The sequence below is a fragment of the Amphibalanus amphitrite genome, unplaced genomic scaffold (assembly GCF_019059575.1).
Source record: "Amphibalanus amphitrite isolate SeventyFive unplaced genomic scaffold, NRLGWU_Aamphi_draft 000195F_arrow, whole genome shotgun sequence".
Lineage (NCBI taxonomy): Eukaryota > Metazoa > Arthropoda > Thecostraca > Balanomorpha > Balanidae > Amphibalanus > Amphibalanus amphitrite.
The window spans coordinates 381,188-519,527 of record NW_024881690.1 but is presented as its reverse complement, the minus strand read 5'-3'; the positions used below and the strand labels follow the sequence as shown (position 1 = coordinate 519,527).

Sequence of the window (138,340 nt, the reverse complement as noted above, 5' to 3'; positions counted from 1 at the left end):
AGAACAGTGAAGACACCGTTGCAGCAGACACACATTTTCCCGTTAAGTCCCCCATCGGCATTACCGCCAACCTTTACCACCAGCGCGGTCGGTGCACTGTCGCGCGAGTTTGTAGCCAGCCATGTCAGAGATGTGAACAATCCAGCACACGGGGAAAGAAGAAAGGGATAATAGCCACCCTTTCTCGCTGGATCCCGCGGTGAAAATGGACTAACGCCATTTTCAAGCCCACTGGTGCAGTGTGAGATGAACTTGACATGAGGACATCAATGGGTGTCGATGAACGTGAAATGATGTTCCAATACAGATTCATATCGACCAGAAGCCTTTCTTATTCTGAGATACGAGCAATAGATAGTACAAAAACAAAATATAGTACATAAAATTCAGCCTGTCGACAGGAAACAATAAAAGGGTATTGTGTTACAACATATGGGTTCATATTACGGCTTCAGAAATTTGGGCCTCCAATGCTGATTTCCCAAATCAGCGCACAGTCCATATATAGAGAAGTCTGTGTATAAGCCTAATCCACTTTGAATTATATCCTGTAACGAATAGTTCGAGAAATATAATACGATTTAAGTTTGCTGATCCGGATCAGTGATGCCCATGGAAACGGGGTCATAAACGCAGTAAACTGATAAGTGAACAGTTACATTTTTTCAAACTAATGCGGTGTCTAAAATAGAGCGACAGCCGCCGACCGATCGACGAAGAGCTATCGTCGACCATCATCGGCCGCCATCTCCACCGCCAATATATGCGAGGTCACACCAGCAAGGGACGTGGTGCACTATATGATGGGCGCGGGGAGTGAGGGCAACACATCGATCTCTAACGGGCGACGGCATCCCCCCACAGCGGGTAATGGTATTAGCGTAGGCGACAAACTTTGTGAGTTCAGGAGTGACGCAGGGAAACAGGCCATTAGCTTGGATGACGACTCGGGCAAAGTTTCAGAAAACAGCGCACTGAACGCCTGCATAAACATTCAACATTTCCTGTCCTGAATAGGCATTGACGGAGTAGATGTCAGCGGCATTCTTCTCCAATCTGATCATATATGTAGGTAGGAATGATAACAACAAAAATGTCAGAAGAACTCAATCACGACTAGTTATATCATAACTCTTATTTTTCTCGAGCTATCCGTGAGTGGAACAAACTGCTTGCCGAGGCTTATAGAAGCTGAGAATGTTATATATTTCCCCAAAAATATACATTTTAGGTAAAAACATTTTAGGTAAAAATACCAGTACGTGCTTGTTTAGTGTATGCTTATTCTCATTAGGCTCAAAGCACTTGTTAATTGTTATATGTTTCTTTCAGGATTCACCAAACATTTTACTTTGACCAAAAAAAACGGGCACAGATTTGGTGTTACAGTGCAAAACATCACTCCTGCTTTGTCGCACTACACGCGAGCTGAAAATACAGAAACTGCAGGGAACATATTTGTAAATGCCATTAGTCTTCATGATTCAGTCTGAAACGTAAGAAAATAGCCCCAAAAATGTATAAATGCAGCAAAGACCTTTCGTTAATCGTTACTCTAAATCGTCATTTATCGTAAATCGTACTCGTACATCGTTAAACGTCAAATCGTTATCAAGTTAAAATTAGACACATTATGTAGACACAACTTGATAACGATTTAACGATTAACGATTAACAATGTACAATAAATGACGATTTAGAGTAACGTCGAAATTTCTTTGCTGCGTTTATACAGTCAACCTGTCTATTTTCATCAGCCCCAAAACTTTATGTTGGAGACCTCTCCGCGGCCCCCGGCCGCGCACCATTATTTCCCAAAACGGCACACCATGCTGTTTGTTGACATTCGCGGAGGAAACATTTCAGTGGGGGATAAATAAAGTATGGATGCAGAACATCGACTTAAGATAACACAAAGTAGTTGACAGCATGCAGCCCCAACAGTGAGCGTGAGCGCCATTTATCATGGGCGCATTTCCTTCTGGCCAAACTGTCATCTGAATATGAATGTCTGGAGTGCTGCCGAGTAGGGCCAAGGCCGGCGCAGAGAAATTCGGCAGCTGGGGATCGATGGTGTCCGGGGCGGCCGACCGAACGGTAGCGGTAAGGGTGCCTCGCGGCTCGTTCTGGCCGCACCATTAGTGACGTCACTGGCCCGACGGCGCGGCGGGATAGACTCTGGAAGCCCTCTGAGGTCGAATTCCCAGCGGGAGGCGCCTGATGCAGGCCGAAAAGACGGCAATCAAAATCAATCACTTGTGGATACGACGTCGATCCGTCAGCCGTTGGCACATCGGCAGCGCTTCGGCGCCACTGGAGCGAGATGAAGGCTGCCTCCGGGTGAACGGCGGAATCATATCAGCTCCGCGCCGACCAGAGCCGGTTTTGCCGCACATTGATCCCTTCGTATCTGTCCGTCAATTGCATTAGAAAATCAGCACGGCGGAAACATTTGCTGCTTACCAGATTGTCGACATTCCATCGGATCTGTCTGATTTTTTTTTCAATAGCAATCGTTGGGTAGTTCATGATAGGCATCTATTAAAGGGACTATCCCACCTTCTAAAATGTTGTTAAAACCAGTTAAATTGTGCCCGACTTTATAGATCGGATGACCAGGAACACGGTTCTGGCATTCATTTTTCATTAAACATCTTAGGCTTCCCATATTCCAAACACAAACTTTCAAATATGTGACGTCACAGCCCAAAATTACCTCATTCCCCAGGCCACATTACTGTCATAAAGCTGATTCTTTTTACTCTGTAGGCACCACAGCAAAGTTCAGACCAAGTTTTAAGCGATTTTTCAACGAACAAACCCATTTAAATCAGAACGACTAAACGAGGTGACGTCACACTAACGGTCGCTCCATGTTGAAGATAGGGCCTTGTACAAGGCCCATTTTCAAATGAAGGGAACGAATTTCTTCAACACCAAGAGGCCGCGGGGGTTGCAACCTAGATAGATAGTGGTTTCTGAACCTCGCCGCAAACTTGGCTATCTCAACTCAAACCCCATGTTAAAGGTGGGATAGTCCCTTTAATACCTATCATTGAGTCCAAAACGATTACATTAGTTTACTTGAATTAGTAATCACAACCTTACTACATTACTTACCACATTACACACTACTTGTGACTTACATGAGGTTTTAAATAGCTTGGGGAATGCGTCGAGAAGGGCAAAAAGAGCTAAAGTTTTAAATCTTCCGCTGTATAGCAGGATCTTACTACGAGCAGATCTTTTCATTTCGTTGGGAAGTACGAACCTGTTGTTTTGAAAGGTGGGCATCCTATTCGATAGCGTTCGATAGTGGGAACGATAAACGCTTACTGGACCAGGCGTGACTCTGTCTGATATAATTGATAAATGCTGTGTTTGGCAGGAGCTGTCCCTCGACTTGCGAGCAAAATATCTGTGCCACGACAGAACGTACCAAATGCGTTCCAATTCTATCCCACGGGTGTCAAAAGTTCACTAAGGGAACATTAAAAAGTTTGATAATTAGTTTCGTGTCTTTTCATAATCCAGCGCTAACTAGAGATGGAGATGAAATAGGAAATCGAAAAAAAAAAATACCGATCCAAAAAATTGATTTCCTTTCCTAAAGGTAAACAAACAGCCAATCTTTGTCCATATTTCATTCCAATGCTAAAAATAGTCGCAAACATTGTTTTCTAGCAACGCCTGTCCACTCACCGAGCCCATCTCGAATAAGCTTCGAATTTCGGCTGTTGCTCGAAATTCTAGCGGCGGCACACCGTCACTATATCGGTTGTCATCTGGGTGATTTTATTCCCGGCTGCCGCCCGTCTCCAGTGCGTGTTTTCGGCAGCGCAGACATTCCTCCTGTGACCAGTGGCAATCCGTCCACGATTTATCTCAATTTGCGCCGCGTCGCTGGAAAAACGCCCTCAGGGGCGGCACGTCGTCGAGAATTCGTCGAGGCGTGACCGGCTATCTAGGCTGCGTGACCGCCATCGAAGGAACGTGGAACAGCGGGACTGTCCGCAGGGCGCAGACACTCGGGAAAATCCGGACACGCTCAGCGGAACTGTCCGCACATAATCACCTAAATCCGGACACGCTTCAGGTCGCAGTGTCACGGCTGACTGCCGATCGAGGAACGACAGAAGGGAGGTGGCCTTAGGGGACCTAGGTCTTCTTTGACGTATTTTTACAAAGGAGTACTCTAGATTGGCAGGAAACGGACTTGTGATGTGATTTTGGCTATGTCATCATAGGTCAGCTTGTGAAACAAGAACAGCATGGAATCTGACAATTTCTTCGTGATCGATTTAGTTTCTTCTCTAAAAGTGAAACGCTATGAATGCTGGCCTCTTATTGAAACCAGATTTGCGATCGTGTATTGCTCTTTTCAGAAAATTTACACGCTATAAGTAGCGTTATGATGATTCATGCTTACTGAATACTGAACAATGAACATGCCTTATGTGACGCCTATGCTGTCTGCTGGTGCTGAGCACTGATCCTACACCCAAAGTGCCTCACACCAACCTCCCCTTCAGCTGTCTTTTGTCGAGCTCCTTCCCTCAGCCAAACGAACGGAACCAATTTATCGGCCCTGGGGAACGGGCATTCGGTGTGACTGAGCTACTGACTAGCCAAAAATGTTCCTAATGTCCAGTTAAGTGCGAATAGTGCCCTTCCTTCCCTGTTACTATCCAAGCAAAGGAAAAATATAACTCATAAAAAGACAGAGGTGCCTGTCGATCCTCCGTATTGTTCATAAGCCAGTCACATGGATTTACGAGATCACATGGATTAAACATAGTCAAGGTCAATGTTCATCTTCCGGTTCATAGCGTTAAAGCTGCTGTGAACGATCACGCTCAGACTGAATAACGCAGTTCGGCCTCAGCTCCGAAGTACAATGCTTAAGTAGTTTATAATGTGTTAGCCTATTTCATCGACGATTTATGCACAGTATACGGTCGGCTTTATAGCACATTCAACTATGAAACATTTCCAACCAGGCCCACTAACAACGTTTGGGCGGATTTATCAAGTCATTGGTGTAACGCAAACCTCCCGAAAACCTTGCAGGTAGTTTTGGCTTCCGTCTCAGACTTGCTTATTTAGGGGCCGAGCGCTAGGGTCCTATACCTCATTTGGCATCGCATTGCAGGAAGACTAGCGCCAAGCACTAGGCACCCCACAGTGCTAGAGGCAAGATGTGAGCTTTCAGTCCATCGAAGTCTCACTAAAGTCATTGCTAAGCATACCGAGGTAAACGAGGACCCGGCAAGAGCAGGTTGAGTCGGTCACCGGCCAATCTGGCTGGGAGTCAACATCCCGCCCATAGGGTCACGGGGTTCGCCTCTCCATGGTAGGCATATCACCTGGCGCGGTAGGCTTGGCAACCGGTCATGCACCGCGGCTGTTGTGGTACGTTATGACCCCTGTGATTAAGTGGCCTGACTGGTAGCCACCAGGGCACTTCTGTACGGGCGGGCGGCCACCGGCGGGGCGGCCGGCCGGAGCCAGGTCAGGTCGGACCGGGGAATGTTTGTGCCGCCGACAGCAACACCGGCAGCTCTCGGCCGTCCAACCGGCCGGACAATACCGTCCATTATCGGCCTCCCAGCTGGTGCGGCACTGGCGCTCTCACGCTCGGCCGCCGCCAGCCCATCCAGGCCCGGCCGGCCGCCATCAGCCGGCGCCGCCTTCCATTGTGACACAAGTGGCGCGTGCGGAGCGGCCGGCCGTCCAATGGACCCGCCACTGACCGGATCTGAGAGATGCCGCTCTCCAGGGTGATTTAGTGACCTGGACTTCCGGTGCGGTATGAACAAAGAATCTGGAGGGGCTGTGTGTCAACAGTTGTCGTTATTTGCTAAGACTTTGTGAACAGCCGTGGGAAAACCGTCAGGACTCAGGGGTGCGACCAGTCCTCCTCGGCCATGGAGTTTTAGAAGTTGTTTGATTATTCGCAAAAAAAATGCCTTACCTCCGCCATGGTGTGCGATGAAAGCTCGACTCTAAGCTCATCCCTGTGAACGCATTGTCCCAATCGGGCGGAAGAGATCAGGATTTGCAGCAAGCTCTTCTTGGACTTGCCCTGAATTCTGAACCCTGTGGACGAGCCCGCATTTTTTAGAGGCATGGATACTTTACTTAACCTGTGGACCGGATCTTAGGTGACTTAGAGTCAAAATTTTTACACAAGACAAAAAATTGACTTAGTTGTAAATAAGCTATATGTATGTAGCTACCATGTTTCGCGGCGCTGAGCGCCGTGGCTTTCTTTACACACGCAAAAACTGAAGTTTGGCAAAAGAAAAACACTCCACAACCCGGGAGAAGGTTAACCAGACGCTGTCTTCACGTTTGAAGTGGACGAGAAAATTGCTAACGTCATTATCCCAGACATTTCGGCGCGCCTGCGTGCCCGCTTCCGCCAACGATAAACATCAGGCTGAGTCCCACAAACCAATCTGCGTTCAAGTGCAGTCAGCGTGCGCACTTAAACACGATCAGTGAGTGTTCGACATCGCAGAACCAGCGTGCCAGCATATGCATGTAACAGCTACCATTAGGCACCAAAGTCGACAGAGATGCGACTGAAAATACATATAAAATAACCCGCGCCCTGCTGGGGGGGGGGTGTTTGAACACCCCCCCTTGTGGTTTTTCGCGAATATCTCAAAAACGGCGGCGCGGAGCGCCGCCGTTATTGGTACACCTTATCATACATCAATTCTACACATGTTGTGAAAATTTCAGACCAAGGTCATTCAAGGTCAGGTCACCAGGTCACTTGAAGTGACCTCACCTCATAAAAACTTTCAATGTCTGTCATAGCTACACCGAATGACCGATCGCTTTGAAACTTTCAGCGATTGCTTAGAGCAATAGCATGTACAAAATGTATATCTCAGAATTTTGATATCGATGACCTAAGGTCAGGTCAATTTTGCGACCTCCCCATTATAAGTCAATGGGAGAAAATTGAAATGCGCCTCTTTTGGATGAAAGACATTATAAACACTCCCAAACACCGAATTACAAGTGGTTTAGACACACTGAGCTTGAAAATGGTGTCCGTGACCCTTGTTTATGCCCTGAGGTCATCTTAGGTCACGAATGGTATGTAACAGTTTTTCGCAAATAACTTTTGATAGAGGCATGCTAGAGCGATGAAAACGCCTTAGATGTGTTCAGCTCGACGATACGGATCGACTGATATGCAACATGACCCTTTCCGGTCAGGTCATGACCTTGACCTGAGGTCAAATTTTCAAGTTGACCTTTCAAGGTCAAGTCATAGTTCATTCGATGCGTCTTGACGAGAGGAACACGATGCCGGTAAAAGTAAGCTCGTACAAGGCTTGGGTCAAAAGTTATTACAGAAAAACTGTTTTCGAAAAAATCGGCTATTTTTGCAGTTTTTGCCCCCTGCAGGCAAAACCGTTGACGTTAGGTCAAATCTGAGAGAATTACTCAGAAAGGGCGTTAATAGGGCTATCGAATGCGTTTTTCCGCGGCGCTGTAGCTCTATTGGTTCCCGAGTTATGCGTTGGCTTCTTGGAAATTTTCGACATTCGACCTGGAAATCGGCGAAATTTTGCCTTCAATGACCTCTGGTGACCTGACCTTTGACCTGACCAAAAAATTGACCGAAGTGATTTCGTCATTATTTTGTACGCTCTTTCGAACGCCGCCTTCCGCGTATCGCTACGTGGCCCAGGAGCCGAGTTAGAAGGGGGGGTGTTCAAACACCCCCCCCCAGCAGGGCGTGGAAATCCAGGACCCCCAGCAGGGCGCGGGATAAGGCTCAGGGGTTTGGGTATTTTTCTATTAATTTGCTTTCAAACATCAATTAATGTGAAAAACAAAGTCAAATATATACACTTCAGCGTACCTACATTGCAAAAAAAAAAACATGAAGACAAATTCAAGTAAAAAAAAAAACACACTTCAGTGGGGTTGTACAGCCCACCGCTAAAGTAATGTAGGGTTTTACCAATCTCAACGGTTGGCTTTGACTGGCGATTGTTTAATGCGGAGTGATCGAAAAGAAGATGTCAATAGCTAAAGTTGCAGCTGCAAGGGTGACGATACATATAAGCTTCATTCAAAGTTTCATTGTAGTCTGGTTAATCGTTCCTAAGCTTCAGAAGCAGAACATACCCATGACTGAAACCGAACATTACTTCTGCTGTGGACTGTACAAAAGTCGGCTTCCATTTTTAAACACAATGGCAATCAGAATACATTTACTTCCCTCACAAAAAAATATGTATCTGACTACTCAGTGATAGACTGATGATGCTGGAATGCCTGTATGGGATGGCAGGAGCATCAGGTAGAAAATGCAAGACAGCTAATGCAACGACGCTCCACCTGTTACGACACTGAATTGCCCTCATACTCTGCCAATGTCACCAGGTAGCTCTCTGTCGAGACGTAACTCTGCGAGATCCGTCTAATGCACTTTATCGCTGACAAGCGGTGGCGATTGTGTGCTGCCGGCGTTATCTCTGTGACGAGAGAGGCCCTCGCCGACTCACTGGCCCGGAACGGCACCGCATCATCAGAGCAATCGGCCGCCGCCGCCGCCCAACGCCGATGAGATGGGTGTGTCGGAGAGTGACCCGCGATGGGTGCCCCTGTGAGTGCCCCCGACCTGCCTAACGCATTTCTTACTCTGAGGTCAGATACGGACACTTCGTGCTGGTTTCGGCGACCAGCGGCGATCGATTGTAGAAGTCATCGAATTGAAGCAATCGTTCCCGACAGTCATCACCATTCAATATAATGCTGATCATATAGGTTATTATTCCTGCATCTTTATGGCCTTACTCCTTTTTGTGACTTAGCATGTCATTATAACCGCTCAAGCTAGCATAACTAACCTTTCAACAAAGATATGTTTGAAATAGTCTAGCATCCTCACGGATAGTGGGAGCGCGTATTGAATAAACTAAAGGTATTCATATGCACGGTTTTCAGCGTTGGTTGGTTTCTGCCTATTTTCGTTCGTGTCCCGCCTGAGGCTGGTTTCCGTCCGGGAGCCGAATTTATACACCGTCTGACAGTTTACTAGCCGTGGGCTGCTGTCGGGCCCGGACGAGGTGGAAATAAATGAAGACGCCACTCGCGCCGGCGGCCGTGCCGAGCTTGCAGCGACCGCAGAGCCGTTCCGCCATCGGCTATCAACGACCGATCGATCAGCGTAACGTATGGACCGCGGGCCGCGCACTGCACTGTGCCGAGAGAGCGAGAGAGAGAGAGAGAGAGAGAGAGAGAGAGAGAGAGAGAGAGAGAGAGAGAGAGAGAGAGAGAGAGAGAGAGAGAGAGAGAGAGAGAGAGAGAGAGAGAGAGAGAGAGAGAGAGGGGAGCGCCACTAACGACCGCCGGCTGCCAATACACGCGGAGGAGAGTAGACAGGTGCTGTGATATCAACAGTTGGGGCTCCGTAAATGACGCTAGAACAGGGAGGATGCAGCAAACTTGTGCGGAAAGTAGGTAGTAATTAATTGAATATATAGAGTTATTAGGTAGCACAATGTGTCCCTTATTCACTCTTTGATTAGGAATGCTTATCGCCCACTCACTAGCATTGCTCCGGAAATTTCAACATAGCTCATAAAAAGAACTGCAAGAGATCAATTACGTAACTATCTTTCTGCAAATCACCGAAATCACAATTCTGGTCCAGACTCTACACAAAATATCATTCATCCTTTGCTGTATTAGTGTCTGTGAAACATGCAACGCCACACAAACCGGACGTCTCTGTTGACTTTCGCCGCACGTGTCATCTCAGGGATGCAAAAAATTTGACCGTGCTGACTGCTGAGTGAGGTCTGCTACGAAGTTACCGAGCTGCATGGTGGCTTGCAGTGCGCAATTTGCATCTTTTTCGCTCGCTGATATTGTTGGAGTGGATGCTATTTACTGCCCAGTCTGAGTCGTTCTCCGCCAGCCTCATGCAGAGACGGTATGTTCATCAACATAACGCGCGACAGAATGGAAAGCTGAATGTCCCCACCAGCAGATCGGAATCCGGGAGAGGACGGCTTTATATTCCACGATGAACGCTTTAATGACGCTTTAAACTTCTGCAAAATATTCGTCATGTTAGTCACAATAGTCAATTAGCCACATTTGTGTAGTTGGGGTTCATTATTGCGTGAAATAAATAAATGCATAAATTATACAGTAGTTACCACACTGGGCCAGGTGTGTGCAAAACACTGACCGGTCCGGCGTGGGCTAACTTGATGATCGGCGTGGGCTAGCCTGACGATCGGTGAGGTACACAAATACATATGTTGGCCACATCGGGCCACATGGCCACATATATATGTTGGCCATATGTCATTCATTAGACCACCGGTACGGAAACTCTGTACAGTTATCTTCCGTAAGCTCTCGTTCAATGAAACTCACAATCATCTTCTTCAGCTTGAAGTGACTGCACTAAATGTGTCGGATCTGGAACCTGACAGTCTGAAGATTTTTAACTTTGAGCCGCCTATTCATTCAGATCGGTCTCAAATCCGAGAAGCGAGGCGGAGCTAAGCGTTGTATAAAGCTAAAGCCAGCTTCAGCCGGCTGCGTATTGCGTAATGCCTCCCGGGACTCGTAAAGCCCACAACCGTTATTCTCCGAACTTTCTATTTTCCGAATGTTATTCTCCCACAGGCCAGGACTTCAACAAACGCCAGTAAATCAACTGTAAGTCTGATGACGTCAATTGAAGTAAGCGCCATTTAATTCAAGTGTCATTCAATTGAAGGCAGTCATTCACTTCTATTTTCTATAACAGCATGTGATACTATTAAATCCTCAGATGATTGTCGCTTTTGACATAGACGCAGCAAGAAACATAATCAGCACTTCTAGCTATTGCTTTGTATCTTATCCGCAACAGAAAGCTTCTTTAACCCGCGCCCCAGTGGCGGTCTCGGCCAACTTCGCCCTAGTGAGGGGGGGGGGGGCATATGTTACCACCCACCTCTAACTCAAATACTAAGAGGGCTAGAAAGACGCGGTAAAAAGCAGTCGATAGCTCTCAATACGTACGTTTGAAAGTATTTCGGTCATTTTTCACCTTAGAGCAATATTGGGGTCACCAGAGGTCATCAAAGGTCAAAATTTGCCAATTGTCATTATATTTTTCAGAAAACATGCCGCTATCTCAGGAACTATAGTAGCTAGAAAAACGCATGGAAAAGCTATCGACAGCTTTTGAACTCTTCTTTTGAAAAGATCATTATCAATATTGTCCTCAGGTCAACGGTTTAGCCTCCAGAGGGCAAAAACTCCAAAAATAGCTGTTTTTACGAAAAGTGTTTTTCGACAATAACTTTCGACTACAAAAAGCCACGACATTTCTATTGCCAGAATCGTGTTCCCCTCACCGAGACGCGTCGAATGAACTATAATTTGACCTTAAAAGGTCAACTTAAAAATTTGACCTCAGGTCAATTGGTCATGACCTGACCGGAAAAGGTCATGTTGCATATCAGTCGATGCGTCTCAACAAGACAAACACAATGAGACCATCCCCAGCGTTCTATCTCTTTCCAATCGCGAGTTATTGTAAAAAAAAAACTGTTGGTAGCCTCAAATGACCTCGGTCGGATGACCTTTCTAGATGCTATCAGCAAAAATGACACCTTGGTCATCACGAGTGGACTAAATCATTGTGATTCTGAAATATTTGGACTGTTCCTATGCGTACACACGGATCTAGAGGCATTTTCATTTTTCTCCATTGACTTGTAATGGAAAGGTCATGCCACTGACCTGACCTTAGGTCACGGATATAAAAAATCCGAGATATACAAATTGTAGGCTCCTATAACAGCATGCAATCCACCAAGTTTAAAACCTTTCTAACAAACACTGCAGGCTGGACATGATTGCAAACTTTTTTTAAGGCTTGGTCAGTTAACTTGACCTGGTGACCTGACCTGACATGACCTCGGGTCAAAAATTTCACACATTGTGCAAAATTGATGTACCAAAAGCTACCCCAAGCGGCGCGGCGCTACGCGCCGCGGTTTTTTATTCACACACGAAAAACGCGACAGGGTGGTAACATATGCCCCCCCCCCCACTGGGGCGAAGGTTAAGCTGTGGGCCAAGCGGACAAAAAACACTCTCAGTCGAAGCATCTGTGCACCGCATTGTCGTGGATCGGAGCTGGCACACAACCTATCGTCTTCTTGTCGTCGATTATCCAGTTGTACTTGATGGACATTGCAATTAAGCTGACACGGGGAATCCACCCAATGTTTACGGAATTATCCACTTTCGTGATTTGTCTCTCAGGAGTCGACATATTGGAGAACAAAAACAGTACTTATCTACTTTATCGAGCGGGCCGATGCGTGTTGTGTGCTTAACTGTAGCAGCGCTTTGGTGAGGTGCGGCTTTTCCATGGTTTGGCCGGTGGCAGGGCTGGACGACCAGTCCTATCGAGGTGCATCGGAACTCGACTGTCCCCTTAGCGCCGTGTGTGGGAGGCTAGCCGGCCACTCAGAAAGCCGCCATCGATTGTCCGGCTCGGCACATAATGAAGCCTATGATCAAAGAAACCGGATACAGTAGTACACTAATGGGCAATGGAACACATCTTATGAAAGCCATGGGATAATCACAAATGCTGGTGAAACATTTACTTTTGGTGTCTCTAGTCCCAAATCCCTATTGTCCGGGAAAAGCAATTCGGGTCCTCAGCCATGTAAGAGCTAACCGACGCTTGAAGCTAACCACCAAGCGCATCCACCAATCCAAGCAACTTAGAATTACTCAGCGTACTTACTGCACGCTATTGCTAAATCCCGAATGTAAACACGCTCACCTTCCCACGGCCGGCTGACTGACTGAAAGGTAGACTGTGCCGCAGCGCTCTGGAGCCCGGCGGCACAGCCTATACAGCTAGTGGGCTCTCCGGCTCTATGCGCGCAGTGATGGTCGCGGATGCGGCGGATATAAAGCAGCTCAGGCACGCCGCTGCCGGTGTGCGCTCGGCATCTCAAAACCCAGCGACGCAAACTACCGTCACCAGAATCCTCTTACACAAGCCGCGGAGGGATAAACATCAGGCGATGTAACCAAAGTGCAATTGAAAAATACGGTAGGTACCGACTACCGCGGACGTTTTTCGTGAAAGATACATCCACAGATAACAGAAGTAGGTACCTACTACTGTTATCTGTGATACATCTTATTTGTAGGAGTGAATAAAAAACAAGCACTTCTTTACATTTAAAGCCTGTCTTTCACATTTCATATGATAGACGAGTAATTCAGGCAAAAACGATGACGAATACAATATACATAGAACAATCAGCACTGGAATCCAATGCCTATACACAGCAAAGGTATTTAAGGGTGCCAACTCGCACATACCTATATTGTTACACTTAACCCTCGCCCGCACATGCCATTTTCCCATCCTAGAGCGCACATGGGGGGGGGGGGGGTGGTTGCCACACCCCCCCCCCGCGTCATTTCGTTCCTGTTGGAGATAGAGCTTAGCGGTAAAGACCAAAAAGATTCTTTGGGAAGAGAAGAATCCAATGATACCCAGTTTTACCTTCTCAGGTCAGTCATTGACCTTCCGGGTCAGGTCAAACTAAAAAATGTTGCTGTTTTGGGTCACCGTTGGATATCAAGTGCGCTGCTTATCATATACCGATGACGATGCCGTTTTCTGGTGCCAAGCCAGCTAGAACCTCGTTGTCACACTACCCGACCAGATTTTTGCTGCTGAGGTCATTTCAGGTCAAGCTAGGTCAAGGTCAATTACATGTGTTTGTATGTCTGTGTGTGTCTGTGTGTATTCTGATGTGTGCACCGACTGTTTATGTGTCCATATTACATGAAATCATGATCTGAGAAGCTTTTACAAAAAATAAAGTCAAAAAACTCCACAAAAAGTAAATTAAGCTTGCCTAAAACGCAATTATCTTAGATGACCTAGGTTGACCTTGACCCTGACCTTGACACCAATACATCGTCGAACAACATGTTCCATGATAGGTGGGAGGCAACACTGGCAAAAAAGGCCGAAATCAAGGTGTCAAAAGCTCACAAGGCCCATAGCAAACGCAAGATGTTGAGAATTGGCCATTTGGGTCATGACATGACCTGAAAAACAAGGTCATATCTCCGAAACCAAAAATCTCAGAAACTTGAAATTTTCAGTGGACATCAAGAAAGGATAGAGGAGCAGTTATACGAAAAATCAGCCTTCTAGCTCTAAAAATGTCGAGTGCAGAGCAGAAAGACTACCTGGGGGGGGGGGGGGGTGGCAACCACCCAACCCCCATGTGCGGGCGAGGGTTAACACTACTGTCTACTGGTTGTTATGTAGTAAATACAACACTTTGGAAATCGGGAGAACCCGGGCTCGATCCTCAGTACCGCCGGCTCTAAAAAAAACGTTGCAATGAAAAAACAAAACAGATTTTATCTAAAAAGTGGGAGCGTCGTCGCGAAGCCGCGAGATAAAAATGATAGCTTCGTGATGGATTTTCGGCGACTCCCACTCCGACTCCGACTCCGGCTTTCAAAAACCAGCTCCGACTCCGACTCCGACTCTGGGCAGAATTGTCGACTCCGACCGACTCCAACTCCCGACTCCGACTCCGCAGACCTAGCAGGGCTGCGGAGTCGACAGATTTTCGGTGACTCCGACTCCGACTCCGGTCACAACTGTCGACTCCGACCGACTCCGACTCCGACTCCGACTCCGCAGCCCTGGTCAGCTCCATCCCCACGGCCAATGACAGTTATTTATAGCTAGAGCTACAAGGGCAATGATATTAGGATGTCTCCTGACCCGATCAGCTTTATGACATTGTTATAGCATTTGACGTATGACTCATAGTTCACTCCGGGTTGGATGCCCTTCTCGGCAATGTCGGAGATCACTTCGATGGCCTTGCAGGTCCGATAAATTTACTGTCAGTCAATTAGAGGAGCGGTCGGCGCTGTGGAGGATTTATCAGTATGACGTAGCGGCCGTCTGTGACAGTCGCCTGTCCCGTCTCTCAAAATGACCGCTGGTCCCCGCTGACGGGGACGAAATGAGTTCCAAGCGGCGACTGTCGGCGTCCGAGAGGCATTGGGTGGGCACTAGGCACTGGGCAAGGTTTGTCCCTTCGGTCCCTTTTCCCGAAAAGCCGTTCCAATTTTTGGGAACTTTGAAGCCTATTTCTAATTTACAGCACCTTAGTAAACATTCAACAAGTGGTTTGGGCGCCCATGAAACATATTACAAAGCTGTCAGTGGTGCTTAACACCGTAGCCGGCTGGACGCCTACTGGTTGACCTGACCTGACCCGACCTATCCCAAAAGCATGAATATATCATCTTTGCTCAAAACGAATATGTAATTCAAAATCCGAACTAAAAAAGAAACATGACATCACCTTGAGAAGTTCTGGCAAGTCCCGTTTTTTTCTTTTTTACTTTTGGTTCATTGACCTAACCTAGAAGGTAAAAAAAGAGCTAAGACCTAAAAACTGCGTGCCATCGGCTTCACTTCGTCACAGGTAGCACGTTCCGTTTTTTTTTTTTCGCGAAGCTCTAGCCTCTAGCTCCACCAGGGGCCGAACGGCTGGGGAGGAGGGGGGGGGGAGTACCGGACCCCTCCAGCTATGCGTCGGCGGCTGGGAAAACGCCAGTGCATTCCTTTTATCTTTTAAAACATATTCTTGTTTACAAAGCTTGCAATACGTACAGAGCTTGCAATGCCTTTTTTCAGCATCGGCTCCTGGTTCCCAGACATTGAAAAATCGCTGCCCATTCGTGGTTGTTTCTGCTCCCGCTGACACCATTGACGCTAAAATGGGCTACAATAAATTTATGACACCGACGTTACGATAATATATTGATCTTTAAGTCATAACGCAGCTCATTAGCTTCAAACGAAAATGAACTGCCGCTCCCATCAATGACGGTAGTAATGCGAGGTCATAAACCCTCTGGCGCATCTCATTTACCGCCTAATGCCCCATTTATCCCAACGGAGAAGCGCCATCCCCGCCGCAGGCCGTCTAAACTGCACGTCTTCAAATCGTTTCTTGAAGCAACAACGGCGACGGATCGTGACTATTTCAATTTACAAAGGAAAAAAATCTGATGCCGTTTCAGCAGCGGCGAGTCAGATTCCGCTGAGGGCCGCAGGTTGGGAGCGACAAGCGCCCTCGGCGCTGAGTGGAGCGGTTCTGCGGGCAGTAACAGGCCCGGCGAGCCGTCTTTCCACCGCCGGAGATGGGACGGGACAAATCCTGCGGCGACGGACACGACAGAGGCTCCTCAGCGACGGTTAACGACACCGCAAGGTCGTTAGGATAATTAACAGGATGGGCGCTGCATCTGTGGCTGCGATCATTCCATCAGTAAGTAGATACTGACGCATAAGCCAGTGCCTCAGCCGTCTGCTGCGGAACATTCACCCAGCAATCCCACACTGTTGCGAGTAACACTCAGACAACCAGCACGCAGCCTCGGACGGCCACCGCCGGCTCCGCTGTCGACATTAACCATCCAATTGTTCCAGCGCGTCCACCGCGGGGAAATGCCCCCCCCCCCCCTGAGTTCGTAGCAATCATCAGTTGGCGTCTGGTGACACCGCGGGTCTTTTCCCTAGGCAAATCGACTAACCGTAGCCGTAAGCCGGTGCCGTCACCCCAGCCAACACCTGTCATTTGAACAAATCAGCGACGAACTCTTCCCTCGGGCCGCTCATTACCTAACAAACCAACAGGCTTATCCATATAAACACTGCTCAAGGGTTCAGTGACGCTCTCCAATCCGATCATTCCATACCACAGTGACAGTGTGTGTACGTTGTATTAACACGTCACTAAGTGACTCGAGAGATTCACATATAGTACATCGGACAATTCATACAGGAAACACTATGTGAAAGGCGTCTACCAGCACTTCTACACAACCATGGACGGAAGGCATGGAGACTCTCTGGGAATGGAAGATGCAGATGGTGAATGAGTGAGTGACTGAGTGAGGGGAGAGAGAGTGAAGGTAGAGTTAGAGGAAGGGAAACGGGAGAGGAATGTGGCGATGAAGAGAGAGAGAGAGAGAGAGAGAGAGAGAGAGAGAGAGAGGGGGGGGGAGAGAGAGAGAGAGAGAGAGAGGAGAGGGAGAGGGAGAGGGAGAGAGAGAGAGAGAGAGAGAGAGAGAGAGAGGGAGAGGGAGAGGGAGAGGGAGAGGGAGAGGGAGAGGGAGAGGGAGAGGGAGAGGGAGAGGGAGAGGAGAGGGAGAGGGAGAGGGAGAGGGAGAGGGAGAGGGAGAGGGAGAGGGAGAGGGAGAGGGAGAGGGAGAGGGAGAGGGAGAGGGAGAGGGAGAGGAGAGGGAGAGGGAGGAGAGGGAGAGGGAGAGGGAGAGAGAGAGAGAGAGAGAGAGAGAGAGAGAGAGAGAGAGAGAGAGAGAGAGAGAGAGAGAGAGAGAGAGAGAGAGAGAGAGAGAGAGAGAGAGAGAGAGAGAGAGAGAGAGTGATACGAAGACACCAGCCCCCTACGCCCTCTCGCAGAGACCCGTCCATTCCGAACACAGGCCACTGGTTGGCCGGGCGGAGTATGACGGAGGAGCGGTCACAGGGGCAGTCCCGACCGACCGGTGCTACCCTCAGCACAGCGCTGCAGCAGTGTGTCTGAGCAGGTAGCTACCAGCCCCCAGTAGCCGGGTATGCTCCCGACGACAAATATATAGTGGGTCAGCTAGCCCCCAGTTGTCGGTGTGTTCCGGACGACACATATAGCAAGGCACATCGCGCTTCAAAGGCAGACAATTCACTCGAGAACATATGATCAGTGATCATGTTATCGATGCAAAGGCAAACTAATGCGTTCCTGCTACTTCATTTGTACCTACTTTACCAAAGCGAACTAAACGCGATGCTATTCGTTTTATAATACATTTTCTGAAGGAGCATAGATTGACATTGCACTGGACGGACATTCAATCAGCGAATTACAAAGCCCCGGCGTCTCTGGGAATTGGGGAGAATCTATTGAAACCCTAGCAGCTAGGTGGTCGGGTGTTTCTAGAAAAGGCGATCACCAGCAGAGCAGATTGACCTCCCTGGAACAGGCGACTGCACTATGAAATTAAGGGAAATACCCCATGGGAAAAACAGCATCGCAGCCCAAGTTAGCTTGTGGCTGGTTGCAGCGGACTTAAGATCCGGCGCCGTTTGGAAAATGTAATACGCGTTCTAAAGACATGTTCGCCTTTGAAAGCGGTTTTCAATAGCCGGCATATATCGATGTACCAAGCGAGCGTTATTACAAAAAGTACCCTTACGAAAAAGTGCACATAACCTTCAAGCATTCATCTAGTTTCATTGCAACAAAAGAAGCGATACATTCATACACGCATTCAAAGGCCAGGATGCGATTATTATCTTGTGAAGAAATGGCACCAGCCAAGTGATCAAATCAGAGCACAAAGGCGGGGATTTCATCAGCCTCCCGGGACAGAGCAATAAAAAGGACCGATACACACGCCCAGTGAGGCGTTCGTCTCGCGTCAGTTCGGCTGTTTAGTGTTGGGCAATCAGCCGGCGAGCTTTGAGGTGATTTACCAAGAGGCATCCCAATATCAGAGCGCAGCAAAATGCGTGTAAAATGAGGAATGCAACACTGAAGGGAAGCGGCGCTCATTGAAATTGCACCGATACAATCCACGCGATTCATCACATATCATCTAAATCTCTCAATACATCACATCCTTAACCATGCCTGGCAGCAACCAGCATTGGGCGCTGAGAGCAACAGTGCGAGTGCGCCATTAATACAACCTAAAAACAACCATAAACGTGCATAACAATGACACGCTCCCACACAATAAGTTAACAATACAACCGTAAAGTACTTCACATCCATTCGTTGCGTATCTTATTCTCGTCTGATGCACCTGTCAGAGGCAAGTTATGTAGTTTTCCGCCGATTGCCAGGTCCGGGGCTCCATTTCGCACAGCTAGCAATAGATCACCTCACAGAGATGGCCTTGCCCTGCCTCTGCCGCCGTATCGCCAGCCCGGCAGTCTCGCCGCGTGGCACACCAGCGCCACCTATGTCCGACTGCAGCGCCGCCTACCGCCGAGCGCGGCTGCCGCTCGCCGGGTCGGGTCGCGGCCGGCGCAGTCCCAGGCGGCCCAGCCAGAGGCGAGCCTAGCCGGCCCAGCCGGAGCCGAAGCCGTAGTCGGAGTCGGAGTCGTCGCCGCGCAGCGAGCCGCCCTGGCTGATGGCGTCCTCGGCGGCCGAGATGCGCGACAGGTCGGCCTCCGAGTGTCTGCGCGCGTCGGGCGGTAGCGGGTGGGCGCCGGGCAGGCCGGGACTCAGCCCCAGGCCCGGACTGCCGCCGCCGCCGCCGTCCATCGGCAGGCCGCCGCCCGGCTGCAGAATCGGAGCCGAGATCCGCGACTTGAGGTTCTGGAAGTCCTGCGGCTTCTTGGACTTGCGCTTCTTGATGCTGAACTTGGGTGGTGGCATCAACTCGCGCTCCGCCTGTGGAAAAGTAAGATCCGGTCAGAGCATGTCAGTTCAACGGAACAGCGACTGGAATAAAATCGGACTAATTCCAGATTTTGTTCGCAGTAATAAATGCAAGAGGTAGCACGACTTACTCATTCTGGACCTCTCCATACGGTATACCGCCTATACCTAGCCTCCCCAGTTCGCTGTCGGGACAGCGGTGAGCAAAAGGGACTACCGCGCGAACGACTAACTACGGTCGGTATCTGACGACTCTATCCTACCCACTCACGTCATTGACGCTGTCTGAGGAGCCGAATCGGCCGTGCAGCCGGTCGCCCATCTGCAGGCCGGTGCTGATGAGACTGTTGAACGCCTCGGTCGTCTTCTTGACCCGCACGTTCAGAGAGCCGATCCGCAGGAAGCTGTTGTCCTTGTCGCCTGAGGGACGGAGACGCAGGTGATGGGTCACGTGACAGAGCGGGTGCAGTTCGGGGAGGGGGGAGGGAAAGCGGGCCGTCACCGAAATACACACAGTTGTACTGCACCAGGCCAGCTAGGGAAACAAATACAATATTTTATCAACAGTCTACGTAGTGTTACAAAAAAACGTCAACGTGATAACATTTTTGAAAAATCAAATATAACTCAATGACCATCAACTAAATGCAAATTACGTTTCTAGCTTCTAAGTTGAAAGAGCACTTACCCAGGTGCATCTTACTACCATGGCGTTTCTTCTTAATTTCTGGAATAGAAACAAAGAGGTTAGAGCATCACGAGAATCAATTTTAAAATTAGCAGAGCATCACATCAAAAAAAAGTTTGAAATATTAGACGAGCTATCGATATAAACGCCAGTAGAGTGCCCTGAAAAGAGTGGCAGTCTTGTTGTGAGGTTAGTTGATACCCGTGGCCGTGCCACTGCTGTTAAACTACCGGCAGCCAAGATACAAAGCACGCACTGCAAGCAATGCAAGGGCTACAAATACAAAATAAGTTGTTAAGGGCAGGCTCAAATAAAAACATAATGAACAAAAAACTCGCGGTGCTATGATACAGCAGAGCTGTGCTATACAAGAACACAGCGTTAACGCTGGCCAGCGCTATAGCACACTGCATTGTGTTGCCACTTGTCGGATCTCCGACAGAGCCACCTACCTGGCCAGGGCGTCCCGCCCTCCTCCCGTGCAGGGCAGTGCCTCTACCGAGCATGCAGAGCACTACGTGCAGCCAGCACCGACCATCACCCAGTCAGCGAGCTAGTTAGGCCAGTCAACATGTATTAGTGCATAATATACAAGGGAACAGAGTATGGGAGGCAGACAGGCCCGTGCGGGGTGACCGGCAGGGGGCTGGCACTGCAGTGCGGGCATCAATGGTACAGGGGCTTGGGGCCGGTGCAGCTGCGGCGTCCACCGCTTGTGGGATGTACCAGAGCGTGTGGTACCGGGTGCGTTCAGTACCCGCACAGTCCCACCACACTCAGCCATGGAGACCCGCACCGCAGCCCAGTCGAGAGAGCCGTCACATTTTATCAGTCACTCAGCCCATCAGCCAGTCAGTTACTCCATCAGTCACCCGGTTAGGCCAATTAGCTTCAGTCAGTCAGCTTAGATTGTAACCCAGCCAGTCCATTGGCAAATCAAAAAGAAAAGAAGCCCGCGAACCATCAGTCCATCCGTCCGTCCGTCTGTCAGTGTGGGTGCCCGTCCCTCGCCCTGACCCCAGCAGCATGCAGTGCACATCGGCAGCATTGCAGGGCGCAATGTTACAGGTAAGGGAGCCCGGCCGTTAGCAGAGCAGTGAACACGGATCGGTCACCTAACAACTGATTACTAACAGCGAAGTCAACCAGTACCGCAGACACGCAGCGACTTATACCGCTGACACAGGCATAGTACACAGATAAAGGTACAGAACACTCGAGTCACAACATTGGCTGTATCAAATTCGTACATTGTTATAATCACTGAGTACGCTAGCCCACCACCATATGGCTAAGAAGTCTATGATCAACCGCATGCAATGTTAGACCAACTTGGTAATTGAGTTCGCTAGCATCTAATACTGATTATATCTGGTAACACAAAATAACCTACAATCTACACTCAAATCAGGTAAGAACACATTCGTTGAAAGTCCATAGGGAATCGTAAAGCCAGCAAGGTAATTGGCATATTGATGTTAAGATAGCAGGCATTAAAACGTCGACGTCACACTATATAGTATATACTTAATACCGATAGGCACTGTTGGTCGTTGGCAATGTCTAATCGAATGATATAACGCCATGGCCATTGGCCAATGGCCATTGATTATGCATCCCCTAACACTGGACTCAAAACAAGACTAGCGCTAATTGGTAAAACATAAACAAGTTGAATAGACACAAGATTAAACAAGCTCGATAAAATAACCCAGTAAGGCCAAATGTCCAAGAGACGCGGTACACGCACACTTATGATAAGCAGATTAAACTCGAACTATTTAGAGATCAACGTCCTGCACTTCCAATGCAGCTGGAGATGAGCGAGAAGCCAGCAGTGTTTTAGACGCATCGTAGGGAGTGATTAGCAGCCCAAAAGTAGTCATACCCAGAAGACACTGGGTACCCAAACCCTATCAAGCCCACCGAAGGTAGGATAACAATCTCTAACCCTAACATACAGGCCAGAGCTCCCTGTCAGACCCCAGATACATCCCCCGCCCCTCACTCCTGCATCTCGACTAGCTCATCAGGCGGCGGCAGCGAGGCCCTCTGCGGCGCCGTGCGGGCCCGCGAGCCGCCGCGGAAACTCTCCCGGAGTCTCCCCTTCCAGCCGAGCGCCGCCTTCCCCCCGGCACTGCTGGAGCGGGGCCGCGGCGCCGGCTCCAGCTCTGCCGACTGCTCGTCGCGACCGTCTCGCTCCAGACGGCGCGGCCGAGCGAGCAGCACCACACCACCGCCCTGGTGCCTCCGCCGGCGAGCCTCCAGGTAGCCGGGCGGCGGCGGCGCCGGCAGCGGCTGCGGGCCCGGCTGCCGGTACGGGACCGGCGCGGGACGCGGCACCGGACGCAGCACCGGCGGCAGCACCGGCGGCAGTGCGGGGCTGCTGAGCGCCGGCGGAGGGGTCGGAGGTACCAGCGGAGAGGGCGGCGCGCCGTACTTACTCCTAAACGCCTCTGATGACAGCGTGGTCTCCTCGCGAATCATGTACTGGCGCGGCTTCTTGCCGCTGTGGTCGCGCACGTTTGGGTCGGCGCCTGACGGAGAGGGGACGGGCGGTCACTGCATGTCTCTAACAGGTGGATGGATGAGCCGCAAACAAAGCGGATAGAGTTGGAGGGAGGGAGGGGGGGGGGGGGGGGAGCGATGACATAAGACCTTTTCGTACACATGTGAAGGACTCACACAGTCAAGGGTACTTACAACATTGACGATATTCATCTACAAAAAATCACAATATTGGTCAGGATACACTTGGTCGTTGGATGTAAGCAAAGGCATGCTTGAGCATCATTAGTAATATCACTGTGTTGAAAAATGACACCACGGTAACCGGTCCATAATGTTCATCAACATAAAATGAAATCGGCAATGTCAAATGTGTTCGTACACGAACAGAGGTGGCTTCCGAAGGCGGAAATCATTCATTCAGTCATCAGTTCTGTTATTTTCCGGCCAGCTCCTGACGGAGGCTGGTTTTCAATGGATGAGGAGTCCCAATATACAGCCGGTGACAGCTGCATGTAAACGGAGCGCCGCGTGGTCAGCGGGCGTTTCCAGAGCGTCCCCCAGTGACGGGCTCCTTATCACCGGCCGTCGGCGCCGGCGACTGTTTGTCGCGTGGCGCGCGCCCGCCGCCAACGGTCACAGTTTATGGACACGCCGGTCTCCACGGCGGCGACGCTGGGTGGCGCGACGCGGCGCTAAATAAACTCGGCTCGACATCCGTCCGGCAGCCCAAACCCCCTAAAACACACCAGACTCCAGCGATTGAACAAACCTCCATTTCAGCTTGAAAAGGAGAAGCGTCTGGCAGGACACGTCGTCGTTTCTACTGTGCGTCGAGCTTTGAGTTAGAGCTTGTCCCTTTACGATGAGTCGACCGAAGGGGGCGCGGGTCGAAGGGGGCGCAGCCAGAGGAGGACATGGATTGGGTCACTGGGGAGGCTGAGATCAGCATCGGCCCCCGTCGGTCGGCGCCGGCGGCGACAGCGGTCCCTGGTCCGTGCAGAGGGCCAGTGGAGCGTGGCAGGACAACCGGAACGACGGACCACCAGCGGACCACCGGCGGAACCACCGGCGGAACCGCTGCGGGGCGGGACCACCAGCGGAACCACTGCGGGGCGGGACCACCCAGCCGTACCGGGACGCCGGGACCAGCGCCTCATCGAGTCACAGAGGGCCACGGAGGGTCGCGAAAGGTCCGGTCACAGACGGCGACAGACAAGTAGCGAAATGCATGATGCATCGACGACAGATAGTATCGAAATGCATGGGCGAGCCTCTGGTGGGATCTACTGGCATCTAACGCTGGTTCCAACAGACCTTCTGATATGTAGTCACTGACCGATCTCGTCGACAGATACTGTAGACTGAGCTTTGAACAGTGGCTTGAATACAAGCCATAGGAGCTAAACACACCACACCATACAGGACCACGGAGAGACCTAAGGGAGAATACAGACGAAACCCTGATTCTCTGGACGAAGCCGACACCTGGAGGTCAGGATGAGATCCCCGGGGGCGGTGACCTGGTGACCTATAGCTCATAGTCTGTGAGAGGAAGCCGCACGGCCGGAGGCGGGTCTGGCTCGTGCCCACCAGGCCGACCAGCCGCGCTACGACATACGCCAGACGTCGGCCGGGTGTTTTGACAGGTCATCTGACACATTCCGATGACAGACAGACTGGACACATGGCATCACGAGGTAATGCGGATGGAGTCAGTGCCGAGCACTGCACGGTCGTTACGAGGGTCCATGGAACACTGCTGACCGAGACCCAACGACTGCGAGCGTCCCAGATAAATTCGGCCATCACCTGTCCCGCCATATATCCAGGCACACAGACCTGTCAGTCAAGCCACAGCTCAGATCAGCCGCAGTCGAATGTAGGGGTCAATGGACTGCCGCGAACATACATATCACGTGCGAATGGGCTTATTGACCCACAGGGGCAGCAGCTGACAGTCCCCTAGACCGAAGGGCGGTTTCCTCCCGGCAGATGCGTAGGGATCCTCATGGGGCGCCACCGTCAGACCAAGGTCCCCTCCCGGCTGGTGCTCACTGAGCGCCGTCGATAGTCTCAAACACACCATAAGTGTGCGTCAGTAGGTCAAACGCCTACACTCATCGTATGTGTGCACCAGTAGGTCGAACAAAAACGCATTCACTCACCGTATGTGTAATGTATATTGTGTACAGTGTACTGTACACCCGTGGGCCGAGTACATCATAAGCCTACTCACCGTAAGTGTGCACCAGTAGGTCAAACACATCCTCGTGGCCGTACTGCATGGCGACATGCAGCGGAGTGTAGCCCTGCGGCACAGAGAGGGAGCGGGGTCAGACTGCAGAACTGAGCAGGGTCAGCGGGGTGTAGCCTTACAGCACAGAGAGGGCAGCGGGGTCAGACTGCTCTGTCAGACTGCAAACTGAGCAGGGTCAGACTGCCCTGTCAGACTGCAGAATTGAGCAGGGTCAGCGGGGTGTAGCCCTGGGGTACAGAGAGGGAGTGGGGTCAGACTGCTCTGTCAGACTGCAGAACTGAGCGGGGTCAGACTGCTCTGCCAGACTGCAGAACTGAGCGGGGTCAGACTACTCTGCCAGACTGCAGTACTGAGCAGGGTCAGCGGGGTGTAACCCTGGGGCACACAATGGGAGCTGGAACGTCAGACTTCAGACCGCAAGCAAGAAGAACATCACAGATAGGGACGGGGAGGGGACATACTTCGGACTGTGAGAGGGGGAGAATTAAGACAGGGCGGAGGACAGACTTCATACCGGGAGATCCACTTTAAAAAAGCGAGCGAGAACAGCGGAATTGCTATGACGAGCGATGGTGAGCGTTAGTGTCATCTCCATCGTCAGACGTGTAGCGGCACCTAGTTAGCCGAGCTATCAGCCAATGGAATCATTGCTATGGAAATATCGGGAGGCGCTAATATGAACGGTAGACGGCGATAACACAGACAGAAGACGGCTCTGATGGGGAGGAAGAGGGTGCAAGAGGCCAAAGACAGGCAAACAGACAGACGGACAGCTTGGTACTGGCGACGAGTGGACCTCGCACCTTTGCAGATGCAGTGCGCGTACATACGGCACGTGCCCGCGACGGGAGACAATGTTATCGGGAATCGCGACTGACGTGAGGAGACACTGAGAGAGGCACAAACAGAGACGGAGAGAAAGAGAAAGAGAGGGTGAGATAGTGATTGAAACGCTGCCAGGGATACAAATGTAGAGGCAAGTCTGCCCAGTCCGGCGCCATCCAGTACATACCAGCCTAGCGGGTTTCTTGTAGTCAGGTCATCGCGAACAGAAAAAAGCAGAGCTAGATACCTAAACTGCGTCACCTCTTCCACTGGAGACTAAAGGACACCTAAACTAGCGTCTACAGACTACACAGCGAGCCTGTTACCGTGACAGACCTTCCATCCGTGCCCCACCGTCCGTGATATTTGTTCGTGAGGTCCAGTAGTGACCCTCTGTCCGGGAACTAGTCTGTGAAGTCAGTCCCAGAAACTTGTCGGTGAGGTTCGGTCGTAAGACACGGTCCATGAGGTCCTGTTCGTATGGCGACTCGTCAGTCCGAGACTCTCCATCCGTGAGATTTGTCCGTTAAGTCCGGTCGTGAGACACCGTCCGTAAGGTCCTGTTTGTACGGTCGCTGGTCAGTCCGTGATGCCCATCTATGAGGCCGTCCGTGAGTCGGCGTCCGTGAGTTCCATCCGTGAGTCAGTGTCAGCGCGCAGCTCCCGGTGCTGACGCCACCAGCGGCGCTGTCGTCAGCCGTTCTAGCGCCGTGAAGATCCGTCACTCACACCCCTGACAGCACCGCGCAGCGCAAAACGAGGAAGTTTATGCAAAAACCGCAGGAATAAACACAGTTGCAGAGGACCCCGTCTGACCCTTTTCCATCGCACCGGAACATGTTATGACCGACTGTCAATCCATTGTCCGAAATTAAACGTAAACACCTCCAAAAGTAACGATAGCATAACCAAACCGTAGCGCAAGGCGGTCAGCTTTACCGAAAAGTGTACGGTTTGGCTACTTTGATATCGTCAATGCCAGCGTCCTGTAAATAAATGAAAACTCGAAGAAAGATCGCTTGTTACTTTAGTGCTGTTCCAGGCTTTTCAGTTATCAGTTTAAAAGCAGAACAAGAATGCAATGCATAGATGCAAATAAAAGAAAACAGACTATCAGACTTTGCCAGTAACCCGATAAGTCCAGTACTTTAAAAATGAGCACTTGAGCAACGCTCGAGGGACCCACCTCATCAACTAATGATAATAGTCATCTTCGCTAAAAGGTACATGCAACAATATCGAAAGAAAATCACTTTTGTGTTGGTATTTTCAAATAATGTTCTTGTTGGCACTGGTTCGGCATCGTCTTTCTTAGCTCCAAATGATGTCAATTACCTACTCATTCATCACTCCTCGCCCAATTCGACAGAGCAAGAAGTCTCGCGCATGCCTTTGGCAGCCATTCCACAGCGATTCAAGAGAGACAAAACAGTACGACCCGTCGTCCTATCGTCTCCTATTCAATGAGACACGCCGTCGGCCATTTACGGCACGACACCGTATATCATCCAGCCGAATCACGTGCCTCTACGAGTAGAGGTTCAGACTAGTTCGGCGGGCGGCCAAAAGATGGCAGGGGCGGTACAGTACTGTGGTCTGGACGGCCAGGGCCGGTAGGGACGGCCGCTCAGTGCCGATGGATTCCTGGCCCTGTTATCCGTGGGTGTAACTTATGGCCGTCACAAACCAGCTCTATGTTTCACGAGCCTTCTGCCTTACCCACAGCCCCGTCGGGTTCGGCAGCGGTCGTCGAGTGTGACACCGAACAAACCACACACAGCGGACAGGTCACAGACAAGACAAACGTCAAACCCAGTCAGAAGAGGGCGACGAGTCACACTTACCCCGTGCTGAAGATAGCAGCGGCAGCAGCGACGGCAAAATCGACGGCAGCAGCAGTACCAGCAGCAGCAATGAGAACAGCAGCGGCGGCGCATGGAACAGAGAAACAATTCGGCGTGAGGCATCCACGAAGCGCAGGCTGCGAGGGGGGAGGAACACGGGGTCGTAGCTCTCACTCCGTTCATTTCATAAAAACCCTATGACAGAACAAGTACGAAACAACTGCCATTAACCCCCTATTCACTTCCGCCAGCGTTCAACTCTCTGTTTACAGTCGAGGCCAACGCGTCAATCTGGTACAGCGAGATAGCGCTCGACACCGTGCGGCCCTTACCGCAAAACCCGTCTGGACATCAGTGCGGTATCCCCGGGAGAGCGGTCGCCGTCCCGACACCCCCGGCCGGCTGTCCCGACAGCCCGCCAGGCCGCTCTCTATGCAAGCCGATGCAGTGCAGGTGATAATAGCAGTGGGCCGCGCGGCCAGCCACGCTCCGTCCGCAGCCCATTTGACTTGGAAAGGCCGGCGTCTGAATAACATATCGGCCGGGCGGACGGCGAGTCGCGTGTCCCGCAAGCGACGGTCGAATCGAACCACGTGGTGCGTGGTGTATGTGCAGGGAGAAGATTACTGAGATGTGATGTGCGCTATGGCGGAGGGAAGCTGTACTGTGCCGTATTGCGCCCATTTCTCGTGGTGGGAAGCTATGTTCCATGTTGTAAGTACCTACCATGCGTCGCGATGCAGAGGTTGTGCTGTGCTGTGTTGTCCGTGGCGACGGGGAACCATACTGCATGTTATGCGCTGTGACTGGGGAGGAAGCAGTTGATCATGAGTAGAACGGGCATGGACTAGACCGCATCTTACGGATGTGCTGCTCGGCGCCGACCGGAGGAACTCACCGACGCCGAGTCGACGTCTACACCGTGGGTACCGGCGATCAGCTTGATGACGTCCAGGTTACCGTTTTTGGCCGCCCAGTGTAGCGCCGTCTGCAACAGGTCAGGTCAGGTCAGGGCAGGTCAGAACAGTGTAACGCCGTCTGCAGCCTGCAACAGGTCAGGTCAGGGCAGGGTCTGGGCAGGGCAGGGCAGGTCAGAACAGTGCGACGTCCACTGCAACACGTCCCGTCAGGTCAGGTCAGGTCAGGTCAGGTCAGGTCAGGTCAGGTAGGTCAGGTCAGGTCAAGTCAAGTCAGGTAACTTTGACTTTGTATGCCTCTCGACACCTAGCGACACCAGAACGGTCACACACCCGGCGCATGTTCGTTGCTTGCGGCTGAAGCATTCATTCTCCGTCTTAACCTCAGCTCAGAGTCAGCAAAAGATGTTCCTAAGGTCAGTCGATAACCTGCTTGTGCGTCTTCGCTATTAGCGAGTGGTCGTTCTGTCTCACAGATTCCTTATAGAAGCCTCGCAAACAACAGCCCAGTCTCGGCTACCTCAGTAGCAGCCAGGAAGTAACGTGTCATCTGTGGGACTCTGTGAGTCATCCGAATTGTGAAATAAATCGTTATATAAATCGCAGGCGACCATCAAGGACGAAACTCCTTTTAAACATCTAAACTAAGACAGGAAAAATGACAAAACATGGCCACATTTCAGGATAGTGAACCGAAATAGCAATAATATCCTGGATTCAAACGCAAAAACTGCGGGTTGTTTTCGAGCAGTGACGGCTACTTCGTGCAAACATCTCGTATTCTTCCCTATCGACCATGGACGCTTTTAGCTGCTTTCCTCGGCTTCTTGTAACTGGTTTGTTGTAAGCCAGAGCTGTGCCAATAACATGCACACTTTATCATATTTTATACAAGTACAGCACTAATGACCTCTTGAATACAATGCGTGGGTCATTAGTTGAAGCTTATGCGGAGGCAGGTGCAAGGTGGTTAAAAATAAATGCATAACGAGCTACCCATTAGCTCTCAAGAAGAAGCTATGTTTCGGACGTCGCCGTTAGATGGAAGGACAAACAGAATAAAAAGCAGTCTGGGCCTCTCCCACAAAACGTTCAATGTAAGCAAAAGGGCAAAGAGCAAAAGTTCATGGATCAATCGCAGTTTTCAATCATTTGATCGTCAAATTTGCTTCGCTCGTACTTGATGTTGACATTTTTGTTAACGTCATATCACGGTAATGTGCGGCGCCGACCATTTCCTTATCTTATTCAAATACTGCTATTTTCAGTAAGTAAAAAGGACCGTGAGTCAACATGCCTGACATCTGGCAAACAGGGCAGGGAAACAAAGCTGTCCAGTCAGTTCAACCGTTACTTCAAGTACCCACTTTTATGGCCAGTTTTATTGCACTTCTTAAACGAGCCATAACCAAACTTTGGGTACAATTAACTCAAATAAACTCAAAGAGAATGTTTCAGTCGATTCTGAGCACATAAACGTCGCTCACGCAATTCCTCAAAGCTTATTTGCCAAATTGTCAGGGAACTCAGATTTGTTTTTTCAATAGAAAAACACAATTCTAAAGAATAGTGTTTACTACTTTTAACTATTGACAACAAACCTTCGGTTACAATGTTCTCCCACCGAAATACAGCTAGTGAGGTAGCATAAATCGAGTGCTTAGCAGCTCGAACAGTTACGTGATAATCTGCTACACCATTGAGATGCCGTTCTGGCAGCAGTGTTGTATCGCTCCAAAGCGGCTCACTATGTCGTTACCGTCAGCGACAGGCTTTCGGCAATATACTCCGTGGGGAACATCCAAACCGTACATGACGTCCATTCACAGCTCACGAACGATGCAAGAAACGTGTCCACATGACGGCGCCAGTGTTGACAGCAGAGATAACATCACAAACAAACATGGTCACGCTAGCCGGCGCCATTCAGCCGCACTACAGAAAGTGTGGCTGACAGAATAGGATCGAAGGCGACAAGTGTGGAAACGACCGCCAGCCGACAGCGCTCTGCGGTACATGCATGCCACTTTGGTGCGCCCGACCGAGTGATGGGAGCTTGGTCTGTAGCTTCAGACATGTCTAGAGCAAGAGCTGAAGCTGGGACCGGGGTTGCCGGAGCCCAGAACTGACAAAACCGAGCCAACCTCCCGTCACAAGTTGGACAGGGGTCGCTCTCGGCTTCCTTCCGTAACCCGGCCAAGTTTCGTACTGTCCTTGCCGTGTCGCTATAACCAGAGCTTCCCCGGCGCAGCCATGTCGCTGTACCCATCTAACCCGTCACCGCGGACACCACACGGTAGATGCGCCCGGCCGGTCAGTCAGGTCTCAGCCAAACTATGTGTACCAGAGCTGGGCCCAGTCCAGGTAAAACATCTCACCGATCCAGCGCGGTGTGACCAAACTGCCAATCGGCACTGCCAAATCAACGGCCGGCAATTCAGCCTGTCTGGCATCAGCTCCCGTCCGGCGTGACACACCAGTTTTAGCGATATTCGCAGTACAATTTCATGCATCGCCAGTTCACTGCCTTGATGATGGCCGGAAGGAAAAACTGAACTTAGAGACAGGAAGAACTGACAAACGCAGCATGGCGTTCGTCCCAGGATGCACGATGGCAAACCATATCCAGGTAGATCATGTGCACTGTTCGGCGCGGGGCTATTCAGCAATGAGAGCGAACGAAGGTATGACGCACCGTTTAGAGCGATACAATTTCCAGACAAGCGCTAATGACAGCCAGATGTTTAACCTTCGCCAGCAATCAGCATTTCATAAACAGGCATTCAAATGGAGCTCCGCCAACTGCTTAATCTATAGCAATTTGCGAAACATTCATTAGAGCAGACGAGGGCCTGAATTCAGCTTACGATCAATAAATGAAACAACTTCTGTGGATACAACTGTAATAGCATGCAAGGGGTTGGCATGTCAGCCAGATGTTAAGCGTGACTGGAGCAGTACATCAAGACATCAACGGCGGACTATTTCCACGAGTTACTCACCAATCAACTGTGAGAAATAGACAGGAATGTCACGAGCGCCGTTCTCCGCCCATTTGATCTCTCAAACAACTTAAACAAGGCTTCGAACAAGGAGACCACCAGCAAAAATGAGCGCCCACCAGCCCAGCTGCGATACTACGATCGCGTTTTAATAAGCAGCTTGTGATGCCTTACAAGGGAACATCATTAGCCAAACCGACACTGGCTTATTAAAAGACAGTGCCACCTTCAACACCTCGACTTGTTTGTGATATCATCAATCTATGAAACTAGTTACACGGAATTCGGAATGCCATCTTAGTGTTTGGCCGATGATATGACGATTGGAAGCAAATAAACAAGCAATTTAAAACTCACTTCAGAACAAAAAGGCAAGCGAAAAAGACCAGGGTATTGCTTCCAGGCAAAATAAAAGAAAACATGTTATGTAAAAAAAAAAAAAACACTGCACAGTAGGCGATTTCGCTATCCTAGCACTTCATGAGTTATATCTTGAGTTAGACTCAAAACCAGTCATCTTTAAACCCCTTATTTTGTGCCTAGTTTCATTGCGCTTCAACTGATATAAGTGTTTGCATCAGAAGTAATCAGGTTTTCTTTGCAACGTGCAAGAGAGCGAGCAATGCCTTTTCCCCATAGGCTTAACACAGGACAGAAGATGCTTAACAAAAACATATACAGTGTTGTCTGTGTTATGACTTACTTCTCAACTAGCGTCAGTTACGGATGAACCACTTGATCGCAAACCACGTGAGCTGGTTTTGCAAAGAAAACATTGTTGCAAAGGCGCTTTCAGACTGGTCTGTTTGGGGGAAAATAGTACCAACAGACTACCACATTTCAGGAGATCGCAAATTATCGTGTTTTAGGAAGAAGGTAATTATCGGTGAAATGGAAATGGTTTAGCGCTGAAATTGCATGTAAGCAAAGCTTTTTTGCAATTGCAAAGCAAAAAAGAGGAGACCATGATTTGCGAAAAATCGTGGTTGTTTGAACGTTCCGATCACATGTTCTACAAGTAACTATGCTCTGTTCCGTTTCAAGTTTGCAGCCGAAGTGCCCTGCTGAAGGCAGTGCGTGATTTCTGTAGATATATCTCTTGCATTTGAAGACGCAAATTCTTGAGCGGAGGAGCGATCTGCCAAAGAAACTCCGACTGCAAGCTTGATATGGAACAGACTATAGCTTTAGCTAGTGCCTAGTATCGTGTCTACCTACAACGTAACGCTTATGTTTGGTGATTGGGATTCAAAGTTGCGAAATGAATGTACGCTAACGGAGTTAAAGGAAGGAGTAGGAATTTCGTTTTCCGTTTGGCCTCTAAATGAGTTAGAACTTCGGTGCAACGCATGGGCATGCTGCTCTCCCCGAACGGAAGCCATTTCTACCTTACCCGATTGTAAGTTTTTTAGGTCAGAGTTCCCAGGTCACGAAAATGGTCGAAGGAGGTCAAATTGCATACCATTCAATTCGGCAGGTCTTCCTGAGTTCATTAGTGGCTTGCCTGAAACGCTAGCTCAATTTGTTGGGGAGTTATGGACCAAAAACTATAATGATCAGATCACAGTGACGTCATAAATGACGTCACGCAAGTTCAACAATGCAAAAGTAAAGCATCGGACCTTGCAAAAGTAAAGCTTGAACTAGTTTGATATCGTTCCCGGCGCCAAAATAGCAGTGTTCATTTTACAACATTGACTCGCAAATCGCAATGGTGAGGTCATGTGATCGACCTGACCTCATGTGACCTTTAGGGAAAATCCGAGACATACAAACTGTGAACCCTCTGGAGGATATTAGGTTCTGTAAGTTTCATCTCCATGTGAAAGCTGCTCTGGCATTGAGGGCTTTGCGAAGTTGCGACATCTGAGGATCGTGCAGAGGTTCACTTATGACGTCATTGGTCCGTGAACTGACCTGACCTAAAAATGTAGTTGGTGTCACAAGATTCGACTTGAGTCAAAAGTCAGGTATGCCAAGTTTCAGCTTTCTATCGCTGGTGAGTTCGGAGCTGTCGCGAACAGAATCTTCGGTTGGGCGGCGGTACTTCGCCCCTCCCCTCGGCCCTGCCCCCACCTTTTACGGTAGGTAAGGGTTGAGCAAAACGTCCATAACTCCGTGAATCGCAAAAAGTGGCAGCCGATTTTTGCAGGATATTGAGACCAAACACCAGGCTACTATGGGTCTGTTCCCGTCGCTCCTCCCAAAAAAACTCGGATGAGGTTGGATGAGCTTGGAGGAGAGCCGTTTCAGAGGAGCCACGGGAACATTTTCGCGAGGAAATCAGCTGTTTGCGGGCTGTAACGGTCGGCGATTTATGGCGCGCAAACATAAATCAAGAGATAACAATTGCTTTCTAATAAAATAACCTTAGATTAATATCAAACATTACTATTTAAAGATATCCAATCGCCATCAATCACTAAAATCATTTCCACTTCCCTCAAATCTCATTTATAAACAATTCACATTTGTATTACGTGCGCCAAATATGTCTACGCAAGAGCCTCCTCCAAAAAACCAACTCTCGTTTGGGATGAGGGAGGAGGCAAATAGTGGTGGTGAGATGTGAAATCAAGATGAGCTTGGAGGAGCTTGGAGGAGCGACGGGAACGATTTTTTGAAACGAGAGGAGGTTAGAGGAGCTTGGAGGAGGTTAGAGGAGCGACGGGAACAAACCCTATGTACCTAATGGTATTTTTGTTACCGAATCTCCTGGATGGCAAAAAATGCGCATTGCCAAACATGGTTATCAGTATTGATCTGATGCAGTTAAAAGGTGTGCTGCGAAAAATTATCAAAAATATAGATAAGTTTCAAAAGTAAAATATGTGTGATGCATACTGCTTACAAGGAATGTGGCTTCAAATAAAATTACGGTTTTCAAGATAATTAACTCTTGTCTTGATTTACAGCCCTCATTGTAACTAAGGTCAAATCACGACCAGGCACCGTAGCTCAGCTTCTCCAACAAGTTGGTGTTTGGACGTTTGTGGTTTTAAAGTGTGTGGTTTGGTGTAAAAAAGAGTGTCACATTTCAGATGCTGGGATATTTAGCTACAAAATACGCCAGTATTTATTCATATTTGCCATCATTTTTTTTTTCGGGCCCCTGAAGCGCTAGAATGCATGGATCGCCTACAGTGCACTGTGAACAGCCCAATGAAGCCAGCGGATTTACAAAGTTGAAGGGCTCAACACCCACATAAGCTCAAGTTTTTTTTTGAGCAGCTGAAAGTGTGGACTCTATGGACGAATTCTTGGAGTCAAGTGTCATCCTTGACTCCAAGAAAGACACATGGAGGGCCTAAACAACAACTGGGGCAGGGCGACCTACGATCTGGATTTTGAATCTAGGAGCTTGTGTGCGATGATCAGAGATTACTCATGAGTTATTATGAGTGTAGTAAGCGGAGGGTATTGGAATTCAGACGTTCAGTGTGCGTAGGTCATAGGGGATAGGATTAGAGCAGCCAAACTCCAAGCCCTAACCGTGCTACCAACTTGACAACCCGCAGGATGACCGCCCTCAGGTCGGAGCCAGCGCAGCGTCTTCCTTCATTACCTGCAGCGGTACCAGTCACGCCGACTCAATCGGTCACAACACGAAAAAATCGCCGTGCCGAGCGCAGCTCACCTGCTACCCATTCGGCAGCTCCGTATGCGAATGTGGCCCAATTATCAGCGGGCACGGCCGCCGGTTTCCGGGCCCGGATGGGGCGGTAACCGGTGATGAGCCGCTGTGTAATTGAGCCCGACCGCCCACCCGACCGGGCACAAAGCAATACACAGCTGCTGCATAGAACTGAGGAGCCATTACGCATATCATTTGCAGCGGTGCGGTTTCCGTTCGCTCTGCTAGCCGGCGGGCCGTAGCCGGGGTCGTGTGCCGACTGTCCGAGACCCGGGGAGTGCCGCCGGCCGGCGACCAATTACATTCACTGATACCGAGCAATGGGTCGCCCGCACAGCCGCCCAATCGACATGGAAATGCGGTGTTCGTTGGAACAGGCGGCGGTGAGCAATTGATTGTCTCGACGCGACCGGGCACCAAAGGCAGGCTGTGGGCCATCGCTCCACGGCGAACCGACCACAAATTGCACACATGGTAGGACTGGACCGGAGAGTGGCGACTGAATAAGGCATCAGAGCCCGGGCAGCGCTGTGTGGGTGATGGAGGGAATGCAGCTGATAATGTTCGGCTGATGCAACACGGCCGTCCGAGTCTCCACTCTCCACAGCGCCACCACGCCAGCCGAGTGACGCCGGCCGGTACCAACTGGTCACCTGAGATATATTTGAAGCTGTGTCTGTAACAATAATTTAATGCAGCGCACTGGGTCTTTCCATAGGAGCACCCACAAGTCACCAACAACGTCGCATCAACGTGCACCGATACCATAGGCACTAGGCAGTTTACTTCATAACGGACTTGTCTCGAGAATGGTCAAGCATTGCAACCATCTTTGACAATTGGCCGCCGCCCCTGATTCGCTACTGCGCTTCCCCTAGTCGCCTGGCCGCCTCACTATGTTGACAGCACCCCCCCCCCCCCCCCGCTCAGAGATGAGATGACGACACGAGTACACGAGGGGGGTGTTCGCAGAACGAGCTGATGACGGGTGTTTCCCAGAGAACACCGCCCTAATCCGTGGCGGCGGCACTCAGCCGCGACGCTCGACGATTTTTGGCATTCTCGGCGGCAGATGAGGATCATCCGACACTAACACTGTTCCAACCTGACCACGCACCGTCTCACAAAAAACGGTGCTCTAAGCTAGGATTAGAACTGTGCCCAGACTCTCCATTATCAATCACACGGCCGGTGGGCACCTTTTTATCAATAAACGGAGCGCAGGCGGCAGCTACATACAGCAGCTCTGTAGCGATATGGAGAGAGGAGCAAACTCGGAAACCAGTTGGGATCGGACGGACAGACAGCGGTGATGACCGGGGTACTCTGGTTCCTGTCACCTGAGAGCGGCGATTAGCGTTATTTATCGCCTGTAAATCGCCGCCGTTACGCGGTGAACCGGGTCAGCTATTTGGGGAGCGCTCTTCCGCGGGGTGAGCTGTAACACTTTCTCGCTTCTTAGTGCTATATAGCAGATTGCTGTCCATCACCCAGCATAGCAGCGAGAGGATAGTTCCTAATAGTCATCACATTAGGTAACTAATGGGACCGAAGAACATAACTCGCACGCCAAAGGGCATCGTGTGCCTGTAACATATGTATAGGGCATTTCGAGCCCTGGTATGTGATACAAAGATGATGGAGAAAAGTGTTTCCTTTAATTTTCCAGCAATGCTGAATGTACCGACAGGAAGTTGATGCAACAAATGATAAGTAACTTTGTCCTACAAATACAAAAGGGCAAACGATGACGACTATATTCAATAAGGGTAAGAATAAAAAATACAGGCAGTCAATATACTTAAGCATCAAAAAGTACATGGCCTTCGACGATAGTTTGTAGCGAAGGTGGCCCGACCTCATTTCATTTTTGCAAAATAATGAAAAAATGTATGCATATTTAGATGCTATAAAGAAAATATAGAAACCCAGCCTGTTCGACTATAGAAACGAAGAATGAAGAATGAAATAAAGAAAACAATAAATGAGTAATTAGCGGTACTTACGCCTAAATTGAGTCGCAGGCCGTGCAGCAGCAGAGTTCATGCAATAGTAACCCAACTGGGGTTCACCGTAAAACCCTGCAGCGACAGCCATTACGGAAATGTCACCCTCTGGTCCTACCCCAGATTTGGAATTGTACGACAAACCAAAGCCTTCCAGAAACACCGCCCAAGCCGAGTCCCGTCCAATGTGGATGATCGCTGCTGTAAACGGCCTTTTATTCGCAGAGATACATGCATCGGAAAGTGAAAGTGGCTTCCACTTCGGGGCGCCGCCTGAACAAGAACGCAATACGGGACAGAAGGCGGATACAAGTCGCAGCATATCGACCTCGCACGTCCGAGCTGCAGCCAAAACCGGGACTGCAAAGTCGATAGATTTTCGGTGACCCCGACTCTGATTCTGAATGCGGCTTCCAAAAAACGACTCTGATTTCGACTCTAAATCCGCAGTCCTAATCAGAACTGAGAACGAACTGAGAGCCACTGATGTCTCTCGTGCGCCCCGAGGTGGAGCGTTTAGAGCAGCCGCGTCACGAGTATCAGCCGTGAGTCACGACTCGATGGCTGACAGAGAGAACATGACGGGACCCGTAATTATCCAGTGTCAACAATAATGGCAGGACACGTCCGATTATTGGACTCGACACGACCAGTTTGTTAGATCAAAGTCAAAACGATGTAACGAGGGGCTGTGGCAGTCAACAAGATGTCCAACCGAGTCGAAACCGAGTTCAACCGAGGTTATGACCTGGTCCAGCTGCGGTCACCGTCAATGGAGTCGTAACTGGGTTCATCCTGAGTCATGACCCGGCGTCTGCAAGATTCACGACCATTGACAAGGTCCAGACGAAGTCATGATTAGGCAGTCGGAATCAATGGATTCTGAGCCATAGCTCCCCTCAGACGGGTTTAGCACCGAGTCCAGCCTCAGTGACGACTCGCTGCTGCCAGGAGTCATGACCAGACTTGTAAGCGATTCAACTCTGATTGAATCGATTCTCATGAATCGCTTGAAAATGCCGACTCACTGTGATTGAGTCGGTTGAATCACCTCTTGTCACCATATGAATCCTGATTGAATCGGTCACACATGGCAACTGCAAGTGATTGAATCGGCAACTCATCGATTCAAGTTGATTGAATTAACAAAATGATTCAATCACCATGTGCTGGAAATTTAAGTTATGACCATATTTAGTACTATATTATGTACAAATATATGTGGCATTTGCATCATAGTCACACACAATGCACTGCAAATTTTTTAGGTATTTTGTCAGTATTATAAATGCGCACAGCTATCATTATTGAAAAAAAAACATAAAAATTTTGTTTTAAGTTTTTAATCAAACTGTAAACACAAATTATACATAAATGTCAGTGCATGTAGATGAAAAAAAATGAATGTAATGTTTCTTTCCATTGCCCTAAAATCAGTATAGTAATCAAGTTAACAGTAGCAGTAAGCAGGCGCACATTGCTCAACACACATGTTTTAGATATCATGTTAATCTTTATAATTTCAATACCCTGTTTCATCAGGACATTTGTGAGTAAGCAAAACATATTGATGAATACACAATGCATGTTTACATTATAATTTGGTAACCTTAGTTACTGATTTGATTTTGGGCTAAGGGTCATAAATTGCTTGATCTAACCCATGGTCTTCTCACTCACTTTACATTTCCCAGCAGAATCAGCGTTTACCTACCACCGTAAATAATTGGAATACCTTGGCTTATGAGCATTGATGGATCTGTCACATATTGCCGTGGTGGCTCCCAATTACACAAAAGTAGATACATACCCTACTAGGTATTAAAAACAACCACCTTCCCATCACGTCCACCATCACCCAAAAACTATTGTTTTCATAGCTCAACAAACAATCTTTATCCGTTTGGTGTTCTTCACCTTCTAGTTTCGAGGACCGCTAACAGTTTTGCATTCGATGCTAAATTCGGATTAGAGATTTGCCAGACTGCTCGCAATATTTGCCACATGCAAACCACGCAAAATACGCTTTCATGTCGCAGCTGCGTCAATATACGCTGCAACTACCTAGTGCTGGGCTAAATACATATTGCCAAACCAATTTAGATTTCTACTGTTGGATATTTTTTCTTTAATGAATTGGACAGGATAAAAAGCTGTTTTACACGCATGCATAAATATGCTTAATTGAATCTAAAAATATAAACTATGTATTTTATATAGTTAAGTAATCCATGGTTCTGCAGTCTGCTGCTAAATTAAAGATGGCTGCCCACTTAGCGCATGCGTACTTCAGTACTAAAGGCCTGGCTACACTATGCGTGTTCTGCGTGCGTTTTTTGCGAGCTTGCATGTTTTGCGTATATTATATACACGTTAATAAAACCTTTTATGATAATTTAATAATTAAAATTTTTGTAAAAAATATAACAAAAACAAAACATAATATTGTTCCTTTCTAGAACCGTATTATGCAAATCACGCAAACTCGCAAAAGCAAAAAACGCACGCAGAAAACGCGTCCTGGTAGCCAGGCCTTTACGTGGGGCGGGCTTGGAATTGTTGTTTTGTCATTGAAAATATGGATGGTTGAGGTAGTTTTATCATGAGAGCATTCAGTTTCTATTATGTAACTATTGAATAACTTCGTATGTGTCGATATTCCGTATTCTTGATAGTAAAGAAAACTTGTAGCACGCCGAAAATGTCTAGTCCTGTGTAATGCTTTACTGGCTTTACCACTGCTTCATAAAGTATCAATCAATATTTTTTTTTTGAATGGCTGATCACCAGCTATTTAAGTTTGGTATCACAATTGATTTGCAAATTTTGTTCCTTTTCGATGATGCTGATAATATATGTCCTGTGCAATTTTGCATGTTTCCTTTTGCAAGCGCCAAGCAGATAAATGAATTTTTATAAGTCTCTGGTAGCTTCATTTGTAACAGAGCTTGTCTTTTCTGTACTTAAATTATCATCTTAACACCGTATTTATATAAATATCTACAACTTTGTTGAGTTCAGTACCTATAGATTTAGTACTTTTCTATGATTTTTGGTATTTTCTTAGTGTATTTGGTTGGTATCTGTTTGGTATCAGTTTCCAAAAATGACTTAAATTGATATCACATATGTATAAATTTTAGATAACATCTTGATTGAATCGCGTTGAGTTAAATCATGAGTTGAGTCATTCCCTGAATCGCTGATAATGGGATGAGTCGTGATTGAGTTGAATCACAGGGTCCATGAGTCGTGATTGAATCGCTTGGAAAATCAGACTGTTTGATTGAGTTATGATTGAATCGGTCATTTCATCAAGTGAGTCGTGATTGAATTGATTGAATTTTTTTGAATCGTTTACAAGTCTGGCTCATGACTCTGTGCCGCCCGGAGCCCTGACTCGGCGCCGGCCGCCCGGTCCGTCACGGATAGCGCAGAGTCGACAGACCGTGAAGCCATCTGTCATGTCCCCACTCCGTCCGCCTCGTCAGCGCCGAAAGATTGATAAGGGGACCACCTATTTAAGGTAGATAGCGATTGTCACTTGCAGATTTACGCCAAAATGTCGCATACTTTTCCCGTAAGCCGATTTGGATTTTTGCTGGTTCCATCAGGCGCGCAAAGCCTGCGTTGGGATTTCGGCCGAGGAAATTATACGAAACGGAAATATCGAGCAAAAATGGTACAACATAGCAACTGCAAGCTGCACCATTTCTAGACTCTCACATCACAAAATGCCTGTAAGGAACACGACAGCAATCAATTGCTTTACAACATCGACGGTTTTATTTTTGCCCCGGGATAGCTGCTAGAACGCGGTGGTTTCCTCTACAAGTTGAGCGATGTTCCTGCCATGTCGCGACCATTTTTCACGGACAGCGGGCCACTACAGCTACCGACCCACCACATCTTCTTACTTCTGCACTCCGTAACACACCCACTCCCACTCAGTTGTAAATGCCGAGCACTGGACGAAACATTGATCGAAATGTCTTACTGCATAAATAGGGACGCATTTCAAGGACGGAAAGCTGCACTCATTCCAAGCATAGAAAGCACAACACAGGCGAGAAAACTTACAAGCAGTAATGTTACTATCTGCATATTAGTTATTGTGTCCAGTCCAGCATGACGTGTGCCACCGGCGGCGTTGACTATCATGCCTACATCACAGTGTCCGATGACCGTTTGCTTTTGTGTGCAAACGGTTTTTGTATTGCGTTTGCGACCTACGCAAATGAAAAGTGCAATTGCATGTTACATGTAGTTACTGATACCTAGAGATAAGACGCCAGGTAGCACCAAGTGTTCGTTATCCTAAGTGTGCTTCTTGTGCATCTTGCCCACATAAAACGAGAAAGGCACAACCAGGACTGCATGGCTATTGCCATTAATTTCGATTCCTTTGGTCACTTTCGGTCTAGGGCGGCCACCGATCCTCCCCCCCCCCCCCCGCCCGGTCTAAAAACAGGCTAGAGATTCGTCCGTCAAATGATCAAAGCCGACAAACCTCTAACAATCGTATCGTCTGTCACAGGCTTATGGACATTGGACGGTCCTGCGGCCATCCCTAACTGAATCACTGCTGGAGATGAGAAGATCCCGGGAGAAGCTCGCTAATCGGAGGGACTCCGCGACTATGACTCCGCTGGCCTCAACGCAATCGCCTCCCTGTCGACCAGGCAAGGGTTGGGCAAGCCTGCATCAGTCTGACACTGTCTGCCTTAGACCAGCTCGGCCGCCGCCGCCGGGTCTGGCGTCGCTCCAGTCTGGCGCCGCCACCGACGGGCCCGCCGTCTCGCCACGCCGCCGCCGCCGCCGACGGCATCGATGAAGGGCGCTAATTGTGACCCGTCGACAACGAGACTCGTTGCAGCCGACACCCCCGCCTCTCGAGCAAATTAACACACCCTCCCGGGACGGGGGCGGGGGCGGGGGCGGGGGCGGCCGACATGACACCCGGCGCCGGCAGGGCGGCGCGCCAGCCGTAAATAGCCCCCTGCGCGCCGCACTGCGTGTGCGCCGGCGGTCAGCCGTGCCGGTAGCGACAGAGCCGATCAACTCCAGAGCTGCTCCCTCAAACCGCGATCACAGAAAACCGAGCTCTGTGCAAACTCACTGCACAGGCGTGCAACTATGCAAACTAACAGCGACCGTAAATTCACGTAAACGTCGCGTTACAATGCTAATCTGGGTAATAGAACAAAACGTCCGGCCGCTAGCGACGATTTATATGTGCACTGTGCAATGTCCAAGTGCTATTATCGTGTTCTCGACAATCTACCAGCGAATCTGATCAGAGTGCATTGTTGCAGGAAGCTCTAAGGAGCAAGGACGTTACTAGCTGTCCTGATGATGTTCTTATGGCCGTCTTTCTGATGGCACCCGCGCATGGCTCAACTGTCACCAGCACGGCGCATGGCCGCGAAACAGACCTGCCGACAGTCGCCGCGCCTGACAGACGTCCTGTCAACACAACTGTCACCCCTGACAGCTGACAGGGTGAGAACACACCACTCCGCGCCCCGAGTATGTGCCGCGATGTGACAGGTGTCTAATAACTGTCAGAGTAGTTGTGGGACAACTGCGCGTGGGACAAAACCAGCACTACAGCTGCTGGGAACGTGAACATTAGGAGAGAGGTCGAATGTCAAATGCATCTGTCCGGGTTAAGCTGAGCTAAGAATGACAAACGAATGTTGGATAGTTACGTACATAAAATTGCTCCTTTAGTGTCAACGGTTGTGAAAACCATAAATGATCCAAATCAAGATTGCTCTGCACGGAACACCATTGCCCGAAAAAAAAAGAAGAAGGCACCAAGGTATTCATCAACATGATAAACACAAAGGCTACAAAACAGCATGACAGGCACCGTGCCTCCAGACATACTGTACCGGAACATAAGAATACAGGGTTCTGGAGTAGAGAGATAATATGACACGAAGTGTACTTACATACTGGAGGAGAGCGGCCACACCACATGAAAAAGAGGACACAGTAGAGTCAGCGACCATGACATGACATGACGCACTACCCTTCAGAGTCCAAGAAAAACCGCGTGTGTTCTGAGAAAAACGGCCTGCTTTGTCGGAAGGGCCCGTCCAGAGACGGCGGAACCCTGTCGGTCGGTCGGGGCCTTTGTACAGACGGCCCACTTTATCAGAGAACAGACGGATACCGGCCGAGGACGGGGGGCTGGTGGGCACGGGACCGGCCCACCAGAGGCCGGCGAGATACACAAACAATTCAGAACAAAACGTGTGCTGTGTCACCGTAAGGACAACATACAGACGTAAAACATACACAAACGTAACGGTCACGGTATCGGTAATTAGAAAAGACAATAGGTAGATAGGAGATTACATTTCATGTTACCAACGCAGTTATTCAGAAAGTAAAAACTATGCGGCAGATGGTAGGTATGTGGCTTCACTAAAACTATCAACAATTTTCAATAGTGGTTCAGCGGCTAGTTTTCAATCAATAGTGTTTCATTGCAGACACACTTGTAATGTATACTCACGCCCTAATGATGGCAGCAGAATGACGGTCGAAAGGCACCCGATGACGATGAGATGACGGCGATGAAGACGGTCAGATGACGGTCAGATGACAGCCACGTGCAACATGGAACAAAAAGGGAGACAACATCATTAATATGAGGCATGGCCATTAGAGCCGCGTATTCAGACGCTTGTTTCATTAAATGTAACGCCTATTGGGCGAGTAGTGGGCGGCTCCGCCTAATGGCATTGTCCGAGGCCTTATTACCCATCACCAGCCATCAAAGCGCCCCGCCCTTATCAAATACCTTCCGCCGGCACTCAGTTTGACATCGTTCAATTAAACACATACAAGAGCGGCGCTGTCACCTGACGAGTCCCCGAGCGTCATGAACGGTCGCATTCGACGAGCGCCGCGTGCCGGGGGCGCCGCCGCACGGCACACGTGCCAGTTTCATTGGGCCGTAAACGGAATGTGGTCGCGATGAAACCGACACCGATCTGCCATCAGTAGCCAGGTGATGGTTGGTAGCACCAAATACCGAACATAGCCGCTGAATGGTCACTGACGGCCCTCAGCGGACAGCCAGCGACTGACAGCGGGGCGGGCAGGACAGGCGGGCAGACAGCCGGACAAGGCGGGCGGGCGGACAGCGAGACATCGGGACAGCCCAGGCGGGCCGCACGGACAGGGGGCGGACGGCGACACGACGCGCTGACCTCTCGTGCACGGCACACTGCCGAGCCTCGGCGCGGCAATAATGCATGACCTACACGGCCGGCCGCGGTCCGGCGATAATCCGGGCATCGTGAGACGATAACGGCGCCCATCACGGAACGCCGCCGTCCGCAGCGCCGTGTCGCCGTGACAGCACCGTGAAGATGGATCGATCGCCGCACGATAGGCCGTAAGTGGCAGGCCGTTTGTAAACGTGATACTGCAATAGGTAACTCGGCTGTTTTATTTAGAAAGAAAAGTTATCAATGGAACGAGTAATGATTGCGTAAATTGACACGAGCCAAATACATGATAGAGAGTAGACGTATGCATTCTTAGGCAGCCGGACGTTAATTTTTCACAGCTAATGAGTATACCATTCAACCCTTACTGCTTGCGAGTTATCGAGGGCACAAACGCATATTCTGGATGCGAATTTCAGGGAACTAAAAGACAAAAAACAAACAAACACCAACTCACTCCAGCGTCCCCAAATTCAGACATTTTCTGAGTCTGAGATGCGACAGCTCAGCAAGACAACAGATCATAGTCAAATCCGTGTTTCCATGTAATACAAAAGAGACGTTGCACTTCTGCAGAGCTATTATATCAGCTAGTGCCATCACAGCTTATAATAAGCCCATGACCCCGTGGCCCGTGGGAAAGGCATAAATGGACAACTGACCCCTGGCACGCAACTGAGTTCCAATGAGTGCTCCTGGGGCTGTGACTGGGAAGAAATAATGCACTTCATCCACCCTTCCAACTAGGTCTGTTTCTGAAGTGACTGGTATGGACGGAAGTCCGAACAGTACCACCGTCCCTCCCCGAGGGTCGCTGCCGGCCAGTCCGACGGTCTGCCACGCTGCCATGTTGGTCCCAGTCGCGTGCAGGGGCGGGGCTTGCCTGTCGGCCCGTAACGATGTAACGACGAGTAACGACCCCGCTGCCATGTTGTCGCCAGTCACGTCACAGCGCCCGGCGGAGGCTCAGCCCTATGTAAATGTTTGGATTTGGGGGCCAGCGCCGGCAGACAATGGCCGGATCGGCTCATACCGGTCGGACACGCCTTTCCAGGAGTGGGCCGTACGGGACGTGTAGTCCTCCGCTTTAGCCGCGCGCGGCCGGACAAATCCGTCCAAATGTCGCCGGAAGGGGACGGGCGACATGTACTGGTACAGTTAACTACGAAATCTGGCCTTTTGTCGCCAAAGACCGGCGTCACGACGCCACGAGCACGTGTTCGTACTGGCTAATCTCGGCAGGACGAACCAAGTCGGGCTGAAAGGAGACTGCAGAAACTACGCAGAGAAACCGGCGGGGAAGGAAACGGAACAGGAAGATGACATATCACTGGGCAGGATGGGCACTGGCAGGGGCGGAGCTTCTTATACAGTTGGTGGGGCCTGTTGCCATTTTGCCCCACAAATGGGCGTTTTGTCCAAATAACTTTAGCTGATTTGCAGGACTTCCTTGCTTCGCAATTTCATCTTTTTTTGCATTAAGGAGGTTTGGGATATCTTTGTAATGCAAAATATGATATCTGGTATCAGGTATGATGAAAATTGAATTTACAGTACGTGGATGTGGTGTGAGAAAATCGCTAGTGACCGCCGAGGAAGTGCAATGCAAGAGTACTTTGTAGCTGCGGGGGCAGCGACGGAGGAAGGCCACAGAGCGGAACCAGCATCCAGTCCGGTGAGCGGGCACAACCGGCAGAGGCTCAGAGCGAACCATATTAGAGTCAGTGCGGTACAAGAGCGGGGCAGCGGGACCAAAGCGGAGTCAGAGCGGAGCAGCGGCATCATAGCGGGGTCAGAGCGGCATTGCAGAGCGGGGCAGCGGGACCAGAGCAGAGTCAGAAGAGTCAGAGCGGAGTCGGAGCGGATTCAGAGCGGGCAGCGGGACCAGAGCGGAGTCAGAGAGCATCGGCGCGTCCCCACCGCCGAGTGGGAAAAACAGTCCGGCGCCGAGACGGTAGCCTAATCCGGGCCCGGCCGGCCAAATGCGAAAACCGTGTCCCCGCTCCGGCGCCGCATCTCGGGCATTAATCTTGCAGACGCCAGTGCAGGGCGCGCGTCGCTGCACGGGCCCCGAAGACGGCGGTCGGCCGGGGGCCCGGCGCGGCGCTAACGGGGCAGTAAACAGCGCGTCTGGGCGAGCGGAGCAGATTGCAGAGAGGGGGCAGATACAGATACAGATACAGATAATATATTCATGACAAATCCATGGTGCATGGTTTTTCATTGGCACACGTCAAACATTTACAACACAAGTAAAAGACCAGGCATAAAAAGCAGCACTCAACCACTCGACCTGAGCTAACCATGCGCCTCACACTGTTCTTTCAATAGATGCTTTTTGAGCTGGCGCCGAAAGTTTCGCACGGTGACGTCAAACGGCAGAGAGTCGTACTCACGCACTGCGCTATAACAGAGCCGCCGGCGACCGGCTTCCGTGCGGATTCTCGGCAGCGCGTGGTCGGCAGCTCTGCGCGTCTCGTACGAGTGACGCAGGGTGTCACCGATGGTTTGTGCGATCGCTTCCGGCTTTCCAGTCGTAGTGACCCTGTGCACCAAACTGATGCGATGGTACTTAGCAAGGTTAGGGGCATTCAACCACTCCAAGTCGCACAGAACGTCACTGATGTGGTCGTATTTACGACGGCCGCTAATAACTCGAGCACCGAAGTTCAGCAGTTTCTGCACACGATGAATCTGAGTAGCGGTGCACGTACCGTATAGCGAGAAGCAATATCTGATAACGGAGTTCACGAGCGCTTCTACTACCACAGGCAGAGAGGCCTTCGGTATAACGTGCTTGGCGTGCATCAGACCGATTAGGACACCAGTACACTTAGCTGTCACATAATCGATGTGCGACCTGAAGCTGAGATGATTGTCCATGACCACTCCGAGATTTTTGACAACTCTAGAGTCCGGAATAACAGCACCCATGGCAGTCAGTGTGACAGGCGGCAGTCCTCGCAGCATAGCGGGGGTTCCTAGTACAAGGACCTGCGTCTTAGCGGTGTTTAGCTTCATAGTGTTTGCGCAGAACCACTGGAAGAGACACTCTAGCGCCTGCTCCATGCGTTGGATGACCTGTGCCAAGTCACGCTTTTTACCGCTCACAAGAAGTTGAGTATCGTCTGCATATTGCACGATTGTGACACCGTCAGGCAGGTACAGACACATTTCGTTTGCAAACACCGAATACAACATACAACTTAACGATCCGCCTTGGAACACGCCAATTGTGTTTGACTTGACACTCGACCGCACGTATCCACCGTCACCACTGGCCATCTGCACCTGCTGAGTGTGTCCGCTTAGGTAGTTGCCGAACCACTCGGTATCTACCCCATACAGTGCGAGCTTATCCAGCAGTCTCCCGTGCGGCACAACGTCAAAACATTTGGAGAGGTCCAACAGCACCAGGATCGACACCTCTCCAGCGTCCATCGCCTCCAGCGCACGGTCGGTGATGACGCTGAGTGCCGTCTCGGTGCTGCGGCCGCTGCGGTAGCCATGTTGGGTGGTTGACAGGAGCTGGTTGGCCTCCAAGTACTGCACCAGCTGGCGCTGGACGACCCGCTCAACAACCTTCATTATCGCCGGCAGGATGGAGATCGGGCGAGTGTTTGCTGGCTCCGATGGTCCTTGTCCTTTTGGGATTGGCGTTACCATTGCATGTTTCCAGGGGCCGGGCACGTTGCTGGTCGTCAGGCTGGAGTTGACTATGTCCAACAGGACGTGACCCATGCCCCAAAAGAAGGTGCGGAACATGCTGACGCTGATCCCGTCGTTGCCTGTTGAAGAATGCAGACAGATCGAGATTGCAGAGAAGACGCCGGACTCGCGCGATGATGGGTTCGGAGTCCTGGGTGGCTGACTGGGAACGACACAGTTCAACCATAGTTGGGGAGGGGACACCATATTACTTTGTGTCAGTTTGAACACCTCGGCACGTTTACGTTGTAACTCATATTCACCTTACTGTGCATTGTGCAATGCAATGTTTCGTTGTCCATAAGGCCCGAGGGCAACTGCTTCGGAGTCTTTCCTTCACTTTCAGTCAATAAACGTCTATAAATAAACAATAAAGTTTCATTGAACAAAAAAAAAAACATCAATTTTGACAAATACTATAACAAAAGTAAGATGAGATGCTCATCAATCCTCAGCGCAGTCAGTATCACTTCACAGAACGCGTGCTCCGAGGCAGCCGGTATAAATCACGTTCTGTACAACTGGCTGGGCTGAGCGGTGATCATTCCATATCGGTAGATCGCACTATCACAGCCGAGCAGATCGTAACGACGGTCCTTTGTTCCCGCTGAGATCTATGCAGCGGACCCCTCTGCAGCTGGCTGGTACGCCGGCCATTACGGGTCGAGTGACAGCGATTTTCACGCCGATTTTTCTAGCACCACAGTCACGACTTTCGCCCGTCTTTTGTGATTGCAATGGCACACCATTATGACATAATGACAATGCTTCAAGCTGCAATGCAAAGAAGCCCAGTGGGACTGCGATAGAGTGGCCAAACGGCGAAATAATGCACAATGACACGGGTTACAACCGTCCAGGATCCTAAATATGCATGCTAAGAGCCTGCAGCCATCAATGATAACGGACGACACGGGTTGTTAACATTGTAAGCTGCACCTCAGGCATCAGGCGTGAATCGGAAGAAACATGGTACTGAACACACGGTTTGTTGGTTTAGTCATGTGCCAGTATTGGAATACACGGAAATTAATCACACCGAAGAAAACGGAAGACTGAAGCGGACATGGATTTAACGGTGAACGGCGAGGGAACACGTGGTCGCTATTGTGAACTATAGTTCACAAATAGCGGCTTCAATGCCTATAGGCCATTGAAGTCGCTTTAAGGTGAAATGCTGCATTATGATCCTTCCAGTGGCGCAGCCAGGGGGGGGGGGGGTCAGAGGGTCAGCTGACCCCCCCGAAATTTCTGTCAGGGGCCCGCTCGAGAAAGGAGAGAGAGAGAGGAGAGAGAGAGAGAGAGAGAGGAGAGAGAGAGAGAGAGAGAGAGAGAGAGAGAGAGAGAGAGAGAGAGAGAGAGAGAGAGAGAGAGAGAGAGAGAGGAGAGAGAGAGAGAGAGAGAGAGAGAGGAGAGAGAGAGAGAGAGAGAGAGAGAGAGAGAGAGAGAGAGAGAGAGAGAGAGAGATCCTAATCTACATAATCGGACGGGTCCGCTTCGAAAAGTAAAGTGCCTAGGTACTGGGACATCACGGGTGAGGGGTAGGCCTGAGGGCCCCGGTGGATGGGTCCGGGCCCCCGGGAGAACGGGCCCCGGAGCCCCGGGTGGACGGAGCCCGGGCCCCCGGGAGAACGGGCCCCGGAGCCCCGGGTGGACGGAGCCCGGGCCCCCGGGAGAACGGGCCCCGAGCCCCGGGTGGACGGGGCCCGGACCCCCCGGTGGATGGGGCCCAGGCCCTCGGGAGAACGGGCCCGGGCCCCGGGTGGACGGGGCCCAGACTGCGGGTGGATGGGGCCCGGACCCCCGGGTGGACGGGGCCCGGGCCCCCGGTGGATGGGTTCGGGCCCCGGGAGTACGGGCCCCGGGTGGACGGGGCCCGGGCCCCCGGGAGAACGGGGCCCGGACTCGGAGCCCAGGTGGACGTGGCCCGGGCCCCCGTGGGGATAGGGCCCGGGCCCTCGGGTGAATGGGGCCCGGGCCCCCGGGTGGATGGGGCCGGGTCCCCGGGAGAACGGGGCCCGGGCCCCGGGTGGATGGGGTCCGGCCCTGGGTGGACGGGGCCCGGGCCCCGGGTGGATTGGACCCGGGCCCCGGGAGAACGGGGCCCGGACCCTCGGGTGGACGGGGCCCGGGCCCCAGGTGGATGGGGTCGGGGCCCGGGTGGACGGGGCCCGGACCCCCGGGAGAACGGGGCCCGGGCCCCGGGTGGATTGGACCCGGGCCCCGGGAGAACGGGGCCCGGGCCCTCTGATGGACGGGCCCCGGAGCCCCGGGTGGACGGGGCCCGGAGCCCCGGGTGAACGGAGCCCGGGCCCTCGTGTGGACGGGAACCAGCCCCCTGTGGATGGGGCCCGGGCCCTCCGGGTGGATGGGGTGACCCGCTTGCTCCGCAACGCGAATAAGGGATATTTTCGATCGGTGGGCGTTTGGTTGGTCTTGTGTCCGTGGGTCATGTATACATTTCGGTCGGTTGTCTTTTGACGGCTAAGCATTTTGGTTTGGAAAAAAACATCCATCGCATCGAGATGCTCGTGTCTGATAACCATACGTCTACTACAGAACTTGTCAAGTGTATTTTATAGCATAGGTTGACGTAGGTCATTGAAAAATGAGAGCCATAGATGAATTGTCATGTAGAGGTTTGAAAATTTATCTTTTTAAGAATACTGTTGCTCGTCTTGCAAAAGCGATGATTGGATCTTGGAAAAAATTGAATGCTCTTTCCAACGATGCCATTTTTAATTGTCAAACGTATCAGGTTATGCAGCAAATGCCGTGTAATTAAGTAAGTCATGAACAAAAACCATTTTCTCCAGCGATTTGTTCCACATTGTTTTTAATCAATGCGGTGTTTTAATCAATGCGGGTTTAATCAAAGCGGGTTAATAAACCCGCTCCGTCTGACAGTCACCCGAAAATAGCATTAAGTCCAAAATCCGTCCGAAACGTCAATTTTTCAAGCATAAGTGCCCTCACGGGTGCACGTGGCGCGTGCCATCCCTGCACCGCTCACCATTCGATAGCCCGTTCGATCCTCATTGTTCCCCATGCCGATCGGACCCACGGTTACCGAGATACTGCACGGGGACCGGACCCGTGTCGGTCAAATTTAGCCATTTTCGCCCAATTTTGCAAGCCTGTAAAGTCTATGACGCGAGTTTGCACTTATTGAGCACGCGCCATGTGCTCACCACCAGCCCGATCGAGCTGAGACCCCTCACAGGCACGTTCCCCATCCTTGTTCTATAAGTTGCGCAAAGTTCAGCGCACTAACGTAGGTGCAACGGTCTGGCCTGTACCTACCCCGGGATAAGTAACACCATGCCGGGACCACGGTGACAGACAGAATCTACGTCACCACATCACCACACCACAATTCAAACCTGGCCCAAGGCAATACATGACCCATGTGAGCACGTTAACCCTCGCCGGCTCAGGCCATTTTGCGTCCTTCGACGGCACAAGGGAGGGAGGGTACGACCCCCTTCCTCGCGTTTGGCGTATGATCGAGCTAGAGCTTCGCGGAAAAAAAAACGAGCGTGTTGCCCGTGACGAGAGGAAGCCGATAATACCCAATTCCAAGGTCCTAGGTCACTGGTTGACCTTCCAGGTCAGGTCAATGACCCAAATGTCGGGAAAATCGGGACCTGTTAGAACGTCGTAAAATGTGGCTGCTATAGGTTTTTTGTCGGGGTGCTGATCACGAATATTATGTCAGTTTTGATCACAGATGATGTCTTTATGCAGTTAGGCCAGGTCGGGTCAGGTCAGGTCAGGTCAACCAGTAGTGGTCCCGCCGGGTATTCGTAGTACCTACCTACGTGTCAACCGCCTCTGACAGCTTTGTAACATGTTACGAAGGCACCAGAACTACTTCTTAAATGTTCAAATGGTTGTTAAATTGGAATTCAGTTCCAAAAAAGCTAGCCTAGAAACATGCATAAATTGAAAAAAGTGTACCGAGGTCATCATAGGTCAGTGACCTGACCTGACCTTCAGGTGACGTTGACATCCACCCTTATGCATGGGAGCATCATCAAATCACATGTTTGAACGCTGGAATCCACGAAAGGACTGCAAATGCGCGGCTAATGCGAGCCGGCATATGCCGAACCGCGATTCTGGCCAAACATGGTCTCGGAAAGTAGGTCACAGCTCAAAGTTCATTTGGGTAAGGGTCATTAAATTTCTAGGGTAGGTGTAAAATTGATGAACGCGAGGGTACTGAAAGTTACGTCGCGACCAGCCGCTTTTAACGCGAGTTATTCGCGAAAAAAAAAACCTTAGGGGGGTTGCATCAACCCCTCCCCATGTGCCGGCGAGGGTTAAAACTTCTTGTGAGCGAATTCACGTAATGAAGAAGAATAAAGGCACAATGCTTTGTCCGACAGAAGCAGGCAACAGTTCTGATTGCATTATATGCTATACATATTGCGGAAAGGGCACATTTCGGCCTCGAAAGATACGAATACATACGTCATAGTAACATATTTCTGTGGTGGTCAATTTGCGTAAAAATTGAACACCGGGTGATTAACTACCGAGCTATTGTTCTATCCAAATTTTCTGATTCAAACTCGCTCAGGGTTATCGTGCAGGTAAAGGGGGCCCGCTCAGCAGAATGCGTATGAAATATGGAGAGATTCTGAAAAATGGGTGGGGGGCCCGTACACTAGGGGGCCCGCTTTGGAGGCGATGACCCCCCCGAAACGAAATCCTGGCTGCGCCACTGGATCCTTCCACAACCACCTCCTAATTTTCTGCGATGATAGAAAACAATCGGCACAAAAAAATATAATTGCTGATTTCCGACAAATTTTTACCCCATTCTCATGAGCCAAAGCCCAAAAATTAATTTGAATTCGCTAGATTAAATCAATTGTCATTACACGTAAACAGGAGTAATCTCAGCAGAACGGATAAATAACCTACAACTGCTATTTTCAACGCATCAAGAAATCGAAGACGAAAAACGTCAGGAAGCAAACCACTATCAGGCTTCCTATTTCCATTAAATGTGACGTTGGTCATATGAACTTTAAACATCCAAAAAATGCTGTCTTCTAAAATGATGTCTTCTATTCACCAGTAAAACGCCTTTTGGGGCGACTAACGGAGCGAGCGAGAGGGTAAGCCATGCACGTGCGAAATTTCGAGGGGGTATCTCCAACTGACTTGTGCACGGCACCCTACTAACCGGTCTCTAGCGATGTGCCAACTTTGAGCACAATCGGCCCAGCCGTTCTCGAGATCTGGAAGCGGCACCTTGCACGTGCGCACGTGCAAAATGGGTCCCAACTGACTTGTGCACGGCACCCTACTAACTGCTCCCTAATCGTGTACCAAATTTGAGCGCCATCAGTCCAGCCGTTCTCGAGATCTGGAAACGACCCCTGCACGTGCACACGTGCAGCAGCACCCTAACTCTGGCACATGGATATCAATGCATTGCCTAGTAGGTGCCAGCTACATGCCAAATTCCAGCGTAATCGGCCAAGTAGTTACCGAGATATTGCAACGATTACAAAACTGACACCTCTTCGTTTTGCAAGTGGCACGTGCATAAGGAGTCACCCACATGCATCGGGAATAGTTCAATACTTTTAAGAAGGAATGAAGCTACCCTATAAAAATTACCGCATGCAAATCGGTCAAGTGGTTGCTGAGATATAAGCCTCGTAAAAGCGTGACCATAGCTGGCCGGCCGGCCGGCCGCTCATACTCAGAAATTTCCGTTATTCTACGTGACTCCGCTCGCTTCGCTTGCACCGTAATTATAAAAAAAGATGGAGCGGCTTTGGAGCGTGTTTCGGGGCGTCTTTTACATTTTTTTAGAGAACGCGTTCAGATCTGACTTAGTGACCCCATTTAGTTTCTTAAAAATTAAATGTATCGTTTAGCAATGTAAGCGCAAGATATATTTCCACACAATTATAAATTTCCCAAAACAAATGAAGGAAACAAATGGTATATTTTAAAGGAGAAGGGAAGAAATCTTCCAAGAAATCTCGCTCGGTGAATGAGCATTGAGTATTGGGTAATGATAATGAATATAGCCATTGAGACCGAGAAAGTGAGTCAACCATTGGGAAACAGAACAATCATGAAGAGAAAAGACGGACAACAGCATTGTCACCATCGGTGGCGCAGCATAAAGTATTGGGAACAAATGGCAATATTGTATGTAGTTAGATAGCAACCGTGACACCGGTGACGGGAAGATAGTTATCCGTTAGGAGCGGGGCACCCAGCAGAACGTCGAACGTGGGACCAATACCGACAATGTGTGAAACTGGATATCCACAAGAGATGGAATAGCAACAACAAGACATGATACATTTACAAATAAATAAAGATGGACCCAACGAGACGCTTCCCGCCGCTGGAGCCAGGTAGGAAGTTGCGTGCGGGGTACCCTGCGACACCGTGAGCCGGTGTGCATGAGGCACTCTCCTGACAACACGAGGCAAAGTGTGTCAGGGAGCTCTCGTGCAGGGAGCTCTCGTGCAGGGAGCTCTCGTGCAGGGAGCTCTCGTGCAGGGAGCTCTCGTGCAGGGAGCTCTCGTGACAGCGTGAGGTACTCACCGTGATGAAGTCCTGCACAGCACATGAAAAGAGAGAAAACAAACGTCAGTTACTGTTCCTCTCACTGGCGTGGAATAGCGGACGAGCACGATCACCAGCATGCGAGTAGCACATGCTGGTCAATTGGCGACAATTCAGCATTATTTGTGAGGGAAAAATACACATTAAGCGAGATAATGGCAACTTCAGAAAAGAGCAGCAATAGCTATAATTTAAACACACATAAATTGAAATGTTTGTAGGATAATAACTGACAAGCCAAGGCACACTTACGAATAAAAGTCAGAGAAGTTTTCGGGTCAAACTAATCCCATCGTCCTAAAATGGTTTGTGCACTGCAACACACAAAATGCAGTCTCATTCATCTCTGCAGACTGCAGTTTTACGTGACACTGCAAGGTGCAACCTGACTCAGGTTTACATTTTTGCTTGATGTAAACGTTGGATGGAAGGATAGAAGCATGTCCATGGCTGCAGTATGTGTACAGTGTGACAAGGGCAGTATCAAATCGAAAATTACATGCACGTGATCTGCGAAATGATTTTAGGGTGGCCGTGCATCAGAGGTCATCGGCGTGGAACTCTTCAATGAAATTACTAAAAGCAATGGCTATGAACAGAGGCACTTCGGAAAAGATTATGTGCGCAGAAGTCTATCTTTCCGTGATGTCGAATCGTGTTTCAAAGAGAAGACGCAATGCAGTCGTTGGTGCACGGGGCAGCGTGATCCTCAAGTGTGTACCGTAGGCCGTCGCGTTTCAATGTAGAGATGGAGTAACCCAAGAGCTGTATTTCTGCATAGAGAAGGGAAACGTCTAAACAATGCGATCCCCCATGTGAAGAAACGGACAGTGGCTCCCCTCGTGGGTACAGGAGAAGGTCTTATCATGCGAAGGAGGGCGCCCACTCCTCTCCCTATCGGAACATGGGCCGGCCGGCCGGCGCGGTCCCGCGTCTCTCCCGGTCCGTCGGAGCTGCCCGGTGACGGATGCGGACGCGGCGTGCACGGACGGTGACCGATTGCACAGTGTCGTGCACGACCCCGCCCGCGGCGGGCCGGCAGCCAATGGCGGCGGCGCGCGCGCCAGGCCACGCCCCCACCGCCGCCGCCGCCGCCGCGCCGCCTTCGACGTGCAGGGTATGTCCGCTGTATGAGGGTCATACGGCGGGGACGGTAGCCGTGACAGCCACTGGGCCGTGTAGAAAAACACAGGACAAAACCACCGACGTGACACATTGTAACAATACACATATTCTATTGTGTATCATTTTATTTGCTGTGCCGCTCCCAATTGCACTAGTCTAGGGGCACATTCAGCCTTCTAATGGTGACGATCACTATTGAAGGAAAATATAAACGAATAATTAGGTGTCGATAGTAAGATCAGAGGTTGGCTGTCGGCCGAACTGTAGTTGCTGGAGCTGCTCCCATGTCCAGGCGGTTGAACACGACAGGTGACAGGGGTGCAGGCGCGGCTGACAGGGGTACAGATGACAGGGGCACAGGCGAGGTTGATGGACCCGCTGACTGTCAGTGGCCGTCACCCCGGTCAGCCGCGCTGATAGGGACGTGCCGACGGCGTCAGACCGTCACGGACCGTCACACGGGGCTGGCCCGAGAACAGACAACAGGATCAGGTGGAGGGACCCAGTCGGCTCAGACGGGAGGCCGCTGCTCACGGTGATCCCGCCGGCGAGTTGATCCTGAGCACAAATTTAGCCTTCCAGGTGACGTGGGACAAAAGTTATTTAGGAAAATGAATTATCTGGGCGTCTTGCCCCCAGGCTACCCTAATTTTAGAAATGAGCGGGAAGCTTTATTACCGGAAAGCACGCATTGATTTCGGGCAATTATTGTTGCATCTATCTTACTATTTGAACAGGATCCATCTGTTTGTTTGTTTGTCTGTCCGCCACGCCATGTAGTGGGTTCAATTTAGCCGGCCTACAGGGCAGACGGTATATCGTAGGGGGTTGAAATTTGCACACCTTATAGGTGACAGAGCGGGTCAGTGCCTTTTCTAGGTTCCGACTCGCTGGGGTGCACGGTTCGCGCGTGGGACGCGCTGGAAGAGCGCCAATGAAATTTTGATCGGTTCGTAGATCTTCATTGAGAGCCGGGGTCGACAAACTTTGTGAGCTAAATGCATGCCGATCGGTGGCGAGTGCCTCGCATTGGCGGATAGGCAAGTTTTTAATTTGAATAAAAAGTGGCGAGAGAATGTGTTGATTTTCGTTCGATGGGAACAGTTTGTGATACGAGTTTACAAATGCACCGCGTTTGCCGCAATGCGTCACATTGGTCACAACGCGCCATTTTTGCCGCAACTCGCACAGTTTTGTCAAATATGGTCCGATATGGGTGCAATTTGGTGCCAAGATGCATGCTCAAACAATAGGTACAGATGCGCCGCATTTGCCGCAATGCGCCACATTTGCCACAAAGCGCCATTTCCGACAAAATTGAGTAAGGGCAATGGAATGGCACGAATTATTCTGTGACCTGACATGACCCAGCGGTGTTGGTAGGGGTAGGGGTAGTGGTAGGGGTAGTGGTAGGGGTAGTGTAGTGGTAGGGGTAGGGGTAGTGGTAGTGGTAGGGGTAGTAGTAGGGGTAGGGGTAGTAGTAGGGGTAGTGGTAGGGGTAGGAGTATGGGTAGTAGTAGTGATAGGGGTAGGGGTAGATGTAGTGGTAGGGGTAGGGGTAGGGGTAGTGGTAAGGGTAGTGGTAGTGGTAGTGGTAGGGGTAGGGGTAGTGGTAGGGGTAGTGGTAGTGGTAGTGGTAGTGGTAAGGGTAGGGGTAGGTAGTAGTGGAGGCAAAAGTAGAATAGTGGCCCGTGCTGATCCCATCGGACAAGAGGTGACCTATGTGACCTGGCCTGACCCAAAGTGACCGGGGCTGACCCCTTGACCCCGTATCAGCCAAATTTCATCCAACAAAGCCCTCAGAACAGTTCTTTTTTAAATCTCTTCACATTTCCGTCGATATCTATGCTTCTAGACGACACATCGATTTGAATCGAACACCATTCGAAAGCAAATTGGCTGGTGCCGCAATTTTTTCCTACCACGCAGCAAAGCAAGTGGCGCAGCCGCTTGTCTATATTACTATTTGAGGTGACGTAGTTTCTGTCTGTAACCGAGGTCGCGACATGGTGCTACGTAGCGCGGGTTACAGATCACACCGTTGCACCTACCGCACTGAAATTTGCGCAAGTTATAGAACAAGGATGGACAACGTGCCTTTGAGCGGTCTCGGCTCGGTCGGATCGATAGCGAGCGCGTGGCGCGGGCCCGAAAAGTGCAAATTCGCGTCATAGACTTTACATGTATAAATCGGCTTGCAAAAACGGGCGAAAATGGCTAAATTTGCCCGACACGGGTCCGGTCCCGGTGCAATATCTCGGTAACCGTGGGCCCGACCGGTACGGGGAAAACAGCATCGTGTAGAGAATCGAACGGCCTATCGAATGGTGTGCGGTGCAGGGGTTGGCACGCGCCACGTGCACCGGGGAGGGCACTTTCTTTTGAAAAATGGACGTTTTGGACGGATTTTGGAATTTATATTAATTTCAGGTGATCGTCAGACGGAATGAGTTGAAGCAGCGCCTATTAGCAATAAAAATGTACCGTCTCTCATGGAAAAATTGTGAAAAGCTAATTGATCAAAAACAATGTGGAAAAAATCGCTGAATTAAATGGTAGTTGTCCAAAATGTGCCACTAAATAATTACACGGATTTTGCTGCTTAACCTGATACGTTTGACAATTGAAAATGCTATCATTGGAAAGAGCATTCAATTCTCTCCAAGATCCAAATATCACGTTTGCATGACAAGCAACAGTATTCTTAAAAATATAAATGTTTCAAACCTCTGCAAAACGATTTTTAGTGAAAATTATCTACGCCTTTAATTTGTCATGAAACTACGCGCCTAAATTATAAAGCACATTTGACAGATTCTGAAGTGGAAAGCATGCTTATCAGACACGGGCACCTCGATGCGGTGGATATTTTTTCCACAAACCAAAACGTTTAGCCGTCAAAAAGCAATCGACCGAAATGGATAGATAACCCGACCGACACAAGAACAACCGAACACCCGCCGATCGAAAATATCCCTTTTCGCGTTGCGGAGCACGCGGGTCACCCTAGTATTCTACTATTCAAAAATCATAGCCTGGCAAATAGTGATGACGTTAAGTACACCAAACAAAATAATATGTTCAAAAGAATTGATGCAAAAAAAAACGGAGGGTAGAGGCTATCAATCCCGAGGCTCGAACATGCCCATACCGTCTACGGTCTAACAGCATTTTGTATCATTACCTATATTCGTAATCAGTGGCGCGTAGGATCCTAATAGTGAACAAGTCGGCATTTGCCAGTCATTGGCAAACATACGACCAACAGCTGGTACGGTTGTGCTTGTACTCCATCCAAGACAAGCACGTAGCGATTAGAAGCCATCTGAACACTGTCGCCGGTGCATGTAGCACGCCCGTCCCGTCGCGCTGCAGGCCACTCAGCGGCACAAAGGATTGCACGCTTCACTTGACCCAAACATTCCCGATGCCGACCTCTGTGACACACTGGTGACACGTGTCTTAACAGCTCAATCAGCTCCGTGAGCAGGCGGACGTCCCGGCGCGCGGACGGGCCCGGGCGGCCTGTCGACGCGGAGCTACGATAACACAGCTGCCGAAGGCGCGACGACCGACCGACGGGTGAACACGCGCCGCGGGACGGCGGCCAGCGAGCGGCAGTCGGTGAGGGAGGGGCTGCCGCGAGCCACAGTGGCACACACGAGCTCCTCCTCAGTCGGACCGAGAGGGGCTGCCACGAGCCACAGTAGCACACACACGGGTATCCTCAGTCGAACTGCGGATGTGTTGTCTCAGCTGGGCCGGGATGTGCTACCGCGCACCAAAGAAACGACACTTCACCTTCATAAGAACGTGTTCGCTACAGTTTGACACTCTATACCACAAACCATTACGGATGCAAGGCTCTCTACCCAGAAAAGCAGCAAACTCATCAAGCGTCTCTCCTCCCTAGCCCAGCGCTATTAAAACCACTTCCATCAGACAAAGCATGCAGATCAGGCAAACGCTCGCCCACCTCTGGAATATTGCAATCAAGAAGTGCGCAATGTTCTCCGTCAGTTGAATTGACAGGGACGGGGTACCGGATACCGATAAACCATCGACAACTGCGCCCTGTCCACCACCTGTCACTGATTCGCAGTGCCCGTTTGCGGCGGGCTAATTATGCCATCAGCGGCTCCAGCTCATTTCCATAAACAGTGTCGCAGGGATTAAATACTTCCTCCGGCTCTGGAGAGTTGCCAGTATCGGCACCTGGTCGTGGCTGCTGGTGTCACCGATAGGTCAGGCCGGGCTCCTCACGTGGAGGCCGGCGCGGCAGAGTACTGCGTCCTCACGGCCGGCGCTGGACTGCTGATTGTGGCCCACAACAAGGCCTAAGAGCCCAAGTAGCACTCTCTCGAACGATGAAACCCGGTTGGCTATCCTTAACCCTATTAGTGGCAGGCTCCTGGCTACCCCCTATTAGTGGCAGGGGGGGGGCTGTTTACGACCCCCCCTTGATATCTCGAGATCTAACGGGCCGATTTTCAAAATTCAAACGGCATTCGATTTCGCTCAACGTGATCTACATTTCTAAAAAATAAAAATTAAGAAATGTCAATAGGGGGGTAGAGGGGGGTAAAAACGGGCAAATTGCAGATACATTTTAGACTGTTTATCACGGCCAGGTTTCTGAACCAATCTTAACGCAACTTTTGCCGATCGATAGAGAATGAACCAGGAATTCACATGGATCCTAAAAATATGCATTTTCAAAAATCATAGGCGGATACAGATCATTGAGATTGGGGGTACACAAAAAGTATAGTAAATAAGGTTTTTGTTGGTACTGTTTCAAAAAAGGGTGGTAATGGTCTTGTTATGTTATAATTTTCTTATGAGAGAACGACTAAAATTGTATTGGTAATGCATAGGCGGTGTAAGGGCACCTATGTTGGGAGGTAAAACATAACCCCCCTTTTTGGACGCCTGGATCCGCCTATTATAGCAAAAACGTGTCAAAAGAGGATGCACAATAACTGTATATGTTATCACATGATACCTTTTATTCACTGTTCGTAAAACTGGTGCAGCATCGTGATCTTCGCCCAAATGACTCGCTTCACGAATAGGACCCCCCAATTCCCAGTGCTCTGGAGCCGGCCCTGGTAAAGTTATGAACTTGAAATTTTCAGGGAATGTGCCCAATTTAGTTTTAGGAAAAGTCAGAAAATTTCAGCATCGTAGCTTCAGCGGTTTCGGAGATATTCCCGAAAAACCTGAGGGGTGGATAAAAACAACCCCCCCCCCCTGCCACTAATAGGGTTAACACTTTCAATCGTTTCTCTGTTGAATCGAGCTAGCTCATAGGACGGCAACTTCGAAAAGTCCTTGATTATGTCCTTTTCATATTTGTTGCGATCATGTGATGCATTGAAGAAAAGACTTAGCTAATTTATAGTTAGAACACTGTTCACAGATGCCGACCATAGATGCTAAGGAGTCAAGGACTACCGAAAAAAAACGCGCCACCGGGACGGCGAGAGAGCGGAACTACGGGTAGGCGGCATAACGGGACAGCGGAACAACGGGTAGGCGGAATAACGGGACGGCGGGACAGCGGGCATGTCGGTGGCGGCGATCACAGGGCCGATAGCCGACCTTACTGCTGTCGCTATACCAAGCCAGTCAGTTCGGCGGCCTCGCATGACTGCCGAGACCAATTTTGGGGCTGTCCGTGACAACGAACAGCGGCGGCGGCAACATGAAAACGCCGTCAACAAATCGCCCGACAGATCTGCTATCTATCGACAAGATTCCTGGTCACAAATTGGGATTTGTCAACCAGTGGCAGCGATAGCACGATAGTGTTAATTTCCGAATGAAGCATACGGATGGCCTGGTAAATCACATTTCAAAGGAATTAGAACCATTGTGATAGGAATCATCGCTAAAATGCACATTTGGAAACGTCTGTTTGCATAGACAAATATTCGGTTGATTTACATATTGACATCGTAAATCTCGATGCATGATGTCGCTCATACATCTCGCAGACGGGATTATGTGTCCAGGTTCTCATAAATATTTAACCTTAACTTCACGATTTGACACGACAATCTTTTTCATACATTCGGATTAAAGCGTGGTTTAGCACTTGCATTGAGGCATTTCCTGTAAATCGTGCAAACAAACGGGAAGGTGGTCATTCTTGTTGATAAAAGTTGCGGGTTTGTCCATGGCTGGTGATTTCTCGGCGGCGGATTGGCGACTTTTTCGCCACGGCGGCAGAGACGGGTGTCTTTACCGCAAAGTGCAATGCACGATTTCCGTTTCCCACATCATTAACAGTTGGAGACGAAAAACGAGTGTTGAACAGACACGGCACCGGCCTGCCGCCGCGGACGGGCAGCCGGGGAGCCGGGGAGACAGGACTGGACGGGCCGGTCGGCACCCGGTTCCATCGGGTGGCGCCGCGCTTCGGTAGAAGGAAACAACTGCGGGAGCTTCCACTGAGTGAGCAGCTGCGGCAACGTGCAGCTGAGAAATCACCTGCAGCGGGCTAACATTGAGGGAACGACTGCGACGACCTTTCGTTGAGGGAGCAGGAACGACGAGCTCCGACGCGGCGGGGGAGAGGGCAGCTGGTGCGAGCATCAATTGAGGGAGCAACAGCCTGGGGCAAGAATGGCGGGGAGCTATGATTGAGAGAAAAGCTACGATTTACAAATGCCTGTTATTGAGAAACCAACTGCCGTTGAACCTGCCCTGAAAGGAACACAAGTTGTCGCAGACGCAGCAGCCGGCGCCGACTCGGTGACGTTTGTGCCTGTGCGTCACGAGCGCTCTATAATGGACTGTATCTTGTTTCTGTGTGACTGGGCTTGGCTACTGGTCCATGGCATTTAGGTGACTGAAACGCAGACCCTCATAACAGGTACAAGGATGAGTAGGGATAGAGGCCACGATGGCGTGACTCGAGGGGAGGTTAAAGAGTCGCGCTGGCGCAACGGGGGTTCGTAGGACAGAGTCCACGATGGCGTGAACAGAGGTGAGGAATAGAGACCGTGATGGCACGATCGGGCGAGGTTGGGGCTGTGCCGGCCTACCTTTAAAAGAGATAAGGATAGAGGCCACGATGGCGTGACACGGGGAAGGTTAAAGAGTCGCGCTGGCGCAACAGGGGCTAGTAAGGACAGAGTCCACGATGGCGTGGACAGAGGGGAGGAATAGAGACCGTGATGGCACGATCGGGCGAGGTTTGGGCTGTGCCGACCTACCTTTAAGAGAGATAAGGATAGAGGCCACGATGGCGTGACACGAGGGAAGGTTAAAGAGTCGCGCTGGCGCAACAGGGGCTAGTAAGGACAGAGTCCACGATGGCGTGAACAGAGGTGAGGAATAGAGACCGTGATGGCACGATCGGGCGAGGTATAGGGAGGAGGGTAATTCTGCGTTTGAAGTGTAAGTGAAGTGAAGTGTAACTGGAATGTATACTGTGCCGCTATCTTGATTCTCTCACTCCTCGCTCTCGGTGATCACTTCCTTTGTCACACCACTGCACTGATTTCACAGTCTGTATTGCAAAGAGCAAGATCCGGCAAACCAATTACACTGCTTGAAGGCTGCGACGAGCGGAACGAAACAACCGCCCGGCTCGACGACTGGTAGAGAACAGAGAGTAACTTGAGTATACTGTGCCGCTAACTTAAAGTCTTTTGCTCAATCGCTCCAGGTGACCACTTCCTTGGACACACCACTGCACTTATTCACAGTCTATATTGCGATGAGCAAAGAGCCGGCAGAAACCACCACACTGCGTGGAGGCTGCGCCGAGCGGAGCGAACAACCGCACGGCGCGAAGACTGAGAGAGAACAGAGTGCGGGAGGTGTTTACAGCAGGTTTAAATATGACTGGCAATGGGGTCACACACAGGGGAGATAGCGAGGGAGCAAAGCAAACGGTATTAGGCAAACTAACTGGACGCGACGAACCGGAGATAAAGAAAGAGATAGGGCGCGACGCAGCGCGCCAGCGGCCGCCGGGACGGACGCAGCGCGCTAAACAAACGTAACCGGGCCCGCCGCGCCGACCACGTTCCCCGTGAACAAAGCTATCGACGGGCGTCGCCGCGAGAGGGGTCAGGTCCGGCACACACAGGTGCGCGCAAAACACCCCCACTGGGGCGGGGGGGGACGGCGCGGCGGCCCGCTCGGCTGACCCACCGGCCGCCCGCCACCTTGCTCGCGAGACGGGCGACAGGACAGTTTTGGCGGTCACACAAGTAATGGAACTGGGAAACTGTGGATGACGGTGAAGAAGCCTATTTGTGACAAAAATTAAACATTAGAGTGAACATTAGTGAACAAAAGTGAAGAGTATGGAACATTATGAATGTTCAGCGATTTGGCGGACAAAGGCGTTGCTTTATCTGATATCGTCTACAGTTCACACCGGCAAACGCGGTCGTGGTTCACACAGACAAACGTGGGCAAGGTTCACATCACGATACCTATAATAAACGGCGGTTCACACCACTAAACACCGGCATAAGCACAGCGTTCATGTTTACAACCTTGAGCGGAAGTTCGGGCCCCGTCTCTGTCGATGTAAGATCAGAATATCCTATTTTGTTATCCTCCGGTCAGTTTGTGAACAAGTATCGGTAGCGACTGCCGCCGTTCCCAATCGCCGCACAATTTTCCTTCTGCAGCAGCAAGACAGGCAGGCTGGGCGGCAGTCTCAACACAAGCCATGCTCATGCTGCGGAGTCGCATGGGCGAGACGAGCGGTTCCGTAACCCTAAAGCGCCGACACGTCAAAATGCTGAGAACATGGCACGTACCGAAGTGTACCGCAATGTCGACGTACACTGTAGCGTGGTAAAATCGATAGTTGTTATCCATCAGAAAAATTACAATACAGTGGAGTTTGGCCTGTTTTGGTATCGCCCACCGGATTAAGCTCACTTCAAGCATGGCGAAATAACAAGGGACAGACATCGGGTACAAAACAAGTTTTTGTTCGATGTCTTATCGGAGCGTAATTGTCTTACTTTCGGCCAATTTGTCGGCAGCGCGCCATAATCCCGTGTTAACTCGGGTGTCCGTGATCGTCTGCCGTCGTTAGCGACACGGGCGCAACACCCAATCACCGTGACTGCGCCGTGATCCGCAGACAGGTCGGTCACCCCGCCGCGCCCCACCGGTCCGGCAGTCGTGGCCGGCGGCTCCGATCCGCGACATATGTCACACGTCACCGAGAGGCGACGACACGGACCGCCCTCAGATTGTGTCGACACCGATTAGACAAAAACCGCCGCGATCGGGTGGGCCGACCAGAGACTAATTGGGCGCAGAGGAGACGAAGAGCGGGTTCGGCCCACCCAAGGCCGGTCTGTCGGCTGCGCAGTGTCGCTCGAGAGGCGGTGCGATCCGGCACGGCCCGGTCGGGTCGGCGCCGGGCGAGCAGGGGAGATACCCACTACACAGTCGAGTCCAACAGTCCCTCTCAGCTGCGCCGAGCCGGGAGCGTCAGTTGCAGACCATGTGAGCGTTGCGTGTCTACAGTTCGCGATGCAGAATAATTAGCCCAATAAAACAGCAGACGGTCTGGGTGTTCGCTTTCCAAGCACGCATTTATGCAGTCCGTTTCATTTGGAGGTGGTCGTTGGAGGACCATTCGGTAGTGGGGACCGGCCTCCATTCGGTCTGGCTCTCCCGGAACCATTGGGCCAAGTTGGCCGGCCCCAAATGCAGTGTTACGCTGCCACAGAGCCCACAGGCACGCTCTGGGTTTGGAGCGGCTGAATTCGGACCCTCGGACCCACGGCTCACAGCCACTCGGAACAGAGTTTCAGCAGTGACGGACGGTATAGCCAATGGTTCAATTGATCCATCTGTTCCAATAACAGACCTCCAACTTTTTTATAATTGAACACCGATAAGTGTAATTCTGAGCAAAATGAGTTAAACAGTAAACAATTAGAAAAATAAGAATAAAACATTACGGCTAATCGCGTGGAATTCAGCCAAAAGTGTAGATAGTTAAAAATAGCCCGCCCACCACGATCATTTTGATCTTCTGAGTTTTAGGCAAGACGATGAGACCGAAAACACTAAAATAGGATTTTCCAATGCTCCTTTCGAGACCCGAGAGCAAATAAAGCTCCCTTACCTGATAAGAAAACATCTCGGAGCGGCTTAAAATTCACATGTATGTTCTTCAGTCAGGTTGCGAGACGAGACCTATCTAATCATGGTTAAAACCCTTCAATATTTATCCCCCGGGCCACGACAGTAACACAGCAGCTCAGGTTTTATTAAGTTGTTAATGCTGCTAAATGGCCACAGCTTCACAGCAGGCGTCACTGACTGGCGCACCACCCAGCACAAACACGAGCTAGACCGCTGCAATGGCGGGCTGCCGGATGCCCGAATAAGGGCGACAGTGGGCGTGAGAGCGAGCTGGTGGGGTTATTACCCCACCCTGCTCTGGTGAGTCCCTGCAGAGTTGACTGAGCAGCCGCGCAACTCCACCCACACCAGCCCGCTCCCTGCACCGCTCTCCCCGTACCCGGAGTCCTGGGCCAGCGTCCGGCCGCTGCGGGCGGACCAACCAAGTCTCCGGCGGGGCAGCGGACACGATACGCCCCGGTACGGCCGGGTACGTCCGGGTACGGCCGGCGGGCCGTGCAGCACGCCGCCCCGGACCGGCGGCGCCATTTTGCACGCCGATAAAGCAGCGACGTCCGCCGACGGTAGCCAGCGCCGTGGCGGCCGTGCGGTCCGCCGTCACAGCTTATTTCCTAGTGTCCGCCAGCCAACAATGGCGATTTGCGCCGCGGTGTCCGGCGCCGCGCGGCCGCCGAGCACGGCTCCGCCCACCACGCACTGTTTGACCTGGCCCAACAGGGCCGTGCTGGCCGACAGAGCCAAAAAAAAACAAACGGCCGGGGACAGATACGGCGGGTGCTCGGTGTGGGTGGCCCCATGTGCCATTCCTATTTAGCACACGTCAGCATATGACAGCCAGGTTCACATTGGGAGACAATGAAAAAGTTCTGCTGTTTCCCACAAAACGTAGCACAGTGCAATAAATGTATGCAGGGCGTAATCCAAACAAAGGTTCTGAAGCAATAGGTAATTTGTAAAATAGCTTTGATCTCCATTCAATCAATTTACTCTCAATTAGCCCTTGTTAACGCAGCACATGAGCTCGGATGGGAACCCAGGAACGAAACCATTAGCATGTGCACCCACCGCATCCATCGTAGTGCGCACGATATGCAGATGTGACAGCCATAAAACCTTTAGTTACAAACCGCGACCGTTTAAAAAGTGAGTAATCAGGCAAGAATGCCATCTACAGCCGGTAATTAAACCAGCTTAGCGGGCCTCGGCAATCGGGTGATCAAGATGTCCGTCTCGGTCGGGATGACCGGCCGGCCGGCTGACAGCTGCACGTGGGATCTGATCGGGTCGTCATCTCGGTCCCCGCACCCCCGGCCGGCACACGGCGAGCGGTGGAGATGGTGGCAGATAGCGCCGGTCCGGCCCGGAATAACCGACACCTAACGCCCAGAGCGGCCCCCAAAGCCGACCGAGTACAGCGCATAAACGGGACCCGTTAAACGCAGCTCCTAATGATATCATCGTGAGCCAAATTTAAAAAGCGAAATGCAATGCGCTTAGGAATGGGTGACGTCAAAAAAAAATGTTTTAAGGACACTGCTGAGCAGCGTAAAAGCTAGATAAAATGATAATATATTCTAGCCGCACCTATTATATAAGTCCGAAAGGCCAAACAGGCAGAATCGTTTAGCCGAGGCGCTAATGAGCAATTTGTGCACACCAATGCGGGCGCGGTCGATTCTAGTGACACTGTGCCATGCTTGACTGGCCCTTTACTGTTTTCAGAGTGCAGGCGTCTTCCCATCCACTCCCAGTGGGCGTGGTGAAATGCCGATCATTCCAACGACCCCACCCGGCTGTTGTATGTAGTTGTTCCGTTGCAATGCTCGACAACAGTTTGCAACGTTGAGGGAAAACAAATAGCTGCGCCTCAGAGAACGGAGCTGCCGACTTATGGGGCAGACTTATGTGATCGGATAAGAAAAAGCAAACAGCATTTGTAAGATAAAAATGGTAGCCGCAATACCAATCTAGTTGTTCGATAGTTGCTCAACAGGCTGCTCATGATACGCGGAAATAGAAGAAAAAACTATGCCCTGCAGTGGCTTATGTCCAAACAACTATTATGCATTCAGAGACATTTAAAATGTGGATTGTGGAGCCTGGATATGCACCCAAAGCGACGTTTGTGAGGTGTCTCCTCCATTTCGTATTTTAGGCTGGTTTATAAGATGGTCCAAGATTAACCTAATCACTCATTTTCTTAGACTTGTGTCTAAATGCGTACAGGAAATTATTTCAACATTACATGGAACCAGATATATTTATCCAACGTCACTGTTGCACATGTTTCATATCAAGGTTTGAGCTGGAGTGAAAAGGCACATGTTGTGGTGAGGCAGGAGACGCATGCCGTGGATTGGCTTTCAATTTTAACTTTTAAGAACACGGAGTAGAGCGTTCACCAGTTGCTTGAAAAATTGCAGCCAGAAAATATTTCGTGCAGCAGTGTGCCTTGCGGCTATACGCCCGTCTTATGAATTATGATCCAGGGTGCCGACTAGTTCGCCTACATGGTGTGGCTGTAGTTATCAATGGTTTCCCTAACTGACTCAGCTCTCTATGACAGCTTAATCGCACAAATGAACGCGGTCAACTTCATGCTTTTGTCAATTGCCTCTGTCAGTTACCCCTGTCCATTGGCTGTGTAAATAATGGTCTTCATGCCTTTGTCAATTCTCATACTTTCGACAGTATGGCATGGTAAAGCTGCTCAACGCCGCCGCAAGCGCTCCCCAATAGCCGATCAGCATCATGGAGCAGTTGAAAGGACCGAGGCATCAGCCGATCCGCCATCGCATCTACCACGGCAACAGCATGAACCAACGGAAGAGTTGATGCGTAGGCGGATCGCGGGAGACACAAACTATCGACTCCCCCTCCTCCCCCCCAAAAAAAAACATTCGTACCGAAGGTACCGAGCATCTCAATCATGGTTCGGGGCTTTGGCCACCCCAAACATAGCTCGTCGGCAACTCCGAAGTACCGGACATCTCATCAGATCGCTATATGGAAGTTTCCTAGGCTCGAGCCCTGTCCGCCGAGCCGGACCACACTGCCCCAGCGCCGGAGATGTCCACAGAGCGCTGTCAGGTGCGGCCCGACACTGTCCGTCACAGAGTCAGGCACGCGTGAAAGTGGCGTCGACATGGCCTCACCCACAGAGAGACGACGGTCGGCGCTGAGTCAGAGGGGCTCGGCGGACCGCAGAGTCCGGAGCGGGGCTTAGCACAATGATCTCGGTGTGAAAAGTACAGATATTGTGGTCGAGGCTGGAGATGTATGTCGTGGATTGGTTTTTAATTTGAAGTCTGAAGAACATGTAAAAAAGCGGTCCCTAAGGTCCGAGCAGCTTGTGATCTGAAAATAATTCAGTCCGCAATGAACCTGTCGATATACCTGGCTACAATCAGCTCCGCTAACAAAGTTGGCAACCACTCTCGCAGCTCTCGTCCCATCTTGTGCAAGGCACATCTATTTGTCCGGAAGTTGCTATTTTCTGTGGGCTCCAATTTTCAGTGGAAGTGGAAAAGAAAGCCTCCGACAAACAGCGTCTCTTTCGGCTTCGACGTTTGTCCACCGTTTGCCCACCATTCAGCTACCACTCGGCCATCTTTTGGCCAATGGTCAGCCATCGTTCGCCCACCGTTCAGCCAACGTCCAAACATCGTTTGGCCACCACCGTTCGGTCCTGTCCACGGCTGCGGCGTCGCGTGAGGGGATTCAGTAGCGCCGCCGCTGCCGGCCGACCTGTCACGGACCTCGAGGTTCGGCCGCCCGGAAAAACAACCCGACCGCATTCAGCCGGCGCTTCTCGGAACGGGGGAGCAGGGCTGCCATGACGGCAGGGACGGCTCGTCAGTGGGCTGACACCTGACACGACAGCAGTACGGCGGTACGACAATCAGGTGGTACGGCACTGCGGTAGAAGGGCATCGTGAGAGAACGGCATCGCGGTACTGGGGCATAATGACAACGTGGCATCGCAGTGCAGTACCACATCATACAAGCACGGCATCGCGGTACCCACGGCATCACGATACTCCAGCATCACGATTCACGACGTCCCGGCATCGCGGTACCACTGCGGCATCGCTGCATTGCAGCGCAGCACGGCGGAAGGAGGGCCTGCGGGGCGACACGTCCCCAGGGAAATTACCGCCGGCTGTTCTCATTAGCGCGCCTCTGTCGACGCTGACACGGACACCTCCCCGTCGACTGGCAGCGCCGTCTCCGGCCCGGCCCTCCGGCAGGCGGCGCCGCGCGAAACGCCACTGTGTCCGGGAAAAAGCGCCCTAAACATGCGGTCTGAGGCAGCCGCTCGGCTTCAGAGAATCGGGAGGAGTCAAAAATCGTAAAAATGAGCCATAAGTAGCCTAACAGGTATTCGGTAAAACAGTAGCATTTCATAAAACAGTCATTCAGTTCACTAAAATAGCGATGGGGTTACAAACTAGCACAAGTTAAAACAAACTTTCAGAAACGTGTGCTTCCATCACTAATTGCAAGCAGGTAAAGTTGGAAATAGCACGCTACCTATGAACCACATCCCGGCGTATTAGCCATCAGGCAGCAGGCAGCACCTGTGCCAATACCTGAGTTCCCTGATTAGACTGGCTTGATGATGCACCAACATTGCTTCTTCTACATCCGCTTGTTCATGCTTATCTCAATACTTAATTGCAACGTCCGGCATGCATTCCGTCCTTGATGCAGTCATTTCTGTACCGATCTTCTTTGGCACGTAGGCAAACAGGCCGTGTTTGTGGTGTTTGTAAAAGAACACAGCTGTTCACCTGTTATTTTCCACCTGTCCTAAACGCCCACACCTCCATACGGCCCCATTAAAAGGCCGACATTAGCGGTCAGCGGCAGCCCCCTGATCTGCGGTTACCGTGGCCCCAACCGCAGACCACCGCCCGCCTGTCACCGGCAAACAAGTCAACGTCGATAACGCCCACCCAAACATCGTCGACAACGACAGCACCCGTCGAGATCGACGGAAACCGTCGGCGGCCGGTCTGACATATGAGGCTCAGCATCGACACTGGTCGTGACACGCTGCGACACAGGCGCAGAAACGGGCTGACACGCCAGAACACAGATACCGGGGGCGGTAGGCGGGCCGCGCCGTGACAGCTGTCGACACCGCGCCGGCTTTGTCGTAAACGCGTAACATTTGTCGCTACTGCGTCAGTGTGTCGACTTATCAGCGAACACGGCAGGTTGAGGAGCGAGGAGACTCGGGTGGCAGCTGTGGGGGCCGTGGAGATGAACAGGCGGCGAGCGATAGAGAACGGGGTGCGGACGGAGGACGGCACGGCGCACGGTGAAACAGCGAGACTGTCGGCACAGGTCCCCGCAGACTCCTCGAATAGCCCGCTAAGGAGGCAAATTAGCGGCAATAAAGTCGGCCTATAATTGGAACTCAATCAGACGTGCAAAACTCCATTCCAGCTGTCAGTCCGCCGCCCCAGCACGCATCGCCGGACCGGTCGAATCATAAAAGTTAGCGAGGGAACGACTGTAGTGACATATGTCGATGTCGACAAGAGTGCCCCATTCGGTATTAGCACGAAAGTCTCGACTCGCCCGCGATGTAATACAGCCATATCAGACAGTTTGATCTGACGAAACGACCCACTCAAAGCCACACTGGCTTTCAATCTGTGGAGCTCGCAAATCATCGTGAAAAATACGCGAGCGTCGGGAAGCCGACTCCGGGCGCACAGAGTCGCCGTTTCGCAAATACTGCAAACGGGTGAGAACAAACCACGCGAGACAGTATCGGACCGGGTGATCGGAGGAGAAGGGGTTGCAGCGGCCGTCGCACGCCGGAGAGGGACGGCGGAAGTCGCGAGGTCGGGGAGACACCAATTCCGATAGCAGGGTGATGAGTCTCACAGAGGGGCAGCTGTGCCGGGTGCAATCGGGACACATCCGGGAAGGAACTGGCCGGCGCGCCGATATGTTCTCGGCTCGGAGGTACTGTCCCGCCAGGATGCGGAGGCGCTGGGAACCGTGCAGCCGACCCGGAGAACATGGTCCCGGCCGGCTACCGCCACCGGGAAGATACGCGACGCGCTTCAGGAGCCGCGGGAGTCGCCGGGAGGATGCGCAACGAACTCCGGAGGACCGCGGGAGCCGCCGCCTGCCACGTATTACAACAGGAATCAATATATATCCTCATGAATACATGAGAAGTCACGCATATCATAATATATGTAGGTACCTTTATGATACATAGAATATCATTATCAATAAATGTTTCAAAAATACGCATAAAGGGTATTCATATTTTTATCTTGAGGCAAGTCCTTAACAGTATTTTCATGTAGCATACCTACTGCTTCGCCAATTACATACCAGCCACAGCGGTGTGTAAAAACGCAAGAGCCCCAACAACTTCGATCCAGACTGAAACGTGTCTACCACCTTTCATATACAGAACCGAAATAACGTTTGGCACCGCGGCCCCTAAATCCGGCGAAATTCACTCGCACGTGCTGCCAATTTCAGCTGGCGGGAGTGACACCGACAGGGCCTCGGTTGAGTATTGACAGAGACGCTGGTTCTCTGATGACGCGGGTCACTGCCGTGAGATCTCGGCCAGCACTGGTCAGGGATGCCACTCATGTCACTCTGCTGACAGTCATCTTCGCGTAGAAGAGCGGGAGCAGCTGAAAGTCCTCTCCACCTAAGCACAGAACTCTTCAGGTCCTAACCCACCAGTTCCGACTCAGATGCCCCCTCCCCCCTCGACCCCACAACGCTCCTCCGATCTCAATCTGGTGCCCCTCCCCACCGGTACGGACCCGGCGATGCACCATCCCTCCACCAGTCCAGTGTCTCGCGTGGTGACACCCCACCGCCCTGCGCTGACTGACGGCCTATCCGCGGTGTCACCTCGACGGCAGCGCGAGGGCGACGGATCACCCCTGTCGACACCATCATACATTATTTACCGCCGGCCGGCCGGCGATAGCCACTCGCCACGCAGCGCAGCGGACCGGCGCTCTGCGGCTCATCTGGAACCCCGATCGGGGCTGCACGGACAGACAGACACCTGGGCCGGGCTGTGACCGGTGTCCGGTCAGGTGAGGAAATGACGAGTGGACGGACGGACGGACGGCACTGGAATACCGAGTGGGAGCTCCTGGTGACGGATGGCGGTTCAGATGCGGGACGGCGGACGGGTGGCGATAGCAGTCCATCGTACAGACAGCCGCCCAGCAGAGGTCAGAGCCGGTGTGGCAGTAAGGGGCGTCGCGATCAGGCTGGAGCGGACCGATCAAGCAGCGATGAGGGATCGTTTCAGCCACCCAGCGGCGAGCCGGCCGGACATGCTCCTGGTTTTAGTCGTCCCTTGACAAGTAACGAAATAAGAAGAAAAAATGTTCAAACTAAACAGCGTTTTGTGATAAATCCGACAAACGAAAAACGACAAACGACAGCCCATCTTCACGTATGGCCAAATACGTATGGTCAGTACACAAAAGACTTCACTGTGCATTGTTCCTCACACCACTTTTTCATTTTGCACTGGTGCAAGGCCACGTCAAGTTAACATCCACATTCCACGAGATATCACCCTCACTCATCGATTATTTTGCATGCAAATTTATCAAAAAAGGACAACAGACTCGTCTGCCTGGCCCCGGTGCAGCACTGCAGCATTTTGGCAGTTTGGCCAGGACAGATCGGACCATCTCTGAGCCAGGCCCGGTTACAAATGCAGCGGTCGGCGGCCATCCGTCAACTCAATATATCACCGCCATGCATCGACACAATGCATCACCGTCGGCAGCCGGAGCAGGGCCGAGGTGTGCAGGGTGCAGAATGCAGGGCCGGACAGCGTGAGAGCCGCCGCACCGGCCGGCCGTCCGGCGCCCATCACTCATGGTAAGCGTATTCCACCGGCCGGGCCGAGGACGGGCCGGCCGGTGCGACATGCTGCACTGGCGTCCGCTCAGGGCTGACCGGCAGTGGACGCCAGACAGTGGTGGTACGGCCGGCAGCGGACACCAGAACCAGACAGTGGTGAGGGGACACCAGCGGTCACCAGTTCAAACTCGACCGCGTGGGTGAGGATTGAGGAGCCAGTCCAGCCCGTAGTCAGCTGATGAAACTGTTGGCCGTTTTAAGAATAGGCCATCGGCAAAGGGTAGTCAGAGAAAATGTTCGAGAAACTTAAAGTTAAGTCATTAAATAAATTAGGATTATGAGACCGACAGAAAATAACTAAAAACTAAACCTGAATAAATGCAAATCTTTCTCAGCACAGATACTCTCGCAACTACATTCGTGGAACAGTAAACGCTCACTTTCAGCGCATATTTAGGCAGATCAACAAACAACTTCGAATCCAGTTCCACCTCGCCATGAGCCAACGAGGAGATTGTCTCGACAAGGCTCCTCAGATACGAAACAGTACAAGCAGGTCATGACAGCTAACACGAGTATGACATCACTGTTAATATCATCACACCAGAAGACCACAGCCACGACCAGATTATGCTCAAGACTTCATTTAAATCGCAAAGCAGATTGCTGTCAAGGATAATAACTCGTCAAGGAGTAAATCCACTCAGTGACTCAGAAATCAGTTTATCTCACCAGAGAGTTACGATAGCTGTATTTTAAGGTGTCATCTTGCAGTTCGAGAGATCGAGTGCCTAAATCCCCTACATGAAGCTATTTCCAAATGATGACGGTGTCAAGAAAATACAAAGACAAGCGCGACTACAGCCCATTTTGGCGCATAATAAAACTTTGAACTTCTTGTGACAATATCTGAATTCTGGAATGAGCTCGGATTATATCTGAATTCCTCAAAAAATATGTGTGCTTGTTGTGCATAGACATGTTTTGAGCATGGGACTTCAGCAGAAGGTGGGAGCAGCCACGATCGATCATATACTTATTGAGTTTGGCATAGATATTGTTTTACACCCATCTTATTTGTATGTTTGATAGGAAAGGTGCCTACTGAGCAAGCTTCCTACATCCCCAGCTTTTTCAAATACGCTCGTGATCGCCTGCCTCAGAAAGGTCCCTCTGTATGTGACAGAAAAAGGAAAAGAAAGCGTCTACCCAGAACGAAGCGGGTATGACCAGAATAAGCCGACCACCGATGCTGTTTTTGCCGTGCCGTCCATTTGAGCGGTCACCCGGGAAGGGTGAGCTGATACCCAGCCGGCGGCTCCGTGGCTGAAGATCATCGGCTCAGCCCATCCGTCTATCAGCTCAGCCCCTCCTTCCGAAGATATCGGCTCAGGCCCATAGGTGGAGAATTGTGACCAGCTGGGGGTGCTCGGGCGCAGCAAATCCGCCGCCGCCTAGCGGTGACCTTGACCCGCGCCGCCCGGCCGCGGCTCCAAAGCCAAGCCGGCGTGGCCGGCGTGGAATTGGGAGAGCTCGAGCACCCCCAGTCCAGCACAATTCTCCACCCGTGGGCCGCTCAGCCTCCTTCCGAAGGTATCAACCGTCCGATCAGGACCCCTCGCCGGACAGATAGACGGATTGGCAGCAGAACGGGGACAGTTGAGCGGTGCAGAGGTCACTGCACCGGAGCCAGGGGATCAACGACGAGCGGTAGGTCACACATGCGCCGCCTCGAAGGATGTCGCATCAAGTAGGTGACGGTAAGTACGAACAAGTGTGGATGGCACTGAGAGAGGCGTCGCCCGTGTGAATATGTGACCTAGTGTAAAGCGCAGCTGTGTGCCAGTGTCTTACGTGTGTAGAGAGCCAGTGTCTTCAAGATTTGGCCACGAGGCCTGTTTACCTTCTGAGTTCACCAGTCCGCACCAATAGGCGAGGCCAAGGCACAGGAGATCACCAAGTAGACACCATTAACACCCAATGGTCACAAATACAGCCAACGCCATACACCGCCTCGGCGGGACTTACCTTGTGTTTGGCCAGCTTCGGATTGTCCTTCAGCATGCGCACAATCTCCATGTACTTGCAGGAGCTGCTCACCAGGAGCCAGTCTTTGTTGATGCCCTCGAACTGCGCCGGGGTGAACGGGTCAATGTCAGGTCAAGGTTAGGTCAGGTCATGTCAGATAATTCTCAAAGAGATCAGGATATTGACTTTGAAAGTCAGAGAACATGAAATCTAGGTAAATGAACGCAACGGCGTTACGAGGTCATGGGATGTGGTTTTACAGGTCAGGGCGGGACAAAGAGGTCCTGAAATTTGAAATACGGGTTAGAAGATGCAGGAAGCATACAGAGGATACAGACTTCAGGAGTAGCACGATACAGCGTTCAGAGGCTACAGGGAGTGTCGGGTGAGTTAGGCAGGTATCAAACAATATCAGTGGAAATTACCTACAGCCGCAGTCCGCATGACAACACTGGTAGTTCAATGTTGCGCGGGAGACTGGTGGGCACTGATAAAGTCGCACAGCCATTCCATAGCGCTCACTCCCGTCCCAAAGCCGAAGATTCAGCCATCAATACCAGAGTCCAGTGCACGCAGTAGACCCGTATCACAGCAGACAGTCCCTCAGTTCTAACAAAAGGCCCCTGTCTGCTGGTTCTTGTCTAAAGACCGGCAGTGGGAGTCTATCACGGTTTTCCGACGCAGTCGTCTGTTAGTGCCGGCCGCACACGGTTCCACGTTGTCTAGCTACTTACCGTGGCTGTAGAGGATGTATCCTCGTCATCCACTGGAGTCTGTAATAGAGACAGGTCGTCACACAACAGTGGAGACTCGGTCCACATACCAACACATCAGCAGCGGCGGGTCATACACCCAGCTAACTAGTAGGCAGATCCACATACAGCAGTAGTTGCACAAAGTACGGCTTGAAACGACCCATTATACATCGAGATCAGCTGCAGTGGCAAACCGTCCCTCACTGCCCCAGAGCCCGGTTTGATTCCCTTCAACCTCATCAAGTGGCTAAGTGGCTGGTGATTAGCCTAATCACGACCGTCAGACTGCACGCCTCGGGGTGAGGTCCGGGTAGATAGAGAACGGGCACGCAGCGTCTGGAGTTTATCTCTGCAGATAACGCTTATCGGAGGCGCGTGGAAGTACACACGCCCAACAGAAACGGCACGAGCTCTCTACAATCCAGATAGATGGGGTAAAATTAGATATTGCCCTGTAAGTGGGTGATTTACAATCTGATTATGTTAGTGGCACGATAGATCGGGTAAATAAGTCCGCACCAGACTGAATGACGGCATAAGCAAGTTAGGTTATATTACCGATGTCATGACTTTTGACTTGACTTTTGCATGCTGCAACAATGACTCTCCCAACGTGCATCAGCAATGTGCCGACTATAACCTAACGTCCCAGTCTGACCCTCGCCGTTGCCCATCGTCACACCAAAACCCACCTTGTCGCCTCTGTCGCGCCGTTTGTTGAGCTGCTTCGGCTGCAGGATCTGAGACTCTGAGGCGATCCGGTTGAACTTCTGCGTTTGCTCCTTGACGCTGATCTTTTTCTGTCGCTCCTCCTCGGCAGCACTCTACCAGCAGATCAGGGGTTGGGTCGCTGGTGCTCACCCCTGCCGCTCACCACGGCCCACACACACGGTGCATCCCATCGGCAGCAGCCCACTCACACACACACACTCACACGTGACCCACACACGGCAGACCCCTGAGGCGTGCACCGCTGTGAGAGCCATTCCCGGCCCACCCAGGGGAGCGGTCAGCGCGGCAGAGCACCTGTAGAGCACCCTTCCCGCAGCCGTGCGAGCCCTGCTCAGTGGTCGGCGTCCTCACCTCTCTGGCAGCCTCGGCCTCTGCTGAGGAGGCAGCGTCCGCCGGCGGCGGTGTCTGGTTCTCTTTGCCCATGGAGCGGCGGCGCGGAGGTACAGGCGGCGCCGGCTCGCCGTCCATTGGTGACGGTCGGTCGGGGCTCGGCTCGGCGGCCGGAGGCGGTCGCCGCTCCACGGGGAGATCCGTCGGGGGCGCCGCTCTCTCCATCGGGGGCGTCGGTCGTTCCATCGGGGGTGTCGGTCGGTCCACCGGGGGCGTCGGCCGCCACTCGGCCGACTCGGCGGGCGGCGGAGGCGGTGTCGGCAGCGGGGCCTGGCGGCGTGTCGGCGGCTGCTCGGCGGGCCGGCGCGGCGCAGAGCGGGCCCACAGCTCGGGCGGCGGTGCCGGCGGCAGGCCGACCGGCTGCGGGTCGGCCAGCGGGCGGCTCTCCGGGACGTGGTAGTACTCATCCAGCGCAGGACTCCGCTCCATGGTCATGGAGTTGCGCGAGGCGGCCGGGCTGGGCGGTCCGACGTACGGCCCCGGCGGGGGACCGCCGTAGGGGCCCGGTAGTCCCGGCGGGGGCCCGCCCGGTGCCGGCACGGCCCGGTACGTCGGACTGTACGCGCCCGGCGGCTGGTAGGGCGCCGGCCCGGGGAACGGAGCCGGCACGGGCGCCGGCGGCGGCGGCCGGTACGGCGGCGGGGCGCGCGGCGGCGGCAGGCCCAGGTCGGGCGGGTCGGGCGTGCTGCCTGTCGTGCTCTGCGACACGTAACTGTACTCGGAGCCGACGTCGCTCAGCACCTCCGCCAGCAGGCCCTGGCGGTACTTCTTCTTCAGCACCAGGTACTTCTCGCCGTCCTCTAGTTTGATGCTGGCCAACATGTTGACGTACTCCTTGAACTGGGTGCGCGCCGTGTCTGAAACGACAGAGCGACTCTGTCAGACAGGCGGTGACGCCGGTGACAGACACACGCGGACAGCACCTGCCGTTTAGCGAGGGACATCACACCCTGTCCCAGTCTACAGCAGCACGCGAGCTGTTTCACTTGGCCACGGTGGCCGCCAGTTGTCCGGTCTAGTAAAGAGCGTGTCATACCTCTGTCAGCCGAGTACGAGTCAGCTGACTGGCGAGACGACCGTGGTCAGCTGGCTGGTGTTCATGTCGACACCGTGTGACATGTGCACCGGGGCAGAAAGACAACCAAAACATGCTCGACATCTTTCGCTGGATATTTGCAAGCTCTTTCATTTGCACGTTGTCTGTCAATCTTACTGGCAGCGAACACAAGAAACAGCTTCGAAATGTCTTCACGACACAGCATGACTACCGAGCCGGTAGTCAAGTGGGCAAACAGCACGTAAATGTCACCAGGCATTGCGACCTTGGCGAAAATGTACAGAACTGACTGCATCGTGATCGCCGCCGGTCGTCTGTGGTTGCATTAGTGATCGTTAACGGCGGCAGTGCTGCGCCGTATGCTGAGCTGTGTGGTGGGGCCCCAGCCGGGTGACGGCATGTCTAAACAGCACGCGACGACCACCGCTGCGGTCAAATCAATCCATTAGCAGCGGAAATCCACCGCAACAGAATTTCGGTACCGAGTATCACTGGAAAGCATCCCACTAGAGAGCATGTGAGAATGCTACCGGAAATGATAGCATAGAATGGCACAAGTTCCGAACAGTGAATGAATAGCTATCATCCAATCATAAATTTTATAGGCAATAATTGTCATGACAAACGCTGGCCAAGCCGACACATTTGATAGTACGGCTACACGCTTTGGGGGCCTGTCATTCTCCCCAAACAATACACGACAGACGCCAGTTTTAGCGATGTGTATCGCGCAAATCGTCTGCGCGCGTGCCTACCACCTCGACTAGTGATACGTATCTGCAGGACGGGCGGCATAGCGCCGTACGACAGCGGGGCACGCGAGAATGGCCTGACGGGCGGGCGGTCACCGGATGGGTCCACCACCACGGGAAAACGGGGTACAAGGAGGACCACCGGCGCAAAGTGTCGCTGTCACACGCAGCTGAAAAGTGTGTGACAAATGTGCTGCTAATGGATGTCAGGCTGTGCTGTCGCCCAGACCGCCGCCCACCACAACGGCAGGTGTCTACAAGATGGACTGGACAGGGGACATGAAACGGCGACGGAGGTATGGAAGCACGTCCATCGCTCCCTCATTCCTGTGGGGAACACGCTACCGAGTAGAGCGACAAACTGGATAGTGCGGACGAACCGAAAGAAAGAAATTAGCAGTAGCACAGACTACTCTATATCCTGTAATACAGTAGTCTAGGGCAGCAGGATAGCAATTGACAAGTAAATAATTTCAAAACTCCACACAGACGAAATATTGCACAACATCATTCTGAAATGATATAACTGCCAAGCAATTGGTGTATCTTTTCCCAAGAATTTTAGACTAATGTTTGTCAAATCTACGGACAGATGGTTCGGTGAACAAGCTGGTTGGATAAATCTGGTTTTCCAGTGAATCATGCTGAATGACGTCTTAGTCGGCTTATACCCACTTAAATCAGCTTTTGATCAATCAGGAATGACAGAAATTAAGCATCGTGTTACGAAAAACAGACTTGAACATCAACTGCGATGGGCAGTAAAACATCCGATTAGTAAGAAACACCCAGAATTCAGATAAATGGAACCAATAATTACAATTCCTGGAAACCCAGCATCATTGGCGCAGTCATTCGCTGAGTGTGCCAGCTCCGTGGAAGGACGAATGTTTCAGTTTTGTACATTCTTTGAAGTTGATTAGGCTCCAGATATCGCCTATACAGCCGGAGACGAGCGTCGGACACTGGGCGGGTATGAGTCACGCCGACCGGTCACGGGTCCTCTGAGGACACGGGCGACCCGAGGCAAAAGCGGAAGGTACGTCTCACCAAAATATGTTGCTTACCTTAGCAAATGTAAACTCAAGCAGCTTTAGTTTTTTTTAAGTTTGTCATCTAGAATTCGTTAACCTATGTTGAGGGGTCGAAGCGGGCCGGGGTTGAACATGAACACCCCTGTCTAACTCGGCGCTCGGGCCACGTGGTGACAAGCGATTAGCAGCATTCAAAAGAACGCCAAAAATCATGAAAGAAGTACTTCAATCATTTTTAGGTCAGGTCAAAGGCAAGGTCAACAGAGTTCATCAAAGGCTAACCTTCGCCTGTTTCGAGAAATTTTCGGAAAATCGACGCATAATTAGGGAACGAATAGAGCTACAGCATCGCAGAAAGGCGCATTAGATAGCCCTTTCAGTGCTCTTTCAGAAAAAAAAAAATTATCAGCTTTGACTCAACGTCAACGGTTTATACTAGAGAGGGCAGAGAGCGTCCAATTTACTTCTTACGTTAAAAAAAAAAATCTGCAATAATTTTCGACAACACTTGCAGGACATGAGTTTCACTGTCATCCTGTTCCTCTCACCGAGACGTGTCCAATAAGCTATAATTTGATCTTGTAGCTCAACTTGAAAATTTGACCTAGGGTGAAGACCATGATCAGATCGGATGAGGTCATGTTGCATGTCGGTCGATCAGTATCGTTGAGCTGGAACACATCCAAAATGTTTTCATCGATGATCGATTAGCGAATGTTTTCATCGATTAGCATGTCTCATGCTAATCATCAGATGTCGATAACTCCTGTAGGCCTTAAATGACCTGAACTGACCTCGGGGCCCAGGGGCATGGTGAGGGGTCACAGGCGAAAATGTCCCATTTTAATATTTCATCTTGACCTGTTATCCAATGTTTGAGTGTTCAGTAATCAGTATGAATTTCGTCCAAAAAAGCGCAGGTCAATTTCTCCCATTTATTTGCAATAGAAAGGTCATGGGTGCCGATTTCTGCCGAGTTGGGGGGTGCCCGGGCGTAGCAAATTCGCCGCAACCCTAGCGGTGACCTTGACCCGCGCCGTCTGCTGGGGCTCCAAAGCCAAGCCGTCCGAGCCGGCGAGGAATTTCGAGAGCTCGGGCACCCCCGACCCGGAGGAAATCGACACCCATGCACAAAATTGAAATTTTGTGAGGCCTCCTGGTCAGGTCAGTAGTCTAAATTTTATGCAATAGAGTAGCTTATGGTCATCGATGTCAAACTTATGAGATATGCATTTTATCCGTAGGTGTTGCATTTTATCCATTTTTAACTAGGTATGTGTTGCAATCATGTACAGACAAAGATCGCAGAATAGCCCTTATAATAGTGGAACGATCGGATGCGCTGCCATAAATAAATAAATAAATTGCCCTTATCAATTGCTGAACGCTTCGAAGCGATCGCTCAGTCGGTGTAGCGCTATGGTGACTGGTGAACCGTGAGCATTACCACGTTTTCTGAGGTAGGTACCTAATGTCACTTTATGTGACATGAGGTATATGTGCCCTGACTTGAAAGCCTGGGTCTGAAATTTTAACAACCTGCATGTGCATCAAAGAAGATACATGAAAAGGTGTGCTAAAAACGCAGCTCAATGAGCCGGCGAGCCGCAGTTTTCTTAGTCATCAGCGAAAAAATCACCAGGGGTGTTCGAAATTTTCTTGCATTTCGAACATCCCTTGCAGGGCGCAGGTAAAATGACCTCAGTACTGACCTGAAATAAAAATGGCCTCGCAAATTTTCAGAAAACTCGTTGAGCGCTATCAATCACTTTTTACGTTTTCTTTATACCTATCTCTCCAAGCAAAAAAAAATGTTACCAAGGGGGTTTGCTGTGACCCTTAACAAACACTGGTCAAAATGGGAACCGATGGCTTCCTCACGCTGAAATTAGATAGCACTCTCGTTTTTTTGTAAAGCTCTTATCGGATCAGAGGCCAGAGCGAAGCAGTCACTGGTCACACCTTTAAAAATGTGTTGTCAAGGATGAAGAATTGCCACTGCCAGTGCTAGAGAAGGTTCATTAATGATAGCAATAAAATCTAACATCTAACATCTAAAACCCAATGACACCTACATTCTATCATATCTATTAGTGACTCTATAACACTGCAGATCAAACTGTCGTCCTTGAAGTCATGTGAAATGGATGTGCAAGCAGAAGGAATATCAAGCAAGCCCAAATATGACAAAAAAAAAACAAAAAATATTGACCTTCAAACATTTTAACTTCCCAGATGTGCTAACTTCGTAGTTATGAGTAGTTTCAAATCCAGGACTAGGATGATGTTGGCTGGTGCCAATTTCCAGACCAGAATCTGACTGGTGCGGATTTGTTACCATTCTTGTTGCAGCTATCAGCTCTGCTGCCATATCCAGAATGTTTGCTTCAGAGTCTAGCAGGTTGTTTTTCTAGCCACCTGGCTTGTCTCATCCAGCAAGTCAAGACCACAAAGCACGGCAATATTGATGTAATGTTGGTGCGGAGGCTGGTGTGAAGTGCTGTGCGGACTTGCTAGTGGCATGGTGAGGATTTTGGGTGGAGCAGTGCAGACTTCAACAGGGCACTGTGTTAAACTGTGTATGGCTGTCCGAGTAAATGATACATGGGAGACACCAATGACCAAGGGGTTAACCAGGGAATAATATACCTTTGATTGCAGTTTTTCAAGTCAAAAGTGCAGATATCAAGAAACTGGTTAAAAATATAGGCCTTTATCAGCATGGGATGGTGCGGATTTCCGGCATGGGTTGGTGTGGGCCAGTGTTGATTTGCCAACCCGGTGGTACAGGTCATAGACTATACGACTTTTGTAACAGTTTGCAGCTTAGACCAAGTCACAAATAGAAAATGATTTTTCATTTTTGTAGAGCTTTATTACAGGCTGGATGATACTGTTGCACATGGCAGCACAACACTACTGTACTTTAAAAACAAATGTATAAACAAATGCTAACAAAAATATTTCAATTCTAGCCTGAGTTTCACGAACTTCACATGACATTGACGCGACAGATTAAGGTATCATTATTTGATTATTCAGGTGTTATTCTTGGCTCTTCCAAGTAGTTTCTTTGTGGTGAAAAGGGTTCCATAAAGAAACAAGCTTCTCAAGCCTGATGATTTTCAAACTAGGCAGCCTTAGTACCACACCCGTCAACATGCGCCACATTCGTAACAACAAATTTCATATTGTATTGTCAGCAAGACCTGCCGGGCTTACCTTTCATTACTGGATCAGTGAGAAACGGCTTGAAATGTTTCACTAGTTCATGGTTTGTTACTTTTCCACCCTTGCTCAGAATATAGTCACGGACGGAATCCGCCGTGAACTCCGTTGGAGGCTCCATTTCAGTTCAACAGGTGTCTACGGCCTTCTTTCCTGTTTTAAACTTGATGTTGGAATTCAAAACACAGATATTAAACACTAAACCACTCCAGACATGTCAATTATTCCCTTGACTACCTAAATAATTTGCAGCTCACTCCATAAGTGTAATTAAATCGAAAAGAATGCCCCACTCCTCGCAACGGCGATGCACACCAACAGTAAACATATTTGTCTTCTAATAAGAGCCCCAAATATTGCTACCAAACGGAGTAATCAAGCAGCCATATCCATTTAAAGTTTTTCCTTCACATATTCTTACTGATCTTAGTCCAAGGAGATGCGCCAGCCTACTGGTCTGTGACTGATGCCTGATGGTGCGTTGCTCTGTGACCGTGCGGTGGTCTGTGACTGCCGCTGTATGTGATTTGTGTGATGGCCTTGAGTAATTGACTGTGCATGTGAGTTGTGACCTTGTCACCCAAGGTCTGTGCCACTCAAGGGCGCGGGAACTACTTTCCGACTTGGGGGGCACACCATAATAGAGATTAACCTAGGGTACCCCAAATCTAGTTTTCTCCCCGGTTTTAGGCCACTTATTTTTCACCCCTCGGCTTTTTCAACAAAAAAAGAAAACATTTGCAAAAAAAGTGTGGTATTCCGTCTCAAAGCTGTGGGGGCACCGCCCCCACGGCCCCAGAGTTGGGGGGCAAGCTGCCCCCACTGCCCCCCGGCTCCCGCGCCTATGGTGCCACCGATGCAATGGTCAGTGGTCACCGATGGTCTGTGCCACTGACCGTTTGTTGGTCTGTGACTGACTGTGGTCCGTGATTGACCGTTTGGGTTTGGTGGTCTGCAACTGAATGTGGTCTGTGACTGACCCTGCGGTGGTCTGCCTGACTGTGGTCTGTGACTGACCGTTTGATGGTTTGTGACTGACTGTGGTCTGTGACTGAACATGCGGTGGTCTGTGATTAGACGTGGCGGAACTGTGACCGAACGTTGTTTGCCTGCGTCTGGCGCAATACCTACAGGCTACACTCATTTTTCGGCGAAGCTCGATCAGGGGCCGAACTGCAAGGGGTCCAGCCTTCCTTAGCCTTCCTATGTTTCCCATATGTTCGCAGCTGGCAAGACACTAATACGGGCAAGGGTTAACCCTCGCATGTGTGCGGCGTTTGCCAGCTTCTAACATGGGGGGGGGTCGGTTGAAAGAACCCCCTTTCCCGTTTGGCCCCTGATTGAGCTAGAGCTTCGAGGAAAAAGCGCGAAGGGGGTTCGGTTGGACGGTAAGGGGGGGATTCGGTTGGACCTCCCCCCTTGTCGTTTGGCCCCTGATCGAGCAAGAGCTTCGCGGAAAAAAAGCGAGTGTGTTGCCCGTGACGAGAGGAAGCCGGTGATACCCAATTGTAAGGTCTTAGGTCATTGGTTGACATTCCAGGTCAGGTCACAGGGGATTGCCCCCTTCCCATCAGGGCGCGGGATAAGCCACCGGACAACCATCAGTCCCATAGGCGGCGGAACGGGGAGGGCACCGGGGCACCGTGTCCCTCTTTGATTCTGGCATTTTAACCCTAGAACGCCTAGGGGGGGGGGGGGGTTGTATCAACCCCCCCCCCCTGAGGTTTTTTCGAAGTGCACGCTAAACGGCTTGTCGTAGCGGGCTGAAATTTTCAATACCCTCTGGGGCAACCTTTGCGCATCTTTTGCCGGAAAAAAATTGATCGGGTCATGTCAGGTCACGGAGTTATGACGTCATAAGAGGTACAGCCTCCGGCCGGATTTTCACAAACTGAGTGCCAACGCCCGAGGTTTCCTGCCGGTGGTACGGACATCGGTTGATGGATCGTGATGAAACTTCCCATGCATGTTGGGGCAAGTATTGGCTATCATATGGTATAAGAAATTTGACCGGGTCAGGTCAGGTCACGGAGCTATGACGTCACAAGAGGAACAGCGTCCGGTACTATTTTTGAAAAGCGCCCGAACCACTATTTTGCTAATTCTTGTCACCTCAATGGGAATATGCAGCAATATTAGCTTCTATAGGGAGCAAATGGACCTCCCAAATCCAAAAATACAATCAGATTTCAAAAATTTAAACTTTGATTTTTCGAATTTCTGCCGCCGACTGTGACCTTGCCGACTTCCGGCGCTCCCAACGCGCCATTTTTAGAGCTAGGGAAACGAAATACATACCAAACGATAGAAAATTGATCAAGGAACACGATAGTGAAAGTTTCAAGTCGATATCTCCCACCGTTTTGCCGCAATCGCCGCCGAAAGTTGAAAAAGTCTATTTTTCCGAAAATTGGACCTTTGACCGGTCAAAAGTAGGTCAAATGTTGACCTAGGACCAAAAAATATACCACCAATCGCGAGATCTCGTTGAGAGCAATCCGTTGGTTTTTTCCGCTAAGCTCTACGACCTTCCGTTTCGAAACGCCAGGGGGGGTCGTAACAACCCCCCCCCCCCTGGTCGTTCGTGTTATGAGAAATGGCCTGGTCGTGCGAGGGTTAACATTAGCCCTATGGGCGTTGCATGGAAAGAATGGGACCAAAAGTCGGCAGTGCCCCTCTTTAACCCTCGCACGACCAGGCCATTTCTCATAACACGAACGACCAGGGGGGGTTGTTACGACCCCCCCCCTGGCGTTTCGAAACGGAAGGTCGTAGAGCTTAGCGGAAAAAACCAACGGATTGCTCTCAACGAGATCTCGCGATTGGTGGTATATTTTTTGGTCCTAGCTCAATATTTGACCTACTTTTGACCGGTCAAAGGTCAAATTTTCGGAAAAATAGACTTGTTTCAACTTTCGGCGGCGATTGCGGCAAAAGGGTGAGAGATATCGACTTGAAACCTTCACTATCGTGTTCCTTGATCAATTCTCTATCGTTTGGTATGTATTTCGTTTCCCTAGCTCTAAAAATGGCGCGTTGGGAGCGCCGGAAGTCGGCAAGGTCACAGTCGGCGGCAGAAATTCGAAAAATCAAAATTTAAATTTTTGAAATCTGATTGTATTTTTTGATTTGGGAGGTCCATTTGCTCCCTATAGAAGCTAATATTGCTGCATATTCCCATTGAGGTGACAAGAATTAGCAAAATAGTGGTTCGGGCGCTTTTCAAAAATAGTACCGGACGCTGTTCCTCTTGTGACGTCATAGCTCCGTGACCTGACCTGACCCGGTCAAATTTCTTATACCATATGATAGCCAATACTTGCTCCAACATGCATGGGAAGTTTCATCACGATCCATCAACCGATGTCTGTACCACCGGCAGGAAACCTCGGGCGTTGGCACTCAGTTTGTGAAAATCTGGCCGGAGGCTGTACCTCTTATGACGTCATAACTCCGTGACCTGACATGACCCGATCAATTTTTTTTCGGCAAAAGATGCGCAAAGGTTGCCCCAGAGGGTATTGAAAATTTCAGCCCGCTACGACAAGCCGTTTAGCGTGCACTTCGAAAAAACCTAAGGGGGGTTGATACAACCCCCCCCCCCCCTAGGCGTTCTAGGGTTAATTGAAGGTGTTCCCCCGCTATTGACCAGTAGGTATAACGCCTTTTGGGGCGACTAACGGAGCGAGCGAGAGGGTGAGCCTTGCACGTGCGAAATTTCGACGGGGTACCTCCAGCTGACTTGTGCACGGCACCCTACTAACCGGTCTCTAGCGATGTGCCAAATTTGAGCACAATCGGCCCAGCCGTTCTCGAGATCTGGAAGCGGCACCCAGCACGTGCGCACGTGCAAAATGGGTCCTAACTGACTTGTGCACGGCACCCTACTAACTGGTCCCTCACCGTGTACCAAATTTGAGCGCCATCGGTCCAGCCGTTCTCGAGATCTGGAAACGACCCCTGCACGTGCGCACGTGCAGCAGCACCCCAACTCTGGCACATGAATATGCAGTGCCTAGTGGTGCCTACCCACATGCCAACTTTCAGCGCAATCGGCCAAGTAGTTACCGAGATCAGGGGCGTCGCCACGGATTTTTGAGTGGGGGGGGGGGGGTCGGGTTTCCGGTCTTCGTCTTGATGGGTAGGGGTGTTTTTAGCCACACTCCCGGTTTTTTTCGTGTGCCCGGAGGAAAAACTCAGCGCGCAGCGCCGCGAAAGCAGCGGTATATCTTAATGTACATCAATTTTTGCATCGTGCATAAAAATCAAGCACAGGTCACCTGAGGTCAGGTCACAATATCATGTCAAGTTCAGTTTTAATGCCTCTAAAAACTGCAGTCTTGTCATTCCTATAGATGATCTCCTATAAGTCTGAAATTTGGTGTAATGAATGGGAGTATAAGTGCAAACAGTTCATGAATCTGGGATTTTACATCTGAGAAGCGAAGTCAGGTTAAATAGGTGTGTGACCTCACCAATCATGATAAGATATGGGAAAAAGCACGATGCCCTCTGCTTAGAAAGAATATGCTAAAAACGCTAGATACTTTTGTAGCCATGGCACCTTGTTCATTTTAGAGATAAGGTGCAGCTAATGACCAGTGGTGACTGAAATGGTCAGTCATTAGGTCATCAAAGGTCTCTAACACATTTTCGACAACAACTTTTGATGGAGACGTTGTAGAGCGATGACAGCACCTGGAGTGTGTTCAGCTCAGTAACACAGATCGATCTATATGCAGCAGGTTCTTTTTTGGTCAGGTCATGACCTTTACCTAATGTCAAGTTTTCTATTGAAGTTTTTAAGTTCAAATTGTAAGCCATGCGACGGGTTTCGACGAAACAAAAACGATGGTGATAACATGAATATCATACACATTCACTGAACCATATGTTGTTACAGAACTAATGTTTCGGCAAAATCCGTCCGTTTAGCTGTTTGGACTCTATGGTACACAAGCCATAGACCCGAAGTCATATCTGAGGCGAAGTTGGCGAAAGAGTTTTAAAAAGCTATCGAATACGCTTACTGCATGTTGCTGTAGCTCTTATTCGTATTTTGCGGGTCGCTAAGGTAAAACGTTTACCAACGTAACGCATAAGGCATGCTTTCGGCCCCTGATCGAGATAGAGTTTCGCGAAAGAGCAAAAATGCTGCCCGTGATGAGAGAAAGCCGATGATGCCCAATTTCAAGGTCTTGGCCGGGTCATCTTAGGTCAACGCCCAAAAGTACATAGGAAAAATCTGGCCGCCTGCTAGAACTTAGTGAGCCGTAGCTGTTATCGGGGTCCCGAATACGAGTTCGATGTTAGTCTTGAACAAAGATGATGACTCCATGCATTTTGGGTAGATCGTGTCGGGTCAGGTCAGGTCGACCAGCAGGCTTCCTGCCGGCCATCTAGAGTGGGTGACTGACAACCACCAACGATAGCTTCGTAACATGTTACCTAACCATCATTTATCAAAACTACTTCAAACGGTTCAAACGGGCGCTAAACTCGAAATCAGCCCCAAAAACCACACTTGTATGTGGATGCAAATAAAACTCAAAAAAGTTAACCAAGGTCATTCATATTCGAATCAGGGCCAATTTTTTTTAGAATAGGTGTAAAATTCATTAACTCGAGGTCACTGGAAGTTTCGTTGCAATATACTCCTTTTTGCGCGTCTTATTAGGAAAGCCCCGGAGGGATCCACCATCTGACCCCTCTTCCCCTATGCAGGCAGGTCCGAGGGTAGCAGGGCTGAGGCTAGCCAGGTACCTCGTAGTTACTGATACCTACGTCATCCGACGAATCGACTGCAACCATTATTTTGACAATCAGACGAACACTTGGGTCAGTTTTGACGCGCTCGCTCATTTGAGGGATAAAAAGGGACTAAAATCACATTGTCATGCTGATGTTCTAACCCACAGCTTATTGACCTATAAGCAATAGGGACTAGGGAGCTCTTGAAGCGATTCTGAATCTGACGTTGTATTTGTTGATGTTGCTGACGCCAGCTTCCCTGACATGATAGCTAAAAAAAGCATACTCAGCATCGCCAAAAGTGAGGGGGTCGACCCCCCCGGTTCTGACGAGTGGGGGGGTCGCGACCCCCCCCCCCCCGACCCCCCCGTCGGCGACGCCCCTGACCGAGATAATGCAACAATTACAAAAGTGACACTTCTTCGTTTTGCACGTGGCACGTGCATAAGAGGTCACCCACATGCATCGGGAATAGTCCAATACTTGGTAGAAGGAATGAAGCTACCCTACAACAATTACCGCGTGTAAATCGGTCAAGTGGTTGCTGAGATATAAGCGTCGCAGAATCGTGACCACGGCCGGCCGGCCGGCCGGCCGCTCATACTCAGAAATTTCCGTTAATCTAAGGAAAGACTACGCTCGCTTCGCTCGCTCCGTAACCAGTAAAACGCCTTTTGGGCGACCAACGGAGCGAGCGAGAGGACGGGCCTTGCACGTGCGAAATTGCGAGGGGGTACCTCCAACTAACTTGTGCACTGCACCCTACTCACCGGTCTTTAGCGATGTGCCAAATTTCAGCGCAATCGGCCTAGCCGTTCTCGAGATCTGGAAGCGGCACACTGCACGTGCGCACGTGCAAGCGGGGTCCAAACTGACTTTTGCACGGCACCCTACTAACTGGTCCCCAACCGTGTACCAAATTTGAGCGCAATCGGCCCAGCCGTTCTCGAGATCTGGGAGCGCCCCCTGCACGTGCGCACGTGCTGTAGCACCCCAACCTTAACACATGCAGATGAATTATCTGATGGAGACCTAACTGTGTACCGAGTTTCAATTCAATCGGCCCAACCGCTGCGCCGTTATTGAGGTTGCAAATTTGGGGGTTCTTAAAAAATGTCCAACTTTACCACGCGCCACGTGCGGTGGTTGGCAAGAACGCATGGTGGCCATCACACCACATAACTTTTACGTCCAAGTGACATTCAGTAAAGAAGACCGCTTGTCAATCGGATGTCCCGTTCCTAAGATATTAGCTTTTGAAGAGCGTCCCCACGGCCGGCCGGCCGGCCGCTCATACTCAGGATTTTCCCTTAACCCTATTCCTGGCGGGGGGGGGCCTCAGGAGCCCCCCCCCCTGAGGTTTTTTTGTTATTTCTCCCAAACGCGTTGAGCTAGGAAGCTCAAATTTTCTGACTTTTCCTAAAAGGCTTCTACGCAACATGTCTGAAAATTTTGAGTTGATCTGACCTCAGGTCAGGTCACCAGAGGCGGTTTGGTGACCCTACCTCAGAAAAGTTTGCAATCACGCCAGAGCTAGAGTTTTTGACCGATCAATTTCTTCTCTTCAGGGTTTAGTAAGGGTACCAGTATGTGCAATTTTTATATCTCGGAATTTTGATATCGGTGACCTAAGGTCAGGTCAATTTCGCGACCTCCCCATTATAAGTCAATGGGGGAAAAATCAACTCCCTGTTTTTACCACTAAAACGGGTCGGAATGGCCCCATATACCATACATGACTTCATATACGATCAACCTTCACTACCTTGAGGTCTGTTTTGCTGTTGGGCAGCTGTGAGGTCATGTGACGTCATCAAAGGTCACCAAAGGTTTTTGGCCAATAACTCCGTACAGGAACAAGATACAGACGCGTGGATGGTCTCATTGTGTTCAGCTCGTCAAGACGCATCGAATGATATACATGATGACCTCGAGGTCACGTGACCTGAGGTCAACCTTTGACCTTGACCTTTCGAGGTCAACATATATATCATTCGATGCGGATTGACGAGAGGATCACGATGATGCCCTTAGTTTGTTCCTATCTTGACTAATTCGAAAGTTATTCGAGAAAAACTCTCTCCATATCTAGCGCCGCCATTTTGACTTTTTCGACCCCTGTGACGTCATCTTTGACCTGACCTGAAAATGACCTTAGTAAAAATTGTAGATCTTGGCCGTGCGTATCCGATGCCGTTTACCGCTTGTCGCTATCTTGCTTCGTTCTCGAGATCTCAGGGGGGGGGCCGAATCGGCCCCCCCCCGCCAGTTTCTTGTCCCGGCGGAGCCCGCCAGGAATAGGGTTAATTCAGTATGAGACTCCGCTCGCTTCGCTCGCTCCGTAATCAGTCCACATGTACATATAATGTGCGTTGACATGCGGCGAACTACCATTCGGGCCTGGCGTAGTCTTGAAAAGGAGGTCACAACCCGTGACTCACAGCCAAAAGTTCCTATGGGCCAGGGTCATGAAAAAAGCTCCGGAAAACATGGCATTTCTAGTATGCGGCATGCCGCGGAGTTAAAAGCAGAAAACCCCCTTCCAGCCCTCCCTTAGACATTTACAATTGTTTTTCAACCCTCTAAAATAGCGTGCGTGATCTAACAGCTCCATAAGAGGCCCCATGTACACATTTTTAATGGTGTCGTCACTATAGTATGGTATGCATTTTAGGAAAGAAAGCCGTGTTCGCCATGAATCCAGCATCATTAATTTAGCTGATAGCTTTGCTCATCAAGGAAGCGTGCCGTAGCTTGACATGTGAGGGGTGACATAATGCTATTTTATGGCTGTCGTGAAGTGATGGAACTGGCTTAATGGTTAGCTCTTAAGACACCGTGAAGCGGCAAAACGCTGATTATCTGTGTTCTTTTTGGTGCAGCGGTTTTGCGCCGTCTCTCCTTACAATCTGCACGAATTTAGGCGTCGCAATGACAGAGATTAGGATGCGGTCGCTTGGTGAGATAAAAACATAATCCACGTCCGGGCCACTCCTCGGGGTATTTCCGAAATTCGTGGTCCTGATTGCACCACGACAAAACTCCACCGCCGAGTTTCCACTCTCATCTGGCACGCGCCGGGCTGTTATGACTAGCCCACATTGCGTAAGCCCGCATTGGGTAAAGACGTCGCAGTGTGACCCCACGGCCGAATGACCTCTCTGGTTGATGTCACGTATCAGCGTGAGTCATTTTTAAAAGATCAACCAGTTCATACACGGCTCCGCAGATCTACGTATGCTGTTGAACTAGATGGTGAATAATGGAGACGGCGATTTAGGAGACGAGGATGCTTCTCTAATGAGACAGAAAACAGCATTAGATGGTGACCTGTCGCGTTTTTTGCGTGTGGATTAAAAACCGTAGCGCGTAGCGCCGCGCCGTTTGGAGTTGCTTTCTGCACATCAATTTTGGACAATGTGTGAAATTTTTGACCTCAGGTCATGTCAGGTCAGGTCACCAGGTCAAGTTAACTGACCAAACCCAAAAAAGTTTGCAATCATGTCCAGCCTGCAGTGTTTGTCAGAAAGGTTTTAAACTTGGTGGATCGCATGATGTTATGGGCGCCTATAATTTATATATCTCGGATTTTTTATATCTGTGACCCAAGGTCAGGCCAGTGGCGTGACCTTACCATTATAAGTCAATGGAGAAAATGAAAATGCCTCTAGATCCGTGTGTACGCATAGGAACAGTCCAAATATTTCAGAATCACAATGATTTGGACCACCCGTGACGAACAAGGTGTCTTTTTTGCTGATGGCCTCTAGAAAGGTCATCCGAGGTCATTTGAGGCTACAACCCAGCCAGCAATTCGCTTGGGCTGAACTGTGGCAACCGTCGGGCAGCTTGGGCTTAGCTTGAGTTTGCCCACTTTGATCAAAACCAATGTATTTTTTACTAGGGCTGAGCTGGGGCATGCCGCAGCTATGCCCACGTGCGGATAGCAGTAGCTCAGCCCGACATCTGCCCGCGCATCCAAAACAGGCCTAACTTGGGCGGAGCGCGGGCTGATCAAGCTGGCTGTGTTCTTCGGCTAACTGGAGTAAAGCCGGAGCTTAGCCATACTTGTTCGGCTGTTCGCGCATGCGCAGTTCTGCGCCAATCATGTGCAGCGTTTGTGACAGTCTGCGCGCTATGCGACGAAACGACACACCGGTGTTGGGACATTTGGTGGTTGATGTTTGGGCGCGTGTGACAGCGCGAAGAAGGGATAGTGCTCACTGCTCTTATCAAGTGGACTGGCAATTGGCATGGAGTTTTACAGAAGGTAAGTGTATTGAATGGTGCGCTTGATCGTATGTAAACGTCATGATTTTGACTGAGTTTCACGCCATCAAACATGAAGCTGAATAGCTGTTCAGCCTGGCGACTTATACCCTCGCTCAGAAAAGCCGCATTCCGTGCCTTTATATCTTTATGAAATACCAGCACTTCTGAACCGGGAAAATGAAATACAAAACACAAATATTTATCTACTTATCACCGCGAGCACGCCCATTCTCTGTCCGCGTTGAAAATCGAATGAACATTTTATAAGGATCAATGAGAAGTGCTTTTGAGTTTTATTCACGATCGATGGCAACACAAGTCAAATTCCTAAAACCAGACGTTTCGGCCACAGGGTGCCTTCGTCAGTGGACACTAGTGATTAAATTAAAAACACATAGTATCAAAAACAATCGGTATAAATCGTTCGAAGTCGACACATCGGGCACAGGTTTCGAAATGCATTCTTTGGTTCAACATTAAAAACCTAAATTGAGAACGGCATTCATCACGCCATTGTTCTTGTCGCGTTCTTTTGATATGCTAAAAATTAAACTATATAATGAATGTACCTACAGGTCACAATGTCAATGTCGGAACGTTTAATTCGCTCGCCTTTTCTCAGAGTCTTTCAAAGTTCGCCAATCACCCTTCGTTTAGAAATCGTTTACGTTTTGTTTCCTATTGCCATCATTGCAGCCGCTTTTGCCCAGGTAAAGAATCCAGGTTTTTCGTTCACTGTATCTTGGAAACAGATATGAGCTGCTTCCAGAGCTTTTCTTACCGATTTTGACATGCCTTTTTCAATGACATGAGCATTGAGCACTGTTCCAGTTTGGTAAATTTTGACATTTTTCGATATGAAGGACGAGTGCGTTCGATCTATTGTGGTTCCGGACATCGCGTTTGTGTGGCGAACTTTGAAAGACTCTGAGAAAAGGCGAGCGAATTAAACGTTCCGACATTGACATTGTGACCTGTAGGCTGTAGATACATTCATTATATAGTTTAATTTTCAGCATATCAAAAAAACGCGACAAGAACAATAGCGTGATGAATGCCGTTCTCAATTTAGGTTTTTAATGTTGAACCAAAGAATGCATTTCGAAACCTGTGCCCGATGTGTCGACTTCGAACGATTTATACCGATTGTTTTTGATACTATGTGTTTTTAATTTAATCACTAATGTCCACTGCCGAAGGCACCCTGTGGCCGAAACGTCTGGTTTTAGGAATTTGACTTGTGTTGCCATCGATCGTGAATAAAACTCAATCATGTCTGATTATTTACAGAAGTGCTTTTACAGTATTAATGCAACAATAAGTTATTTTTAAAGCAAACGTGCAATGTAAATTGTAAATTAAACCAATTAATCTCTTTTCAGGTACGTACCATTAGACCAAATGGTTCCAAAAAATGGAACAGTTATACAAACCAGGACCGGGTGGACGCCGCAGTTGCCCTCGCCAAGTGGTTAAGCGGAAACTGCCTGCTTATAATTAAGTAGGTATACCTACATATACGGAAACTGCGCCGAAAGCTGGCCGACCACCTACTGCAGATGTGTGTGTGTGTGTGTGTGTGTGTGTGTGTGTGTGTGTGTGTGTGTGTGTGTGTGTGTGTGTGTGTGTGTGTGTGTGTGTGTGTGTGTGCGTGTGTAAGCACTCACTTGTCAGGGCCGATGACGGGATACACACCGACCCGACAGGACCGATTTCCCTGTCAGGACCGAAAACCCGGTCCTGACAATTCCAAGACCGGGGCCATGTTCCTTGGCCTCTAAACATGCCCTAGGGCCATTTTGAGGTCGGTCCTGTTAAGTCGGTGTTCTGTCAATATGTGTGTAAAATGTGTGTGAAAATTGGCCGCCGTATACACTCTTCTGTCCGGTGGCGCCCCCTAATGAAGGGTCGGGCGGCCCATTGAAGCTGTGGTCCCTCCCGCGACCTCCCGCAGAGTCCAATTTGTTCCGGGTAGGGTGGCCGGGTAGGGTCGGGCCGAGCCGGGCAGTCGAAGTAATTAGCCGAGGAGCGAGTGGATAGTAGCGCTGGGTGTGCTGCTCAAGTTTCGCTGTAGTGACCAGCGGCACGGGCTGATGCTATCAGTGTTGGTAAAGACGAAATAAGAATAGCCTGATGATCGACCATACCTGACGTCACCTGACTCACCCTACCCAAAATGCCCAAATAATATATCATGGAACAAAACGATTGTGAAACAATTATGACAAAACGATTGTGACAAATAACAGAAGCGGTTGCGTGGCGTTTGATGTGGGTAAAAAGCAGGGATGCGGCGCCGTGAAAATTTCAGACGGCTCCGGCTCCAGAGAAAAAAATCGGCTCCGGCTCCGGCTCCGGGTGAAATGCGATGGCGACTCCGTCGCATTTCATCAGGCTATTTGGCTATTTGTGCTCCGGCTTCGGCTCCGAGTAAAATGGTCCGGCTCCGGCTGCTCCGGCTCCGGCTCCGGCTCCAATACTCAGTACATCCCCTATGCAATTAAATACGGGTGGAAGAAACAAGATGATGGGTTTGGTGCGCGCTGCTTCTGTATTTGCATAACAAGGCTATTTTCATATTTTGACTACCGCATGTTTTACTGCCTTGAACTGTCAAACCGAACTAGGTCAATAATTTTTCCTCTTCAAAAAAAGGAGCCGGAGTCGCCCCCTTTTTCGACGGCTCCGGCTCCGGGCAAAATATGCCGGCTCCGGCGGCTCCGGCTCCAGCTCCGGCTCCGGCTCCGCACCCCTGGTAAAAAAGTATGAAAATAGTTTTGGTGACCTGAGGTCAGAGGTCAGGTCAACGACTCTGAGCTGAGGTTTTGGTGTTTCGCAAATAACTAACAAAAGTGGTCCGAGAGCTACAGTAGTGGTACTATCGCATTCGTCTTGTCAAGACGCGTCGAATGACATATATTTTGCATGGAAAAGTTCAAGTTTTATGTTGACCTCATGTGACCTCGAATGACCTTCTTTTTGCCTAGACACATGAATGGTAGCTTATATATACGATTCGTAACCGCTGATCACGAATCTGGCATCCAGTTTGCTGTAAGCATTTATTTAGAGCCTTAACATGGCAAGAATGTCTTCATCATTTGGCCGACTTGAATCAGTGAAAAAACTTTTAGCAAGGAAACTCTCATGTGACCTTGACCTTATAGCAGCCCTGTATCGTTGGATGAAACTGGGTCGCACCAGACCTTTGGCGGAATAGTAATGGGAACGAAGCACCACGCACTTGTTCTTTAATTTTATGCCTCTTACTTGCTGGTAAATACCAGGATTGCGGAGTCTGAGTCCATATCTGGTGGAAGTTCTGACCGGAGTTAGAGTCGAAATAAAATCGATTTTGGAATCCGGAGCCAGACTCGGGGTCGGAGTCACCAAAATTCATCGACTCCGCAGACTTGTCATGGCTGCGGAATCGGAGTCAGAGTCTATCGACAGTTCAGCCCGGAGTCAGAGTCGAAATTGATTTTTGGAAGCTTGAGTCGGAGTCGAAGTCAGAGTACCCGAAGATCAATCGACTGCCCGGCCCTGGTAAATACATCACCCGTCGTGACCTAGTTCCCCTCACTTTTTCTGCGAAATTACGTCGCTGTGTGCCAGCAAGCATTTACAATGTATCGCAAAAGGTCTCACATAAGGGTGTCAATTTTGGAACCAGGGAGCCATTTTCAGTGGATCTGAGCGGCGCTGGGATTAAATTCGCGCTAAATTGGTGCTCGGCCACACTGTGCAGCGGTTGCTGAGATATTAGCCTTTTAAATCGATGAAAATGACGTCACTCTGACGTCATTTCTGGCCAACCTATCATAGGCAATTGAACAATTTTTGAACACAATGTGTAAAAGGAATGTACGAGAGGGTAGTGAAAGTTTCGCGACGATCGGCGCAGCAGTTTTAATGATATTGCGAAAAGACTGGAGGGGACAAAAATAGCTCCCCCCAACAGGACGAGGGTTTAAAGTGTTACAGGCCGGGCCGGTCCGAGCCGGGCCGCTCCTACCGAGATTTGTCCGTAATATTGAAAAGACCGCTTCGGTCCCTCGCTCGCAACAAGTAGTATCTGATTCTGCTCACTACTGTCATTCTTGCAATTGAAGGAGTTTCAGGTCATTGAAGGCACATGACGGAGTGCAAGCTACTAGCCTTGCCTCTGTTATATATTCCGACTTGTAGCCATGCAGTCTCTCGGTGCTTTTTGATCGTAGATCGGGGATGGATATGGCTAATCCTTTCCGGAATGCCGCGCTGGCGACGATCGGGTGGGAAAGGGAGGGCAGGAGGGTAGCCGCGTCCCGACTCCAGCCAGGCGTGACGAGAAGGGGTGACCGTCCGTCCCGGGGAACGCGGATCCACGCAGGCAGCTGATGTGGCACGGTTGCGCAGTGCTCATCTCAGGCTAAACACGCGGTGAAGCATCAGCTCGCGTTTTTTATTGGAGTCTTGCTAGTTACTGGAGGGTTTGTTGACGAAAGTCTACAATTGCTTCGTAACTAAGCACCCGGCAGTTGGTGGGGGTATTTCGCCACCCGCCATTTGCTGGGGGGGGGGGGGGGTAAACGCCCCCAGCCGATAACTCGAGAACCTATAGACGCAGCGAAACGCACGAGAGGGCAAACGAAAGAACACGACGATGATACTTCCTACATTTATCATGCTCCTCGCAGAAGCTCTCAACGATATACGAAACAATAAACTTCAATCGATTCCCTAGAGGTAACCAAAATTTGGTGCGGCTGCAATTTGGTGCGGCTGCGGCGCGCCGTATTTTTAGCGATAGCGCGGCGAAAAAGTGGGGATGTACCTATGCCCCCCCTCCCCAGCTACTCGCGGATTTTAAAGGAATTATCAGGCCCAGGGTTTGAGAATTTGCAAGGGATCGACTTGTTTTTGCTATTGCTGGATTTCAAAAGCAGTGCTGATTCTAATGATATGCATACCTACGCACTAATGGTCACTCTTCAGACTGGTATTTAGTGTTAATGCCAGTAAGACACCTTGGGGGGGGGGGGGCGACAGACGAGCCAGCGAGGGGGTGGCCCTTGCATTTGCGTAATTGCGAGGGGGATGTTACTTCCAACTGACTTGTGCACGGTTGACGGTAGTCAGTACCCTACTAACCGGTCTCTAGCGATGTACCAAGGCGATGTCTATAGGTGCCCCCCCCCCCCCCCCCCCACCTTAGGATTTTGTTTTGAATCGTCGCTTATATGAAAAGGCTGTGAGTTTGGTAAAAAGTTGGTGCTTACCTGATTTTCCCGAGTTTGTTTGGTTTCGGTATTTTCCCATGGCTTATGCTTGTATTTGCTTTGGTATCGGTATCACGATTTTCCTTAATTGACATCACTAGTATGGTGTATAGCAGCAGCTTAAAGGACTTTAACCCTCGCATGTGTGCGGCGTTTGCCAGCTTCTAACGTGCAGGGGGGGGGGGGGGGGTCGGTTGGATCCCCCTTTCCGTTTGGCCCCTGATCGAGCTAATGCTTCGCGAAAAAAAAAACGAGCATGCTGCCCGTCACGAGACAAAGCCGATGATACCCAATTTTGAGGTCCTAGGTCATTGGTTGAACTTCCAGGTCAGGTCAATGAACCCCCTCGCGATTGGCTCCTATGGCACTTAGAAACGCCAAATTTACAGGGTAGGTGGGTCAATAGGAGATCTCGCCCCTGTGAAAGTGTGGTGACTCTTAGTCAATATTTAGAGGGTATTTGAGGGGTATGAATGCAAAAACTTTACTAAAACATGTCAAACGTTTTTCGCTTATAACTTTTTACCTAGTAAAGATAGAGCAAAAATAAAAGCACCAGTGAACTCAGGACGTCCGTGTACATCGAATGATATACTATATTACAAATTTAAGTGAACTCTGGAATTCAGTTGCCGCTAAGCTAGTCCAATTTTCCCCTGACCTTGTACCGGTTTTGTGACCTGGTGACCTAACCTGAAAATACTGGGACTTCAAATTTTCAGGAAAGGTACGAAAAGGTTGCCCCAGAGGGTATGCAAAATTTGGCGCCGCTACGCGCCGCCGTTTTTACGGTATTTGCGAAAAACCTTAGGGGGGTTGCATCAACCCCCCTCGCCGGGCGAGGGTTAATAGCCGTTTTCACGACGGCCATCTGGTACACATTTGGGGCACATCTGGTAGAGATTAGGTGCAGATTTGGTCAAATTAGGCTCATTGTGTCTCTTAGCAGCTATCAGCTAGGGTTGCACTAATTGCTTATATGCCTGCTTTGTCATATTATCAGAGAGCATCATCGATTAAAACACTGAAATAAATTCATAAAATGAAGATATTTGCTGTAAAAGAGATTAGGTGCAGATTTGGTCAAAAAGGCGCATTCGCCTGATAGCCCGTCGTGAAAACGGCTAATGACAACTGTGTATTTACTTTCTTCTTTTATCGCTCCAAAAAGTGCCTATCACAAACACAGACCGACATGATGGCGATGCTTGTGGTCATGATACGGCCACACTCGTGCTTCTCGGCGGGTTTTCAAGCTGGCCGCTGGCCGCTGGTCTCTTGTGGATTCAGCTGCGTCCACATGGGAGAAATAGTGACCGCATGAACGAAAGCGGAATGTGGGAGCGACCTCCCCTTGGACGTTATCTAACACGTGGAATTTTGGCGGCCACCATTGCCCTTTGTATCAGACCCGGAGTAGGAGTCGGAGCCGGAGTCGGAGTCGGAGTCGGTCAGGAGCCCGGAGTCGGAGTCGAAGTCGGATTCGGAACAGCATGTACCACAACTCCAAAAACCCTGAATTACAATGTGCATGCATGTAGGTACCCTTCAGAGTGTCTCCAGCGTAGGGTCTTGATGAAACATCTCTTAAAGTTTTCTTAAGCTGAGTGTAGCTAATTACGGTGGCCCATGAATCGATTCGAAGGTATCATAGATTATAGATTTTAGATGCAGCATGCTTTGATATCCATCAGGAATGGAATCGAAATCACAGATAAGGCACTCCCACTCGGATGCAGACGCGTGCAATGTGCATGGGTCCGAACTCCGAATCACGAAAGGTATGCATGATCTCAGTGGATCTAGGAATCCTGATTGCTCTGTTCCGTCGTTACCCTGGACTCAGGATACTCAAGTTGTCCTCAGCCCGTAATGTATTCGAGCATAGTCCCTTGTACTGCGTTCTATATTAGTTTATGCTTCGTCTGTTTCGTCATTCCTTCTTGGAGCCGTGCAGTCTCTCGCCGCTTCTTGATCATCCCTGGGAGCCGGGAAGGATGGGTAGCGGGTACAGCTAATCCCTGACCACCTGTAGCGCCGTCGAGGTTCGGCGTGGGAAGGAGGGGAGGGGGGCTGGATGGGGACCGGTTCCCCTTCGCGAGGTGTGACGAGGAAGGGTGACGGCTCTGTCCCGTGGAGCGCTGACCCACGCAGCCGATGTGACACGTTATAGCTTGTAAGTTTGGACGCATTAGTTTCCAAGCTTTTGTCAGCCTTGGGGACCGTAAGCATGCCTCGAAGCGATGTATCCATTGGTCACCGCAGGAATTGGAAGTCGTGGTAGCGGTGCTTTGACACTGGCTCCGGACTACTTCTCCGGGTTCCTGTTCAGTTTGAACTGAAAATAATTCTTCCCGGAGCTGACGAATTAAAGGGACCCTCCCATCTTTGAAAAGGCTAATGTATTGCCATAAAAGCGATATCCTCGGGTTCAGAAAGATCAAAAATGAATGTTTACCAATTAGTATTCACTGGTTTTCAAGATAATATAATTTTAATTTTGTTTACTTTTTGGGATCTCCGTTGTTCCTAGCGACTTCATTTGGAAGCAATAATATGACATCCTTTTAGTGCGGCAGACGTTGCGCGGAAAGCAGCATATACCATCACGTGTTAACGATGGTTTAGTATTGAGATTTAAAAATCGGTAGATCTCCGCTGACGTCACAAATTTAACCCTATTCCGGGCGGGCTCTGAAAGGTTCGATTCTGGGCGGGGGGGGGGGGGCCTTTTCGGCCCCTTCAGATCTAAAAAAACAACACATCGCAGCGACAAACGGCAAACGGCGTTTGATAGGTCGTTTAAAGATCTACAGCTTTTACATAAAACATTTTCAGGTCAGGTCAATATTGAGGTCACCAGAGGTCATCAACGATAAAATGTTTTGGAATTAGTTACCTATATAACTTTTAAACTAAGAAACAAAGAGACATAAAATTAATACATTTTTTGTTGCTCTCGTCGAGGCGATGCGAATTAAGTATGCGATGACCTTCACAGGTCAATTTGAAATTTGATCCCAGGTCAAGGTCAGGTCAACATCAATGAGACTGTGGGGTATGGTCATGCTGCTACCAAACGACGCGCCTTGACCAGGCGAGCAGTTTGGTACCACTTACAAGTCTTAAGCACCATCATGTCGTGATTTATTGATAGAAAAACGATTTATGACGTCACATGACCTCAGATGAACTTTCCCGGTGCCCCTGTCAATTAGCGGCACCAGGATCATCACCGATGAGATAATTTTCCATAATATTGAAAGAATTGGGTGGTTTTGACTCGTTTACACGAAGCAGGAGGCGTTTCAATATTTTCCCATACATAGGTTTGCAATGTAAAAGTCACGAGTCTGGCCTGACCTCAGGTCAGAGATATAAAAATTCTGAGATAAACAAATTGCACATACTGGTACCCTAACTAGAACCTGAAGAGAAGAAATTGATCCGTCAAAAACTCTAGCTCTGGCGTGATTGCAAACTTTTCGTGAGGTGAGGTCACCAAACCGCCTCTGGTGACCTGACCTGACCTGACCCGGCAACTTTTTTTGTCAACATGTGCGCAATGAATGTTCAGAAAAAGTCACCGAGTATGAGCTTTCAGTCTTGCGGCGTTTGGCAATGGTAGAAGAAAAACCTGAAGGGCCCGCCCGGAATATGGTTAACCCCTAGCCCTGGCAGGGCATTTTTCATAACACGGCCTGGCAGGGGGTTGATGCGACCCCCCCTCGCGATTGGCTCCTATGGCACCTAGAAACACCAAATTTGGTAGGTAGGTGAGCCCCTGGAGTTCTCGCCCCTGTGCAAATTTGGTTGCTCTAGGTCAATATTTAGGTGGGTTTGGGGGGTATAAATGTAAAAATTTTGCTAAAAACAGGTCAAAAGTTTTTCGCTTAAACTTTTGAACGAATTAAGATAGAAAAAAAGAAAAGCACCAGTGAACTCAGCACGTCAAGGCGTGTCGAATGATATACTTTGTTGTTTGCTTAAATGTACTTAAAGTTTTTCTTAATTTTTAAGTAAACTTTAATTAACTAATGAAGTTCAAGTTAACCAAATTGCATCACATCGCATATCATTCGATTCGGCTCATCACCAGGAACACAATGATACCATTTTTCAAGCTCTAGCGTCATTATGTGCCAAGTTATTGGCAAAAACGTCATTTGACCTCAGTTGACCTCATTTGACCTGACCCATGGATAAGTACACCAAACAAAGAAGCACCAAGTGACCTGCTGTTACTTACTATGGTTTTAAAGCACAAAAGTGATGGAACGAAGCGGATATCTCCATTATTTTCCGAATTTAGTATTTTCCCATAGGCTTAACATTACGACGTAATGACCTCTTACTGACCTCAGGTCAGTGACCTAAAAAAAAAACGAGCTATATGTTATACAACTCGGTGAACTTAGCACATCCTGAAAGTTTGAAGGAAATCAGTCCAAAACTGTGAGTTGGACAGGTGCAAAAAGAAAATTGAAATTTGACCATAACCTTGTACCAGTTTTTCTGACCTGGTGACCTGACCCAAGGTCACCCGGACTTGAAATTTTCAGGTCATATGTAAAATGGTTGCCCCATAGGCTGTGCCAAATTTGGTGGCGCTGCGCGCCGCCGTTTTTACGCTATCTTCGAAAAACCTTAGGGGGTTGCATTAACCTCCCCTGCCAGGGCGAGGGTTAAGGGGGCATTCAAATGCATTAGCCCCTTAGAATCTGAAAACTGCAAGTTTGAAATTAAATATATCCAAATTAAAGCAATTATCGATGCTGTGAGTACCCAAACCGGTAAGTGCAAGCTAGGGACCCCAATTTGGCCATCTCAACTCAAAACTAATGTTAAGGTGGGATGGTCACTTAAAGCCTTGCTCTGCGGGTGGTATATGCGCATTACCTCGTCATGTCCAGATTCTAGCTAGAGGGTAAGCAGACTACACTACGTTATTACTTGAAAATTTGCGCCGTACCCGCAGTCCGAAGTAATGTAGCTATTACATACAGATGTATTACCCAAAGTCACCGCCCTGCTGCCCACTGGCGCCCTTCCCACCTATCGCGCCCTCCTTTGAATTTGGGCGGCCGCCCTCCTCCCTTCTGGCATCATCGTGTTGAGCACTGACTTGCTACCCATTGGCGCCCTCCTTCCCATTGGTTCCCTCCTACTGAATGTTGATCGGGACCCTCCTACCTATGGGCGCCCTCGTGTTGATCGTCTCCCTCCTATCCACTGGCGTCTTCCAGCGGTTCAAGCTCGCTGCAGCATCGCTGTGTTAACGCCATCGCCATCAATCAGTAGTGGTTTTAGTTGTAAATGTTGCTGTTTAGCTGGGACATGGTTTATGCTATATGCATAAAACGTTCTTTTGACACCAGCTTTATTGTTTTAATGGAAGCTTTCAAGAGCACTTCGGCTCCCTTCTTCAGCCAAGTTACGTAGAAATACTAAAAAGCAGTAATACAAACATCGAGATGTCGTTGAATTATTATCAGGTATTATAAAATACCAGTATAACGCCTTTTGGGGCGACTAACGGAGCGAGCGAGAGGGTGGGCCTTGCACGTGCGAAATTGCGAGGGGGTACCTCCAACTGACTTGTGCACGGCACCCTACTAACCGGTCTCTAGCGATGTGCCAAATTTGGGCACAATCGGCCCAGCCGTTCTCGAGATCTGGAAGCGGCACCCCGCACGTGCGCACGTGCAAAATGGGTCTCAACTGACCAGGGGCGGTCGCAGACTTGGAGTTTGGGGGGGGCAACTTGTCAAAGGGGCCCCTGCGCTGACCCGGGGGGCCCGGTGCTAGCTTAAAGGGGCCCACGGACGTAGTGCACGAGTGCAGAAATCCAGGCCATGGCCGGTGAAGCGGGGGGGGGGGGGGTTAGTGAGCGGCACCCGAGAGGAGGCTCATTGCGAAATGCGAGCTTTGAGGAGGTACCATGTCGAAAAGGTACCGATAAGTGCATTTTGAAGCATTGATATTGTCAATAATTCACGCAACTGTGAATGGACTACCGCAAAAGTAAAGGCGGCGCGGCTAACTTTGCCATTTTCTAAGATCATCGTGCTAAAACTTTTGACAGTGGGTCATCGGTATCTGTTCACTGTTCAATCACATGTGTTCCCTTTCATCTTTTTTTGTTTTTACTTGAGCACAAATGTAAGTTTCGAAGGCCATTACAGTAGCGAATACTTCAGAAGATGGATAGTGGGCCAAATATCCTAAATTTGTCATGCTGCATGGAAAGTAGTGTTGCTGAGAAAAGGGGGTTTTGTTCCAGATTACTGTGGATGCAGAATACATTGTCTGCACCCTCTGCAGAATTATTGTTGGTGCAACTGCGCCCACTGCACCCATGGTTCCTACACTTATGGGCCCATCGATAGCGCTTCGGCGATACCTATCGCCTAGAGGCTGCAATGGGGCCCTTAGAGTACGGTGTCAGACCCCCCAGAGGCCGGCGTTGGACCCAAGGGTCAGCAAAGGGCCTCAAAGGCCCCAGGTAGGGCCCCAGAGGCTGATGTGGGCCTTCAGAGGCAAGTGCGTGACGCCCAAAGGTAAGGCTTGAGCCCCCCCCCCAGAGAACATAACAGGGCTATCAAAGGCCGGTGTGGGACCTTTAGAGGCTGGTTTGGGCCCTTAGGGGCCAGTTTAGGGCCCTCAGAGACCAGTACAGGGCCTGCAAAGGGCAGTTTGAGACCATCAGAGACTGAATTGGGCACTCAAAGGCTAATGTGGGTCCTTACAGGCCAGCATGGAGCCCTCAGAGGTTACCGTGGGGCTCTAAAAGACCGACATGGGCCGGCGTTGGACCCCAGAGGCCAGTAGAGGGCCGTCAAAGGCCAAGATGGGCCCTCAGAGACCGATGCGGGCCCTTAGAGGCCGGCATCGGGTCTTCAGAATCCAGTGTGGGGGGCCCTCAGGGGCTAATGTGAGCCCTTACAGGCCAGCATGGGGCCCTCAAAGGTCAGAATAGGACCCTATAAGACCGGCATGGGCCGGTGTTGGACCCCAGAGGCCAGCGGAGGAAGGCCAAGATGGGCCCTCAGACGCCGATGCGGGCCCTGAGCGGCCGGCATCGGGTCTTCAGAAGCCCGTGCGGGGCCCTCAGAGACTAAGGTGGGTCCTTACAGGCCAGCACGGGCTCTCAGAGGTCAGTGTGGGGCCCTAAAAGACCGGCATGGGCCGGCGTTAGACCCCAGAGGCCAACAGAAGGCCCTCAAAGGCCAAGATGGGCCCTCATAAGCCGATGCTGACCCTTAGCGGCCGGCATCGGGTCTTATGAATCCAGGGGGGGCCTTAGAGGCTAATGTGAGCCCTTACAGGCCAGCATGGGGCCCTCAAAGGTCAGAATGGGACCCTAAAAGACTGGCATTGGCCTGCGTTGAACCCCAGAGGCCAGCAGAGGGCCCTCAAAAGCCAAGATGGGCCCTCAGAGGATGATGCGGGCCCTTAGATGCCGGCATCGGGTCTTCAGAATACAGTGCGGGGCCCACAGAGGCTAATGTGTGTCCTTACAGACCAGCATGGGGCCCTCAGAGGTCAGTGTGGGGCCCTAAAAGACCGGCATGGGCCGGCGTTGAACCCCAGAGGCCAGCGAAGGGCCCTCAAAGGCCAAGATGGGCCCTCAGACGCTGATGCGGGCCCTGAGCGGCCGGCATTGGGTCTTCAGAATCCAGTGCGGGGGCCCTCAGAGGCTAATGTGGGTCCTTACAGGCCAGCATGGGGCCCTCAGAGGTCAGTGTGGGGCCCTAAAAGGCCGGCATGGGTCGGCGTTGGACACCAGAGACCAGCGGAGGGCCCTCAAAGGCCAAGATGGGCCGCCAGAGGCCGATGCGGGCTCTTAGAGGCCGGCATCGGGTCTTCAAAATCCAGTGCGGGGGCCCTCAGAGGCTTACAGGCAAGCATGGGGCCCTCAGAGGTCAGTGTGGGGCCCTAAAAGGCCGGCATGGGCCGGCGTTGGACACCAGAGACCAGCGGAGGGCCCTCAAAGGCCAAGATGGGCCCCCAGAGGCCGATGCGGACTCTTAGAGGCCGGCATCTGGTCTTCAGAATCCAGTGTCTCAAAGACACTTAAAGTCTAGTCTTGGGACTCGAGAGACAGAAATGAGGCCACCAGAGGCCGGTGTGAGGCTCTCAGACGCCGGTTGGGCCCCTGAGGCCGGTTTAGGGGCCCTCAAAGGCCAGTGGAGGGCCCTCAGAGGTCAATGTGGGTCCTCAGCGGTCAATGTAGACGCTTGACCGCCACTGAAGGGCCCTCAGAGGTCAGTGTAGGACCCTCAAAGACTGGTATGGGAGCTATTAATAGCTGGCGTGGGTTTCTCGAGCCTCGTGACAATCGAATACGGGTCAGGGCCCCATACGGCCATGGGGGCCCGTCGGTTGTTTGGGGGGGGCCAAATGATATGATGGCCCCCCTGATTTGGCTTTGGGGGGGGGCCATGGCCCTGATGCCCCCCCCCCCCTGCGACCGCCACTGCAACTGACTTGGCACGGCACCATACTAACCAGTCCCTAACTGTGTACCAAATTTGAGCGCAATCGGTCGAGCCGTTCTCGAGATCTGGAAACGACCCCTGCACGTGCGCACGTGCAGCAGCACCCCAACTGTGGCACATTGATTTAGTGCCTAGTGGGTGCCTACCTACATGCCAACTTTCAGCGCAATCGGCCAAGTAGTTACCGAGATATTGCAACAATTACAAAACTGACACCTCTTCGTTTTGCACGTGGCACGTGCATAAGGGGTCACCCACATGCATCGGGAATAGTCCAATACTTGGTAGAAGGAATGAAGCTACCCTACAAAAATTACCGCATGTAAATCGGTCAAGTGGTTGCTGAGATATAAGCCACGCAAAAGCGTCCGCACGGCCGGCCGGCCGGCCGGCTGGCCGCTCATACTCGGAAATTTCCGTTAATCTAAGGAAAGACTAACGCTCGCTTCGCTCGCTCCGTAATAACTTTACATACTAATGTGTTTTGTCTTTTATCTGACATTGATCGTAGCTCAGATTTTGTGGTAAAAAGGTTATATTCTACATTTGAACAGTACCTACATAGTTATAACAGTATCCTGTGCCTGTATAACAGGAATATAAAGTCAACTTTTTCATGAACAGTGCCGTTCTATATACCTACTGCACTGGTAACGATTTAAGAAATAAAAAGAACAGATAGTTGTCATGCGTAAAGGACCTAACAATGTACATAGATAGGCATAAAAATAATGCCTTTCCTTAGTTATTGTATGTGTTTCATCTAGGGCTGTAGTTCTGAGCATTTTATGGTTTAATACAGCAGTCCGTGTACTTCAGTCAAGGACGTAGTTAATGGGAACTCAAAACTTCTTCATCATTATATTATGCCATTACAACTTGTTTCAGCTCTCTATCACCAGCGTGTTCGGAGCTATCGCAAAAAAAACCTATGGGGGGCGGCACCCGCCCCCCCCCCCCCTCGGCCGGCGAGGGTTAAATTCGCTCTTTCTTAGCTTTGTCAGACTATAGGTCACTCAAGGTCACTGACTCGCTGTGAAGCAGTACGATAGCTCCGAGCCAGACGGCATGGGTGTTGACTGTTGAGATGCTCGGGTCGGTTCCAACTTCTCGCTGGCATACCGTGTGCCTGGGTCCCGGCCGGCCAGTCGGCTCCCCTGTACCGGGCCGAAGGGAACAAAGAGACGCCGCCGCCGCCGCCGCCGCGGACAGCCGTCGCAGAGGGTCGCCGGCTGACCGCGCTAAGCCATGCATCACCCGCTGTCACTCACCGCCGGTCACCGTCAGCTGGGGAGACCGCGTGGGGAGGCCAGTGGCGAGGGGTCGAGGAATTTCTCGTGTTTGGGCGACACGATAAGCTCCATCACGAGACACCGTACGTGTCACGGCATGGTGGCATTTCATTGAAAGATGAACATGCCTGATAGGTAGGTTTCAGTTATAAGCAACTTAGTTGCAATAAGAAATGTGAAACAATATTCCTGCACACTGGCGGATCCAGTCTTGCGTTTTTTTTTTTGGGGGGGGGGGGCAACTCATGCAAGGAACCAAGCCTAGGGTACCCCTAAATCCTGTTTCCTCATCGGATTTAGGCCACTTATTTTTCGTCAGGTCAGGTCAGGTCAACCAGTAGGGGTACATGGGCGTCCGTATAGCAGGTGTCCACTACCACCGGCAGCTACGTAACATGATACGAAGGCAGCTACGTAACATGATAACGCACAATGATACGAAGGCATCAAAGCTTCTTCGTAAATGTTCAAATTGTTGTAAAATAGGTACTAAATTTAAAATCAGCTAGACGAAACCATCCTAGAAACGTGTTAAACTCGAAAAAGCACCAAGGTCATCAAAAGGTCCATGAACTGACTTGACCCTAAGGTGACATTGACACCTACCACAATGGATAGGAGTGGGACCAACATCATTTCACATGTTTGAGCGTTTGAAACCACCAAAAAACTGCAAACGCAGTTAGCCCAGACTGACTTGACATGCGCCGTGAGCTCCTCGAGGCTGGAACAGCGCTTCGCTTCGACGAGCCTCGATTTAAATATTCCCAACACATTTTTATGAAATTTGGATCCGATGAGTTGCTTGGGATGTGATCTTGCCACAGACGCCTATCACAGTCTCCTGGCACTGCTTTTAAGCTTTGCTTGACCTGTGCACTGATGCAATGTCTTGCTTGAAGATGGGCCTACGACCTCCCGGGTGCCATTTTCTCCTCCAAAAATGTGTTCATACTTGCGGTTCGAGTTAAGCTAGAAGGCTGAAACTCCTCTTAGATCTTCTTGGAGAAGCATTCTGCGTCCCAATACTGTTTCTGGAGTATCAATCGCAACTTGATCAGCGTCTGGTCGCATATTACCCCACATTTCCTTGACGCTGGCCTTCTGCATAGGAATAAGGCGGGATGACACGAAGGCCATTTCCGTCGCCCATATGGGAACGTTTTGGGGTTTGAACGGGTGTTTTATCTCGAACACGGACTAGGTAGTCCAGATGACCACATTGATGTCATCGGCCCTCCAGTGTTTTTAGCCTCAGGCATAACGAATCACATGTTTGGCCATTTTAAGACATTTTCAACTGTTTTGCGTCCCCCATTAAGTTTAAGCCCAGGTGACCGTGAGTCATGTACCCCGAAATAATACTCTTAGACAGTTGGTAATCCATTCTGAAAAGCCTGCTTACCAACTTTCTAACGCTAAGACTTTTTTGACGGCCACTTTACTTTGGCGCCACACAGCTTTGACCACGTGGATCACTCCTGAGAGCTGACAAAAAAAGAGCATAAACTTGCAGCGATTGACTGCCGACAAATCATCTGCGTCACTTGTTGACTGTGCGTTCAGTTAGCGACAGACATTGGCTACAGACTGGATGGCCTCAATCACCCTCAACCGTCGCGAAGAGCCCACGTGCGGACTAAATACCGAGACGTACCCGTATCGGAGACCTCTATGTTCCGGCGTAAGCCGTCTCCACAGGAAGTGAACTCTCTATAGCAAAATATATATATATATATATATATATATATATATATATATATATATATATATATATATATATATATATATATATATATATATATATATATTGTCTAGACGAATTAGTTACCGTGGAGCGTATTCACAGTTGCCATGGCAACCCCAAAAGCTCAGTTACAAAATAAATTAAGCATGATTTTAAATACGAGTCTCTAAAAGAAAAAAAAATTAGGTGAGAAGGAACTTATGGGACACCTATTCGCCGAATCGCGATTTCGGCCAAACATGGTCTCGGAAAAGAGGTCACAGGTCAAAGGTCATTTGGGTCAGGGTCATGACATTTTCAGGGTAGGTGTAAAATTGATCAATGCGAGGGTACTGAAAGTTTCGTCGCGATCGGCCGCTTTTTACGCGAGTTATTCGCTAAAAACCTTAGGGGGGGGGTTGCATCAACCCCCGCCTGTGCCGGCGAGGGTTAAGGTCCTAGGTCAACCGGTGACCTCTGAGGTCAGGTCAAGTGCCTCAAGTTACGGTTCAGTTTTTGGTGAATAACTTCGTTCAGGTCAGCGCCCCCAGGTCACGAAGTTGGTCGAAAGAGGTCATGTCGCATATTATTCGATTTTGCAGGTCTTCCTGAGTCGCTAGCTGGTGGCTTTCCCGACTCGCTAGCTCAATTTGATCGGAAGTTATTGACGAAAAACTAATATGACCTTGATGACGTCATAAAAACGTCACGCAAGGTCAACATTGCAAAAGTGACGCATCTAACCTTACAAGGATTGCATCAAATCACGATTCTGTGTGCTTGAGATAGTTGGAGATCGTTCCCGGCGCCAGAATAGCAGTTTTTATTTTTCCCCATTTACTTTTAATGGTGAGGTCACGAAAATGACCTGACCTCATATGACCTTTGGGAAAAATCCGAGATATACAAGCTATGAGACTCGTAATGGATACTAGATCTTGCAAGTTTCATTTCCCTGTGATAGCTCCTCTGGCAGTGAGGGCGTTGCGAAGTTGCGACATCTGAAGACCGTGCAGAGGTTCACTTATGACGTAATAGGTCAGTGACCTGACCTTACCCAAAAATGCGATTGGTGTCAAAGAATCTGGCTTGAATCAAAGATTAGATATGCCAAGTTTCAGCTCTATATCTCTAGTGTGTTCGGAGCTATCGCGAAAAAAAACCTATGGGATGGGGGCGGCACGGACAAAACTTTAGTTGGCACTTGTCAACCTTGTATAACTCCTGAAGTTCTGTTACTCACAGCTTCCGGCCGTCTCGCGGTAACCGCGCACGGGCAGCACCGGTGACCTGAGTAAAAAATGGCCCTCATTTTCGCTGTGGCAGGCTGAGGCAGCTGAACTATACATTTTCTGAAAGGTAATTAATTAATAAACACCATAAAGATAAAAGAAGAGCGGGACCTAGCGGGACTTTTTATATCGGCATTCCAGAATATCTATAACAACAAAATTAACTCACAATTTGAAAAACATCTCAGGAAACTTAACATGTGAATGTGATTTATATATTCCGTTATAAGTTTTTCTTTCCATCGTGAAACCCATGGTCTTAACTATCAGGCTAGACCCCGAAAATATTGATGAAGCCGTCTAATATAGGTATATATTTTTTTTTTTGCCTAAATTAGCTGCTACTTTTCTCCGTGCGAAAAGGGGTCTACGATGCTTGTCAAGGAACTTTGTGTTGGGGCTGATGTGGCGTGGACGCTGTACACCATGGACGAAAAATATTTGCAGATTCGTGGTCCATGGACATTTCTGAACTATGTGATACATTTTAACTAAATTTGGGAAAGGTCGGCAAATCCACCAATGTCGCGCCAATTCCGGCGGTGGTCCCATCGTGGCACTGGGGTGAAGGTTAATGACCAATTCCGGTGCATTGGGGGGGGGGCTAATTTATATTGCCGCCCTGGTGAGTTACGAATGGGGGGCCTTAGCCCCTGCCCCCCGCCCCCCCCCCCCTGGATCCGCCAGTTAACAATATAACACAAATATGCCCTTACATATTCAAAATCGATTGTTCAGCTCTGCTGTGTGTGTACAACACAGCATGGCCAGAAGTCGCTGTAAAGTGGCTCATGCTTTATGAGTGGAAAGCCTACATATTGTACGAGTAGGTTGGGTTCGTATTTGCTGTGATGGAATGGACCCCTTCGGTCCAATGAGACCTTTGTGGGATGTGACATCGTATTAACACTATTATTGGCATCATTTATATCATATGCAATCCCACCAATGCACTCATAAGCGGGCAGGAACTTTTCATACATCATGAGAACCGCAGATTTCGGGCCAACATATGACGGCATAGCTATATAAACTGAGGTAAAATATATTAGGATACACTAAAGGGCATGATGTGGAGTTTGCTAATGTAATAATTGAATGAGGACTTTACTCCACAAGAAATCGTTCGGGTCGGGACTTTCGAATTGTATTCAATGATTCGAATTGTATTCAAATGATGCCAATTTGAACAGGAATTCAGGTGCTATGCTACAGGATCGCTGGCTACCCATTATCCGCAGTGCCTACTGCCTGCCGCTAAAAGCTTGTACGATTTTGACTTGTCTTTTTTATATATTTCACGCCTCCCCCCCCCCCCATTGGTTGTTGCATATGGCTACTTTTCTCGTGAACTGTATATCCTCCTTTTATTAATGTTTTTTGTTGTGAATGTTCTAGCCTATTGATGGAGCGTTTTTGATCATTTCTATCATTTTTATTCTTAACCTTGGTCGTTTATAGTGTATTTTATATACCTGGTACCTTTGTTAGCCTATTATCTATTGATGTTGCATACATGTTTATATCACTTGCTATATATAGGTAGGTCTTTATTACCATAGAGATCTTATATACATAGAGATGACATGCACTTAAAATCGTGGCGATTCAGTGGGTCTTTTTAAGCAACTTATTTTCAGCCAGTAGCGTGCCAATATGGCTGAGGCATTGTTAGTCTGAAGAAATTACTACGTAGCGAGCGAAGCAAGCGTAGTCTTTCGTAGATTAACGGAAATTTCTGAGTATGAGCGGCCGGCCGGCCGTGGTTACGCTTTTGCGAGGCTTATATCTCAGCAACCACTTGACCGATTTACATTCGATGATTTTTCTAGGGTAGCTTTATTCCTTCTACCAAGTATTGGACTATTCTCGATGCATGTGGGTGACCGCTTATGCACGTGCCACGTGCAAAACGAAGAGGTGTCAGTTTTGCAATTGTTGCAATATCTTGGTAACTACTTGGCCGATTGCGCTGAAAGTTGGTATGTAGGTAGGCACCCACTAGGCAATGCATATCCATGTGCCACAGTTGGGGTGCTGCTGCACGTGCGCACGTGCAGGGGTCGATTCCAGATCTCGAGAACGGCTGAACTGATTGTGCTGAAATTTGGTACATGGTTAGGGACCAGTTCGTAGGGTGCCGTGCAAAAGTCGGTTGTGACCCATTTTGCACGCGTGCACGTGCAGGGTGCCGCTTCCAGATCTCGAGAACGGCTAGGCCGATTGCGCTCAAATTTGGCACATCGCTAGGGACCGGTTAGTAGGGTGCAGTGCACAAGTTAGTTGGAGGTGTCCCTTGCAAATTCGCTTGTCCAAGGCCCACGCTCTCGCTCGCTCCGTTGGTCGCCCCAAAAGGCGTTTTGCTGGTTAAAAATATTGCTGTTCTTTCCTGGCTGATTTCATTCCTGAGGTAAGCAATGAAATTTGTAACATGATGTCATTTTGTGTTTTTATTGAATTCCTTAAAAGCTCGCCTAAAAACATTCTCTCTCATTCAGGCTCTCATTAACCCGGCAGGCGGTGGACCTCCCGGCCACCTTCCGCGCGGTGGGGGGGGGGGCATTTTTTTGCCCCCCTCCCGTATTTCCGAAACTACTGGACGGATCCGTAACATTCAAACGATGTTCGATAGCCCTGTCAAATTTGTCGACGGAACTCCAATTTCATTGACCTCGGGGTCACCGATGACGTCACAGGTCAGGTCAAAGATAAAATGTTTCGCGTACGTTAAAAATAGGGCGTACGTTGCCTAGTATATGTATATGTTGCTATTAGAGGTCACTGTAATACCATGTCAGGTCACAGGTCAGGTCACCAAGGGTCAGCACATGAACCAACTTTACTATTTACTAGGGTTGTGCGATGCATGTTTTATGGCCCCCCTGACATGGCCCCCCCAAAAAAAGGCTACAGGTCTAAGGTCATTTGGGTCAGGTTCACATGGAATTTTCAGGGTAGGGTCCTTGAGATTTGGTCAAGTTTGGCGCTTTCGGTCAACCGTCGTGAAAACGGCTGTTCTGAACCTTTCTGAGCACGGTGCAAGCTCAAATATACATATGTTGCATGTTCCCATTCAATGATACATTAACCCTCGCCAGACCTATTGGTTTTCTACATACGCGCCGGCCGGGGGGGGGGGGGAGGTCGGAACGATTTCCCTCGCCGTTTCGCCCCTGATGAAGCTAGAGCGTCGCGGAAAAAACAAGCGTGTGTGCCGTTACAAGACGCAGGGACTGGTACCCGATTTTAAGGTCTCATGAGGTCAGGTCAAGTGACCAAGGGCCAGGGTTCAGTTTTTTCATAACTTCGCAAAAAACGGTCGGAGAGCCGCGATTTTGGCATCATCGTGTTCGCCTCGCTCAGGCGCGTCGAATGGTATACTTTTTGTTCGGGTGAGGTCAACTTGAGGTGTTGACCTCGGGTCAAGGGCAGGTCAGCTTCCTCAGATCACGAAGCTGGTTGAAAGAGGTCATGTTACATATTACTCGAATCGGCAGGTCTTGCTGAGTTTATTGGTGGCTTTCCCGACTCGCTAACTCAATTTGATGGGGAGTTATTGATGAAAACCTCTAATGACCCAAGTATATAACTGCAATGAAAACCGTAAGCCTCATGCTAATAATTATATTCAAAATAGGGCCAAGAAAATAAGACATGTTGGCCAACCTGACAAAGTGACTTTCGTCAAACCTTCCTACGGTTTTCATTGCAGTTATATATGTAATCATGAGCCTCAAAACCGCGCTTTCTTTAATCAATGACCCAAGTGACCATAAATGACGCCACGCAATGTCAACAATGCAAAAGTGAAGCATCGGACCTTGCAAGGCGTGCAAGAAATCACGATTCCATGTGCTGGAGACAGTTTGAGATAGTTCTCGGCGCTAACATAGCAGTTTTCATTTTTCCCCATTGACTTATATCTAATGGTGAGGTCACGCGGCCGACCTGACCTCATGTGATTTTTAGGGAAAATCCGATATATATGTACAAGTTGTGAGACCTCTGGATGATACCACATCCTGTAAGTTTCATCTCCCTGTGAAAGTTCCTCTGGCACTGACGGCGTTGCGAAGTTGCGACATCTGAGGACTGTGCAGAGGTTCACTTATGACGTCACAGGTCAGTGACCTGACCTGACCTGAAAATGCGGTTGGTGTCACAAGATGCGGCTTGGATCAAAGGTCAGGTATGCCAAGTTTCAGCTCTCTATCTCCTGCGAGTTCGGAGCTATCATGAAACCCCTATAGGGAGGCGGCACCCGCCTCCCCCCCCCCGTCGGACGGCGAGGGTTAATGATACATGCAGTACCTGATACGAGCATAAGGTTAAAACATGCCTAATTTCATTTCAATAATAACGCTCGAAAGCGTCACAGCTAGACAAAAAAGAAAAACTGTACTTAAAAATAAGCGGATGTGAACACAATCTCCTTGACCGAATCCTTACAAAATGCAAGTCACGGGCCATGGCACCCCAGAAAACCTTGCTTAAAAAGACCCACTGAATCGCCACGAAATCAAGTGCTTTAACATAGGCGTGTCATCTCTATGTATATAAGATCTCTATGTTTATTACTATTTACCAGTATAACGCCTTTTGGGGCGACTAACGGAGCGAGCGAGAGGGTGGGCCTTGCACGTGCGAAATTTCGATGGGGTACCTCCAACTGACTTGTGCACGGCACCCTACTAACCGGTCTCTAGCGATGTGCCAAATTTGAGCACAATCGGCCCAGCCGTTCTCGAGATCTGGAAACGGCACCCTGCACGTGCGCACGTGCAAAATGGGTCCCAACTGACTTGTGCACGGCACCCTACTAACTGGTCCCTAACCGTGTATCAAATTTCAGCGCAATCGGTCCAGCCGTTCTCGAGATCTGGAAACGACCCCTGCACGTGCGCACGTGCAGCAGCACCCCAACTGTGGCACATTGATTTAGTGCCTAGTGGGTGCCTACCTACATGCCAACTTTCAGCGCAATCGGCCAAGTAGTTACCGAGATATTGCAACAATTACAAAACTGACACCTCTTCGTTTTGCACGTGGCACGTGCATAAGGGGTCACCCACATGCATCGGGAATAGTCCAATACTTGGTAGAAGGAATGAAGCTACCCTACAAAAATTACCGCATGTAAATCGGTCAAGTGGTTGCTGAGATATAAGCCACGCAAAAGCGTCCGCACGGCCGGCCGGCCGGCCGGCTGGCCGCTCATACTCGGAAATTTCCGTTAATCTAAGGAAAGACTAACGCTCGCTTCGCTCGCTCCGTAATAACTTTACATACTAATGTGTTTTGTCTTTTATCTGACATTGATCGTAGCTCAGATTTTGTGGTAAAAAGGTTATATTCTACATTTGAACAGTACCTACATAGTTATAACAGTATCCTGTGCCTGTATAACAGGAATATAAAGTCAACTTTTTCATGAACAGTGCCGTTCTATATACCTACTGCACTGGTAACGATTTAAGAAATAAAAAGAACAGATAGTTGTCATGCGTAAAGGACCTAACAATGTACATAGATAGGCATAAAAATAATGCCTTTCCTTAGTTATTGTATGTGTTTCATCTAGGGCTGTAGTTCTGAGCATTTTATGGTTTAATACAGCAGTCCGTGTACTTCAGTCAAGGACGTAGTTAATGGGAACTCAAAACTTCTTCATCATTATATTATGCCATTACAACTTGTTTCAGCTCTCTATCACCAGCGTGTTCGGAGCTATCGCAAAAAAACCCTATGGGGGGCGGCACCCGCCCCCCCCCCCTCGGCCGGCGAGGGTTAAATTCGCTCTTTCTTAGCTTTGTCAGACTATAGGTCACTCAAGGTCACTGACTCGCTGTGAAGCAGTACGATAGCTCCGAGCCAGACGGCATGGGTGTTGACTGTTGAGATGCTCGGGTCGGTTCCAACTTCTCGCTGGCATACCGTGTGCCTGGGTCCCGGCCGGCCAGTCGGCTCCCCTGTACCGGGCCGAAGGGAACAAAGAGACGCCGCCGCCGCCGCCGCCGCGGACAGCCGTCGCAGAGGGTCGCCGGCTGACCGCGCTAAGCCATGCATCACCCGCTGTCACTCACCGCCGGTCACCGTCAGCTGGGGAGACCGCGTGGGGAGGCCAGTGGCGAGGGGTCGAGGAATTTCTCGTGTTTGGGCGACACGATAAGCTCCATCACGAGACACCGTACGTGTCACGGCATGGTGGCATTTCATTGAAAGATGAACATGCCTGATAGGTAGGTTTCAGTTATAAGCAACTTAGTTGCAATAAGAAATGTGAAACAATATTCCTGCACACTGGCGGATCCAGTCTTGCGTTTTTTTTTTTTTTTTTTGGGGGGGGGGGCAACTCATGCAAGGAACCAAGCCTAGGGTACCCCTAAATCCTGTTTTCTCATCGGATTTAGGCCACTTATTTTTCGTCAGGTCAGGTCAGGTCAACCAGTAGGGGTACATGGGCGTCCGTATAGCAGGTGTCCACTACCACCGGCAGCTACGTAACATGATACGAAGGCAGCTACGTAACATGATAACGCACAATGATACGAAGGCATCAAAGCTTCTTCGTAAATGTTCAAATTGTTGTAAAATAGGTACTAAATTTAAAATCAGCTAGACGAAACCATCCTAGAAACGTGTTAAACTCGAAAAAGCACCAAGGTCATCAAAAGGTCCATGAACTGACTTGACCCTAAGGTGACATTGACACCTACCACAATGGATAGGAGTGGGACCAACATCATTTCACATGTTTGAGCGTTTGAAACCACCAAAAAACTGCAAACGCAGTTAGCCCAGACTGACTTGACATGCGCCGTGAGCTCCTCGAGGCTGGAACAGCGCTTCGCTTCGACGAGCCTCGATTTAAATATTCCCAACACATTTTTATGAAATTTGGATCCGATGAGTTGCTTGGGATGTGATCTTGCCACAGACGCCTATCACAGTCTCCTGGCACTGCTTTTAAGCTTTGCTTGACCTGTGCACCAGTGTTCGCCACGGGCCGGGCCAGCCCAACGGGCCATGGGCCGGGCTGGGCTACGGGCTGGGCCGGGCCCCCAAATATCATTAGTCAACGGGCTATGGACGGGCCGGGCCAAGAGCTTTGTGCACTATGGGTTTTGCGACTAATGTCAATTTAAGAAAATTTGGAAACTGATGCAAACAAAACCCACTGGGAAAATACAAAACTAAACCAAATTTAAGCAATGTGAAAGAAAACCTACTTGATATTGAATTTTGGGAATCTTGAGAATTATCCAATATCACATCATGTCACACATAGGAGGGTTTTCATAAAAATTCCGCAACCAAAAAGATCAGAGAATCTCTAGCATCATTAGTTAGTTAATAAAAGTTAAAATGTAGTCATCAGAATAACTTACTTAGCACTACAACTCCAAAAACTAAGAAGCCACTCAACAATGATGGGCTACAGGGCTACATTAAGTTTAACACTTATATATGGTGATAGTGAGACAATTCCAACACAGTCTTTTTTCCTCCACCGACGGCTTTTTAACGAACAGAACCTTAAAAGGATACTCACAAAACACACTGTAAGTAACGAGGAACTCTACAGAGTATTTCGCGATGAAAGCTTCTTTAAATGTCCATAAATTTGTCAAAATAAATCACAACAAACCAGCCCCTTCTCAACAAAATTTGCAATCATGGCGGCGGCGCTATGTTTATGTGGCGGCATCTAGGTAGTATACACAACAGTATATCAAATAAATACGTTTTTTAAGTAAGTATCAAGGTGAAAAAAATAAACAAATAAAAAATAAAACCTAAATCACGAAGTCTGAAAACTCGAACAAAAACAAAACAAAAACTTGATCATTTATGTTTTATTATACAATTGGTCAGAATCGCTACCTGCCGCAGCTGCGACAATCAAGAAGTGTTCGCTCATTATCGATTGATGGTGATGATGCATAAAAGTCGCAAAAGTACCCAATGACATTTCAAGCTTACCATGTTTTCTGCTTACGCTGCTAGCGATATCCATATCTTGAAAAGAGCCTAACATAAAATAGCAAGGAAAGTAGCAGATAGTTGTCCACAGAGATTCGGTTGACACGTGGGCATGAATTGAAAATAGTTTAAGTCAGTTTTGCTGATAAATGGATGGATTTTCTCTTTTTTTTTGGAAGACAGTGCTAAAGTTAGTGTCACCTATTTTGTATGCTTTCTCAGGCTTTTGATATTGCAGCATCTATGGAGTGAATTTAACAGCAAGGTCGATCCCAGACAGATTCATCAATTCCCATAAGTCAAGCTTTTTTTCTGCTGGTAAGTGCTGGGAAGTATAGAGTATGTTGCAAATACTTCCTTCAAGTATGCATTAGAGTCACCAATTATGAATGATAATGTTCACACACATCAGCTTGCAAGATAACTTTACTCATAGAATGTAGTTAATATAATCATGTAAACTTTTTATAGGTGTGTAATCATGACCTAATTGACTGAGGTGCTTGCTGTTACTGTTAAAATTTGTGCCATAGGTGCTTGAAATGATTATGTTCATTGAAAAGAAGGGGTCATGATTGCCATGTTAATATTCATGCAATTTGAATTGTTCTCAAAATAGTGTAATCAATCATGCTTATTATAGCAATAGACTAAGACAATAACTAGATTGCTATTTTTGACGGGCCGGGCCGGGCTGGGCTTGGAATATTTGCCAAGAGCGGGCTACGGGCTGGGCCGGGCTCTGAACCCATGGGCGCGGGCCGGGCTGGGCTGGGGATTTTGGGGCCCGTGGCGAACACTGCTGTGCACTGATGCAATGTCTTGCTTGAAGATGGGCCTACGACCTCCCGGGTGCCATTTTCTCCTCCAAAAATGTGTTCATACTTGCGGTTCGAGTTAAGCTAGAAGGCTGAAACTCCTCTTAGATCTTCTTGGAGAAGCATTCTGCGTCCCAATACTGTTTCTGGAGTATCAATCGCAACTTGATCAGCGTCTGGTCGCATATTACCCCACATTTCCTTGACGCTGGCCTTCTGCATAGGAATAAGGCGGGATGACACGAAGGCCATTTCCGTCGCCCATATGGGAACGTTTTGGGGTTTGAACGGGTGTTTTATCTCGAACACGGACTAGGTAGTCCAGATGACCACATTGATGTCATCGGCCCTCCAGTGTTTTTAGCCTCAGGCATAACGAATCACATGTTTGGCCATTTTAAGACATTTTCAACTGTTTTGCGTCCCCCATTAAGTTTAAGCCCAGGTGACCGTGAGTCATGTACCCCGAAATAATACTCTTAGACAGTTGGTAATCCATTCTGAAAAGCCTGCTTACCAACTTTCTAACGCTAAGACTTTTTTGACGGCCACTTTACTTTGGCGCCACACAGCTTTGACCACGTGGATCACTCCTGAGAGCTGACAAAAAAAGAGCATAAACTTGCAGCGATTGACTGCCGACAAATCATCTGCGTCACTTGTTGACTGTGAGTTCAGTTAGCGACAGACATTGGCTACAGACTGGATGGCCTCAATCACCCTCAACCGTCGCGAAGAGCCCACGTGCGGACTAAATACCGAGACGTACCCGTATCGGAGACCTCTATGTTCCGGCGTAAGCCGTCTCCACAGGAAGTGAACTCTCTATAGCAAAAAAAAAAAATATATATATATATATATATATATATATATATATATATATATATATATATATATATATATATATATATATATATATATATATATATATATATATATATATATATTGTCTAGACGAATTAGTTACCGTGGAGCGTATTCACAGTTGCCATGGCAACCCCAAAAGCTCAGTTACAAAATAAATTAAGCATGATTTTAACCCGGCGGCCGCTGGGCCTCCGCGCCACCCGCCGGCCGCTGGGGGGGGGCATATAGTTGCCCCCCCTTTACTTCTGCGACGATATCGTCGCAACGCGAAGAGATAGAGAAGCGAAACTTTGCACACATCTTCCTGAATACCTAGCCGAGGTTGTGTCCAAATTTGGTGTGGATCCCATTTGAAATGACGTCACAGTGACGTCATATGTGAAATTATAGATTTGCGACTCTCATATTCCTCACGATACATCAGATATATGGGACCGAATATAAAGGACCGATTATTGGTCAGAAGCTAGATGGAAGTGTAGTTAGGTGTTTTAGGATGACAGCAGGTGCTGTCTAGTTCATTTACAGTTGAGTTTCATGCTCAGCGTCGTCAGAAACGGTCCATATCGGAAAACGGCAAAACTTTATGACGTCACTGTGACGTCATCTTAGGTGCTACAACCACCAAACTTTCCTCAAACATTGCCTAGGTATTCATTTGAAGCTATGCCAAATTTCACGTTCGTAGCTCATCAGGTTTCGGAGATATTTCCCAAAACGTAAAGGGGGGGCAACTTTATGCCCCCCCCCAGCGGCTCGTGGGTTAAATACGAGTCTCTAAAAGAAAAAAAAATTAGGTGAGAAGGAACTTATGGGACACCTATTCGCCGAATCGCGATTTCGGCCAAACATGGTCTCGGAAAAGAGGTCACAGGTCAAAGGTCATTTGGGTCAGGGTCATGACATTTTCAGGGTAGGTGTAAAATTGATCAATGCGAGGGTACTGAAAGTTTCGTCGCGATCGGCCGCTTTTTACGCGAGTTATTCGCTAAAAACCTTAGGGGGGGGGGGTTGCATCAACCCCCGCCTGTGCCGGCGAGGGTTAAGGTCCTAGGTCAACCGGTGACCTCTGAGGTCAGGTCAAGTGCCTCAAGTTACGGTTCAGTTTTTGGTGAATAACTTCGTTCAGGTCAGCGCCCCCAGGTCACGAAGTTGGTCGAAAGAGGTCATGTCGCATATTATTCGATTTTGCAGGTCTTCCTGAGTCGCTAGCTGGTGGCTTTCCCGACTCGCTAGCTCAATTTGATCGGAAGTTATTGACGAAAAACTAATATGACCTTGATGACGTCATAAAAACGTCACGCAAGGTCAACATTGCAAAAGTGACGCATCTAACCTTACAAGGATTGCATCAAATCACGATTCTGTGTGCTTGAGATAGTTGGAGATCGTTCCCGGCGCCAGAATAGCAGTTTTTATTTTTCCCCATTTACTTTTAATGGTGAGGTCACGAAAATGACCTGACCTCATATGACCTTTGGGAAAAATCCGAGATATACAAGCTATGAGACTCGTAATGGATACTAGATCTTGCAAGTTTCATTTCCCTGTGATAGCTCCTCTGGCAGTGAGGGCGTTGCGAAGTTGCGACATCTGAAGACCGTGCAGAGGTTCACTTATGACGTAATAGGTCAGTGACCTGACCTTACCCAAAAATGCGATTGGTGTCAAAGAATCTGGCTTGAATCAAAGATTAGATATGCCAAGTTTCAGCTCTATATCTCTAGTGTGTTCGGAGCTATCGCGAAAAAAAACCTATGGGATGGGGGCGGCACGGACAAAACTTTAGTTGGCACTTGTCAACCTTGTATAACTCCTGAAGTTCTGTTACTCACAGCTTCCGGCCGTCTCGCGGTAACCGCGCACGGGCAGCACCGGTGACCTGAGTAAAAAATGGCCCTCATTTTCGCTGTGGCAGGCTGAGGCAGCTGAACTATACATTTTCTGAAAGGTAATTAATTAATAAACACCATAAAGATAAAAGAAGAGCGGGACCTAGCGGGACTTTTTATATCGGCATTCCAGAATATCTATAACAACAAAATTAACTCACAATTTGAAAAACATCTCAGGAAACTTAACATGTGAATATGATTTATATATTCCGTTATAAGTTTTTCTTTCCATCGTGAAACCCATGGTCTTAACTATCAGGCTAGACCCCGAAAATATTGATGAAGCCGTCTAATATAGGTATATATTTTTTTTTGCCTAAATTAGCTGCTACTTTTCTCCGTGCGAAAAGGGGTCTACGATGCTTGTCAAGGAACTTTGTGTTGGGGCTGATGTGGCGTGGACGCTGTACACCATGGACGAAAAATATTTGCAGATTCGTGGTCCATGGACATTTCTGAACTATGTGATACATTTTAACTAAATTTGGGAAAGGTCGGCAAATCCACCAATGTCGCGCCAATTCCGGCGGTGGTCCCATCGTGGCACTGGGGTGAAGGTTAATGACCAATTCCGGTGCATTGGGGGGGGGCTAATTTATATTGCCGCCCTGGTGAGTTACGAATGGGGGGCCTTAGCCCCTGCCCCCCGCCCCCCCCCCTGGATCCGCCAGTTAACAATATAACACAAATATGCCCTTACATATTCAAAATCGATTGTTCAGCTCTGCTGTGTGTGTACAACACAGCATGGCCAGAAGTCGCTGTAAAGTGGCTCATGCTTTATGAGTGGAAAGCCTACATATTGTACGAGTAGGTTGGGTTCGTATTTGCTGTGATGGAATGGACCCCTTCGGTCCAATGAGACCTTTGTGGGATGTGACATCGTATTAACACTATTATTGGCATCATTTATATCATATGCAATCCCACCAATGCACTCATAAGCGGGCAGGAACTTTTCATACATCATGAGAACCGCAGATTTCGGGCCAACATATGACGGCATAGCTATATAAACTGAGGTAAAATATATTAGGATACACTAAAGGGCATGATGTGGAGTTTGCTAATGTAATAATTGAATGAGGACTTTACTCCACAAGAAATCGTTCGGGTCGGGACTTTCGAATTGTATTCAATGATTCGAATTGTATTCAAATGATGCCAATTTGAACAGGAATTCAGGTGCTATGCTACAGGATCGCTGGCTACCCATTATCCGCAGTGCCTACTGCCTGCCGCTAAAAGCTTGTACGATTTTGACTTGTCTTTTTTATATATTTCACGCCTCCCCCCCCCCCATTGGTTGTTGCATATGGCTACTTTTCTCGTGAACTGTATATCCTCCTTTTATTAATGTTTTTTGTTGTGAATGTTCTAGCCTATTGATGGAGCGTTTTTGATCATTTCTATCATTTTTATTCTTAACCTTGGTCGTTTATAGTGTATTTTATATACCTGGTACCTTTGTTAGCCTATTATCTATTGATGTTGCATACATGTTTATATCACTTGCTATATATAGGTAGGTCTTTATTACTATTTACCAGTATAACGCCTTTTGGGGCGACTAACGGAGCGAGCGAGAGGGTGGGCCTTGCACGTGCGAAATTTCGATGGGGTACCTCCAACTGACTTGTGCACGGCACCCTACTAACCGGTCTCTAGCGATGTGCCAAATTTGAGCACAATCGGCCCAGCCGTTCTCGAGATCTGGAAACGGCACCCTGCACGTGCGCACGTGCAAAATGGGTCCCAACTGACTTGTGCACGGCACCCTACTAACTGGTCCCTAACCGTGTATCAAATTTCAGCGCAATCGGTCCAGCCGTTCTCGAGATCTGGAAACGACCCCTGCACGTGCGCACGTGCAGCAGCACCCCAACTCTGGCACATGGATATGCATTGCCTAGTGGGTGCCTACCTACATGCCAACTTGCAGCGCAATCGGCCCAGTAGTTACCGAGATATTGCAACTATTACAAAAGTGACACCTCTTCGTTTTGCACGTGGCACGTGCATGAGGGGTCACCCACATGCATCGAGAATCGTCCAATACTTGGTAGAAGGAATGAAGCTACCCTACAAAAATTACCGCATGTAAATCGGTCAAGTGGTTGCTGAGATATAAGCGTCGCAGAATCGTGACCACGGCCGGCCGGCCGGCCGCTCATACTCAGAAATTTCCGTTATTCTACGTAAGACTCCGCTCGCTTCGCTCGCTCCGTAATCACTTTATACCAGTATAACGCCTTATGGGGCGACTAACGGAGCGAGCGAGAGGGTGGGCCTTGCACGTGCGAAATTTCGAGGGGGTACCTCCAACTGACTTGTGCACGGCACCCTACTAACCGGTCTCTAGCGATGTGCCAAATTTGAGCACAATCGGCCCAGCCGTTCTCGAGATCTGGAAGCGGCACCCTGCACGTGCGCACGTGCAAAATGGGTCCCAACTGACTTGTGCACGGCACCCTACTAACTGGTCCCTAACCGTGTACCAAATTTGAGCGCCATCGGTCCAGCCGTTCTCGAGATCTGGAAACGACCCCTGCACGTGCGCACGTGCAGCAGCACCCCAACCCTAACACATGCAGATGAATTATCTGATGGAGACCTAACTGTGTACCGAGTTTCAATTCAATCGGCCCAGCCGTTGTGCCGTTATTGAGGTTGCAATTTTGGGGGTTCTTAAAAAATGTCCAACTTTACCACGCGCCACGTGCGGTGGTTGGCAAGAACGCATGGTGGCCATCACACCACAGAACTTTTACGTCCAAGTGACATTCAGTAAAGAAGACCGCTTGTCAATCGGATGTCCCGTTCCTAAGATATTAGCTTTTGAAGAGCGTCCCCACGGCCGGCCGGCCGGCCGGCCGGCCGCTCATACTCAGAAATTTCCGTTATTCTACGTAAGACTCCGCTCGCTTCGCTCGCTCCGTAATAACCTTTGTTATTTAACAGATTTAGGTATAATTAGAATGTATATCGCTTATGAGATATTTCCTTCTTTTTCATATATGTTAAATGTTTTATCATAGAATGTCACGTGCTATTTGTCTATTTTACTATCTGTATTCTGTGACATGTCCTTGTCTGCCAAAGACGAATCGCCCTAAATGATGCGACCGATACCCCCGAACCCGATTACGATACGCTGACGAAGCTTTGTAATACAATTCGAAAGCTCCGACCCGAACGATTTCTTGTGGAGTAAATGTCCTCATTCAATTATTATATATCCGGATAGTATAAATCAAGTTATGTGGCCGAATTATGTTGTATGGCGTAGGGATGTTACGCGTAATTTGATGGGCTTACCCGCTCTGCATATATATTCACAACTTTACGGGCCGCTGACCCCCCCCCCCACTCCCCTCCTCCCTCCTTGTCCCGGCGAGCGGTACGCCGGGAGAACTTACACGTGCATGGGGCCAGCCCGTTTTACTCCCTCTTTAAACCTTACCTCATTTGCCTTCCGACCGAGCCACCGTCTGTCCCTTCACATTCCGATCCTAATTAGGGTCACCGCACCTGCCTGACGGACTGTCAACCACCCAGCGGGCGGTCGGTCCTGACGGGTCGGTGCTTACACGCAGAATATCGATATCATTGTACGAGAGAAATATTGATTCAAAATGTTTTTGATTCTTGTATATGTGCTGTAAATAAATGTTTCGATCTTAAAAAGCAACTAGCCTCCGTAAATCACCCGGTCCTGTCAAGTCGGTGGGGTGTCATGGTCCTGACGAGTGAGCGCTTACAAGTAGGGGTGTGTGTGTGTGTGTGTGTGTGTGTGTGTGTGTGTGTGTGTGTGTGTGTGTGTGTGTGTGTGTGTGTGTGTGTGTGTGTGTGTGTGTGTGTGTGTGTGTGTGTGTGTGTGTGTGTGTGTGTGTGTGAAGGAGCCAGACGCCTCCAAAGCTCCCATTCACCAGAGTGAAGTTCCTTATAAACGATTGTTTGCTAATTGCTTTATGTCTTATGAGCGATTAGTTGCTGTGCTGTCCTTACTTTATGCTTTTGGTTGAGTGTTCAACCAAGTATTATGAACGGGGACGGAGGCTAGCGGGCCTTGTGATTGTTTTATAGTTTTGATGGCGCTTTTTCATGACTCATGCCATATTATTGCTGCAGTTTGCAGTCCACTGTTTTGATGTATTTGTGTTTGATTTGACGTGTCTGTAGTCGTTTGAAATATACATTCAATCAAAGTCAACCACTACTTTCCTTTCGCAATGCTCGATGACCGGTTAACAGAGCATATGAGTGACCGTAACAATTCTAAATATGCATTGAAACCGTACAGCCTGCTGAAAGTGCATTGGCTGCTCCTTGCTATTGATCCAGTGTGAAGCAAAAGCAAGATGAAGTCAAGTCGAGACTTGAGGAAACAGGAGCCGTCACTCGAGCCGAACCCGAGCAAAGCCACAGCAGTTTGCAATGTATAAACCCCATTCAATTCTATGGCTTAAGTCGGGATAGACAGGGCACACAGAGTGGGTTTGCCGGAGTTCAGCCCGCTCGGGCCCAGAGTAATCTCCATTATATAAATGGATTCACTGCTCGGGCTTAAATCGGGCTAACGCCAATCGTCGCTCAACTAGGGCTTAACTACGGCTGTCCGGAGCTCGCAGAGCGGGCATACCTCCGGCAGAGCATGGGCTTTAGTCGGCGTTTTTGTGTCATACGCCGACTTTAGCCCAAGCCCTAGCCGACTTTAGCCCGACTAAAAATCTCGGGCAAACCGCACTTGAGCCTGCTTGGGCCCGGAGCAAAATTGCTGGCTGGGAAACAGCTTTTTGCCAATAACTCTCGATTGGAAAGAGATAAGACGCTGGGGATGGCCTCATTGTGTTTGTCTTGTTAAGACGCATCGACTGATATGCAACATGGCTTTTTCCGGTCAGGTCATGACCTTGACCTGAGGTCAAATTTCAGGTTGACCTTTCAAGGTCAAATTGTAGTTCATTCGACGCGTCTCGGCGAGAGGAACACGATTTTGGCAATATAAATGTCGTGGCTTTTTTTAGTCAAAAGTTATTGTCGAAAAACGCTTTTCGTAAAAACAGCTATTTTTGGAGTTTTTGCCCTCTGGAGGCTAAACCATTGACCTGAGGTCAAGTTTGATAATGACCTTATCAAAAGAAGAGTTCTTAAGCTGTCGATTGCTTTTCCATGCGTTTTTCTAGCTATCATAGTTCCTGAGATAAATGCATGTTTTCTGAAAAAAATATAATGACATTTGGCAAATTTTGACCTTTGATGACCTTCAGTGACCCCCATATTGCTGTATGATGAAAAATGACTGAAATACTTTCAAACGTACGCATTGAGAGCTATCGACTGCTTTTTACCGCGTTTTTCTAGCCCTCTTAGTTTTTTAGCTAGAGGTGAGTGGTAACATATCCCCCCCCCCCCCCCACTAGGATGAAGTTGGCTGAGACCGCCACTGGGGCGCGGGTTAATTCTTTTGTTATTGGTTGGTTTGTATCTCTCATTAATCGATGGTCATCGGCACCATGGTGATATTCATCTTTCTGCTACCTACATAGAGCATCCACTGACCCAATGCCACCAAGTTCGTCTTATGCAGAATTTTCAGCGTACGGAAGGATGTCTCGGGCTCGGCAGCCAAATAGTGCTCCTCTGTGCACAGAGGCGCCAATCTCCTGAACTATACGCGTCATCTCTTGTTATCTGTCATAATTGCTGGACATTTAGTGAGACCGCAGCTCGGTGTTGCGGGAAAAGTCACCGTTTATCCATGTGTTTGGAAACTGGCAACAATACACAGGCGGTGCTGGTAGCCGGAAACAGCTCTAAATTCGGCTCTACTTACAGTGTGTATGGGTACTCTACATGTGGCTCATTACGTCAGTAGTTACTCCCCATTTGCTAGTGTTATCATTAATGTAACCAAAATAAACTGCCAAAACAGCGCAATATGATTTTTTGAGCAATGATATAAAGTAATGATTTTGAACTTAACTTATCTTTTAACTCTGATCGCTTTTACGGTTACATACCTACCTAATGCTATTATTGTGATGTCTGAAGTTCTGGCTTGCCTGACATTTTGATAAAATTATTGATAGCGCATGACCTGACCCTATTGATAACTGTCGTTGGAAGTACTTCATCTTTTGCGCTGGCAGGAAAAGATCATATCGATAGTTGATCCTATCGCATTAGTTTAGTTGCTAGCTTCATTTGCCACCGTTTCATTCCGTTTCCTTGCAAAGCTTCTGACAAGTTATATATCAACAAATCTGCAGGCTGGTGACTCATTAAATGAGGACGCTACCTTTCACTCAACGTGTCTGTATTCCGGGTAAATTTTCCGTTTAGAGTAGCTTGTAACAGCATAATTATTTGCAAAGAACGCCAGGGTCTTATACCATAGAACGACTGGTCTACGTAACAAAATGCAAAAACTACACCATTTAGTGGCTATCACAGTAGTCGGCGGCCCGCAATGTCATGTGTAAACTGATTGCTATCGGGGAGACAGTTGCACCTTCCTTGTTAACTAAGCGACTGAAGGATAGGGCCTGGCTGCTGGCATTCCAGTTCGACTGAAAATATAGCCATCCGGTGCTTGTCACATTTTAGGAGACCTGACGGCTGCGCCGGCCTTTTTTTTCTGGGTGTGTTTGGACATTGTGGACTGCAGCGATTTGAGACAGTGTTCATATTGGCTGAAGCGTGCAGCCCACGACATGCTGCTACACAAGGGGCTTGGCCCGACGCGCCACGCATACGGTTTCACAATGGCGCACGTTGTATGTAACATTTCTGCAGGGTTTCTCAAGGATTGCAATTTGCATGCGCAAAAAAACGATTCCCTGTCTCACAGCTCAGGCACTCCTGAGATCAGATGCTTTGCTACTTGTATGTGGATAGTGTAATAAACTTGAGAATCAGCCGATTATTTATAAGTAATGAAAAATAGTTTTCAAGAGATGACTTAAAGGAAATAGTTCACATTTTAACATGGGTTTTTAACTGGAATAGCAGTTCCGTAGCTTGGGCTGAGACGAGCATAAATCAGGAGCTTTTACAGCCCAACGATCACCCTAGGCAAAGATATTCTATTTCTCGTCCCGAAAAAGGTGCCTTGCGTTGAGGTTGTGTGCCTTGCATATATTTGCATCCAGTATGAAACGAGCATGGGTCCCGAAAATTCTTCAGAAACGCTCCAGTAACAAAAGAAAATTATTCAGAAAATTCTTCAGAGGCGCTCCAGTAACAAAGCATGAGCAGAGGCCTCTTGCACCAAACTACCTAGCTAGGTAAAATCGAAAAACCGGTTTCAGAATAAGCTAATCTAAGGGTGGTAAATTGGTTTGCAATAGCCCAATACATAATCCTACATGTGCTTGCTAAATTTTGCACGCAAATTGTTACATTTGAGACTTGGACTGGGTATACGATGCAAAATAATCCAAGCATTGGTGCAAGAGGATTTTGGTGCAAGAGGCCTCAGATCGCCCAAATGCCGGTGGCCGCGATAATTTCTCTAGCTTCTGAAGAATTTTCGGGACCCATGCTCTTTTCATACTGGATCGCGTGTGCCTTACAGAAACTGAAAAGTTCTTCCTATATCAAAAATATAGAAAATAATATTTTGTTATAAAAAGGTTTTATTTTCTTTGCTGATCATTTTGAACATAAAAAATCATAAATCCATTGCAAAAAATATAATTTCGTGAAAGTGAACTATTTCCTTTAACCTTCCAGGCGGTGGGGGAGGGGGCATTTTTTGCCCCCCCCCCCCTCTTTAGTTTTTTTCGATATATCTCCAGAACCGCTGCGCCGATCGTCACCAAACTTTCAGTTCCTCCCGTCAATAGCTATTGCACATTGTGACCGAAAATTTTCCAAGGGCTATGATAGGTTGGCCGTTAATGACGTCGGAGTGACGTCATTTCTGCCATTTTCGACAAAAAAAGGTTTCGCGGGAATAGCTGTCACTTTAGACTTTAGCTGTCCTACAGCTTTAGAGATACAGAAAAAATGTTTCTGACATAAAAGGTGAAGAATTAACAGGGCTATAAAACTGTTATCTCGAATTTGTGAATTTTTTGGATTTTGACCACCCCCCAAAAAAATGAATATAATAGCCGAAAAATCCAAAAAGGTTTTTGAATTTCGATAAACCCGAAATATATGTGATAGCACTTACCATCTTCTATCCACATACCAAATTTGAGATCGATACCTACCTCTTTTTTTTGCCATGTTATAGCGAAAAAACTGTTCAAAATCGATGACGTCAAATTTTCAAACTCAATTTTTTGCAATTCTCGAGCTCGTAGCGCAAAACAAAGACCTTCATTAGACTCCCCGTGACGATTTGCACCGAATCAATACCCATTATATGCAAAACTATCAACTTTACAATTTGACCTTTTTTTGACCTGACCTTGGCCTGACCTCCACCAGAAAGTGACCTGAGCCGTACCTGATGGTCTTATAACCAACACCATTGAGTTAGAAATGAAAAATTGGCCGTAAAACATGCATCGCAGTTCGCACAACCTTAGTAAAGTTGGGTTCATGTGCTGACCTTTGGTGACCTGACCTGTGACCTAACCTGGTATTGTCAGTGACCTCTATAGCGACATATGTACTAGGCAACTGACGCCCTATCGCTGATTTTCGACAAAATGCGTTTTCCTCGTTGTAATAGCACATTCCCTAGAAGACCCGTGAACGGTGAAACATTTTATCTTTGACCTGACCTGTGACGTCATCGGTGACCCCGAGGTCAATGAAATTTGTTAACATCAGCAAATTTGACAGGGCTATCGAATGCCGCTTGATTTTTACGGATCCGTCCAGTAGTTTCGGAGATACGGGAGGGGGGCAAAAAAAATGCCCCCCCCCCCCCCCCCACCGCGCGGAAGGTGGCCGGGAGGCCCACCGCCTGCCGGGTTAATTGAATTCACCTATACCTAGCTTGTGACTACTGAGTTTTAAACTTTCCCGGCATTCTGACACAGCACGATATTTCACATAACACAACACAAAGTTCTCACGGGTCATTATTTAACCAGTAAAACGCCTTTTGGGCGAAGAACGAGCGAGCGAGATAGTGAGCCCTGCACGTGCGGAAGAGCGAGAGGGTACTTCCAACGGGCTTGCGCAAAGCACCCTTCTAACCAGTCGCTAGCGGTGTACCAAATTTGAACGCAATCGGCCCAGCCGTTCCTGAGATCTGGAAGCGGCATTCTGCACGTGCGCACGTGCAAACGGGGTCAAAACTGACTTTTGCACGGCACCCTACTAACTGGTCCCCAACCGTGTACCAAATTTGAGCGCAATCGGCCCAGCCGTTCTCGAGATCTGGCAGCGCCTCCTGCACGTGCGCACGTGCAGTAGCACCTTAACCGCAACACATGGGAATGCATTGCCTGGTGGGTGCCTACCTGTATGCCAAGTTTCAGCGAAATCGCCCCAGTAATTACCGAGTTATTAACCCTCGCCCATGTAGGGGGGGTTGGTGTAACCCCCCCCCTGAGGCTTTTCGGAAATAGTGCAAAAACGGCGGCGTGCAGCGCCGCCAAATTTTGGGTACCTTATGGGGCAAACCTTGCGCATCTTTTGATAAAAAAAAATTTGACCGGGTCATGTCAGGTCACGGAGTTATGACGTCACAAAGGGAACAGCCTCCGGCCGGATTTTCACAAACTGAGTGCCAACGCCCGAGGTTTCCTGCCGATGGTACGGACATCGGTTGATGGATCGTGATGAAACTTCCCATGCATGTTGGGGCAAATATTGGCTATCATATGGTATAAGAAACTTGACCCGGTCAGGTCAGGTCACGGAGCTATGACGTCACAAGAGGAACAGCGTCCGGTACTATTTTTGAAAAGCGCCCGAACCACTATTTTGCTAATTCTTGTTACCTCAATGGGAATATGCAGCAATATTAGCTTATATAGGGAGCAAATGGACCTCCCAAATCCAAAAATACAATCAGATTTCAAAAATTTAAATTTTGATTTTTCGAATTTCTGCCGCCGACTGTGACCTTGCCGACTTCCGGCGCTCCCAACGCGCCATTTTTAGAGCTAGGGAAACGAAATACATACCAAACGATAGAGAATTGATCAAGGAACACGAAAGTGAAGGTTTTAAGTCGATATCTCCCACCGTTTTGCCGCAATCGCCGCCGAAAGTTGAAAAAAGTCTATTTTTTCCGAAAATTTGACCTTTGACCGGTCAAAAGTAGGTCAAATGTTGACCTAGGACCAAAAAATATACCACCAATCGCGAGATCTCGGCGAGAGCAATCCGGTGGTCTTTTCCGCTAAGCTCTACGACGCTCCGTTTTCAAACGCCAAGGGGGGGTCGCACCAACCCCCCCCCCCCTGCATGGGCGAAGGTGGCAGATCGCCGTTTACGGGCGAGGGTTAAAATGGGAACAAATTTGACACCTCTTATTGTTGTATTTTGCACGTGCACTGGAGGTGACCCACATGCATCGAGAGTATCCTATTTTTGGTAGAAGGGATGCTGCTACCCTACAAAAATTGCCGCAAGTCAATCGCCCAAGCGGCTGATGAGATATGAGCCTCTCAAAATCACTACTTTTGCAAAACAGCTTGAACGACTTTTCACGTGGCACGTGCCACGACGGTCACTGAGATGTATCAAAAGTAGTCAATTACGGGGTACCCACCCGGGATGGGGCTACCCAGCAAAAAAAAAAAAAAACCGCAGGCCAGTCGGTCCAGCGGCTGCTGAGATATAAGCCTCTCAAAAGCGTTACAGGCCGGGCCGGGCCGGGCCGCTCATACTGAGATTTTTTCGTTATAGGTATTGAAAAGCTCGCTTCGCTCGCTTCGCTCGCTCGCTCGTAATAATAAGCAGCACAATTTCAAAGTAAGTCATTGTTACCCTTAACCCTCGCCGGCCGAGGGGAAGTGGGTGCCCCCCCCCCCCTCCTAGGGTTTTTTCATGATAGCTCCGAACACGCTGGCTATAGAGAGCTGAAAGATGGCATACCTAACCTTTGATTCCAGCCGGACCCTTTGACACCAACCAAATTTTCGGGTCAGGTCAGGTCACTGACCTATGACGTCATAAGTTAACCTCTGCACGGTCTTCAGATGTCGCAACTTCGCAACGCCCTCAGTGCCAGAGGAGCTCTCACAGGGAGATGACACTTACAAGACCTAGGATCCTCCAGAGGTCTTACAACTTGTATTGATCTCAGAATTTTTCCTAGAGGTCACATGAGGTCAGGTCGGTCACGTGACCTCACATTAGGTATAGGGTCAATGGGAAAAATGAAAACTACTATTTTGGCGCCTGGAACGATCTCAAACCATCTCAAGCACACGGAATCGTGATTTCATGCACTACTAGCCAGTTTGGATCCTTCACTTTTGCATTTTGACCTTGCGTGACGTCATTTATGACGTCACCAGGGTCACAAATTTTGTCGTCAATAACTCCTGATCAAATTGAGCTAGCGAGTCGGGAAAGCCACCAATGGACTCAGGAAGACCTGCCGAATCGAATGATATTATGCGACATGACTTCCTTCGACCAAGTTAGTGACCTGGGGGGATTTGACCTGACCGTGACCCGAGGTCAACACCTCATGTTGACCTCACCCAAACAAAAACTATACCATTCGACGCGCCTGAGTGATGCGAACACGATGATGCTAGGCTCTGCGGCAGTTTTTTGCGAAGCTATTTACCAAAAACCGAGACCCGAATCTCCCTCCGTGCCGTCCGACGCGCCGGCAGGGCCCCGAAACTGGGGCAAATGGCCGTCGGGGACGTTCCGACGCCAAATGTAAGTACCTACGCCTCCGGCCACACCGGGGAGGACAGGGCCGACGGCGTCCTGCCGACGCTCCTCGCGGCGCCGAGGCGACACCCTCAAAACTCAATGCTCACACTTCATTGACATGTTTGAGAACCCCCTGCCGGCCGCTCGGTTCCGCTCGGTCACTCCTCTACCCTATCTGCCTCCTCCCCTCCCCCTCCCCGCTATTCAGCCGCCCCTCCGGAGCCCGGTGGTCTCATGGTCTCGATCTGTGCACTGTGCAGGTCATGGGCCACAGACAGCGTAATAAAGTCACCGGAAACCAGCTGACGGGTGGTCAGTATGCAAAAGGCTCTAAAACCAACGTGATGTCTGTTGTGTGATCCACCGCACACAGTCGTGAAAACGTATGGCTAAAAAATACGAACGTAAAACGTGACCCAAATGAGAGCCAGATCCTCAGTTTTATGATTGGAGAAGGAGTGACTTGACTTGGGTGACTTGACAAACCTTGACGGGCTTGGTGGATGGCGGACGCTGCCCTCCGTGATTTTCCTGTTCCTTTCTTATATCTGGTGGTAAGTGAGCATTGAGTGACCACTTTTGTACGAAGGATTGTCTGGTATTGCTTGTATCTCACTTCTGGTTGTGTATTTTCATATTTTTTCTCGTTTTCTAAGGGTTGTATTCTTTAGTGCGGCAATATTGGCGCCGCCCGTTTCATCTTGTTCGAATCTGGCGCGCTTCTCCATATGCTACCACATTTCGATCCGGCTACCAAATTCTGTCCCTTCCCCTAGCCGTGAACATAGACTCGAAGCTGGTCGCTTCGAAGGGCTTCGAAGGCTCTAGCACAGGCTGTACCGCGAACCAGTGACGTCATTTACAGTAGTGTTGGCCCCTGTTCATTTTTCGTTGGCTGGGCTATACCGAATCCTTGATCTGTCTTTGCCCTTGTGAAGGTGACACGTGTCGCTCACATCTCAGTCGTTTGCAATTGTCGTTTTTGCTCTCAAGGTGAGAAAATTTATTTCACTAGGTTGTTTGCTATTCCTAATTTTTCTTTATAGCTATCTGATAAATCAGCCCATAGCTCGCTATGTTCCGTTATCTTGATTAGTCATCTACGGCTAGTCTGGTGCACTGGTGGATGATTTAATTTTTGCATTCGTGATCTATTTGATTGTATATAAACATGGCACCATCACAAAAAGATCAAATTGAGAAGCTGGCTACTGAAAATGCTGCTCTTAAAAGTCAGGTAGCATCTCTGACTGAAAGACTGGAAAAACTTGAAGCCTCCCTCGACTCACTCTCTCTGAACCACTCTGAAACTGTGACAAGGCTTGAGGGAGTCGAAGACAACCTCTGCCAGGTTACTTCAGAGCAGCTTGAACTGCAACAGGATCAGGCAGACCTGGCTGTCAGACTTGAGGCCCAACAGATGTATTCGAGGAAGCAGACCCTCCTGCTCACTGGCCAAGCGGTCGGTCCTCAAGCCAGAGGCGAGAACCTTAGACAGTATGTCATCAACTTGCTGAAAGAGTACTTGGGTGTCCTTGATCTAGATCCAAGGGATATTTGTGCCTGCCACAGACTGCGAAACCAAAAGGTGATCTTGGTTAGGTTTGTTTCCCTTGATGATGCAGAAAGAGTGTACAGAGCTCGTACCAAGCCAAAGCGAAAAGGCCTCTTGATCTTTGAATCACTGACATCTGAACGGCTTGCCACCATAAATGTTCTCCGGGACCTGAAGAAGGAGAACGATAACCCTATCTTGTCGTACTATACGCAGGGTGGGAAGATCTTTGCCAAGATATCCGACAGCAAGGATGTGAAACCCATTGAAATTCCTTTTGGTGCATCTAGACAGCAGATCAAATGTCTTTGTGATGGTAAAAGAGTTACCATCTCTCCAATGGACATTCGAGACCATGTCCGCCAGGTTGTTGTTGTTGTTGTTCCTCCCGGGCGACCTCTAGGGTCGCCCGTCAGCCAGCGGCTCCAGATGGCGCCTGAAGCCGCGGGCCAAGGCCGCGACGACGTCGCCGTCGCGCAGCTGCGCAGGGTCCACGTGTATGTTGCCGAGCAACCGAAGGCGCAGTCCGGCGAGACTCGGGCATCGGAGCAGCACATGCTCCGGTGTGTCCGCCTCCTCCTTGCACACGATACATCGCGCCGCAGGGCAGTCCTTCTCGGGGCAGCCGGGGCACGAGTTCGTCGGAAGGCGGCCGATACGGTGGAGATACTGGCGGGCCATTCCCCAGTGACCGGCCCTCAGTTGGTGTACATCCACCGCCTCGCTCCTGCTCACGCCGGAGACCGGGCTCGGCATCCGGTCTCCCCAAATTCGCCGGAAGAAAGAATCCGGCCACGACTTGCGCCATGCCTCTGCAGCCGTCCTGGCCACGGCGCCCGTGATGGTGCGGACATCCGCTGGCGCCTCCTGCTGGAGGCCGGCTGCTTCTCTCGCCAGCTCGTCCGCCTTTTCGTTGCCGGGGATACCGCAATGCGCTGGTACCCACTGCAGCATCACCTCTTGGCCTCTGGCGGAGATGCTGAGCAGCAGGGCCCAGATCGCCGCGCCCATCGGGGTGGTCTGCGATCCCGCCCCTCCGGCCAGCATGGACAGCGCCGCCTGGGAGTCGGTACACAGGACCACGGGTCCCTCTGCCTCGGCACCTGATAGGTTGCTGACCTCCTCCAGCGCCGCTTTGATAGCGCACAATTCGGCGCGGGTGCTGGAGCACAGGCGTCCTGCGGCGACCCTGATCTCCCTGGCCTCCCCGTTCCTGAGTATGAGGAGGGCGCCGCCGCCGCCGTTCGTCGTGCCGCCCTCCGCCGAGCCATCGCTCCAGATCCAGGTAGCGGCTTCTGGGAAGGTGGCGAGGTAGTTCTCGGCGGTCTGGCGGCGAATCGCGGCGGGGGCGTCCCGGCTAGCAGCCCCGCTCATGTTCGGGGATATCCTGATGGTGCCCGGGTCAGACCACGGGGGGAGCATCACCTGCAGGCGC

General features: G+C 49.7%; 1 protein-coding gene across 1 annotated transcript; it reads right to left on the bottom strand.

The window, feature by feature from the left end:
• Nucleotides 1-18,325: 18,325 nt before the first annotated feature.
• Nucleotides 18,326-84,220, bottom strand: LOC122384657 (ankyrin repeat domain-containing protein SOWAHA-like). Its single transcript, XM_043372262.1, has 14 exons — nucleotides 83,876-84,220; nucleotides 77,772-78,667; nucleotides 77,381-77,512; nucleotides 76,668-76,706; nucleotides 75,934-76,035; nucleotides 54,739-54,750; nucleotides 44,252-44,257; nucleotides 28,538-28,627; nucleotides 27,640-27,645; nucleotides 24,950-25,022; nucleotides 22,647-22,739; nucleotides 20,203-20,241; nucleotides 19,786-19,934; nucleotides 18,326-19,526 (listed from the first exon to the last, which is right to left on the bottom strand). Exons 1-14 carry the CDS (start codon nucleotides 84,000-84,002, stop codon nucleotides 19,191-19,193), a joined length of 2,100 nt encoding a protein of 699 aa, XP_043228197.1. The 5' UTR covers nucleotides 84,003-84,220; the 3' UTR covers nucleotides 18,326-19,190.
• Nucleotides 84,221-138,340: the final 54,120 nt, after the last annotated feature.

Coding starts and splice junctions, on each gene's coding strand:
- LOC122384657 (XM_043372262.1), bottom strand. CDS start 84,002: ATGGAGCCTCCAACGGAGTTCACGGCGGATTCCGTCCGTGACTATATT. Junction 76,707..77,380: donor GGCGCGACAGAGGCGACAAG/GTGGGTTTTGGT, acceptor TCTCTATTACAG/ACTCCAGTGGATGACGAGGA. Junction 76,036..76,667: donor ATACATCCTCTACAGCCACG/GTAAGTAGCTAG, acceptor ACCCCGGCGCAG/TTCGAGGGCATCAACAAAGA.